Source organism: Haliotis rufescens, unplaced genomic scaffold, assembly GCF_023055435.1.
Source record: "Haliotis rufescens isolate VD_foot unplaced genomic scaffold, xgHalRufe1.0.p SCAF_16, whole genome shotgun sequence".
NCBI lineage: Eukaryota > Metazoa > Mollusca > Gastropoda > Lepetellida > Haliotidae > Haliotis > Haliotis rufescens.
The window spans coordinates 4,000,189-4,144,367 of record NW_025963846.1 but is presented as its reverse complement, the minus strand read 5'-3'; the positions used below and the strand labels follow the sequence as shown (position 1 = coordinate 4,144,367).

The following is a 144,179-nucleotide window of genomic DNA, read 5'->3' as shown; positions in this document are numbered from 1 at the left end:
TTACAAAATTTCTGGTATTTCTTGTATTTAGTCGGTTCATAAGTTGGATAAAACACTCCTCGTTTTTTGTTTGAAAATGTAAAACCTAGGGAAAAGCCCTCGGGATTTTTTATTTTTTTTACCTCGCTCGCGGTTTTACATTTTCAAGTCGTGTTTCATCTGTAACATACACAATTAAATACTGACAAAGTGGAATAAATCAATATATTGTAGAAGGGTTCCTGTTATAAAGGTTTACTGCAAATAAGATACACGATTAGGGAAATATTTATATACTCCGTCCCTTCGTGCACAGGTGGTCCAGTCTTTTGAAGCGTCGCGATTTGCTGTGCAGAGTTGCGCCCCTTAGGCACGCCAGAAACCTATGATTGTAGGTTCGAGTCCCGGTTCGCCCCGATTATGTTTCTAGGATTGTCAGCACCATACCCGTTTCGTGGATGTCACCGAAGTGGTAAACGAATGAGACCTACATCACTTCGGGCTTTCCTCCCACATCAAGCTGACACCCCTGATATAACTGGAATACTGTTGAAAGCGACGTTAAACACAACTCACTAACTCGTGTACATAACTTTCCTTATGCAAGCAACACCACCTGCAGACCGACACGCCCCCTTCTGTACATAATTCTCCTAATGATAGCAACATAACCTGCAGACCGACACGCCCCCTTCTGTACATAACTCTCCTAATGCTTGCAACATCACCTGCAGACTGACACGCCCCCTTCTGTACACAACTCTCCTAATGCTGGCAACATCACCTGCAAACCGACACGCCCCCTTCTGTAGATAACTCTCCTAATGCTAGCAACATCACCTGCAGACCGACACACCCCTTCTGTACATAACTCTCCAAATGCTAGCAACATCACCTGCAGACCGACACGCCCCCTTCTGTACCGAACTCTCCTAATGCTAGCAACATTACCTGCAGACCGACACGCCCCCTTCTGTACCTAACTTTTCTAATGCTAGCAACATCACCTGCAGACCGACACGCCCCCTTCTGTACATAACTCTCCTAATGCTGGCAACATCACCTGCAGACCGACACGCCCCCTTCTGTACATAATTCTCCTAATGATAGCAACTAAACTTGCAGACCGACACCCCCCCCCCCCCCCCCCCTTTCTACACATAACTCTCCTAATGCTTGCAACATCACCTGCAGACCGACACGCCCCCTTCTGTACATAACTCTCCAAATGCTAGCAACATCACCTGCAGACTGACACGCCCCCTTCTGTACATAACTCTCCAAATGCTAGCAACATCACCTGCAGACCGACACGCCCCCTTCTGTACATAACTCTCCAAATGCTAGCAACATCACCTGCAGACCGACACGCCCCCTTCTGTACATAACTCTCCAAATGCTAGCAACATCATCTGCAGACCGACACGCCCCCATCTATACATAACTCTCCAAATGCTAGCATCACAACCTGCTTAGCGACACGCCCCCTTCTGTACATAACTCTCCAAATGATAGCAACATCACCTGCAGATCGACACGCCCCCTTCTGTACACAACTCTCCTAATGATAGCAGCATCACCTGCAGACCGACACGCCCCCTTCTGTACATAACTCTCCAAATGATAGCAACATCACCTGCAGATCGACACGCCCCCTTCTGTACACAACTCTCCTAATGATAGCAGCATCACCTGCAGACCGACACGCCCCCTTCTGTACATACCTCTCCAAATGATGGCAACATCACCTGCAGATCGACACGCCCCCTTCTGTACACAACTCTCCTAATGATAGCAGCATCACCTGCAGACCGACACGCCCCCTTCTGTACATAATTCTCCAAATGATAGCAACATCACCTGCAGACCGACACGCCCGCTTCTGTACACAACTCTCCTAATGATAGCAGCATCACCTGCAGACCGACACGCCCCCTTCTGTACATACCTCTCCAAATGATGGCAACATCACCTGCAGATCGACACGCCCCCTTCTGTACACAACTCTCCTAATGATAGCAGCATCACCTGCAGACCGACACGCCCCCTTCTGTACATAATTCTCCAAATGATAGCAACATCACCTGCAGACCGACACGCCCGCTTCTGTACATAAATCTCCTAATGATAGCAGCAACACCTGCAGGACGACACGCCCCCTTCTGTACATAACTCTCCTAATGCTTGCAACATCACCTGCAGATCGACACGCCCCCTTCTGTACATAACTCTCCTAATGCTAGCAACATCACCTGCAGACCGACACGCCCCCTTGTGTACATAACTCTCCTAATGATAGCGGCATCACCTGATGACCGACACTCCCCCTTCTGTACATAACTCTCCTAATGATGGCAGCATCACCTGTGGACCATTTCGCCCAACTTCTTCACATAACTCTTCTTATTCTCGCAGCTATACCTACCCCACGGCCCTATTTGTACATAACTCTCCTTACGTTAGAGGTATCCCAGTTAATCACGATACAGTACGAACATCCCTTCTGTTTTATAACCTCCGGGTGGTTTAGACAACCCATTGAAGTATTGTCCATCGGGAAACTTCATCAGTTTAGTGTTAGATGCAAGTGCTAGAATCCCGGTAGCATACACATCATCAATCCATATTGACTTGATGTAAGTTGAAGCTGTGTGTAGATTCCTGATAACTGACAGTGTTGTCATGTAGGCAAATCCTGCACAATATGGAGGGTACCTGACGAATGGATACTCCACTTCAGAAACGGCCCATTTTCCGGCTGTACTCTTTCTGCTCCCAGGTACAACGAAGCACATAATATTCCCCTCAGAGACAGGGTTCGACAACAGGTACCTCAACACGTTATTAGTATGTAAAACGACATCATCGTCCATTTTGATGACGTACTTCACATTTTTGCAGTGAGTGAGAACCCAGTGATAGCCCATAATGTGTTTATGGGTCAGATTGTGGTAAGAATCTATGAAGTTCCCTTGCACCATGTCTTGATATTTCTGTGATTCTTTTTCAACTTCTGTCTGTAATGAAGCATTGTTAGTTTGCCCCACTAAGAAAACAACAGTCAATACTGATCCATGTTTAGTGTCACATACACTGGTGGTGTTCCTGATTTTCTGTCGCTTCTTGACGTTGTACAGGGCAGTATGTACTATCACCACTATGGAGGCCCAGCCCTTACAGTTGTTAGAGTTCATTGAGAATTTGTACTGATGTAAATTATCCCAAACATTAGCATCATCGTGTGCAATGCTGAGATATCGCAGTATTGGGGAAGTCATCGTTGTGACGCTTTTTGAAGCTCTCGTAAATTCTTTAGCAAACCCCTCATGATGACGAGCAGCCGTGGATGTGGTTGGCAGAATGGTTGTTTCACTCGAGGCGTTTCCATTCATCGTAGTGCCAACCGCTGGTTTTTCGGACGTAATCTTCAGCGCCTTACCTTCTTCGTTTGATACAGTCCGCGTGGTGTTTGGAGAACAACAGCAACCAACACAACCGTGTCCTTTGATCAGCAAACAGACCACAGCACCCGCTATACACAGGGTTAGCATCCTTCTATATGGTATCTTCTGCAACCTTCTCAGATAGTGCATGCTACCCATCCTGGAACAGATGAATAAAACACATCTATAACGCCATTCTAGTGTTTAAAAGATCCATTTTTTTCTGGAATGAACAGTTATTTCTCAATCATACAGTATCTTAAACCAACATTTCACTTTAAAAAGACGGAACTATTATCTTATATTTTGACAAGTCAATGAATTCAAATTTTGTTCCAAAACATGTGTCGCAATCGGGGTTCGAATCCGCATCGTTTGATTTGAGGACGTCTAATTGTCGACCTCACCTCACATGGCGGTACGGTGGGAAATATATCATCACTTATTTTAAAATATGTACAAAATACAGCTAAAAAATGATATGTATATTATGTTGTGTTACAGCAGGTTACCTTTAACAATATTGATATTTAAAGGGCGGTTGGGTAGCCTAGTGGTTAAAGCGTTCGCTCGTCACACCGGAGACCCGGGTTCAAATCCCGACATGGGTGCAATGTGTGAAGCGCATTTCTGGTGTCCCCGCCGTGCTGTTGCTTTGTGTCGCCGGGCCACTGGATGCCTCGAGTTGTGAGATAGTGAAAGACAATAGTCCCAGAAGAAAGAGATCGGTCTCTGCAGATGATCAGGACAGTGAACAAAAGAAAGCAAAGACTGACCATGAGGTGAGAAGTGACTCTGACAAAACACATTCATAAGATAAAAGTATGGCAGACATAGTGCACGCAATGAATTCTCTCACTGCCACTCTGACTAAGAAAATGGACACATTAGTGAAATATTGGGTGACGAAAATGCAAGAAACAGTAAACGTAAAGCTGCATGAGGTCTGAGTCGATCTGAAAAGTGAAATTAAACAGAGAAACGATTGGATCAGCAATATCGACAGGAAACAGAAAACAGTCATCGGAAATCGGCAATGTAAACGATCAGCTAAAATCATGAAATCAGCTGTCGGCAAAAAAAGAAGATCTCATAAAACGGAACCTTATGTACCGGATTTTTATGGAGGCTTAAGGTGAGAATGTATAAAATAATGTTAACCGTGTGCTCAACCGTGTGCTCAACCGTGTGTGAACATAGTGCATGCTGAGGGAATTGGGAGGGAGAGTCATGCTACCCGGTGTAATTATTTATAGCAACATGACGCTCAATGGGGGACAAGTCACTTATCCTGCAATCGAAATTCAAGCTACAACACTCCAGACCCGTGAAGATCCGGGGAAGAATAGGTCTTAAAATAAATGCTTGTCGTAAAAGGCGACTGTGCTTGTCGTAAGAGGCGACTAACGGGATCGGGTGGTCAGGCTCGCTGACTTGGTTGATGAGTGTCATCGTATCCCAAGACTGGATTGTCCAGTCCGAACTCGATTTATTACATATCGCCATCATATAAGTTATTTAATGTTTCTCTTCACTTCTCCAGAAGACAGAGCCAGGAATGCAGGAGATCCTATTCAGCTTTGAATCACCAGACAGATCCACATGAACCTGAGGGTCTGCATCAAGATACTTCCGAGACTTCGCGACAGTCATCATCGCACTGGTCTTTATCATCGACGCTCTCTGATATTCCATTTATGGTACATAATCATATCAACCGCTCCTAGTGGCTTGCATTTGTACCACTTGCCCCATGTAATATACTCACACGCAAAAGAAACGCAAGTCGAGTATGCGGTATACATGTTATTTATTTTCAACAGTAAGGACAAGAAATACTAATAGGGCAAGATTGACAAAAATTTGACTGAAGACAGTTTAATGGATAAAAGGGCAGATGACATAATTGGTTTTTTTCAAATGTTAAGGGCTTACACAGTTTCGGGTCAATACCCAAAATGTCAGTCAATACCTGGTGTGACCACCATTAACATTGATCACTGCCACACATCTCCTGGATCAGACGATTTGAGAAGGCCCTAGGGATCCTCCTGCACACATCCAGAGCAGCTGTGCGTAGTTCATCGGCAGTTGTAGGGACTGGGCGCACATTGTGCAGACGCCTTTGAACCTCATCCCACAAGTGTTCGATGGGGTTCAGATCAGGGCTGAGGGCTGGCCACGGTAGAACACAGATGTTGTGTTGTTGCAGAGAGGCCATGGTACCTCTGGCAACATGAGGACGAGCGTTGTCCTGCTGGAAAATGTGTTGTTGATGTTGTGCAAAAAATGGAACAACGTGGGGTCTGATCACTTGGTCGATATACCGCTGAGCAGTGATGCCGTGTCCCCGACCTTGGCCAACATTCAGAAAGCACATTGGTCCAAGTCTCGCATTAATGCCAATCCCTGCCCATATCATGACGCTAGGTCCACCCCATGGATCCCTTTCCACAACGTTTCTGTCAGCGAAACGATCACCTCGACGCCGCAAAATTCTGACTCTTCCGTCTGCATAGGAGACACAAAAGCGACTTTCATCAGAGAAGATGTCACGCCTCCACTCACGATGACGCAAATTGCGATGACCCTGTGCCCACTGAATTCGTGCTTGGCGATGCGGTGGTTGGAGAACAGGACGACGTGCTGGTTTAGCGACATCTGAGGTTGTTGGAACGAAGACGTCGGATCACAGTGTCCCGGCTAATGTGTCGATTATGTGTTTCTATGGTCTGTCGATCACTTTCACTTGCAGTTAGGAACGGATGTCGCCGGTGTTGACGGGTAATCTGCCGATCTTGTCGAGGTGTGGTGACCCTAGGACGACCGCTCCGAGGAAGGTCATCTGTGGTCTTTGTAGCATTGTATCGATGCAGGAGACGGTTAATTGTGGTTATGTTAACGTTGAAATGACGGGCAACGTCTTGGACAGGTTCTCCAGCTTCCAAACGTGCGATAGCCTGGTTAACTGAATTTGAGTTAGCCGTGGCATTGTTGACCAAAGAGTGGTAGGTCCAAGAATCGGCCACAGTTTTATACCCACTACAGTTCGTGACAAATCGTGCATTTCCTTTTTCGCGAGAAATGGGTGCATGATAGCCACATATACATTGAAATGGTGCGTTTTGGCGATTCTTTTTTTAGGTTGCGTTTTTATTCGGGGCTTCCAAAATGCAACCAAAAATATTGATTACACCATCAGGCTTCACTACAACTCTATCAATTAATGGTTCCGTGTTTGTTACCTATTTGCTTAAAACCACTTACGTTTCTTTTGCGTGTGAGTATATTTCTACGAGAGTATTATCACCCTTGCCTGGTATCGTTCAACCTACATCAATTAAACAGGAAGAGACGCGAGAGTTCGTCGACCTTTCATCAGTTCAATCGACAGGCTTTCGACAAATGACGATATTTTCTGCGGATCATATGGGGCTCAACTTGCTTCTGCACCGGTTTTATGCCACACTCTACAAGGAACTGACTGCCTAAACACCCTTATTCTTCGGAACTCAAAACACCAATCCTGTGTGTAGGGCTTTTGACCACGTGTGGCAAGACTGCAGTATTTCCTGTTTCTTCGCAAGAGTGAATCACATATCACGTTTCGAGATTTCTCTGTTATGTAAACAAGACCAATATGTTGGAATTGGAACAGACACCTCATGCGAGCTTTCAGTGCCTTGACAGTAGTATTTCGATGACTACGTCTGAAATCTTTCACACCTTCGCACCTCCTTTTGTCATCGCCTTGATACAAGAATAGGCAGCGCATTTTTTACAGAACAAATGAGATACCGCTGATCAGCCTGGTAGGATAAGTTTTTCTCACTTATTCAAGACGAGAGTTGGTGACTATAGACATTTTGATGGGTTTCCCAGTGCCCTCTACGTCCTTTCAAGGCACGGCTTCTGGTACTGACGCACTTCCACGTGCTACCCTGCTTCCTTTGATCATTTGACCGGCGAACTATATATTCAGCCCCAATCTACAAGATACTGCTTTGACTAATGCTTGTCAATATTTTACATATCGGTTGCAGAGCGCATTTATTAGATCTATGTGTGATTGGGCATCTATCTGCAGGCGAACTCATCTGCAGTCAACAACTCAAAGTTCAATGTTCAAAGCAGTGGTAATAGCGAATACACATTGGACGACCTCTTCGCAACCCGATTTCACCCGTCACCAATCACAGAAGGCAGCTGGGACTAGTGGAAGGCATTTGGTGGCTATTGTTCAGCTCAAGATATTTCATCTCCAACCGCTGTCACCTCTACAAATAGCTGATTACCTTCAACAGTTACACACTACTTCCACTATTTTTTCATATGAGTGGAATGCCTTGGAAGGATATTGTACAGCCAGAGATATTGCTGAAGCCACCTCAACATATCTGCAACTCTTGCAGTCCCCATGACGTATCTGGCAGCAATTGACAAGTTAATGCTACTATTACAGGTTCAAAGGTTTCCATGTTATCCGGCAAGACTTTGGTTCACCGTACTGGAACACATCGCGCAGATTGCAGATACCGTCGTCAACGTTCGTCTACCATTGCAAGGCATCTTCTCCTTCATCCTCTCTCAAACCTGTGAAGATCCGGGGTAGAATAGGTCTTCAGCAACCCACGCTTGTCCCCCGTGAAGATCCGGGGTAGAATAGGTCTTCAGCCATCTATGCTTGTCGTAAAAGGCGACTAACGGGGTCAGGCTCGCTGACTTGGTTGATGCATGTCATCGATCCCAATTGCGTGGATCGATGCTCATGATGTAAATCACTGGATTGTCTGGTCCAGACTCAATTATTTACAGACCGCCGTCATATAGCTGGAATATTGCTGAGTGCGGCGTTAAACAACAAACCAACCAACCAACATACTCGCAACAGCCTTAATATTGGTGTAAGTGACAATTCTAATATTGCAGTGTAAGCATATGCGGATGATTTAGCGTTACTAGATGAGAATGAAGCTGATCTCAGTTTGCTGTTAGATGTTCTACAAACATGGTGTTGCTAAAAAAAGAAGATAGAGATCAACAAGGAAAAGTATAAAATTGTCCATTTTAGAAACCCGTCTGTCATACAGACGAAGCATGTTTTTAATATAGGAAATATGGTTTTAGACATTGCTAGTAAGTATAATTATCTTGGTCTGCTGTTTACAAACCTCATAGAATTCACTGCAATGGCACGTGCAACAGCGAAGTCTGCTAATAGGGCTTTTGGCAGCTAATTTCCAAAGTTAAGACAATAGGTGGTACGCATATCCAAACCTATTCCAGATTGAACGATAGTATGGTGTACTCAGTTCCTGACTGCGGGGCGGCTATTTGGGGTCGTCATGACGTATCAGCAATAAATGCTGTACATCATAGAGCCAGTAGATTTTATTTGGGACTCAGCAAATATGCCCTTAATGTGGCTATGCATGGGGATATGGGATGGATACAGCCTGTTGTCAGACAGTGGAAAAGTGTAGCAAGACAATGGTGTCGCCTTAAGAATAGCTGTAAATGGTTGTAAAATTGGAATGGTAGGGTAAGAAAGAAGTTTAGTAATATGGATTTAGGACACCTGTTAAATGCAACAGGTGTTATCGATAGATTTTCTGTTTGTACACAGGTTGAACAATGGTGTATGAATGAGTATGTTACCCGTTGGAGTGATATGTTAAGAGAGGAAGAGGGGCGAAAAGGGCTTAATAAATTGGGAGTGTACCGATGTTACAAGCAAGTGTATGGGACAGATCATTAAATTTGCCAAACAACACTAAAACAGTTGGGAACACATAGCTAGAATGCAACTTACCTACTCCCCGTGAACATGTGCACGTGTTTCACGTGATTTGCGAGAAAAGTGAATTTATTCACTGAAAATGCAAAATGTGCACAAAGTTATCCGTAAGAAATTCTGGTATAAAACACAAGCAGGATTGTTCTCTCTCATCACATGAAACCGTTTAAATCAACGAACATGTCTCGACTAACTGCAGAGCAGAGGGAGAAAGCCATCGGTATCTTGCAAATGGGAGCGACGCAAGAGCACGTTGCCAGGATCATGGGCTGCTTCAAGTGCACCATCGCCAGACTCGTTACACGTCACAGGCAAACTAGCAGTACTGCAGACAGGCTGAGGAGTAGAAGACCCAACGTCACGACCCCACAGGAAGACCGGTATTTACGGGTGCTTCACCTAATGTCAAGATTCCTACCTATGACGTCATCATCCGCAAGCAGCCTTGAACATCCAGTCAGCAGAAGGACCGTTGCTAGACGACTCTGCCTGTATGGTTTCTATGGCTATCGACCTTTCAAGGACATGACGTTAACGTTTCTACACCGACGTCACAGACTGAGTTGGGCCAGGATTCTACAGCAGTGGCAGCAGAGAAATTGGCGAAGAGTGCTCTTCAGCGACGAGAGTAGGTGCCAGCTCTTCAAGTCTGATGGGCGGGTTTAAATCTACCGACGACGTGGTGAACGGACGGCACGTTGTTGCGTCCAAGAAGTGGAGCCATATGGAGGTGGCAGTGTCATTGTCTGGGATGGCATCTGCGGGGACCAGAAGACAGATCTGGTCATCATCGACGGAAATCACTGCACGCCTTTACTTTGATGAGGTTTTTCGGCCTGTGGTACTGCCTTTCCTGCAACGACACCCACGTACGCTGTTTCAGCAGGACAAGGCCATCCCTCACACAGCTCGACTCACTAGCGACTTTTTAAACGCCAACAACGTGACCGTATTGCAGTGGCCAGCCAGATCACCGGACCTGTCGCCCATAGAGCACCCATGGGACCCACTTGGACGCAGGATTCGGAAGCGTTAACAGCCGCCATTGACGAGGGATGCCTGGGCAATTGCCCTGTAGGAAGGATGGCGTAGGATCCCTAATCGGGATGTCAGGAGACTCGTGTACTCAGTTCGACTTCGTGTTAGGACCTGCATCGTTGCTGGAGGGGGTCACATCCGATACTGAGCCATGTGTGTAGCACGGGACTTTAAAAGAGAACGCCGTCGATGCTGCGGGTGTGATCGAATACTGGACAGTGCACCCAGCATGATAAACGTGTCTGCAAAACTGTAACTACATGGTTTTTTATCTTTTCATTTTCAAATACCGTTTTTGAATAATTGTTGTTGTTTTTATAATAAAACATCTATATATGTTCTTATATATGCTACATTGTTTAAGTTTAAGAACTTACTGTTCAGTTCTTCTTGGTGGATGGTCATTATTGGTCTATGGTCGACTTCCACTGTCTCCATTCGTCAACGGTGAGCTTACTATCTACAGGAAGATTATTATGGCCTAAAAGCACTTCCGGTGAGCAGATAACTGTCGTCTTGACTTAACCCTGAACTAATATGCCTATTGTACGCTAAATTCCATCATGAGAATTCTGAATAAATCGATTGAATTATATGTTTGTGTGTACCCAAATTCTCTGTTTCAGTCTAGTGTCCGTCTGTCATCTTTACTAACCACAGGAGGTAAACGAGCTATTCTTACTCCGGAGTGGACTTTAGTTTGATGCTACCTATTTGGGTCTCATTCACCGCTGTCCTTACTGGCCCTACAACAGCTCATCTACCACTGTCCTTACTGCCCCAACAACAGCTCATTCACCACTGTCCTAACTGGCCCTACAGCAGCTCATTCACCACTGTCCTTACTGGCCCTACAGCAGTTCCATCACCACTGTCCTTACTGGCCCTACAGCAGCTCATTCACCACTGTCCTTACTGGCCCTACAACAGCTCATTCACCACTGTCCTTACTGGCCCTACAGCAGCTCATACACCACTGTCCTTACTGGCCCTACAGCAGCTCATTCACCACTGTCCTTACTGGCCCTACAGCAGCTCATTCACCACTGTTCTAACTGTCTCTACAGCAGCTCATTCACCACTGTCCTTACTGGCTCTACATAAGCTCATACACCATTGTCCTAACTGGCCCTATAGCAGCTCATTCACCACTGTCCTTACTGGCCCTACAACAGCTCATTCACCACTGTCTTTCCTGCCCTTACAGCAGCTCATCCACCACTGTCCTTACTGGCCCTACAACAGCTCATTCACCACTGTCCTTACTGGCCCTACAACAGCTCATATACCACTGTCCTTACTGCCCCTACAACAGCTCATCTACCACTGTCCTTACTGGCCCTACAGCAACTCATTCACCACTGTCCTTACTGGCCATACAGCAGTGCCATCACCACTGTCCTTACTGGCCCTACAGCAGATCATTCACCACTGTCCTTACTGGCCCTACAACAGCTCATTCACCACTGTCCTTACTGGCCCTACAGCAGATCATTCACCACTGTCCTTACTGGCCCTACAGCAGCTCATACACCACTGTCCTTACTGGCCCTACAGCAGCTCATACACCACTGTCCTTACTGGCCCTACAGCAGCTCATTCACCACTGTCCCTACAGCAGCTCATACACCACTGTCCTTACTGGCCCTACAGCAGCTCATTCACCACTGTCCTTACTGGCCCTACAGCAGCTCATTCACCACTGTCCTTACTGGCCCTACAACAGCTCATTCACCACTGTCCTTACTGCCCTTACAGCAGCTCATTCACCACTGTCCTTACTGGCCCTACAGCAGCTCATTCACCACTGTCCTTACTGGCCCTACAACAGCTCATTCACCACTGTCCTTACTGGCCCTACAGCAGCTCATTCACCACTGTCCTTACTGGCCCTACAACAGCTCATTCACCACTGTCCTTACTGGCCCTACAACAGCTCATTCACCACTGTCCTTACTGGCCCTACAACAGCTCATTCACCACTGTCTTTACTGCCCCTACAGCAGCTCATACACCACTGTCCTTGCTGTGCACAATGTGGATGGAAACTCTATCTCCGCAGTATATGAGGTATTACACATTTACATTGAATCTAAATCATATAAGATCTCTGATTCGCCGTGTTATATGTGTCATGCAGCAAATCAAGTTTTGACATTAAAAATTTGACCTATAAAGGAATAAAACATACACCAGTGTGATAAAATCAGTGGCTTGTAAGAACAAAAGAAAGTGTGCATGCCATCGTTTTAGTATGACCTTTCTACATACATCTTCCCGAGGCAAGAGAGTTAACTGACTTTAAAAGTCCAGTTTCCACCCTTGCCGAGCTCAGCTGGAATTCTTTGGCTCGATCGTAGCGCCACCTGTGGCTGTAACGAGTTATGTCCCTTCTATGCATCTCCTATGGACCAATCAGATTCCACCTCTCGTATCACTTGCATTTTCTTCAAACAAAATGGCGGCGCCCGGTCAAGACGATCTGATCGATAATCAAAATCTATATTGTGATAAAACGGGTCTTGCATCGTGAAGTGCATCAAATCACGTAAGCACCTTGATTAAAAACGCGAAAAGATTTTGAAAGTATCTCTTGACAACGAGTTGTCGGCGCACATGTTTTGCAAATCCTGCAATCGACCGAAATCTGCATGACAGTTTACGAACCGGATTTCGATTTCGTTGCGCGATTGTGATTGGACTATGCATAGACTCGTTAGTCCAGCCAAAATGTAACTTAGATTTTCTTGTTGGCTTCTGATAGTAACAGATATTTCAAACTTTTGAGAAGAATATGAATGCAAAAGATGAATATTGCTAATTCTAAAAGATTTTGACAATATTATGTATTACATACCCATGGCCAGAAGAGAGATAATACCTTTAAAATCAACAATTACTAGAATATTTACATTTCTTCTTGGTTAATAATTGTAAACCACATTTCAAACTTGTTTGCAGAATATGAATGCAATGAGTGAATGGTGCTAATTTTAAGATATTCGTTTACTATATTATTACTCATATCCCCTTGACCAGAAGTGGCATAAATGTAATGCTTTCAAGAATGAATGCAATCATGAGATTTTCTGTTTGCTGATGATTGTCATGCACATTTCAAACCTATGAGACAAATGTACTTCATCATTAGCTTTGCATATGAAACTACATAGTTTAAAAAAAGCTTCGCCGCTTTCACAACTGTAGTAATCGATCATCATAGATCGATAGCCTGGTCAGAAACCACAGAAAAATAGTAAAAAGTAAAAATATACTAGTAATCCCTTACCTTTACAGGCTTATATTTAAAAAAAATATCTTACCTTAGAAACGTCAGCCACTTGGCCTTCGACTGTGAGGATCAGACGACCACCTTGATTAAGTTGTGAAGGGAGGAAAACTCTTACTGTTGCTTTGATTTGTCATTCAGACATGACCGGTGTCGAGACCACCATTATTTGCGTTGACAAAGGAGGGCCAACTCTTTGAAATGTTGCTGATACCATGTAAAAGATTCATAATAGCGGATACAAATGAAACCTTGACTACTGATACATGTGCTGCTATAATCCCAAACAATTCAACACTGTAGGCTGTGTTTGTGAGTGCGGGTACTTGTATGGGATCGAAATGTCAGCACGGCTTTATCCTTTACAGTTATATTTAATATAGTGGCTGTGCTTTATCGTGCCATTGTGTAAAACCATACTGAAGAGACAAGTTGACCCTCTATATACAGTAGTGGTATTAGTAGTTGTAACAATAGTAGTCGTAGTTCTGGTGTGTGTGTGTGTGTGTGTGTGTGTGTGTGTGTGTGTGTGTGTGTGTGTGTGTGTGTGTGTAAAAATGAGGTAAATGTTCACTCGGTGTACATGTAATATATAATAAAATAATAAAGTCATATATATATATATATATATATATATATATATATATATATATATATATATATATATAAACTTGATTTAATTCAGATGATAGGCCTTCGCCGGTATGTGTGTGTGTGTACTTGATTTACTCAGATGATAGGCCTTCGCCTTCGCATCCGTAGAGAGTCTTTGTCTTCAACTTGGGCTGTCAGTTGTAAACTTGTCGAATCTATGTCTGAGGCGGCAGTGTATAAATTGACAGAATCTGGTACCAAAATTTGTGTTGAAGAAATATTTGGAATTGTAAGTGCATGATAATACATTTCAAAAATTGGAATATGAGTCAATATTGATTTAATTTCTTCAAATAGATTATTCAATAATTTTGTAGTATTCGATATAAAGGATTTTGCATAATGTTCAGTCTTACATCTAATTGTTTTGAGGTCTGAGGAGGGATTTTTTTTATCATAAGCTGGTGCTTAAGTACTCTTTTCTTCTCTATCTATCAAATAACTTTCAAACCATTTCAATAATGTTCCTTTAATACTATATTAAGTCTTTAGTTTAATTACTAATAATTGATTAAGTTAAACTGTTAAAAATGTACATATTCATAACAATGCTCAGTCATGTTTTTATCTTTATCTGTAAACACATTCGCATCGTGAGTAGACTCCCTGCCTGTATGTTGTTATCGCGTGATCTGTTTAAGTTAATGTTTGTTTTTTGTTTGTTTGTTGTTTAAAGCCGCACTCAGCAATATTCCAGCTATATGACGGCGGTCTGTAAATAATCGAGTCTGAACCAGACAATCCAGTGATTGACAACAATTGGAATACGATGACATGCATCAACCAAGTCAGCGAGCCTGACCACCCGGTCCCGTTAGTCGCCTCTTACGACAAGCACAGTCGCCATTTACGGCAAGTATGGGTTGCTGAAGACCTATTCTAACCCGGATCTTCAAGTGGTTTAAGTTAATGGTTTGATTTTATGCATTTTATGTATTTGTACACTTTCTGAATAACTCGTTTATATCATAAAGTATATTTCTACTAATGTATGTCGGTATGCCTCGTTTATATCATATTTATTCACATCTATTCCATCGATTTGGCGCTGGCGGTACCAACAGCAGAATCGTTGTTCGGCTTTCCCGGGACTATCTGATATTCTAATTCGGCGTTGCCGGCCCGTCACCTCTGAAAGGCGTTGGATCGGAAAGGCGTGACAGCTCTCTTAGATCGTAAAGATTGCCTTCGAGCGTGAGTCACTGTAACGGTATAGCGAGACAGGGGTAGCGCTATAGCGCGGTTATTGAGCTGTTGGTGGAGAGTGCAGCTGCGCCAGGTAAACTGCTTTGTTGCCTAAATACATCGTTGCATGTGACACATATAATACTCTATTGTGTCTCTAGTTTGTCCGTCATGGGAGATATTTTCGGAGTGAATTTAATCATTTGCATTATCCCAGTGTTCGGGTATTTCGATGTGCGTTCTTACTGATAGGTGGGTTATTAGGCATACAATAACATTTAGCCTGCTCACACAGTACGAGTGAGTTGGGTTTAACGCAACTTTAACAGTTACCAAGTTTACCATGGCGTGAAGTGGGAGGAAAGCCCGAAGTGATGTAGTCGTTTACCACTTCAGTGAAACCCACGAGCACGGGTATGGTGCTGGCAAAGCTAGAAACATAATCGGGGCGAACTGGGATTCGAACCCGCAATCACAGGTTTCTGGCGTGCCCAAGGGACGCAACTCTGCACAGCGAATTGCGGCGCCTTACATGACAGGGTCACCCGTGCCCCCTCACAAAGGACGAACCGTTTCAAATGAAAAGGCATGTCCAGTATGAAACGAGCGGTCGGGTAGCCTAGTGGTTAAAAGGCGTTCGCTCGTCACGCCGAAGACCCGGGTTCGATTCCCGACATTGGTGCAGTATGTGAAGCCCATTTCTGGCGTCCCCCGCAGTGATATTGCTGGAATATTTCTAAAAGAGGCGTAAAACCATACTCACTCACTCACCATATGAAGGAGGCAAAAGTCAATGTGAATCAAATTTCAGTCATGGTACCTTACAACACAGAAGGTATTCTGGGGTGATTTGCTCTCGCTCGGGAAAAATCGGAGTTTCGACACTCGTGCCGTGAACATAAACATGACATGAACACTCATAAAATATCCTCTATTTATTTGAATGTGTATAAAAGCTTGTTTGTTAGTTAACGCCACACTCAGCAATATTTAAGCTATATGACGGCGATCTGTATAAATAATCGAGTCTGGAACAGACAATCCAGTGATTGACATCATGAGCATCGATCCACGCAATTGGGATACGAAGACATGCATCAATCACGTCAGCGAGCCTGACCACCCCATCCTGTTAGTCACCTCTTAGAACAAGCATAGTCGCCTTTTACGGCAAGCATGGGTTGCTGAAGACCTACTCTACCCCAGATCTTCATTGAAAATAACGAATACTGGCTGTCCTTCATCGGGTGGTGCATAATATTGCGTAACGCCATACCGACATGACAAATTTACACTCTATATACAGTGGTAGTATTTGTAGTTACAGCAGTTGTATCAGTAGTATATAGCTGGTAATGAAATGTTAAGTGAATTCAACCATTTATTTAGAGATTACGTAGATCGAGCAACTTACAAACTGACCGATTTATTTTTATATATTCTTTCCAAATGTACATCTAAGATTCCAGGTTCTAGAAAACAAATTAGAGCCGGGGTAGAATAGGTCTTCAGCATCCAATGCTTGCCATAAAAGGCGACTATGCTTGTCGTAAAAGGCGACTAACGGGATCGGGTGATCAGGCTCGCTGACTTGGTTTGATGCATTTCATCGATCCCAATTGCGTGGATCGATGCTCATGATGTCAATCACTGGGTTGTCTGGTCCAGACTCGATTAATTACAGACCGCCGTCATGTAGCTGAATATTGCTGAGTGTGGCGTTAAACAAACAAACAAACAAACAAAAGAAAACAAATTTCAAATCTCAACCAGTATGGTTTGATGGTGAATGTTCAGGCATTTTAAGTGTTTATTTATTTAGGACAATTTAGAAGTTTATAAATGCCAAATCTGCGTTCAAAAGATGCTGTACCCAAAAGAAAGAAATGTACGAAAGAAAGACTGCTGAAGAAATTATCAAATGACAGTGATTGTAAGTTTTGGGATGAGGTGAACACTGTTCTCAGTTCAAAAATGTCTAGAAATATACTTTTTGCTGATGTTTCGTTCACTTATTTTAGCGTTATAGTTAACTTTGCAATGAGGGCTGGCTATCCTGATTTTGAATATATTGTAGATTTTGTTGAAAAAACATTCATGTATTCAGATTTACCTTTTACCAAAGATCTTCTATCTTGTGTAATGACTGAATGTGAAATTACCAAAGCTATTAATTCATCAGTGTTAGAAATTGGCACTAGTCCTATAGTCCTTGCCAAACTGCCCAATAGTTAAGGTATCATAAGAACTGGTAGAAATTTGCCCTTTTTAAGGGTTTTGCTATGTTATCATTATAAGGACTAGTGGTCTAAAGCTGTTAGTTTCTAACGCTGTTCGTCATGCTTGATAACTCACCACCAAGGTATCTTTTGTGTAAATATTTTGTATACACCTTGACTATCTTCTGTTACTTCATTTTTTTATAGGGAGAGGTATTAAAATAAGCGCCGTCTTGTTTACCGATCCAAGTTTTCAGTTGAAATACAAGCATGTTGTAGACTATTAAGTCATTGAAAGTATAAAAGAAACCACGGGAAGATGGCTTCCTTCTGATTTCTTTTAAATATTTGATAACTTCTTGAATGTTGGCATGATTATCCCTCTCGTCAAGTCTGGTCGTAAAAATGAGCCTAACAATTACAGAGGCATCTCACTTTTAATTGTACTGGGTAAAATAGTACAACAATTCTGGAGAAAGGATTGAGAATATGTATGGATGTAACTGAACTAATATCTGAGTGTCAAGCTGGTTTTCGTCCTCACTAAACAACTGATAATATTTTCACAACCCAGGCTTTATGCAAAAAGTATCTATGTAAACCAAAAGGAAGATTCTACTGTTCTGTTATTGATTTTAGAAAAGCTTTTGGTTTTGTGGACAGAAAAAATATTGAACTGTTGTATTTGCTACATGCTTAGGGTTGCAAAAGTAAAATGTACAATATTTCCAGAAATATGTATTCTGTTGTGAAGTCGTGTATATAGGTCGGAAACTGTAAAACAGAGTTGTTCGTTTCATCATGTGATGTACGCCAAGGATGTATTCGAAGCCCGGTACTGTTTTCTTTCTTCATTAATGAATGTTATGTATGAAAATTGTACCCAATATGTAAACTATATAATGTTACTCTTATTTGCTGATGTCATAAGGTAATGTTCATATACAGAGTATCCTTCTTCCAAAAAACACTAAATATTTTTGGGGCATTCTGTAATAAATGGGGTCTAGAAGTTAATATGGATAAAACAAAGATAGTAATGTGCAGAAATGGTGGTATTGGTAATAAATGTGAAAAACTGACTTAGAAGAATAAGGTTATTGAAACTAGTACTTATTAAAACTGTTCTGGGATGTTTTCATCAAGGTTAAATGGGTCAACAACACTTCCCAGCCAAGCTTTTAACATGTTTAAAGCCACAGTTCTTGTGTGATCACTTTTTAGGCGAAACGAATATATACAGTATATATCATTTGAAACCGGTCTAGCTTTGTTTAATGGAAATATTGCTCCTATTCTACTTTATGGATGAGAAATTTGGGGTACCAAGTATTGTGCCATAGACAAGATTCAGACTTCACACCTGAAAAAAATCCTTAGAAATTGGTAAATATGCTTCAAATAAAGCAGTAAGATTGTTAAAAATGGATCCCCATCACTACCATATCAATGCTATGTGCCGCTTTAAAGTTTGGATAATTAAGGACAAAATAAATTAAATTGGATGTCAGATATTTACTATTTTTTTAAAAAGAATATATTTTGTATGGATTTCGCAAGAATATGGTAATGAAAGCTGTTTCCCTCGCTCGGAGTCGTGTTTCATCCTTAACATAGACAACAACATGCTTTCAAAGTGGATTAAATCAATATAATGTAGAAGGGTTCCGGATACAGAGGTTTGATGCAAATGAAATTCTGGATTAAATCACAAACGATACCACCGTTTGTGGAAATATATACATCCTCACTTCTCCCTTCGTGTACCTAACTTTCGTTATCCAAGCAATACCACCTGCAGACCGACACGCCCCCATGTTTACACACCGTATTCGACGTAATAAGCGCCCAGTGCGCTCTCAAAATTAGAAATAGTGGGCTCTTATTAGAATATTATTTTGGTGAAGAAAAGAACAGAGTTGAAAGATAAATTTCGTGTTTTATGCTGACAGCCTGAAATGTTTATATACGAGAGATATATGTTTCCAGAATTTAACTGCCAATAATTAAGGGTGCATATAACACACGAGTGCGTATTATACGCGAATAAATAAGTCTTGTGTACGTTGATCAATCGGAAGGAGTGCTAGGTGCTAATTGGGATTGTTCACTAGCCAATACATTAGCAAATATCGCCGAGGGTGCTTTTTAGTGCGGGGCGCTACTTACGTCGAATACGTTAACTCTCCTTATGCTAGCCATCATCCCGACGAAAGGGACTTAGTGACTTAACTGGTATCGTACCGTTACCAGTGGCTATTACCAGTTATGCCCTCCTCTTTCCCCCCGACTGGCCAATCAGATTCAACCTCTCATATCAATTTGGCGGCGCCAAGTCATGACGATCTCTTCGATTTGAGCACCTTGATCACAAACATAACTTCAAACATGGAAAATATGTGTCGACGCCAAGTTGACGGCAGACAGTCTTTGCACATCCTGCAATCGAACGAATTTGGGACGGCAGTAGCCATGTTGTTTATGAACCGGATTTCGATATCGTTACATGATTTTGATTGGACTATGCATAGACTCGTTAGTCCAACCAAAATATAATTCCATAATTCCAGCCTAGTTTGGCAAGGATGGCAACTGAACTTTCAAAGTTACTTTACTCCCTTGCCTCGGGAAGATGTATCCTGGCAGCTTCACATGTAGACTGACACGCCCCTTGTGTACATAACTCTCCATATGTATGCCAGCAACATAACCGGTAGACTGACACGCCCCCTCGTGTACAGAACGCTTCTTATGCCAGCAACACCTGTAGACCGACACACCCCCTTGTGTACATAACTCTTATGCTCACAGCATCACCTGCAGACACACACGCCCAAACCTGTACATAACTGTCCTTTATGCTAGCAATACCACCTGCAGACCGACACGCCCTTTTCTGTACATTACTCTCCTTGGATTAGAGGTATCCCAGTTAATCACGATACAAAACGAACATCCCTTCTGTTTTATAACGTTCGGGTGGTTTAGACAACCCATTAAAGTATTGTCCATCGGGAAACTTTATCAGTTTAGTGTTAGATGCAAGTGCTAGAATTCCGGTAGCATACGCATCATCAATCCATATTGACTTGATGTAAGTTGAAGCTGCGTGTAGATTCCTGATAACTGACAGTGTTGTCATGTAGGCAAATCCTGCACAATATGGAGGGTACCTGACGAATGGATACTCCACTTCAGAAACGGCCCATTTTCCGGCTGTACTCTTTCTGCTCCCAGGTACAACGAAGCACATGATATTCCCCTCAGAGACAGGGTTCGACAACAGGTACCTCAACACGTTATTAGTATGTAAAACGACATCATCGTCCATTTTGATGACGTACTTTACATTTTTGCAGTGAGTGAGAACCCAATGATAGCCCATAATGTGTTTATGGGTCAGATTGTGGTAAGAATCTATGAAGTTCCCTTGCACCATGTCTTGATATTTCTGTGATTCTTTTGCGACTTCTGTCTGTAATGAAGCATTGTTAGTTTGCCCCACTAAGAAAACAACAGTCAATACTGATCCATGTTTAGTGTCACATACACTGGTGGTGTTCCTGATTTTCTGTCGCTTCTTGACGTTGTACAGGGCAGTATGCACTATCACCACTATGGAGGCCCAGCCCTTACAGTTGTCGGAGTTCATTGAGAATTTGTACTGATGTAAATTATCCCAAACATCAACATTATTGTGTGCAATGCTGAGATATCGCAGTATTGGAGAACTCATCGCATGGAACCTTTTTGAAGCCCACTCTTTAGCAACAGCCTTCTGATGAAGAACAGCCGTGGATGTGGTTGGCAGAATGGTTATTTCACTCGAGGCGTTTGCATTCACCGTAGTGCCAACCTCTGGTCTTTCGGACGTGATCTTCAGCGCCTTAACTTCTTCCTGTGACACAGACCTGAAGGTGTTTGGAGATTGTTTGCCAACGGAATCGTGTCCTCTGATAAGCAAACAGACCACAGCACCCGCTATACACAGGGTTAGCATCCGTTGCCATGGTATTTTCCTGAACCTTCCCAGGCAGACTGTTCTGGAACAGATTAAAAAATATTCTATACCACCTTCATAATATTCGATACCATCTTCATAATAGTCGACAAGTGCTCAAAGCTTTTATTGTGAGCATTACTCATTATTAGAATTGGACACATTTCAGGCGTGAGATGCAGCTTTAATTTCCAGAACAAAGGACTTAGGATTGTTTATTTTTGCATGTAAGGTTGCATTTCTATGGATTGTCAATGTAAGTAGCACAACAGATCATAATGGAGCAGATGTGGAACGGGTAATAAGCCAAACTGGTGGTACAATAGTGGAGCCGTTTCGTGAAAAATTGAGCACTTTGTGATAAAAGCAAGAAACTTGGTACAGTTGTAGGTAATAGCATTCCAAATATTTTCAGATATGGGGCAACCTAAAAAAATAGAGGAATAAAATTCTCGTCTGAGCATGACCCACAACCTAAATATGTTATGGAAAATGAACATCTTGTAACGTATTTACCCAACACTACATCTTTAAAGAAGTAAATAACTATATTTTTGTAGACTATTTGTTTTTATTTAAGTAATGTAAAATGTAAAAAAATGACAAGTGAATGAAAGTCTTTCTTTTTCGGCATAACTTTAAGACACATCATTAAAGCCAATTAACTGTACCAGTATTGTATACATCTGATAAATAACAGAATATTTATAGAGCACAATTTGTATCTATTGAAATATGATTGTACATGGCTAATGTTTTGGTTGGCTGGAGACAATTAAATGTGATCACATTTGCAAAGTGGTGTACTAAGCAATGTGGCTGAATTGAACTGAACTTTTATTTACACAATTATTTCAACAACGATACATATACATATAAATATAGAATAGATACAAAAAACATCAAAAGGTCACTGTCACATTGCTCTGCACCCTCTCCCAAACTTACAACTACATCTCAGAAGTTCTTGGCATCACTCAGAAGCTTGTGGTGTTGTATCGTGGAGTCATGAATCAGTGTTGTATCGAGGAGTCATGAATCGGTGTTGTATTGTAAAGTCACGAATCGGTGTTGAATTGTAAAGTCATGAATCGTTGTTGTATCGAGGAGTCATGAATCGTTGTTGTATCGAGGAGTCATGAACAGGTGTTGTATCGTAAAGTCATGAATCGGTGTTGAATCGTAAAGTCATGAATCGTTGTTGTATCGAGGAGTCATGAATCGTTGTTGTATCGAGGAGTCATGAATCGGTGTTGTATCGAGAAGTCATGAATCGGTGTTGTATCGTAAAGTCATGAATCGGTGTTGTATCGAGAAGTCATGAATCGGTGTTGTATTGTAAAGTCATGAATAGGTGCTGTGCCTTGAATCCTTGTGTCAAGTGGTTCCGTGGCGGCGGTGTTGACAAGGTAGATGAACCTATGCCATATTAGACGTGCAAAAGCAACATTTACCAATACTTTCCACAGCATGGTCTCTTTGTTCAACTACAGATTGTAAGTATAAGTTAACTTGAATATTTGACAACAGGATATGGAATTATTGCCTGTAACATCAAATATCAAGCTGGCTCCGTAACGCACGTAGACCGCCTCCGTCGTCTAGTAGTAGAGCGTCCGCCCGGTTCGATCCCCGGCCGCGTCATACCAAAAGACGTTAAAATATGGTACTTGTTGTTACCCTGTCTGGCGCTCGGCATTAAGGGGCTAAAACAAGGACTGGTCGGCTCGGAGTCAGTATACTGTGTCTGAGTGGGGTATCAATGTTAAACTGCAGCATGGTATCTCAGTGGGCTAGCACTATAAATCGGCATCAGTCCGGACTAGTACAAGCAGCAACACAAACATACACACGTACATGCACGTCGCTATATATAAGTGCAATAATCTTGGACGCGACGTTAAACCCCATTTCACCTCACCTCACCGTAACGCATGTGTTGGTTCAATGCACGACTCCAGTGTAACGCCTAATGGGAAAATGTTGAGGTTTGATTGAGATATATGAGATTCGCAGTTGGGTGAATTTTCAATGCAATACACGTTTATAGAAACTTCTTTCACTCAAAACCAATGTTGAAGGGTATTGTTGGGTGGGTGTGTCACAATGAAGTCGGAAGTAAGAAAATTTGGGGTCTTTAGTCAGTAGCAATTTATTCCTCCAAATCAGTCAAAAGTTCACGCGTAGACAATCCAGTGATTGATGTCATGAGCATCGATCTCCGCACATGGGATACGATGACATGCATCAACAAAGTCAGCGAGCATGACCACCCGATCCCGTTAGTCACCACTTCCGACAAGCATAGTCGCCTTTTGCGGCAAGCAGTGGTTGCTGAAGACCTTTTCTACCCCGGATCTTCACAGGTCTGTTGTCAAAATGAGGAAACATCTCTGTGTGTCCATGCGGATCGTCCGTCTGTATGTAGAGAAACATGGTTACAGTTGTTTCTGCTTTCGTGTCATACAATTCGCGTATTGCAAATACTAAACACTGAGTTATATAGATCTAGTTTTATACGACTTTCACGTGTGTAGCACGATTACGATAAACAGTCAAGTATTTATTTACACTAAATAATTTTACGTTAATCTTTTACGAATGAAAATAGACTCGTGTTAGGGAGGTGATTTTAGTTGTTTTCGCTAACCCGTCTACCCATCCAGGGACCTCAAGTTGCACCCAAATAATATGTCGCTATTGACACAAATAAAATCACTACGGTGGATTATTAACTTCACTGCGACTTCATTGAAAGCGAAAGCTGTGTGGAGCCAGCACCACATTGTGCTTGTATGAATCAAAGGTCTAGTGATATGTCCGCCATAATAAAACTAACGCCGTGCTGAATTTCTGCCAGGATCATACCTTTGTGTGTTAACATACCTTTGTGTGTGTTGGGATTGAGTCCACAGTGTCGTCTGCTATGGTCCATTCATGAGATAGCTTTTATTATTTCGTTGCGCACATTTTCGTTTCTTCGTAAATTCTCTAGGGCTTTACCAAGCATACCCAGAACCAGTAATGATAGTTGTATGTGCATTTGTAACATGTTTCATACTGTTTATGTATCAATTTAGAACTTGACCTTTAAATTGGCATTGACCTTCAAATTGACCTCTACGGAGGCTTATACAGATCTTTCACATATAAATATTTAATAATACCTTAAATGGTATTTGCAAACGGTGACATGTATGCGTTATATAAAGCTATTCCTAATTAAAAATGTCCCCTTTTGACAAAATATATCTGTGTAGGACATATAAGTAAAATGGTGCCTTCTATTGAATAAACTATTTTCAAGTTCTTGTCTTCGATTTTAGAGCATTGAAAACTCACAGTCCAAGCTTCATCTTACTAGGAAGAACTCAAAGCTGGGATGAGGTCTTGCCACTTATAGAAAGCTTTGTTCAATGGCAAGTACCAATATAGGGGTTTATAAGCGACACACAAGCTGGGGCTATATGGTGTATAAGCAGAAACTATTTGATAGTAAGATGGTTTGGTTTGGTTTAAAAATTTGTTGTTTAACGCCTCACTCAATATTCCAGCTATATGATGGCGGTCTGTAAATAATCGCGTCTAGACCAGACAATCCAGTGATTAATAGCATGAGCATCGATCCACGCAATTGGGACCGATGACATGTATAAACCAAGTCAACGAGCCTGACCACCCGATCCCGTTAGTCGCCTTTTACGACAAGCATAGTCACCTTTTACGGCAAGCATGGGTTGCTGAAGACCTATTCTACCCCGGATCTTCACGGGTTTTTGATAGTAAGACACGAGGAAGGCATAGGCATGGCTTGCGACGCCACAAGGAAGAGTCGGCTTTTTCAATCATTACAGAACAAATGTGGCGAGTGAAAGTGGCTTGGATGGAAGCTCCAGAACAGTTTCCTGTACGCAAAAGATTCCTCACTAAACCATTTCATCCATCTGTCAACGTTTTTTGTGTGAAGAATATTATAAAGGCAACTGAAAATTTAAAAACAATACAAGACAAGTGCATTGTTTGCATTCGTTGACGCTTCGGCTCCCGTCGGACCGGCGAAGTTTGGATGTGTGCTGCGTGAATAATTTTATACCTGATAAACTGCATTCCTGCGCATAATACTGAACATGTCTGAATCGAAAATATAATGTGTGTATGTTAGTTCCCATTTATAATGCTTTTAGCCCAATGAATTAAGATGAAACCGAATATAAAACACATTGAAAATAAAAATGCTTTCATAAACTAGCGCTTGCTACCGCAGGCTATATTGTGTAAAATAAATATGGAAAACTCTCAACATCGCTGGGCTTTGTCAATGACAACAAGCGTATAGTTGACAAAGTCATCTATATCGCCCGCCCACTTCAACACGTTATGGTCCCAAACCAGGTAACTGACCCAACATTTCTCTTAGCCCATGTCAAAATAGCTGCAATGGAAATTCTAAAATAAACATTTCTAAAACTCCTTAATATCAAATGGCACTAGTTCAGTATGCGCTTTATATATAGACATGCAATGTTTGGCAAGGAAATAGTTAACAGTTAATTTGTTATACTACTTAAGTAAACCAATCCTATATTAAAACTTAAATCCAAACTTAAAAAAATCTAAAAGTGCTATATATCAAAAGGCACCAGTTCAGTATGTGCCTGGTAGACATGCAAAGTTTTGTAAGAAAGTATTTAACGGTTTTTGAGTTACACTCTGGAAACGAACACCACCCCTGTAGAACCTAAGTCCAACTTATTGCCATGGAAACGTGAAAAACAAAAATTTCTAAAAATCCTAAATAGCAAGAGACACTCTGGAAACGAACACCACCCCTGTAGAACCTAAGTCCAACTTATTGCCATGGAAACGTGAAAAACAAAAATTTCTAAAATTCCTTAATAGCAAGAGGCACCAGTCCAGTATGTGTCTGGTAAACATGCACATTATTTGTTGGAAAGTATTGAATGGGTTTTGAGTTATGCTCCGGAAACAAACTCTATCCTATAGAACCTAAGTCTAACTTGTTGCAATGGAAAACATAAAAAATAAAAAATTATAAAATTTATAAATAGCAAAAGGCACCAGTTCAGTATGTGCCCAGTAGACATGCAAAGTTTTGTAAGAAAGGATTTAACAGTTTTTGAGTTATGCTCCGGAAACGAACAGCACCCTTATAGAACCTAAGTCCAACTTGTTGCCATGGAAACGTAAAAAATAAAAATTAATAAAATTCCTAAATAGCAAAAGGCACCAGTTCAGCATGAGTCTGATAGACTGCAAAGTTTCGTAGAGAAATATTTAACGGTTTCTGAGTTATGCTCCGGAAACGATTTCGGGACGCACACACACACGCACACGCACACGCACACACACACACACGGACGGAACCCATTTTATATTCCCCGTCAACTTCGTTGGGGCGGGGGATAATGAGGGTACAGGTGATAGGTCACACTCGATGACCCCAGGGCATCCTTGCAGCTAGGCTGACGTCACATGGCATTGGTTCGCCGGTGGGTTTGCAACAAAATTCACAAATTACGTAACAGGTGACGGGCTTGTGAACTACATATACCGGTTTGTGGCTCTGGGCCTAGAATTTCAAAAATATCTTATCGTAAAGTTACCGTAAGGAAATCGTAGACTGCCTTAGCCTATTTTCGAAACTATCCTAGATAGCCCCATACCTGTCGTAAGATTTTTTATCTGTCTAAAAAAATCCATATATCAAAATTAAACTTTGCACTGTACCTATTCTATTAGTATGGAAACTGTTCGCTACATTTGAAAAGAATCCATGAATTTAGTTTTCAAGCTATAGGTCACACAAATGTTAAGTCAAAAACTGAAAATAGCAGTATTTGTTTTCTGAAAATCAAAATATTGAAATTAAACTTCGCACTGCACCTCTCTTATAGGCATAGCAAGTGTACACAAAGAACAAAAAGAAATTCTGCAGTAGTTCTCAAGTTTTTGGTCGCACAAAAAAAATGTCCTGGGAAGGAGTCAGTAGTCAGTATGGTATTACACCGCTTTTAGCAAAATTCCAGCAATATCACGGCGGGGAACACCGGAAAATGGGCTTCACACATTGTACCCATGTCGGGAATTGAACCTGGGTCTTCGGCGTGACGGACCCGTGAAGATCCGGGGTAGAATAGGTCTTCAGTAACTCATGCTTGTGGTAAGAGGCGACTAACAGGACCGGGTGGTCAGGCTCGCTGACTTGGTTGATGCATGTCATCGATCCCAAAAGCGTGGATCGATGCCTATGATATTAATCACTGGATTGTCTGGTCGAGACTTCATCATTTACAGACCGCCGTCATATAGCTTGAATGTTGCTGAGTGCGGCGTTAAACAACCAACCAACCAACGTCGGCGTGACGAGCCTAGAACTAGTGGAAAACTGATTATTTTCTACCGCTGAATATGTGAATCGCAATGCATGTATCGTGACCTTCCTGTATAGTTTCTCCCCTACTAGAACTAATTAATGCCTAGAACTACGACTTTTACTGCTACAACGACTATACCTACCAATACCACTACTGTAAATATGGAGAGTCAACGTGTCCCGTCAGTATGGTTGTACAGCAAGGCTGACCACCCGTTCCCGACAGTCGCCTTTTACATGAAGCATAGTCGCCTTTTATGGCAAGCATGGGTTGCTGAAAACCTATTCTACCCCGGATCTTCACGGGTCTTTGAATCTTTTGAATGGTATTGCCATGTGTAAAGTTGTAAACACGCTACATTTCAAAGAGTGAAAATTCACAAGAACTTTGCATTGTTTCACTTGTCTACAAAAGAGGATAAAATTAAACCTATTTGTTTTATATTTATGGCGACGTTGGATATTGACGATATTGTCATGTTGATAAAGATTAATATATATATCACCAAATTTGAGTTCATAGTATTAAGAATATGGAAACCGGTATTTGACGCTATAAGAAACAGACATAACCTGACTGTTTTAACACGTAAATAATGTCTTGAACAGAAATAAAATTAGATAGGTTCATCGTGTATCTCAAGTGGACAAGATGTTGTTAGGCATCAATATATTAATTACTCCAAAGAATATTTCAAAACAAATATATTTTTTGATATTGGACAGGCATTTGATCATTACTAGATCTCTAATATGTTGCTATTTATCTTCATTTCCTCACATAATAATACAATAAAAGATCAATACACCGTTTTGTATGGAATTATCAGTATAACCGTATACGGTTCGACCAACGGCTACATGTTTCGCTTTTTATCTAGATTTTACATTTTTTTTATAGAAATAAGTAAAGAGTTAAATATTCTGTGATTACAACATCTGATGACTTGGTTGCTAAATTAAGAGATACGCAAACTAACCTATAGATTCGATCATCGTATGTACATAAATATGTCGAAATCTGCGTATTGTTATTTGTGTTTTCCATGGTAACAGGAGAATTAGTCAGAAATGCAGATACCGTCGTCGTTGTGCGGTATTTTGCGTCGCCGTCGGTCATGGCGTCACGCAGAACGGAAACTTTCACAATGTCAGTTGAATTAATCAAGTCCCTTGTATTGCGTGTAGAGATGATAGATCACTGGGAGGAGCTTATACACACTCGATGACCCCTGACGTCATAGGGCATTGTTTCGTCGGTGTGACTGGCAACAAAATACCACAAATTACGTCATAGGGTATTGTCACGTGTTTGAAAAGGTTGGCCCTAGACGAATACATTTCTAAAAATATGAGAAAATGCTGCACAGTGAAAAAAATGCATTTTGCTTTGTTTATAGCCCCGTGTCAAGGGTTTTCGGACGCTATGACACATTCGTAGATTTCTCTCTTATCACATGAACAACTGTAAAACGTCCCATTCACAAGGCATCATCTGAGTATTTAAAATGTCTGTGTGATGCTACACCTACTGCTATAGCGCGACTGGTCGCGATAAACATGGCCGTCCGAAAACGTATGATGTCCGAAAACTTATGATCCGACGGTAGCTATTTCGAATAAGCTAGGCCTACTGTTTCCCCAATATTTTTATTAGCGACAAAGAAAATCTGTCATTTAATGCTAAAATGTATGAGGATGCAATTTTGGATGCATGTACCTCAATGATTGTGAAATAGGCTATAGGCTATGTGATGTAGCCTAATAGACGTATCATAGCCAGCAAACGCGAAACGTGATTTTATGGACACTATCCAATATATCCCTCTGGATGCCGAGTTTTTTTCTGAAGCACATTTTCCTAAGATCGGAAAAGTGAAGGTTGTACGAGAATTGCGCTCACGGGGCACTGGATCTACCTCTGGCTATAAAATTACGCAGAGGTTGAGAATATGAAATTAATAAATTTCCTTTTTGATGGTGTAAATTTAACTGCAAATATTAAACCGGTTTTAAAAAAAAAGACACTTTTAAGTGTTGTCCGAGAATTTATTCTGCGTCGAAAAACAGTAAATTTCTCCGCTTTTTATCGTTCACCGATAAAAGTACTGTGCGACGATTTTTTTATTTAGAAGCTTTACGGAAATTGTGAGCGAACAAAATACTGCCTAATATCTGAACGACAACTACATATCAAATGGAGTTATATGCTTATGTACAACAACATACATTCAATGCCAAAAATAGCATGCCGTGAATGACGAAAACTGATTTTCTCTCTGACGTCAAAAGGCGACAGAGAGGCTACACACGTACAAAGAAAAGGGGGCATAACTCCGCTATGCTTAGCACTAGTTTATTGTAACTCAGGTCATTTGATGAGAATTAGCTGTGGGTAAGGACAATATATTTTCGTGGTGTTTTGTTCAGGAGGAACCAAACTGTTCCAACACAAATATCGATATTGAAACTGTATACGTTTAGTTATAAAATATACCCATAAGAAATGATGAAATCGTACTTCATAAAAAGGAGGTAATAGAGAAATGGATGGCCTTATCTAACCTCTAACTTAGTCCTTAGATTCCAACATTCTCCTGATTGGGTAAGTGTAATTTGACTAATGTTGCATCATTATTAATGGAGCACTAGCCTTATCATCAAATGTAATGAAATACCCAAAAATTACACCATTCCTTTTGACGTCATGGCTGGTTTTATGTCTTTGATAACGTCGGAGAAAGACGACACCGGTATTCTGATTAATATATATCTCCCCTAGTTTTCGTTCATGGTGTGGAAAATTACATTGTGTAAAACGGAATTTGACGCTTTTTCGACACAACATAAAATAAGTGCTTTCACCGAGAAAATAATGTCTTGAATATGATGTACGATAGTTTATCGTGTATCTTAATTGGACAAGACACGCACCTGTTTGGCATCAATTTGCGTAATGAAATACTCAAAAGAATATTTCAAAACAACCAAAATTATATTCAATATTGGACATATATTTGTTCATTATTATGTTATTATTTCTTACACAATAAAAGATGCGAAGAAAGCTCTGTTGGTGTAGAATTATCAGGATAATCGTTTACGTTTGAACCAAAGGGGTACCCGGCATGGGTTTTATTTTTATACTTTTTACAATTCCTAGAGAAATAAAGTAAACAGTTTACTATCCTGTGATCACAATATTGAAAAAAAAGAATGAACCCATCAATTATATAATGCAAAACGAGAGGAATAATTCGCAAATTGTTTGTGACTAACGCGCACCAGGCGAATCGTTAGATATCAATGTCCTGTGTCAAAGGACATTAAAACAATTCCAAGACCAAGACGACTTTTTCAGAAATGTGTGCATATATTTTACCGAAAAATATTATCCATTTTGTTAAAGTAATATATTCAGTTTTAGTAATAAAATAAAATGAAACGGCTATTCATGGACATTGGTTATATGAACTTATAATATTGACTATATCACACATCCCAAGAAATACGTACATGCTGCAGTTACATTTACACTTCATCTTGTAACACTTGTCCAAAGGAAAGAAATATCGTATTCGACACTATAAACCTATGTAAACAATGTTCAAACAAACAGAGGATGATCAAAGGTTCGTTCATACATGGTGTGGCCTATATTTTCGTATGATATCATTTTGAACATTGACAAATATCCAAAGTGAAATTAATGGCGAAACCGCATTATCGGTGGTTTGAGAAGGGAGCTAACTCCGTTTGCCTAATCGAAAGTTCGAGGTGGGCCCACATTCGAAACTAAACGCACTTGTTGTTGAGAATATGTACAATGTAAACTAACCCGCATTACGAACTGTTATTTTGTCTATTTAAAATAAGTATTATTACTTATAATTGGATTAGAATGGAACCGCATTGTGTGAAAAAATGTATAAAACATATGCAAAATCTACATCATAACTGAAACTGTAAACAGCATGATACAATGATCTTGTGCACTCTCATTCAAGGACCTTCACCTCAAAGAAATTACCAAATTTGTACAACAATGTTTACGTATGACATCACTGCCTGTAACCGACTTTTACAAAATGGCGTGTTCGCTGTCAACAGTACGCGGGATTTTACGAGGGGACTTTCGTTGATTCAGGGATCGTATATACATAAATGTGACATGTAAGTAATCAGAAACATTCTGACAATCTCTCTACTGATATTTGTTGTTATAATTTTCATTGAAACAAACGGAAATAGTCAGAAATTCCGATAAATACCGTTGTCGTTGTGCGTGATTTTGCGTCAGTCATGGCGTCACACAGAACGGTATCTTTGACAATTTCTGTTGAAAATATCAAATCATTGCAATGTATCTATTTTAAATTCCCTAATTCTTCCTACGACTCTCTTCCCATGAATATACTGAAAGTGTTGAGGCAATAACTTGAACGAATAGACAAATGGATAGCTAAAAATAGGGAAAAAATGCTACACTGTAAAATTTATATTTTGCTTTGTTTACATTTCAAACAAGTGCATTTTTTCGAGCACAGCGTTCGTTTTCACATCTAACTTATTTTGCTTGATTTCATCTAGCCAGTTTGTATTGGTGACAAAGAACATTGGTCATTTGATTTTAAATATATGAGGAATTCAAGGATGTATGTATCGCAGCAAAGTTTGAAATATACGTGAGGTTACATGCGTCTCATAACCGGTGTACCTGAAACGTGATTTTGTAGACACTATCCAATATGGCGAAAAGTTCACTTCGGCGTTCGTGTTTGCGTATTTTTCAAAACTTTCGAAACGATCTAGGGTTATCGGTGACGTTTTGAAATGATCATTGGTGATTTCATAAAAGACAGATACCCGTGATCACTAATATGCTATTTTTGAAATTCATTTCTCCCAGTAAATATCCGAAATTTAGATTTCAAAACATGCTGTAAATAACGCCGTGAGTGGTGATTTAGAAATGTGTAAAAAATGGCGACATTTACGATGTACCTAATTTTCAGAGTTCATTTTCAGTACTTTTGCTTGGCCTAAAATGTCAGTGGATGATATCAGAACAGGGAATGTCCCACCTTATTTAAAACTGTGAAGTGTAGTTGTGTGAGCGATGTATTCTGAATTTTATTCAACTTCAAAGTGAGGGTTGGAGAGGAGGGACATGTATGTCCCTGTGGCATCCAGGGGGATATGGCGGAAAGTTTACTTTGGCGTTCCCTTTTTTTCGAAAACATACAATACAATTCTAGGGTTATCGGCGACGTTTCAGAATGATGATTGGTGATTTGATGAAAAACAGATACACGCTATTTTTTAATTTCAATTCTCCGAGTAAATATCCGATAGGTCTATTTAGATTTCAAAACATAGCCTGAATAACGCCGTGAATGGTCATAGAGTAAATGTCAAAAGTAGCGATATTTACGATGAACCTAATCTTCAGAGGTCATTTTCGGTAATTTAACTTTGCCTTAAATACGGATGATATCACAAAACAGAGCGTTTCCCACTGAATTCAAAGCTGTGAAGTGTATTTGCATGCGTAGTTTAGGCCAACATGTTGATGAACTTCAAAGTGAGGGTTGAAGAGGAGGGACATATTGGCCTATCCAGGGGGTTAAAAAAGAGCAATGAAGTTCGCAATATGCAGAAAATGACTTTACTTACGGTAGCATTTGATCCGTTGTGTAGGGTAAAGTCCCCCAAAATCCCTGTTACTTCAACGATGCGGATGAAAATGGCGGCGAAAAACTTAGAACGTTACTCACTCTCCTACCCAGAGTTCCGTGCGGGAGAAACTGCGCCGGCCTCGTGAGATAATTTTAGTTTGTCGTTTTATCAACGGACTTTACGTATATCTGTATTTTATCCTTCAAAGAATGTACAAACTATACATGACTTCTCTACCAGACGGAAAGATCCAGCCCATAATTGAGGCGTAGCCCTGTTTCTCAGGACAACATGTGAGTACTGCATGAGTAGTGATAGATGATAGGAACATGCTGTTGGTAGTCCATATGATGTCTCCAAATATTATTATCAAAACTCTGTACAGTTTCAGAGAACAATTGTAAACTTCAAGTGCAAATGGGGGAAAGGAATATACTCAATAGATTACCTGTAATTTAAAATGACTAGACTTTTGACATTTCATACTCTCTTATTTATTCACAGGTGTTGTCGGAATTCTTTGCAATGGTGTACCCAGAAAAGGAGGCGGAACAGGCAAGACAAGATGTCTGGCAGAAGGTTGAATGGCTCCTGTGGCAAGTGGCGAATACAATGAGCACTCTTATTATCATATAAATAAAGTCTTCTGAATAGCTTCACATATCAAAAGTACTATTCCCCCCCTCATGTTCAACATAAAACGGTTAATTCAGTCCCTTATTTACTCATTGGAATCGAAAACTCAACTGATTGAGTATCTCCAGCTGTTTTGAGTTACGTCACAAAGATAATGACGACGTACATCACATTGTTATGGTCTGTGACCAGGTGATGGTCATAAATCGGACAGTTGTTTACCAAGAGTTTCCAGTTTATTGTACCACGAACTTGTTTTGACCCCCCTAAAGTTTTGAGGGTCACAGCCATCAGCTATGAAACTCCTATATAAACAGCACCGTCAGTGAAGTCAGAGAGTGGGGCAGAGAAGGGCGCTGAACACTGAACAGGACCAGACCGACAGAGCAGTCCAGAAGAAACGGCATAAAAACACAAGCCAACGGCCAACGGCCAACAGCTAACAGTCAAGTCATCGCTCAGAAGGCCAGCACACTGGGACGAGCTCTAGTCACACTGGGTCACGCCTAAAACAGCCCATAGCCTCTCTCACAGTTTCTGCCACGCCCTTATTTAGTGTTCGTAGTACCAGCGTATAAAAGAGTCCTTACTATTAAAACGCTGCTGAAACCGAAGACCGTTTTTTGTCTGTTGTGCGACAATTTATGGCTAGGGGCCAGCCGTCGCATTCGTTTGGAGACGCATTACTTTCACGATTTACACTATTTTAATCTCATTTCTATTCTATGTTTTGATTACAGTTAAGTCTAATTGTTAAGTTAAGTGAAAGTTATTTGTTATCATGTCAAATAAATTTGTCTTCTCTATCTCTTTTTATCAAGTTTGACCATATGAGAGCCTCTAAAGTAATACCAGGGAATATGCCTTACAAAAATGATGTTAAATCAGGGAATATGTATAATACCTGAAAAATTTAGGGATTATGCATATTCCCTGAGTGAATCAGACATTAAATATATTCCCTGAAAAATTCAGGGATTACACATATTCCCTGATTATACATTATCGGTAAGGTATGTGCCCAAATCCTTCCTTAGCTCGCAGGAACAGGTAGCTGTAAACAAGACGTTTAGGATGTCGTGTAAGACGACAAACTGAAATTATCATACGAGGCCGGTGCAGTGGTGACTTGGGTTTCCCACAGGGAACTCGGGGTAGGAGAGTGAACGTAAGCTTTTTCGCCGCCATTTTTATAAGCATCGCTGATATGCTTTTAAGTTATATATTTTAACTTGTCTCTCGTGAAGATGCTGAATCCGTCACTACCACTGATGACATGGGACACAAGACAGCGTGGACATGCTACGCCAACCGTCCCCGCTGATCTACAAAAATGTATGTTTAAAGTTGGTTGGTTGGTTTGTTGTTTTACGCCGCACTCAGCAATATTCCAGCTATATGACGGCGGTCTGTAAATAATCGAGTCTGGACCAGACAATCCATGAGCATCGATCCACGCAATTGGGATCGATGACATGCATCAATCAAGTCAGCGAGCCTGACCACCCGATCCCGTTAGTCGCCTTTTACGACAAGCATAGTCGCCTTTTATGGCAAGCATGGGTAATTACAGGGGCATAACTCTTACATCGTGTCTATCTAACCTCTTAGGGAAAATCATTTTAAGTAGAATAGAAAAACACACACTCAGTAACCTCTAATCCTTCCCTGATGTATTACAATTTGGTTTCAGAAAAGAACATGGAGCAATCATGTCTGCATTCACTTTTTTTAATGAGTTAATTTTTACATAGAAAGAGAATCGCAAGTGTTTGCTGTATTTTTAGATAATGAAAAAGCTTTCGATCGTATTTGGCAAGACTGTCTATATGTCAAAATACATGACTTTAGTGTCAAGGACAAATTATGGAACCTACTTTTCCATAGGTATACGGACAGCTGGACTGTCATATCATATAACGGAGAAAGATCTAATAATAATCTTCTCGTTTTCAGAAATGATGTTATGTGTGAAATAAAGAAACCAAACGATGGCCTCTCTGTTCATGGAATCTGTATAACCTGTGTTTTATTGGCCGACGATACCAACACTCTTGTCTACAACCCCTCGGGGCTTTACTTGATTCAGTTAGTTTATCATCTTCCCGAGGCAAGAGAGTTAACTGACTACAAAAGTCCAGTTTCCACCCTTGCCGAACTAGGCTGGTATTATGGAGTTACAGTTTGGCTGGATTAACGAGTCTATGCATAGTCCAATCAAAATCGCGCACCGAAATCGAAATCCGGTTCGTAAACTGTCGTGCAGATTTCGGTCGATTGCAGGATTTGCAGAGCATGTGCACCACCAACTCGTTGTCAACAGATATTTTCCTAATCCTTTCATGTTTTAGGTGTTCACGTGATTTGATGCACTTCGCGATGTAAGACCAGTTTTATCACAATATAGATCTTTACTATCGATCAGATCGTCTTGACAGGGCGCCGCCATTTTGTTTGAAGCAAATGCAAGTGATACGAGAGGTGGAATCTGATTGGTCCATAGGAGAGGCATAGAAGGGATATAACTCGTAATAGGTGAGGTGAGGTGAAAGTTTAACATGGATATCCCACTCAGACACAGTGTACTGACTCCGAGCCGACCAGTCCTTGTTTTAGCCCCTTAATGCCGAGCGCCAGACAGGGTAACAACTACCATCTTTTAACGTCTTTTGGTATGACGCGGCCGGGGATCGAACCCCGGACCCTCCGCTCTCCGGGCGGACGCTCTACCACTAGACCACGGAGGCGATCAACTCGTAATAGTCACTGGTGGCGTTACGATCGAGCCCTTGAATTTTAGCCTAGTTCGGCAAGGGTGGAAGCTGGACTTTTAAAGTCAGTTAACTTTCTTGCCTCGGGAAGATGTTAGTTTATATGCCAACAAATGGAGACAAAAAGAAACGTCACCATGGATAGATATATGAGATACCTTATTTGTCCAAACACTGTAAAGATACTTTGTGACATATTAAAAAGGTGACACTTGGCAAAACTGATCAACAAGGTTGAAATTAAAGTGTCAAATGTTCTTAAAGTGAAACACAACACTAGTCTCTGTGAAAATGGCATTACAAGTCAGTATCTCGTGTGTTTGCCATGTGTATTGATGAATTCCGTGCAACGTCGACACATGGAATTGGTGAGGTGGTTAATGGAGGCCATAGGCACTTGAGCCCACACTCTGAGGAACGCCTGACGCAGTTCAGCTGCAGTTGTCGGCCTTTGTCGGACGTCATTCAGCCGTCTTTGAATCTCTGAGGGAAGGCCACTGCATGGCTCTGATGCCATTCTGCTGGAGGAAGTCTCCTGTTGCTGTTGCTGTCGCAGGGTGGGCACGGGCGTTATCATGCTAAGACTCGTGGTTGCAGCGACTTGCCAAATGAGGTATGGCGTGTGGTCTCAAGACTTGATCAATGTACCGAGCTGCTGTGGAACCATTGCCTCTCCTTGGACTGATGTTCTGGAAGACCACAGGGACGACCCTCTGTGCAAGGCCAATTCCACCACACACCATGATGCTCGGACCACCCCAAGAGTCTCTCTCAATAACACAAACATCCGGATAACGTTCCCCTCGGCGTCACCTGACTCTCTCTCTCTCTCTGCCATCTACTGTTGAGATACAGTAACGCATGTCTGAGAAGAGGACTCTTCTCCACTGCTGGTGGCGCCAATGCTTGTGCTGTGTCGCCACTGAAGATGGTCCCGTCGATGACGTGGTGTCAGAATGGGTCCTCGGTGTGGCCTGTGATAGTGGAGGTGGCACTTATGTGTCGCTGGTGTGTCCCAATGGTCTGTCAAGCAGTTTCCGCAGCAATAACAAAGCGATCTTGAGGTTGCTGTCGCACAATCTGACGATCCTGATGTCGGGTGGTGACCCTTGGTCCTCCATCTGCAGTGTTGGTGTTCTGGTACCGTTGCTGGAACCTGTATATGGTCCTTACGTGGATGCATTGGCTACTAGCCGGGCGGTTTGTCCAGCTTGCAATTGTCCAAGGGCTTGGTGTTGCTGATTTCTTGTCGATCTTGGCATGTGGTAGCAATTCAACAACGAATGAATGTTATCTGATCTGAGTGGATTTTTACCGGGCCAGAAATGGGGAACCGCATGTGCATTTCAATTTGCACGGAACTCATGTGCATCGGGTTACCATGGCCGTTGCCGTGATGCGTTTGGTTGATCAGTTTTATTGTTTATCTGCTTTGGGGTTTTTTAATCATCAAATTTCATTTTTCCGAACAAGTTAATGTTAAATTTTAGAAACTTTGACAACAATTACTCAGATATTTAAATGACAACTTTTCATGCAATGTTACTTGGTGACGTTTCTTTTGCAGTTCAGTATATAATGCCTTTAAAAGAAAGTCACTTGTAATTTGCAAAACACGCCAGCTTCATAATAAAACTACAAGATTGGCGATGCAACAATTGACACCTCTGACTCTGTCAAATATTCCGGAATATTCAAAAACAGTCATGTATCCTGTTAAAAAAAAGTCATGAAAAGTTGTCCAAAAGCATGAAAATGTGTTAATTCATTACAATCACATGGCCTTAACAATTCCTATCTCTATCCAACTGCGTGTGTCAATATGGAAAAGGATGATTCTATCTACAAGCTTTTGAGGATGTGATTGTTACCAGCCTCAAGATAAAGAACTTGAAATGGTCGAATGTCCACAAGGCTACTTTGCTCGCCATATTCAAGGATTTGGTGAAATACATCCATTTGTCGATTTCTTACTTGGAAATGTGGTCATTGAATGGCTACATTGATAAATGTAGATTGCAATTATTAGGAAGGCTTCGTACTAACGATTTTAACTCAAGAAAGAAAGATCTATTTTGTGCTCACATTTCTACTAACGCTATTGTCAATATTAGCCGTCCAATATTAGCATCCTTCTGTATACTGTTAAAAAATATCATTTAGAAAAATATATCAAAAGAATATACTGATAGTGGTTCTTTCTCAACTAAGTCTGCGTGGCGAGCTTTTGGAATCGTGACTGGTACTCATGGAAAACATCAGAACGAGAAAGTTTCCAAAATTTTATTGCATACAAACCTACACTATGTTTATGGTTTACTGGAACTGCGGTGACATAGGCGCTGGAGATATCTGGAAATATAAACACAGATACTTGTTTGCTAGCCGGGTGATGTACGTGCCAAGCCTGCATCTGCGAGGTGAATGTAGAACGTAATCAAAACATTCTCACAGTAAAACGATTATGAATCACAACACATGTGAACAGCACTGAACTAACTTTCATCAACCAAGTCAGCAAGCCTGACCACCCGATGCAGTTAGTCGCCTCTTACAACAAGTATAGTTGCCTTTTACGGCAAGAATGGGTTGCGGAAGACCTATACTCAAAAACAAAAGTTCCTGTGACACCAATATTTTAGTGTATTTTTCAAACAAGTAAAGTGTTTTCAATATTGTAGTTCATGTATGGAATCAAGTCACAAAAACGCAACTGCTACAGAAAAGCATGCATTCCATGCAAAAGTTGACTTTTATGCAAGCCCCATGCATTTCACCACCCAGGAATGGGTATAAAAACGTGTGCGTTAACAGGATTCCATATGCATTGTTTAGCATCGTGCTGAAAACAACCACTCAGAAAAACAACAAAATTTCGCAATTATTCAACATTACGAAATGCCATGCCTGTCCGAAAATAAGCGTTTGCGAGCCATTGGTATGCTTGAAGCAGGATCGAGTGAACGTGATGTTGCAAGACAATTTAACGTCCACAGAAACACCATTTGGTGTTTATGGCAACATTGGCAACAAAAGAATGCAGTCAGAGACCATCCTCGGAGTGGCAGTCCACGCGTAACCAATAATCGACAAGACAACTGGATTCGAACAACACACCTACGAAATCGAGTCACAGTGACTGCAAGAAGCATCCCTGGCCTTCGACAAATATCATCACAAACCGTACGTTGCCTCAGATGTGCAGGGATTGTTGCCAGAAGACCTCCAGACTTCCCATTTTGACAGGAAACCACCGTCAAGCACGTCTACAGTGGTGCAGACATGGACATATATCCCACAGGACTTTGAAACGAAGATGTGTTGCTTGTATCGCAACCAGAGGTGGACACACTCTATTGATTTGTAAATTGACATTTTGGCATGTTCATGTTTTTTTATGAAATCACGCATTTTCTGAAGTCAGTATGGCAAATTAAACTATTTGAACACTTACTGGTGTCTTTTTATCTGTTGCAAATCGTTATATAACCAACCCCCTGCGTTTCTGTGTTATGGGGACTAAATAAAATGCTCCCTGTGTTCTTGTGTTAATGGGGCTACACAGAACTCTCCCTGTGTTAAAGGGGCTAAACAGAACACTCCCTCTGTTCCTGTGTTAAAGGGGCTACACAGAACTCTCCCTGTGTTAAAGGGGCTACACAGAACGCTCCCTGTGTTACTGTGTTAATGGGAATACACAGAACGCTTCCTGTGTTCCTGTGTTAAAGGGGCTACACAGAACACTCCCTGTGTTAAAGGGGCTAAACAGAACACTCCCTGCGTTCCTGTGTTAAAGGGGCTACACAGAACCTTCCCTGTGTTCATGTGTTAAAGGGGCTACACAGAACGCTCCCTGTGTTAAAGGGGCTAAACAGAACGCTTCCTGTGTTTCTGTGTTAAAGGGGCGACATAGAATGCTCCTTGTGTTCAAGGGGCTACACAGAACGCTCCCCGTGTTTCTGTGTTAAAGGGGCGACACAGAATGCTCCCTGTGTTTCTGTGTTAAAGGGGTGACACAGAATGCTCCCTGTGTTTCTGTGTTAAAGGGGTGACACAGAATGCTCCCTGTGTTCAAGGGGCTACACAGAATGCTCTCTGTGTTCCCGTGTTAAAGGGGCTACACAGAACGCTCCTTGTGTTCATGTGTTAAAGGGGCGACACAGAACGCTTCCTTGTGTTCCTGTGTTAAAGGGCGACACAGAATGGTTTGTTCCCATGTTAAAAGGGCTTCACAGAGCTCCCTCTGTTTCTGTGTCAAAGGGGCTACACAGAACGCTTCCTTGTGTTCCTGTGTTAAAGGGCCTACACAGAATAGTTCTTGTGTCAAAGGTGCTTCTCACAGATGAGACATGAGGTCAGATACACTGGGCAGCCCATTCTTGCAGGCCTCAGTCGTCAGTATTGATTCTAGCACAGATCCTGAAAGAAGGAACAAATTGTGAGGGATTCTCACTTAACAAAAATAATTTTGCAGATAAATTTTGTATCAATGCGAACTCTCTCAAATACTGCAACAGCAAAATGAAAGTGAGTGAGTATGGTTTTACGCTGCTTTTAGCAATATTCCAGCAATATCACGGCAGGGGACACCAGAAATGGGCTTCACACATTGTACCCATGTCGAGAATCGAACCCAGGTCTTCAGCATAACAAGGGATAGCTTTAACCAGTAGGCTACCCGACCGCCCCGCAAAATGAAAGTATGCACCCAAATACTCAAAGTGGGAGAAAGATGCACTTTACAACAAAGGTAAGGATTTGCCAAAATCATCTACCCTTGAAAACATGCAAAATTTGTTTTCTTGTTATTTAATAGGTTATGAGTAGGTGAGGTGAAATTGGGTTTAACGTCGCGTCCAAGATTATTGCACTTATATAGCGACGTGCATGCACGTGTGTGTGTGTGTGTATGTGTTGCTGCTTGTACTAGTCCAGACTGATGCCAATTTATAGTGCTTGTTCACTGAGATACTATGCCTCAGTTTAACATGAATACACCACCCAGACACACTGTACTGACTCGGAGCTGACCAGTCCTTGTTTCAGTCCCTTAATGCCGAGCGCCAGACAGGGTAACAACAAGTACCATCTTTTAACGTCTTTTGGAATGCCGCGGCTGGGGATCGAACCCAGGACCTTCCGCCCTCCGGGCAGACGCTCTACCACCAGACCACGGAGAGGCGGTCAGGTTATGAGTACACGAGAACAGGTTTGTCTAGACTCATGTATCTGTGCCAGGCAGTCTGGAGGGAAGCTGTCACAAGACACGGTGTTGAGTTGTCTACCGAATGCCATCTCGTACAGTAGATGTCCGAAGCTGTACACATCTATCGCTTCTGTAGTCTGTAAGTACAACAAATATAGGTAAAGGCAATGGCACTACCTGAGTGCAAAACCAGCAATAACAGAAGTACTCATAAAATCTCAAAATATCTTTCCCTCCCTCCTTGCTGGAGTTGATATATGGAACAGTATTTTAGCCATGGCAGTGTCAGCTTAATGTGGGATGAATGACAAAAGTGATGCTGCTCTTAGATATTTACCACTTTGTTGAAACCCACGAGCAAGGTATGGTGCTAACAAACTAGGGATAATAAATAATCACAATCAGTCTGAATGTAGGATTAGAACTCTTAATCTTAAAATCCTGATACATGTAAGGGACACAACTCTGCACAGACAATTGCAGTGCTATAAACAACTGGGCCGCCTGTACCACCTAGGAATATTTCCACAAACGTAATAGCCATGATGCCGTCAAACAGCATTAAAATACCTGTTCATAATAGGCAAAGATTCCGTAGATAATTTTCTCCAATTGATTAGTTCTTTGTGCAAAGGTACAAAACTGTTTTGTGAAGTACCTGTTGTTTTTTTCTCCTTTTTTTGTGTACAGTCGGCATCCTAGCAAGAGCTAATTTTTGGAATTGTTTATGCAAGCAGTCTTCAAGGTAGGTTGGTTAGCAATATTGCCGCTATATGTTTGTTTGTTGTTGGTGGTCTGTAAATAATCGAATCTGGACCAGACAATCCAGTGATTGACATCATGAGCATCAACCCACGCAATTGAGATCGATGACATGCATCAACCAATCAGTGCTTACAACAAGCATAGTCAACCATTTACGGCAAGCATGGGTTGCTGAAGACCTATTCGACCTCGGATCTTCACGTGTCGTTAACCTGTTTGAGGTTGCATGACTGGAAAACACATTCAGGCTGTCACTTTCCCCATCTGGTAAGCAATGCACTGTTTGGTTGGATGACTGGTTGTGACGTGATCCATAAGGGGATGTTCTCAGGTCTTTACTTTGTGGAAGCGAGAACTAGAATGGGAGATTTAGTAAGGTCATAGTGTTGACAAGGATTCTGCCAGAACCATACGTTACTTTGTCTCCAGCAACACATCAAGAAAGAAGTTGAGGAGCTGAAGAGTGTTTTCATTAGGGCTGGGACAAGTCCAAATTTACTCCCCAGTTACCCATCCCCCTATAAACCCACCCTACCCGGGTACCCGCTGTAGGTCTTGAGTGATAGGTACAAAATGTCCGATTGGGAATAGTTTGACCGTAGCCCTGGCAAAATGTATTTAGATACATGCCATTTTCACTGAATAGACGAATCAGCATTCCTCCATTTTCATTGGCTGTTGCAAATATTGTCGGATGTATGTATTACAGTAAGAGTGTTGTAAAAGTTGAAAGGTTAAAATACAGTAATCTACGCTTATAACAAAATAACGGATAGTGCGAACTTACTACAATCTATCAATGTTTATGTTTTATAATGAACTGTTTTTCCCAGAGCTACACACCGCCTCCGTGGTCAAGTGGTAGAGTGTCTGCCTGGAGAGTGGAAGGTCCGGGGTTCGATCGCTGGCCGTGTCATACCAAAAGACGTTAAAAGATAGTACTTGTTGTTACCCTGTCTGGCGCTCAGCATTAAGAGGTTAAAACAAGGACTGGTCGACTCGGAGTCAGTATACTGTGTCTGAGTGGGGTATTCATGTTAAACTGCGGCATGGTATCTTAGTGGGCTAGCACTATAAATCAGCATCCGTCCGGACCAGTACAAGCAGCCACACACACACATACATGCATGCTTGTCACTATATAAGCGCAATAATCTTGGACGCGATGTTAAACCCCATTTCACCTCACCACCTGAGTTGCATACGTGTCACTAATCAGCCTATCCAAAACATCCACCTGTAGACTACTGCAGCTGCTCAAAGTGGCAATAAACAGTTGAAGGCAAGTTTTTAACTGGATTCAGTCCCGACACCTTAACAATAATAAAACAATGATAAGGCTATAGCCTCTGAAGTGGACATATTCTGAAAAGAGTTACCCTGGAAGACATCTTCGCCCCACGGAAGACCCATCTTCCTGAGGCAAGTGAGTTAACTGACTGTAAAAATCCAGTTTCTACCCTTGCCGAACTAGGCTGGAATTCCCGGGGTTGGTCGTAGAGCCACGAGTGGCTATTATGAGTTATGTCCCTTCAATGCCTCTCCTACGGACCAATCAGATTCCACCTCTCGTAACTTGCATTTGCTTCAAACAAAATGGTGGTGCCCAGTCAAGACGATCTGATCGATAATCAAGATCTATATTCTAGACTAATGTTGGTCTTATAGTGCTAGCTAACTGAGATACCATGCCGCAGTTTAACATGAATACCCTACTCAGACACAGTATACCAACTCCGAGGTGACCAGTCCTTGTTTCAGCCTCTTAATTAGGGTTGCGACGGGTACTCGAGTACCCGATAACGGGTCGGGTAGCTTAGGACTCTAGTCCAATTTTCAGGACTCGAGTACCCGTTCAGGGGAGATAACTCTAATCGCCTTTCGTAACTCATAAGTCACTTCAAAATGGACGACAAAACGGACAAACGTTCACATGTTTGGGCGTATTTTGACCTTGATGACACAAAGAAAAAGACCAAATGCCGTCTCTGTGGCATATGTATCAGCTACGCAGGTAGTTCTATGAGTTCCATGAAAAAGCAGGTAAGCCATGCAGGCATTTAATAAAAAACATAATACCTTAGAATAGATCAATAGATGTTTGATGACCTTTTATTCGCAAAAGCATTACAAACAAGTGGGACAACATTGAACTGCGGGTACTCGGGTCCGGTTCAGGTATTGTCTGCCGGGTACTCGAGTTCAGTTTTCGTACCCGGTCGCAACCCTACTCTTAATGTTGATCTTTAATCATACCATCAACCGCAAATGGACATGCTGATTGCCTTATTGTTAGTGTTGCCAAAGTCAGCTCCATGTCACAACACCCAGCACCATAACTACACTTTCATTGTACCTAATTGGCTTCTCTCCTGTTTATCTCATTGGTTTATATTGTTATCTTTGTACCTTAGCGAGTGATATGGTTTCATGCCGCTTTTAGCAATATTCCAGTAATATCACGACAGGGGACAGCAGAAATGGGCTTCACACATTGTACCCATGTCGAGAATCGAACCTGGGTCTTCACTGTGACTAGTGAACGCTTTAACCACTAGGCTACCTGACCACCCTCTTTCTACAATAATCCCACCTTGTGTAACCATATCATCAAGAACATATATACCGTATTCGACGTAATAAGCGCCCCGCTCTAATAAACGTCCACGGGTAATATATTGGCAAGTGAACAATCCCAATAGCACCCGTTCCGATTGATTAATATACACAAGACTTATTTATTCGCGTATAATACGCACTCGTTATATGCACACTTAATTATGGGCAATTAAATTTGGGGAAAAATATATCTGTCGTACATAAACATTTCAGGCATAAACCATGAAATTTATCTTTCAATTCAACTTTTTTTTCACCAAAATAATATTCTAATTTTGAGAGCGCCCTGGGCGCTTATTAAGTCGAATATGGCATTAACTGTATAGGCTTAGTATTCTTTCACCTGATGAATAAGGCAAGAAGTAGCTCTGAAACGTCATTACAAAGAAGAAAAGAAGTTGTTATCCACAAAAAAGTGTCATGTACTCATGCCTTAATGCGAAATAAGATAAATACACCATGTACACAACAAATACAACAATAATTATAATTATTTACCTGCATCCGGAAATGGTTCTACAACATCCCAGTTGGGTTCCGAGCGAAAGATCATCGAGATATGTTGAAGGGCAACCTCTGAAACACAAGATATTTAGAAACAAATGGCTAGATCGGTCTGTGGAATTGAATCTTAAGTACAGCTCAAATGTTTCAGTGACTGAGTAAATTTTAACCCCTCTTTTAGAAATATAGGTATGCGACATCAATCATGGGCCAAACACATTAAACGAATGTTGTGAACTCAAATCTTCAGCATTTCAAACAAACACTTTCATCACCAGACTATCCCACAACCCCTCAAGTGTCACAACCAGTTTGTAATTATTACTATTACTTTAAGTTATTTTCAAAAGGCTATGGTCATTATAATAGACAACATGATCAAAGAAACAAAAAATCAATAAATCATTTTCATCATTATTATTTTGATGATGTAATTATGTTTGTTGTGTAACACCACACTCTGCAATATTCCAGCTATATGACAGCAGTCTGTGTATAAGTGAGTCTGGACCAGACAATCCAGTGACTGACATCATGAGCATCAATCGAACATCAATCGACGCAATTGGGCTACGATGACATGCATCAAGCAAGTCAGTGACCCTGACCACTTGATCCCATTAGTCGCCTCATACGACAAGCGTAGTCGCCTTTTACGAAAAGGGGTTGCTGGGGACCTATTCTGCACGGGCATAACGATGCAGATGATAGTGTAGATGTTACCAAGGTGATTGGCCTGGTAGTTGTTGGGGTCGAGGAATCTCTTTACCGTGATGCTGCTCGACAGCAGGTGGCTACCCAACAATATCACCAGGAATCAGATAGAACAATTGTAAACATGGTAAAGGTGCAAGGGCTTGAATATTTCTGCTGAATAAGGCTAAACAATGTACATACCGTATTCGACGTAATAAGCGCCCTAGGCGCTCTCAAAATTAGAAATAGAAGGCTCTTATTAGAATATTATTTTGGTGAAAAAAAACAGAGCTGAAAGATAAATTTTGTCTGAAATGTTTATGTACGACAGATATATTTTTCTAGAATTTAATTTCCCATAATTAAGGGTGCATATAACACACGAGTGCGTATTGTACGTGAATAAATAAGTCTTGAGAACATTGATCAATCTGAAGGGGTGCTGATTGGGATTGTTCACTAGCCAATATATTAGCAAATACCGCTGTGGGCGCTTATTACGTCGAATACGGTATGTTTGTTTCTGATCTCCCTAACAACCCTATTCTTGAACACCTTACTTTGTTCAAAAGCTATCATATTGTTTTCTTACCTTAGATTTACAAACCTATTTAAAACATGACACTTCACACACAACATAAATGTTAGATATGTATGTAAACAAGTCAATAACCGTTCAGACCAGTTGTCAAAAACCATAGCCGTGGTCTTGTTGGAGAATTTGTACTAAACCTTACTTGTACTTTGGGTTTAGTGGAAAAAAGAGTTCTCTGTTCCTGATTCTGCTAATATCGACTGTATGTTGAGTGTACTCAAACACTACAGTTAGGTGTGAATCACAAACAACTGCTTTTAATAAGTGTAACTTAATCATCCCAGATATTATGTCACTCAACATGCTCAGACGGTTTCTGTCAGATTGAACCAGCCAGTACAGCTTGCGGTCTTTGACCAAGGCCCCATTCCATAAAACAATTGCAGCACTACGACTGTCCTAAGACTGTGTTATAATATGGGAGTTACGTTCATCTTAGAGCTATGGTTGCCTTGTGGAACAGGGCCCAGCCCATTAAGAATTTTACAAGCCAGAGATTAATGTTATGTTCTAACATTGTCTATGCAGAAACACATCCGCCGTACACACCTCGAGCCCTCTCTGCCGGACAGCGATGAACTCCCTATCAAAGTTGCCAAACACTTTCTACGGCGGCAGTGGAAGGTCTATGTTGGACTGACGTAGTTGAGACTCAACATGCTTTTCATCACCTGCCAGGAGTTCTCTTTCAGTTGCCCTCTCTGAACTCGGAGAATGTACTCCTCGAAAACAACATAATAAGTCCCAAGCTATTTCGATCAATTGAACATTTGTTGAAAATTGACATATGGCATGACATTTCTGTGGTATTAGCTAAACCCTAAGCATGCTAAGTTGGCCCCATCCTTAAATGGGCCTCAGCCAATGACAGAAGGGGAGATAACTCTCACGAGTATGCTGCTGGCTGCAAGCACATGGCTTCAGCCACACTCTTGCACACAGCTACACTTACAGTGATTAAACACAGTTAACAAACGAAGACATCTTTGTCATATCGCCACAATTTCCAATAAAACAGAATTTCACATCATAATCATAACATGCACATAAGGTAAAGCAGAAGAATTATTTACACTACAGGTCAAAAGGTTAAAATTTATCATGTTCCCTGCAGAAAGGTGAGCTAAATCAAAATTTGGCGTGGATATGAACTTCCCAAATAAATCCGTCATTTTGGTCTATGACGACATTTAAAACATTAAGTTAATCAGAATCCGGTGGCACTCAAAAGATCATTTCTTGTTTTCGTTTTGAAGGGGCGGTATCATTTTGCTAGAAATGAAACAAGACAGACTGAACTACGATATACTTCTGCGACATACGTTTATGTCATCGTCAGCTAGTTTTTAATGATAATTGGCAATGGATCCATACCAAACTTATAAAGAAACATAATTGAATGGTTTAAAACCATTGACTACTGTTTCAAACTAATACCTTTTCACGACAATGAATTGTCACGTGTCCAAACAATCCCGGATTTGCACACGTTTTGGGGTTTTGACAGTTCATGGTTTTCGCACATGATTTGACATAACAGCATACAATTGATTTGAAGAATAATTATTCGAATATTTAAATAATACAAATGACAACAATTTATTGAGCTTTATGCTTATATGATTTCTTTTATAACAGTTTCATCATGAACATGGACTCGAGACGTATTTAATAGTGTCCATGTAATGATTCAACATTGAGCAATAGTTATATAATGTTTTAGAAAACCCTGAACGGAGAAACTGAGTATTCATGATGTTTATTTTACAGAATTTCTAATATAGAGAACTCACAGTTGTCCAATTCCCTGAAATCCGTAACACATCTTGACGGAATGCGGATAAACAAAAGCCTTTCTCACCGGAAAGCATGGTACTCGCTCCATACCCCAAGGGAGCTAAAAACAATACTTACCACTAATGAGAAGAAACAATAAAGCGCTATTAAAATATCTTATTACCATATCTGACTGACTACCGTTACACTCCCCCCGAAATTAGAATTAACCTAATTTACATTAAACAATGAGAAATGCTGATGACCCTGAAATGAAAGAAATCTGTGGTACTTGCCTGTGAGACAGATGAGAACAGCCCTCCGTACTCAATACTTCAGCGCTTGGAATATTTCTCCGACTGGTTCCGTGCCAAGCGTGCTGTTGCTCACTGTCTGAGTCTGAAACGAAAGCTTCGGAAAAGTAAACAAAGAGATTGTGAATCAGTAGCTGGTTCAGTGCAAGTCAAAGATATTGAACAAGCAGAGATTGTAATCTTAAAGTTAGTTCAGGAAGAAGCATTCGTCGAAGAACTGAAAGTGCTTCAGTCCTTGAATCAAACAGGAACATTCAAGAACGAGAAGGCAACTGTACGCAACAAATTTCTGAAATCAGTCAGTGCCTTGTATAGTCTGGATCCATTCCTGGACAGCAATGGCATCTTACGTGCTGGAGGACGGTTAAAACGTGCTCAGATTAGTGAAAACACTAAGCACCCTGTTATCTTGCCAAAGAAGCACCACATAACAACACTTGTTATCCGCCATTGCCATGAACAAGTTCATCATCAGGGAAAAGGTCTAACACTCAATCAGATCAGATCAAGTGGATACTGGATCATAGGTTGTAGCTCAGGTGTGTCCTACTACATTTTGAAATGTGTTTCGTGTAGGAAACTCAGGAGCAAGGCTCAAGTCCAGAAGATGTCAAATCTTCCCATTGATAGGACAGAAGAAGCTCCTCTATTTTCATTCTGTGCAGTAGACTGTTTCGGACCCTTTTATGTAAAGGAAGGGAGAAAGGAGTTAAAGCGATTCGGTGTTCTGTTCACATGGCTGTGTTGCCGAGCAATACTGTTGAATAGAGACTGTTGTGTCAATGAGTACAGACTCATTTATCAACGCCCTAAGACGCTTTATGTCAGTACGTGGTCCGATCCATCAACTACGATGAGATCAAGGTACTAACTTTGTAGGGGCAAAGAACGAACTGTATGGTGTTCTAACAAATCTTGATCAAAGAAAAGTGAGACAATTCCTATTGCAGAGAGACTGTGATTTCTTTGAGTTCAAGTTTAACCCACCATGTGCAAGCCATATGGGTGGTGTCTGGGAGAGGCAGATTAGAATTGCAAGAAATGTCATATCTGCTTTACTTCATGACTTTGGATCACAGTTGGATGATGAATCCCTCCGTACTGTGATGTGTGAAACTGTTGCCATTGTAAACAGCAGACCCTTAACTGTTGACACTCTGTGCGATCCGTCCTCTCCAGAACCTCTGACACCAAATAACCTTCTTACCATGAAGTCTAAGGTAATCCTTCCGCCACCTGGAACATTCATTAAGGAGGACATGTATTCCAGGAAGCGATGGCGCAGAGTTCAATACATCACTAATGAATTCTGGAGTCATTGGAGGAAAGAGTATCTGCAAAGTCTTCAGTTGCGGCAGAAGTGGACTGCCCCATGTAGAAATCTTTCTGTAAACGACATCGTGATAATCAAGGACGACAATATTCCAAGGAATCATTGGAAACTTGGACGCATCTCAGAAGTGTACCTTAGTGAAGATGGTCTAGTCAGAACTGTGAAAGTAGACTGTGGTGAATCAAACTTTGTGAGACCAGTTCACAAACTTGTGCTTCTCTTACAAAAAGAGAACTAACTGTGTTCAAATGTGTGTAAATTCATTTGCAGTATGGTGTTCCAGACTGTGCTAAATTCATTTTCGGGTTCATTGAACTTTGTGAGTGATGATTCCGAATCCGATCTGAACTATAAACTTTGTGAGTGATGATTCCGAATCCGATCCGAACTATAAACTTTGTCACATTGATGTGTAATTTCATGTTTATTATTTTGTATGATTATGTATTTTGCCAAAAAGCATTAACCTTTGTTCATTGTCAGGGTATGACACTTGCCTATCTGCACTTGCAATACTGTATTGTTAGCCAAACCATTGTGTTTATATGTATACCACATCAGCATTTCTCATTGTATAATGTAAATTAGGTTAATTCTAATTTTTGGGGGAGCGTAACGGTAGTCAGTCAGATATGGTAATAAGATATTTTAATAGCGCTTTATTGTTTCTTCTCATTAGTAGTGAGTATTGTTTTTAGCTCCCTTGGGGTATGGAGCGAGTACCATGCTTTCCGGTGAGAAAGGCCTATGTTTATCCGCATTCTGTCAAGATGTTTTACGGATTTCAGGGAATTGGACAACTGTGAGTTCTCTATATTAGAAATTCTGTAAAACATCTTGACGGAATGCGGATAAACATAGGCCTTTCTCACCGGAAAGCATGGTACTCGCTCCATACCCCAAGGGAGCTAAAAACAATACTCACCACTAATGAGAAGAAACAATAAAGCGCTATTAAAATATCTTATTACCATATCTGACTGACTACCGTTACAAGTTATGTAGATCTAAGTATATAGATAAAGTATATATTTAGACCCATAGCAACAAGGGGGAGGTGGGGCTACACTGTGTAAGATTACACTGCTATAAAACTGAACTGGAATATTTGAATGACATGTTATAATTAGGAGAAAGGGGGTCCAAATGTAAGTTAAGTATTACATTTTAAAGCTGTAAAGTGACTATATACATTTCTAAGTGCAAATAAAAGAAATACTTTTTCTTGGTTCAGAACAGCCCCCCTCCCCCGTATATATTTTTATTGCATTTTGAATATAAAACCAATACAGCCAAGTCAATATTTGTCAAATCTAACTCATGGATGAAAAATGTGGCATTTAGTGTTGAGTGATTTATAGTGTGATGAAAATATTAGATTCAAAAGAAGACTTGTTCAGGATATTGGCACAGTATTACAAAGATAATATACCTTTATAGGTATTTTCAACATTGGGAACTTCCTATTCATACACATCTTCCCGAGGCAAGAGAGTTAACTGACTTTAAAAGTCCAGTTTCCACTTTTATAGTCAGTTAACTCACTTGCCTCGGGAAGATGATTCATACAATGTTCTTTACAAAACAAAGTTTGGAAGTCTGAGTGCTTGAACTCCATCTTTGTAGCTGTTGTGTCATATATTTGTTTTGAAGTTTCTCCATATCAGTTTCAGTTTCAGTTTATTATTCTCCATCCCACCGGCGGTGGTACAAAAGAACAAGCATGTAAACAAAGTATTAATATGTGGCAAGATGACAGTATGTCATATCAGATTGTAGTTTTGCTTAAAGGGCAAGTTCACACGGAAATGAACCTATTTTTCTTGTACTTTTTCCACATTAAAAGTGTTAACCTAGTAGTGTCGTAGACAAAAATATAAAAATATCACAATTAATTAACATATGTTTTGCATTAAAACGATTTATATTTTTCACATTTACCAAGTGTTCTATTTTCATAACAAAAACACCATGGCTTATGCCCCTTGCAATATGACGTCATTGGTGCCAATTGATAAACATTATGACGTCATCATGCTATGTTAGAGCCGCTTCACGTGGTGTAGGTACAGGTGTGTGATTCTAGCGTCTCAGATGCCAGCCAGCATAGTGTTATGCTGAGTCACCACTGGGCCGGAGTGTGTTGTAGGCCATGTTGTTTTACCGAAAACTGGTACCTGATATCTTTTGCGTTGAGAATAGACAGGGATCCAGTTGAATTGGCACCAATTACGTCATAATCTAAGGGAGATAACTCAGGCCTGTTTAGCTCGAAAAACGAAGGCCTCATAACGGCATATCATTTTCACACTATTGTGAGCTTCCTACTTTCACTGTGAAAAAAATGAGTTTACATTTTCAAACACAGATATTAACTAATTCTAAAATTGCGTTTTGCTTAGAAAAAGAAAGAAAGTGATTTTTGCGTGTACACTTCCCCTTTAAGATAATCTACCAAATCTAACCAACAAGTACCACTTAGAGATACATAGTTCATGGCTACCTAATCATGACTCAATCATGAGTGTTCATTCCACTTGTCCTACCCCGACATCGGTAACTTCTCCTATTGCTGACAGTGCACTTTGCCGACAGTGTTATCCAAACAACATCATGGTTCAGGGCGCACAATAGCAAATCCTTTCATCCATAACAACCAACAAGGAATAATTTTATACTTATAGTTTATTGTATATATGTATGTATATATTAACATTGATAATAAATATTTGACACATATCACAATGTAAAATCTTATGGTTGACAGTTGATCAGAATGACAAGATCAACATTTCTCACATTGTAATGTTATTACATATTTGAATACATACTTGATAATGAAAAACATTTGACAATTTTAAATCCTTACAATGAAAATATTAAATGCATTTTTAACACTGAAGAGTATTTTACATTGTCAAACCCTTGAAATACTTAATTATCACTGACACTGATAAACATTTAACACTGTTTGTAGACATTGATCACAATCTTAGTCTACCTCCACTCTGTGACTATTGACTCAACACACTGTGGGTTTAGCCATCATTAGACTACATAACCATTCATTTACATTTTCGGGGGCGGTCGGGTAGCCTAGTGGTTAAAGTGTTTTTCCTCGTCACGCTGAGGACCCGGATTCTATTCCCGACATGGGTACAATGTGTGAAGCCCATTTCTGACCCCAGCTGGAATATTGCTAAAAGCAGGGTAAAACCATGGGGACTCCCTCGTTTACATTTTCAACTTTTGTTTTTGATCTACAAAGGGGTTAATTACTGATGTAAACACATAGAGTTCCCCTTTCATCTACTGGGTGTTGAGGGGAAATATATAAACAACAACATGTTTCAAAGCAACTCACAGATTTGTCAATATCCAGAGAGTAAAGTTATAAAAAACATAGTTTATTAATAGTCTAGTCCACAATTGTTGAAAGGGATGCATTTTTCATAGTGTAGACAAAGTGCACTAAAAACCAGCTTTACTGTAGGTGATCAGCACAGTAGGTGAATAGAGACTGAACCCCGACGTTATTGCTTTCATGGATTCAAGTAAATTTTAATAACTGCATGGAAGAATGGAAAGGTTTATCACGGTCAGTGTTGATTCATTTCAGATATGAAATATATGGCAATGAAAATTAAAAGAATATGTCACACTTTCAAGAATAAGGAACATTTGAAAAATAATATTTGAAATAAAAAATAATAAAAATTAAAAAAGTCAGTAAAAAATCATATGCGTCAATGGCTCAGAGCTTTAAAGTAATTGGATATAAATCTGACAGTTAATTCATTTAGAATGACTTTTGAACTCTACATCGGTAAAGGGATAATGTCTTAAGTAGATTACCTCAGTGAGGTCATGTTATCTCTGCTGTGGCCTTGACATAAGGTCGTGAAGGTGTAACTTGTTTATCACGACCGGAGCATTGCGGGACGTACTGCCAGTCACTAACGGTACTTGTCATCTGATCAAAGGCACAATAGGCTTACATATAGCCACATGCTTCCAATGAATTTTGACAGAGTGTTAATTTGAACTGATATTCATGTCAAAACAGTATGTACCCAGTGCAGTAGTTAATCTGGGGCACAGGTGGCCCAGTCATTTAAGGGTGGCATAATTCACTGTTCAAACTTCAGAGTTGCTTCCCTTAGGATGCCAGAAACCTATGATCATAAGTTTGAATCCCATATTTAACCATGATTATGTTTGCAGGTTTGTCAGCACCTAACCCATACTCAAGGGTTTTACCAAAATGGTAAACGTCTAAGACTAGCATACCTTCAGGCATTCTTCTCACATCAAACTGACACACGTGATGTAACTGAGATAATGTTCCAAGTAGAAATAAAACCAAACTCACTCACTCCAGGGTTAGAAACTAACAGTTTTAGTCCACTAGTCCTTATAATGATAACATATAGCAAAACCCTTAAAATGGGCCAATTTCTACTAGTCCTTAGGATACCTTTACTATTGGGCAGTTTGGTAAGGACGACAGGACTAGTGCCAATTTCTAACGCTGTCACTCACTCACTCACTCACTCACTCACTCACTCACTCACTCACTCACTCACTCACTCAGTGTTATTTTTGTCTCATTCATTTGAAGAATTGCAGGGCTGTGTCAGCAATGTGTCTGTCTCGTTACATATTTATATGTCATATCTATCTGTAAATTATGCTGTGTTGATGACTGAAATGTTTTCCTGTTTGTTAATTTGTACATTTGATGTTGGAACAAAACACTCAGCAATATTTTATCTGTATTTGTCTGTAAATAACAAAGCCTCGACCAATGGTTGATAGTATGAGCAACAGTCCACACATGCAAACACCCATGACATGCAAACACCCATGTCACAACCAAGTCACAACAAGCAATTCTACCAAACGATTAATTCCAGTAAGGCAAGGACCATTTGATATTCTTGGTGGGGGCCTGGGATTTTAGCGAAAAAAATAAATTGTCTCTGAAAATTGTTGAAAAATGTAATTACCGTATTCGACGTAATAAGCACCCTGCTCTAAAAAGCGCCCACGGCGATATTTGCCAATATCTTGGCTAGTAAACAATCTCAATTAGCACCCCTTCCAAGTGGTTTACGTACACAAGACTTATTTATTTGTGTATAATACACACTCGTATGTTATATGCACCCTTAATTATGGGCAATTAAATCCTGGAAAAATATTTCTGTCGTATATAAACATTTCAGACTGTCAGCATAAACCACGAAATTTATGATCTTTCAACTCAAAATACTATTCTAATAAGAGCCCCCTATTTCTAATTTTGAGAGCGCCCTGGGCGCTTACTACGTCGAATACGGTATGCTCCAGGCTGTTTAAAAAAAAGAAATTGCCTGCTACAAAATATTACATTGTTGCAAGGTGTTTTTAAAAAAAATATTCATGCTCCTAGTTATAAAATATCTAGTTATGTAGCTGTAGCTGCAAGTATCTAATCTTTATATTTCTACAAGATCTCCTCCCCCAAAATATCAAATGATTGGTCCCTAACGTACCATTCTGACGACAGACCCGTGAAGATTCCGGGGTAGAATAGGTCTTCCGCAACCCATGCTTGCTGTAAAAGGCTACTATGCTTGTCGTAAGAGGTGACTAACGGGATTGGGTGGTCAGGCTCACTGACTTGGTTGATGCATGTCATCGATCCCAATTGTTTGGATTGATGCTCATGATGTCAATCACTGGATTGTCTGGTCCAGACACGCTTATTTGCAGACCGCCATCAAATAGCTGGAATATTGCTGAGTGTGGCTTAAAACAACAAACCACCAACAACAAAGCCTACAGTCCCAATTTGCCTACAGTAATGAAACATGATACAGTCTGATGCTGTAATAGGAATGCATGATTGAGCATGACTGAGTGTGTTTTATCCGTACAGGATGAACTTGCCCCAGCTGATCTGACATGCACAAGATAATTGAAAGAAAAATGCATCACATTACGATATATGTCCTTGTTTTATTTTTTAGCAGGGGGCACAGGTGGCCCAGTCGTCTAAGGCGCAGCGATTCGCTGTGCAGATTTGCGTCCCTTGGGCACGCCAAAAACCTATGATTGTGGGTTCGAATCCCGGTTCGCCCCAATTATGTTTCTAGGTTTGTCAGCACCATACACGTGCTCGTTGGTTTCACCGAAGTGGTAAACGTCTCAGACCTGCATCACTTCGGGCTTTCCTCCCACATTAAACTGACACGCCGTGATATAACTGGAATATTGTTAAAAGCGGCGTTTAACCCAACTCACTCACTCACTCACTCACTACTTTTTAGCAGCAATAAATTAAACATTATAATATTAATAGCATTTTTAATGTTACAGTACATTAATACTTATGTGAATTTTCAGACTATGTCAATTAAAGAAAAACTACCGTCATTTCTGGTTGATATTGAGAAGGACTTGGATCGTACAGTGAAATTCTGGCTGGAAAACTCTCACGATGAGGAATTTGGGTTTGTATCCGACTTATATCTGCATCATTGTTGTGATGAAGAATAACTGTTTAAAAATAATGTGGAAGTTACCTTTAAGCCTGAGTGAGTGAGTTGGGTTAAACGCCGCTTTTAACAGTATTCCAGTTATATCACGGTGTGCCAGCTTAATGTGGGAGGAAAGCCCGAAGTGATGCAGGTCTAAGAAGTTTACCACTTCGGTGAAACCAACGAGCACGGGTATGGTGCTGACAAACCTAGAAACATAAATGGGGCGAACCGAGATTCGAACCCACAATCGTAGGTTTCTGGCGTGCCCAAGGGACGCAACTCTGCACAGCGAATCGCGGCGCCTTAGACGACTGGACCACCCGTGCCCCCCCTTTAAGCCTGAAACACATAGGCATGTACATTATTACCTTGGACCAGTTTGGCTTAAAAAATACAAGAATTGGTTCTCAGGCAATGGCTTTTGAAAATATAGTGCAGGCGAGAGGTGATCAAACTAGTATGTAACAAAACAGCTGTGTAAGATTATAAATAATTGTGTGAAATCAACCTGGGAAAGGGTCTTCCTACATAAATGTATTCAGTATTTGACTACTGTTGAACTTGGAATATTTGAGGATTTTATATATTTTTTTAAAAATGGAAATAAAAATAAACGTGCGGCATACTTTATGATGATGCTGGTGGTGCCTGAGAACAAAGACTATTATTTTTTTAGCCTTATATGGCTGTTATACATATAGATGCTGTTGTATATGGTGTTGTAGCTGAAGAAGGTGATGTTGTAGCTGATGTTTAATAGATCTGTGCTGTTGTAGGGAGATGTTGTACTGATGTATGGTTTAATGCTGCTTTGAACAGTATTTCAACTATAATAGAGCATGTGTTCTTTATGTGGGATGAAAGCCTCAAGTGATGCAGGTGTCTGACATTTCCACCTTGGTATAATCCATGAGCATGCTGTGCTGACCAATCAAAGATCAAAATCAGAGGGATTCTGCAGTTCTAACCCATGATTATAGGATCCTGGCATGACAAGGGACACTACTCTGCACAGAAGCCTCAAATGATTCACGGCAACCCTTGCTCTGTTAACATGGAGAATAGTCACCTGTTTCAGTAGGCCTACTTTGTTTAAGGCCATGATAATTCAATTAAAAGTAACCAACCAGACTTCCCTCAAACGTTTGGGGATGGTGGGGTAGGCTAGTGTTTAAAGTGTTTGCTCGTCAAACCTTAGACCCAAGTTATGTTCGCCAAATGATACAACATGTCAAGCCTATTTCTGGTGTACCCTGGCGTGATAATTCTGAAGTACTGCAAACATAAATTATCCTTACTCAGTCACTACCGATTAAGGCTTCCCTTGATTGTGTGCACCATGTGACTGTGCAGCTCAAAGGTGGTTGTCCAGGTATATGAGATGGCCATTTCAAGAGGACCAGGATTTCAGAAATATTATGTCACCTACCTCAAATTTTAAGTAGCCTAAACTTGAAAAAAGTGCAACTAAGTTTTATTGTGTCCATGAATTGAAACTAAGTTCTTCTTTCAGAGGGTTCTTCATCTGCCTTGGTCCGGATGGCCGTGTGTTTGATGAAACCAAGTACACGTGGCTGGAGTGTCGACAGGTAATGCCAAGTGTGCCATTTGATATTAATACTTTACATGATATAGTGTGAATACAGTTATCATTTTGAATATTTTGTTACATGTTAGGTGTAAAGTTGTAGTTGTTATAGGTTTTATGTACGTTTAGGGGGATTGTATTACCTAGTAATGTTTTAAAAACTCACAATCGGTTATTGTCTACCAGGGCCTCATCTTTCACAGTCAGGTGCATGGATTCAGGGGCACAAGTGCATAAAATCGAGGCACAGCTGCATTGAATCAGGTCACAGCTGCATTGACATGGGCATAGATGCATTGAATTGGGCACATCTGCATTGAATTGGGCATATCTGCATTGAATAGGGGGCACAGTGCATTGAATTGGGGGCACAGCTGCACTAAATCAGGGGCACAGCTGCATTAAATAGGGGGCACTGCTACATTGAATAGGGGCACAGCTGCACTGGATAGGGGCACAGCTGCACTGAATAGGGGCACAGCTGCACTGAATCAGGGGCACAGCTGCATTGAATCAGGGACACAGCTGCATTGAATAGGGGGCACATCTGCATTGAATAGGGGGCACAGCTGCATTGAAAAGGGGCACAGCTGCACTGAATCAGGGGCACAGCTGCATTGAATCAGGGACACAGCTGCATTGAATCAGGCACAGCTGCATTGAATAGGGGTCACATCTGCATTGAATCAGGGGCACAGCTGCATTAAATAGGGGGCACAGCTGCATTGAAAAGGGGCACAGCTGCACTGAATCAGGGGCACAGCTGCATTGAATCAGGGACACAGCTGCATTGAATCAGGCACATCTGCATTGAATAGGGGGCACAGCTGCATTGAAAAGGGGCACAGCTGCACTGAATCAGGGGCACAGCTGCATTGAATCAGGGACACAGCTGCATTGAATCAGGCACAGCTGCATTGAATAGGGGTCACAGCTGCATTGAATAGGGGGCACAGCTGCATTAAATAGGGGGCACAGCTGCATTGAAAAGGGGCACAGCTGCACTGAATCAGGGGCACAGCTGCATTGAATCAGGGACACAGCTGCATTGAATCAGGCACAGCTGCATTGAATAGGGGTCACATCTGCATTGAATCAGGGGCACAGCTGCATTGAATCAGATACTGCTACATAGAATCAGTCACCGGTTAACGCATGTTTAGGTATGGATGTACGCTCGGCTCTACAATGAAGTAGAGAAGTACAAGAGACCTGAGATCCTACAAGCTGCAGTGAAAGGTAATTATTCAGTGACTCTCTGGTAAAGTTACTGTGGGTTCACAGACTGCATATGTATAAGTATGTGTGTATATGTATACTTATCCTCTGTTTAGAATATATAAAATGTCTGAATAACCAGTCTCGATTATCTGCCCAAACAGATTCCATTTGGTTGTAAAAGGGCAACGTACAGTCAAACCTTGTTGTGTCAAACTCGTAGGGACCTGGAAAATGTTCGAGATCTCCAGGGTTTGAGACAACCAACAAAGTGAATTTCCAAAAACCAAATGTTTCATGAGACATTATTTGGTCTGGAGGCAACAATAGATTACAAAACGTACCGGGTGCGCACTATACTTAAGAAAATACAGTACGTAGATTTCAGTAAGGGTGCTGGTTGTGATGGGGGTGGCAACTCGGGCGTATCATCGACATCACTGTCACCATCTGGATTGAAAGTCATATTTCCAATACCGTATTCGACGTAATTAGCGCCCAGGGTGGTGTCAAAATTAGAAATAGGGGACTCTGATTAGAATATTATTTTGGTGAAAAAAACAGAGATTGTAAATTTCCTGGTTTATGCTGACAGTCTGAAATGTTTATACACGACAGATATATTTTTCCAGAATTTAATTGCCCATAATTAATGGTGCATATTACACACGAGTGCGTATTATACACGAATAAATAAGTCTTGTGTACATTGATCAATCGGAAGGGGTGCTAATTGGGATTGTTCACTAGCCATTATATTAGCAAATAACAGTAACTTGCTGCCAATGTGTATATAGTAATCAGTTTGGAGGTGTGCTTGTTAATTAGGCTTCATTGGATATTGTCATGTTGTTAAAAGCCTTTGATGCAATAGATATGTTTAAAAGAAGACAAAACTATAAAAGTTAATTAGTATTATTATTGTTATTTAAAAAAAGTAAACATCATTTTTATTTTTATTAGTATTGGATATATAGATCTATATAGTTTTATTTTAAATTATTATTTTTTTATTGTTTCTATTTTTTCTATTTTTTTTATTTTATTTTTTTATTATTTATTTTATTTTTAAAAATCTTTTTATTCATTTATATATTTTTTTTAAATGATTATTTCGCAATGAATATACATGCATTTTAATGTGTCTCATAAGCCTGTGCAAGTGACACAAAAATAAACATTTCTCTCTCTCTCTCTCTCTCTCTCTCTCTCTCTCTCTCTAGTGTTTGTTTCCAGCCATAACTCTACAGCTAATGAATATTTCTACATGAAACAATTATCTATCCAGGCTGTTATTATTTGCTGTTATCTTTTTTTTTTGACTTGCAAACACGTTTTCAGTAACTACTTGAACTAATGTATCTAAGTTTGGGAGGGGGGGTGAGTGGCAGAGAGAGACATTTGTTTTTGAGTAAAAACACATTCTAGTAATGATTGTTTAGGTCTCTGTAAAGTGGTGATCTCGTTGAATGATAATCCAAGTTATGCATCATCTTTGAGATAATGTCCAAGTTCATCCTCAGTGTCTCCATCCAGGGGCAGACTTCTTGCAGCAACATGTGAAGAACCCCGACACCATGAAGTGCTGCCTCAGTCTGACCAGAGATGGTCAACCAATCAAAATACAGCGTACTATCTTCTCTGAGTGTTTCTATCTGATGGCAATGTCTGAACTGGCTCGAGCCACTGGGGAGGCCAAATATAGGGTGAGTAAGAATATTGTGGTGAGGTGGAATGGGGTTTAGTGTCACGTTAAAGATTATTGCACTGAGATATTGAGTTTTATTGGTGTTATGTAAGATCTCTGAGTGCATACTAGCAGTGAGTGTGTCTTAGCCCTATTGTGGTAGCTTGACAGTAGAAAGCTACCTTAGTGGCAGTGGGCAAGTTGACTTGATGGCAAGCGTATCAGGCTGGGCTGGGTGTCAGGATGCAGGGTTTCAATAGGCAGGGCAGCAAGGGGACAATGTGGCAAGGATGCAGGGTTTCAATGGGCAGGGCGGCAAGGGGGCAATGTGGCAAGGATGCAGGGTTTCAATAGGCAGGATGGCAAGGGGGCAATGTGGCAAGGATGCAGGGTTTCAATAGGCAGGGCGGCAAGGGGGCATTGTGGCAAGGATGCAGGGTTTCAATAGGCAGGAAGGCAAGGGTGCATTGTGGCATGATGAAGGGTTTCAATAGGCAGGAAGGCAAGGGGCATTGTGGCAAAGATGCAGGGTTTCAATAGACAGGATGGCAAGGGTGCATTGTGGCATGGATGTAGGGTTTCAATAGGCAGGAAGGCAAGGGGGCATTGTGGCAAGGATGCAGGGTTTCAATAGGCAGGGCGGCAAGGGGGCAATGTGGCAAGGATGCAGGGTTTCAATAGGCAGGAAGGCAAGGGGGCAATGTGGCAAGGATGCAGGGTTTCAATAGGCAGGAAGGCAAGGGGGCAATGTGGCAAGGATGCAGGGTTTCAATAGGCAGGAAGGCAAGGGGGCAATGTGGCAAGGATGCAGGGTTTCAATAGGCAGGAAGGCAAGGGGGCAATGTGGCAAGGATGCAGGGTTTTAATAGGCAGGGCGGCAGGGCGGCAAGGGGGCAATGTGGCAAGGATGCAGGGTTTCAATAGGCAGGACGGCAAGGGGGCAATGTGGCAAGGATGCAGGGTTTCAATAGCCAGGACATCAAGGGGGCAATGTGGCAAGGATGCAGGGTTTCAATAGGCAGGACATCAAGGGGGCAATGTGGCAAGGATGCAGGGTTTCAATAGGCAGGGCAGCAAGGGGGCAATGTGGCAAGGATGCAGGGTTTCAATAGGCAGGACATCAAGGGGGCAATGTGGCAAGGATGCAGGGTTTCAATAGGCAGGACTGCAAGGGGGCAATGTGGCATGGATGCAGGGTTTCAATAGGCAGGAAGGCAGAGGGGGGATTGTGGCAAGGATGCAGGGTTTCAAGGTGTCATGGTGGCAAGGCAAGGGGCAAGTGAACATGGCAACATATATAGAAAACCTACTGAAGAACAAACAAAAAATCTTACCAGTAAGTGGCTTATTATATATTTTGGTTTCCCACCTTCTGACAAAGATTTTTCAACATCTATGTTTTGTTTGTTGTTTAACGCCGCACTAAATAATCGAGTCTGGACAAGACAATTCAGTGATTGACATCAGGATCCACGCATTTGGGAAACGATGAAATGAAATAAACCAAGTCAGAGAGCCTGACCACCCGATCCCGTTAGTTGCCTTTTACGACAAGCATAGTTACAAGCATGGGTTGCTAAAGACCTATTCTTCCCCAGATTTTCACGAGTTCAACAACATCTGTAAAACATGAAATTAAAGTCTGACCTAGTCTTGTATTGCAGGAGGAAGCCATGGCCATGATGGACAAGATCTTGTTCTGGGTCCAGAAGGATGACTCACAGCTCGGGAGGATCCAGTTGCCTGGCAACAAACCATACAGTAGTCTTGCCAATCCCATGATGCTCTTATGCCTCATTGACCAGATGGAGACAATGGACCCGACCCTCGCTGACACATACAAGGATAGCGCCTCCTGGTGTCTCGGTGAGGTCAACAAACACATACAGGTGAACCAAACATCAGTTATGCAGGACTGACATACCAAACAAACTGAAGTTTGTTGTATTAGTTGACCATTCAACATTTTCTATTTTATTGACATTTTTGGTCACATATATGTTTTTCATTTTAAGTTCTGATGAAACTGTTTCTTTAGCTACTAGCATGTATCTGTCTGATATCTGTTTATTCTGTGGACCGGGATACATTAAACAATGAGTGAGTGAGTTGGGTTTAATGCTTTTCAGTTATGTCACAGCGTGTCTCCTTGATGTGGGAGGAAAGCCCGAAGTGATGCAGGTCTAAGATGTTTGGTGAAACCCATGAGCAGGAGTATGGACAAACCTAGAAACATAATCAGGGCGGCCCGGGATTCGAACCCATGATCATAGGTTTCTGGCACACATAAATGACACAACTCTTCACCATGAATTGTGGAACCTTAGACAACTGAGCCATTCATGCGCCCATTTAAATAGGAGGCTTTTTTAGAATCTAGATAAGCGAGGTCACTTGATAGTGAGGTCCATCTTTGTTCTGACTGCCTTGTTTTGAATAGAGCCATCTAGCAGTCTTTTCCCTGATCCGTGGCGACCCTGGTTGGAATAGGTCCCCAGCATTCTGTTGCTTGTTAGAAGACTAAATTGGATCGTGTGGTCAGTATCAGTGACTTAGTTGATTGTGTGTCATTGTTTGTTGTTTAATGCTGCACTCAGCAATATTCCAGCCATATGATGGCGGTCTGTAAATAATCGAGTCTGGAACAGACAATACAGTGATTGACATCATGAGCAATTGGGATACGATGATATGCATAAACCAAGTCAGCGAGTCGGACCACCCGATTCAATAAGTCGCCTCTTACGACAATCTTAGTCACCTCTTATGGCAAGCATGAGTTGCTGAAGACCTATTCTACCCTGGATCTTCACAGGTCTTGTGTATCATTGTAATACTAATTCAGTGTTCGAAATACCTGCCTGCCCGACCGTCCGAGACGGGTTGATTTCAACTCGGGCTGCCAGATTTTCAAATCCCCCTGCCCGACGGTCGGGTTATATTTCATATGTGAAAATATTCTAAATATTTCCCGATGATAAGCATTTATTCACATGTAAAGATGAATGATAAAATGTAACCAAAAAGAAACCCCGTTAGCTTATCCTAAGAAACATATGATTATAGTGGGCAGGCAGGTTTTGGTCAGGGCTGGCAAGTATTTCAGCTAGCCAGTCCTGTGGTATGGCTGAAATTTTTGGGAGTTTCATACCCTGACTAATTGTAATTTGTCGGCCTAATAGTGTGTGAGCCCAATCTGTGTTTCAGAGAGAGGGCAGCGTTATCCTGGAGAATGTGTCTGTCAGTGGAGAAGAGCTGGCAGGCAGCAATGGCCGACTCATGGTGCCCGGTATGGAGTGTATGGCCAGTGAGATCTCCAGCAGCCTAGCTATACTAGTCGACCAAATGGTCAGGCTCGGAGACTTGGTGTGCCAATGTATCCCATCTTCCCGAGGCAAGGGAGTAAAAGTTAAATTTCCACCCTTGCCGAACTAGGCTGGAATTCCGCAGTTACATTTTGGCTAGAATGAGTCTATGCATAGTCCAATCAGAGTTCATCCGGTTCATAAACAAAATGGATTTCAACATGCAGATTTCCGTTGACTGCAGGATTTGCAAAGCATGTGTACTGTCAACTTCTCATGTTTTTAATTAAGGTGCTCAAGTGATTTGATGCACTTCGCCAGGTGAGACCCGTTTCATTTCTACATAGTTCTGGATTATCAATCAGTTCGTCTTGACAGGGCACAGCCATTTTGTTTGAAGCAAATGCAAGTGATATGAGAGATGGAATCTGATTGGTCAGTAGGAGGGGCATAGAAGGGACATAACTCTTAATAGCCACTGGTGGCGCTATGATCGTGCCCAGAAATTTTAGCCTATTTCGGCAAGGGTGGAAACTGGACTTTTGTAGTCTGTTAACACCCTTACCTCGGGAAGATGGGGTGCCCTAATGGCATGGATCGTTGTTCTAAACATCAGTCACTGGTTTGTCTAGTCCAGACTATATTATGTACAGGCTGCTATCATATAGCTGGAATATTGCTGACTGTGGCATATAACAACATTCACTCACCCACTCTTTCTGATAGACCCATGAAGATGCGGGGTAGAATAGGTCTTCATGCCTTCCATGCCTGCCGTAAAAGGCGACTATGCTTGTAATAAGAGGCGACTAACGGGATCGGGTGGTCAGGCTCGCTGACTTGGTTGATGCATGTCATCGATCCCAATTGCGTCGATCGATGCTCATGATATGAATCACTGGATTGTCTGGTCCAGACTCGATTATTTACAGACCGCCGTCATATAGCTGGAATATTGCTAAGTGCGGCGTTAAACAACAACCAACCAACCAACTCTCTATGATCCAGGTCATGCAATAGAAGCTGGTTGGTTCCTCCTTCAACGGGCACTGAAATCAGGGGACTCAACTCTCCAGAAAACAGCCATTGACAAGTTTATCGTCAACCCGTTCCAGACAGGCTGGGATGAGTTGTACGGAGGGCTGTTCTACTTCCTCGATGTCGATGGCCTGTCTCCTACCCAGCTGGAGTGGGACATGAAGCTATGGTGGCCTCACAATGAGGCTATGATAGCCTTCCTGATGGCATACAAGGCTACAAGGGATGAGGAACATCTGCACAAGTTTGATAGAGTCTTCAAGTACAGTTACTCACACGTAAGTCCAGGACCCACTTGCACAAAGCGATCTTAGCGCTAAGATGATTGTAACTCCCATACTTTAACATAGGCTTACAATAGTCTTAGCGCTAAGATGATTGTAACTCCCATACTTTAACATAGGCTTACAACAGTCTTATTATGAGCTCCAGGTAAGCTGCTTATCTGCGTAAAATATGCATCTATTCTATTCATGTGATCTAACCTGAATAGTCGTCCAGTACAGCCTTTCAAACGTTATGTCCATATGTTCAAGTGATCTAATTTGGATAGTTGCAAGTACAACTATTCAAACGTAATGTCCTTCGCCCCATTCTGTTCAAGTGATCTAATTTGGATAGTCGTCCAGTACAGTTATTCAAACATTATGTCCATTCTGTTCAAGTGATCTAATTTGGATAGTCGTCCAGTACAGTTATTCAAACGTTATGTCCATTCTGTTCAAGTGATCTACTTTGGATAGTCGTCCAGTACAGTTATTCAAACATTATGTCCATTCTGTTCAAGTGATCTAATTTGGATAGTCGTCCAGTACAGTTATTCAAACCTTATGTCAATTCTGTTCAAGTGATCTAATTTGGATAGTCGTCCAAGTAAGTCAACTCACCAGTAAGTGCTTGGACCACTGTGCAAGATTGTCATCAAGGGACTGTTGAAAGCATAGTTGTTGAACGAGGTTGGATTCCCCACATGGGTACTTGTCCATTCCTGGTTTCCCCACTGGGATAAGACAGCAATGCTGCTAAAACCTGCATGAAACGTGTGTCACTCATTGTTTAATAGTCTCCCCTGTGCAATGCGGGTTAGAATTGGTCTCCATCAACCCATATTAGAGGCGTCTAACGGGATCAGGTGGTCAGGCTCACTGACTGTGTTGATGCATGTCATTGTGTCCCAAATACGTAGACCGATGCTCATGTCATTTACTGGATTGTCTGGTCCAGACTCAATTGTTTACAGACGTCATGTCATGTAGCTGGAATATGGCTGAGTACAGCGTTAAACAAGAAACAAACAATAAAGAGGCAGTTCTTTGTCCTGTTAACGCTTTTTGATTGAATCTGCCAGGAAAGGTCCTGTGAATCACTTTGCCTCAGAGTGAGTGAGTTGGAGTTTACAGAGTTTTTTTTTAGCAATATTCCAGCAATGTCACGGCTGGGGACACCAGAAATGGACTTCACACATTGTACCCATGTGGGGAATCGAAACAGATCTTCGGCGTGACGTGCGAACACTTAACCCACCTGGCTACCCCACCGCCCTACTTTGCTTTAATCGCTCTATGGCTGGAGTAATGCCGATGCGACGTTAAATTTTAACTCAGGTCACTCACTTTGCTTTAGATGATTAGTCTGAATCCTCTCAAAGTGTAAGCCAATACTTGCAACCCAGTTTTCTTGTGATTAGTTTTAAATACCATTTTTACTTTTCATATTGATTGTATATTGTTGGATGAGTATCTCAAAGTGACATCCTAAACTTTTACTTCCAGTTCCTCTTTCAGAGAAGCAACCCGTCATTGATATTCAGACACGACATTGTTGAATATCTGATTTCAGTTTGTTGATCATGGGTACGGAGACTGGTTCGGCTACCTGGACAGAAGAGGGGAGGTAAAGCAAAACTTCAAAGGAGGACCATGGAAGGGTAAGTTTGTGAATATAGGTTGTTAAAAGATGAGATATCTGTCTTCAGCTAGAATGTGTTTGTTTGGCAATGTGTGAAGCCCATTTCTGGTGTCCCCCGCCGTGATATTGCTGGAATATTGCTAAAAGTGGCGTAAAAACAATACTCACCCACTTGTTTGTTTGTAATGATAGTGTGCGGTGTTTAACTAAACCTTGCACCAAAAACATTGTTCTCCTCCAGTTTGTAAAGGATCAAATGAGTGAGTTGATGTAATCACTGTTTCAGTTTTATCATGGCGTGTCAGTTTAATTAGGGAGAAAAGTCTGAAGTGATGTAGGTGTTAGACGTTTACCACTTTGGTCAAACCTGCTGGCATGGGTATTGTGCTGACAACCTACAAAACATAATCAGTGCTGACCGGGATTCGACCCCATGATAATATGTTACATGCCCTGTTCCCACAGCGGATGAATGGAGGGTGGTCTGTTTTCAGGGTTCTTCCACGTCCCCCGATGTCAGCTAATGTGCATGCAGCTGTTGAAGGACATCATCGCCTCAGAGATGTAGCGCTGCACAGGCACGAGCAACAGTGCCTGAAACCTGGACACCAGCACTGCTTTCTGGATCTTTCTAACTAGACCATTATGTGTGCAGTATGTATTGTGATAGGTAGCAATATATGAAATATAACATTTTTGGTGTTTTCACTTGTAATTTAGTATTGTGAAAAAGGTATGTGGAGTGGATTTTACTAAGGTCCATTGAGATGATTAGAGCTTCATATTGAAGACAAGTTGGTTGGTTTGTTGTTTAACGCCGCACTCAGCAATATTCCAGCTATATGACGGCGGTCTGTAAATAATTGAGTCTGGACCAGACAGTCCAGTAACCAATATCGATCTGCGCAATTGGGATCGATGACATGCATCAACCAAGTCAGCAAGTCTGACCACCCGATCCCGTTAGTCGCCTTTTACGACAAGCATAGTCACCTTTTACAGCAAGCATAGGTTGCTGAAGACCTATTCTACCCCGGAATTTTCACGGGCGGCGGTGTGGCATGTTTCGCTTGATTACTAATAATTAAATCGATGGCATATCATTGCACATGCTCAGAAGTAGGTCTGGGACGAGTCCAAATTTACTACCCGGTACCAAACCCCCTATTACTGGACCCTACCCAGGTACCCGCTGTAGGTCTCAAGAGATAGGTACAAAATGTATTTAGATACACGTTTAAAACGATCTTGTCATGCATACACTGAAGTTGACTGAAGTTTCATTTAACATATAAAAAGTCAGCAGGAATGCGAGCATAGTCAGAGAAAAATGCGAACATTAGTGACTTGTAGTGCAACCATATAGTTATAGATAATTTTGTCATTAAAGAATATATCACATGACGAACCACAGGTCCGGGTAGTCCTGTTGGTACACGGGTCCTTCTCAGTACCCACCTGCCCCGAGTACCCGAGTTACCCGTCCCAGCCCTACTCAGAAGCCTAATGTCTATTATAGATAGGTGAGTTCCACCACTGAAATCCGGAACTTTTAATTTCTTTCCAGAATAGTGAGTGAGTATGGTTTTACACCGCTTTTAGCAATATTCCAGCAGGGGACATCAGAAATTGGCTTCACCCATTGTACCCATGTAATGATGTTGGGAATCGAACCCGGGTCTGCGGCGTCAAGAGCGCACGCTTTAACCACAAGGCTACCCGACCGCCCCTTCCTGAATAGAAGTCGTTTATTATAACATGCAACATGCACTCTACAATTTGGATAAATGTAATCATCCAAACAGTAACCTTATTTGCATACCACAGGACTTGCAAGGTAAATTATTTGTGTTAATTCCTAATCTGGATGTGTATGTGAAACCGATACTTTTGCATCCGGTACAGCCATGCATTCCACCTGTTATATTTCATGTTATCCAGGAAGAGGCGTTCATTAAACCAATTAACGTGATTAAGGATACAGAAGAAGCACCATGACATTTGCTAAATCCAACCATGGACCTTTTCACACAACATGGAACTTCCACAAAGCACCAACACATACTTTCTGTAAGCAAAGTGATTTTATTGCTAAATTCACCACTAGAAAGTGGCATATTCATAATAAAACTATCAACAAACACTGCCGTGCGAATAAATGGAAAGTAACTCAAAAACTTTACAAGCCCACAGGGCTAGTGAGAAAGAAGACTTTCAAATTTCAATCTTTAAAACCTCGAAAAGGTTGTGCCAAATGTCCAGCTGAGCGATTTGACATGGGGGCATCGTAACGATAGATAATTTATAACATGTCAAAAAAATTATAGGCCCTTCGTGATAGTAGAATGATAATTTCAAATAGCCTTGTGCCTACAGGTGAGCATTGATATTCATCCTCGGTGAGGGAACAGCCTGATAGCTTATAGCTGTTCAACATTAACATAACATGTAGACTGTGATTTCAGTTGAGGCTAACATTTCTGCCTAGGAGCATTAACATGTACCCTTTTCTGAAGACAAAACAATACTTTTCACAACACTGTCCTTTCTGAATAACATCCAAATGATCAATGTTTATAAATATTGGGAAGCAGAAGCTAAAAATACAAGTTAAAAATTGCAAAAAAAATTAGTATCTTTACAGATCACGTTCAGAGCATAAACCAGTTACCATGGTGATATATATATTCATCTAGATGACATTTTAAGCAAATAAATACACCACAACTAGCAAAAGGACACTTGGGATGCTAATCATTATTAACATACATGCATAGGACGACTACACGCAATCTCATCTCCATCGACAGGGATCAGTAATATCATAAAGAGTAACAAGCAAACAAAACACTAACACCATGGACATGTTGGATGTTTGGAAAGTAGTCAAGAAATATTGATGAAAATAGAATCAGCCTTTCAACATGTTAAAGACACAGTATTTTCCAGTACCTGCTGACTAGTGGTTAGAAAACAGGGGCATGGATCTAAGCTCACTGATGTTGAAATACAGTGACAACCAACCAACCAACCAACCCAGTACTTGATTCAGAGCTGATGTTTAATGATAGCCACCTACAGTCAACCATCATTTTGGCACCTTGTTTTACACCAGTACTTTCCATTAAACACAAAATCACGAGACAAAACTTGGTTATTATCGAATAGTGAGTGAGTGAGTATGGTTTTACACCACTTTTAGCAATATTCCAGCAATATCATGGCGGGGGACACCAGAAATGGGCTATTATCGAATAATAATCATTGATCTGACTAAAAACTCACTTTTCGTAATATTTCATACTTCAATCAAAATATTTTCTTCATTGTTATGTAATTTTGTGACTGTGGACATGACCTTGGGGGTAAGAAAAGACGATTTAACGTCTCACAACAATGACAGTGTGTGTGTCAACTTGCGTGCTTTAGTCTGGGAATATCTACTGACATTTGCTGCAAACATGGGGCTAAATAGCATGAAGTCAAATAACAAACCCTGACAAGCAAACTAAATCCATTTTGAATGGCCAAGCAATGAGAGGCTGTTTCTATCGACCAATTAGACTTTAACTCTCATGGGTAAATTCAGGCTTGTTGTATTACTGTTATACAATCAGAGTTAGAAGTATGTTCTGTTGTCATGGTAACATAATGCTAGCCCATGTAGCCACGTTACTGCAACAAATGTTTTATTAAATCGACAGAGAATCATAAAATGAATCAATAATTGGGTAGCCTCATCGTGTATATTATCACCATGTGTATACAGGGTATGAAACTGCCAAAAATTTCAGCCAGACCTCAGGACTGGCTAGCTGAAATACTTGCCAGCCCTGACCAAAACCTGCCTGCCCACTATAATCATATGTTTCTCAGGATAATTGAATTAAAAATATGAAAACTGATTGCTTGTAGCATAAGCGCATCGCTAAATGTTAGGTTGTCTTAAAGCTAACAGAGTTTCTTTTTGGTTACATTTTATCATTCATCTTTACATGTGAATTAATGCTTATCATCGGGAAATATTTAGAATATTTTCACCTATGAAATATAACCAGACCGTCGGGCAGGGGGATTTGAAAATCTGGCAGCCCGAGTTGAAATCAACCCGTCTCGGACGGTCGGGCAAGCAGGCAGGTATTTCGAACGCTGGTGTATATTCTCAAAGCATCGATACAACAGTGAATCTTGACACCACTCAATTGAACATTATGATTCATTCCTAACCCATCCAAAGCCCAGTGCATTCAATTACTGTTGAAGCAACATAACATAGCACTGTAGAGCTGTGTGCACAAAAAGCAGTGGTTCAGAGATTCATGTCAGAGTGAGTGAGTTGGGTTTTTAACGCCGCTTTTAACAGTATTCCAGTTATATCACAGCGTGTCGGCTTAATGTGGGAGGAAAGCCCAAAGTGATGCAGGTCTGAGACGTTTACCACTTCGGTGAAACCCACGAGCACTAGAAACATAATTGGGGCGAATTGGGATTCGAACCCACAATCATAGGTTTCTGGCATGCCCAAGGGACGCAACTCTGCACAGCGAATCACGGCGCCTTAGACGACAGGGCCACCCGTGCCCCCGATTCATGTCAGAAAATGTGCAACAAACACTATCAGTTTGAACTTGTGAATATGGCAACACATGTCATGATTTTTCGTCTGTACATATTAATTATCATAACCGAGAACTTAATTTACCTTACCAACAAATGACCAACCCAATATGAATCAAAGCTAACTGCCATGACATTTGTTTGTTATTTAATGTACACCATATTCATAACAGCCTTGGTAATAGGGCTAACATCCGATTTACATACACATTTATCATGAAACCCTTTTTCTTCGGACATAAATTCAATTTATGACATTGTAACATTTTTAACCAATGTGACACTTGTATATATACAGCTGTGGACCACAGGTGTGAGGTCAGAGGTCACAACATTGACCTGGCGTGAGAAGGAAGTTGTTAGCTGTTGTCATAACAGCAAATGTGCTTGCTGAGCCAAGACGGATGTCTCAAGCAGACTACACAGTTTCCGACTCTATCTCTCTTGGGATATTACTTTCTCCGGCCGATTCCATGTTTTGCAGAATTAGGTATCCAAGGCCAACAAGAATCAAGATGACCAATAGAATTATCCATACTGGGAACCCCTTGGACTTTGGTTTTCTGTAAATAAACATTTAGGTGATGTTCAACTCAGAATTCAATAACTAAAGTAATTTGTAATTTCATATGAAGCTTTACCTCCAAAACCCAGTACAGATGTATTAAAAGTGAGTAATTTTTTATTTTTTTTCAAATATAATGCTTTTGTCACGAAGTAAATAAACAAATATCAAATATTTGGTTCTCTGTGGAATCTATTCTAATGGAACTCACACTGACCAATCTATCATATGCAAATTACACGACTTGTGTAAGCATTAACTATGATATTTTTACATGGAAGTATAACAGTGATCTGTTTTGAAGGCATTGGATGTGGGAGACAGGTATAAACAGTTCTGTTGAGAACTCACGTCGTGGGTGGTGGTGCAGTGCGAGTTTGACGTGACGTGGTGGTGGTCACGCGCTCCTCCAACTGTACAGGTTTCCCCCGTGGCGGCGTGGCTGGCATCGGTGGCACTCTCCGTCGTGGTTCATTCCTTGTTGGTCTGCTGGCAAAAAATTACAAAGTTGGTCACCAGACTCGGTACTGTACACTATAAAATATCCATGTCTTTACTTGTGTTGTTATTGTAACCACAAAACATTATCTAGAGCAATACATAACAAACTCAACTGACGTGTGAACATCAACCCATTTCATTCCGGAAGTCAAGTAGTAAGCGGTAGCCTGGTGTCTGGTACAATAATGCATATATGATGTTTCTTTCCGTCAAAAAACAACCACGTGCTCTTTTTGAGCAATTCTTCCCGAAAAGCCTGCTGTAATTTTGGTTGTGTTTCATTTGTGGTAAGATTATTGCACTTGTGTGGCGATGTGCATGCATGCGTGCGTGCTGCTTGCTGTTCTAGTCCGTACTAATGCATATTTTATAGTGCTAGCCCTATGAGATACCATTTTGTTTTAGCCCCTTAATGATGACCGCCAGGCAGGGTAACAACAAGTACCATCTTTTAACGACTTTTGGTATGATGCCCCTTGGGTTCGAACCCTCGACCGTCTGCCCTCTGGAAACAAGGTCTACCATCTAGACAACGGAGGTGGTCGTGTTGCATTTGACCAGTCTCTGGTACCTGTATCAGATATCAACTGCCGCCTTGTTTGAAAAAAGGGTGAAAAATTACTTTGTTTTTTTCCCCCAGCCATAATATGATGACTTGTATAACCGACTGATGACAGTGACTGACAGCAAATACAGCCACCCCACTAGGGAAGTATTCAAACTTAATTCACATTGGCTGCAACCGAGAGCTTGCCACTAGAGCTGTACTAGTTTAGACAATAGGTTTTTCCAGCATTAGACAAAGCTCATATTGGTTGTATCTTATTGTCAAGGGAATGAAGGGATATGTCCCTTTAAAATTTAAGTTTCCGACAGTATAGCGCAATTAATTGATTTCGACAGTGAGACTGATCTGCATTATGACCGACGCAATGGAGAAATTATATTCCGTATTTTTTACTTAGATGCGCAGGTTTTCTCCATCAGGGCAAACCCAATTACAGGTCATAGCCAAAATTGACACAAAAAGAATTGAAACATAAAGGAAACAAGTGCAGATAACCTGGGAAGTACCCATGGTTTGATGACATCAAGCCCACAAAAGTATGACAAATTGAAAAGAAGTGAGTGAGTGAGTGAGCATGGTTTTACGCCTCTTTTAGCAATATTCCAGCACTATCACGGCGGGGGACACCAGAAATGGGCTTCACACATTGCACCCATGTCAGGAATCGAACCCGGGTCTTTGGCGTGACGAGCGAACACTTTAACCACTAGGCTACCCGACCGCCCACAAATTGAAAATAACTCAAAAACAGGGGTTAGTTATGTAGTGTGGTAAATAAAGCTTAGAGGTAGTGAGTGGTTGATGTTATGTGAATAATTTGTTTGTTTATTGTTTAACGCCACACTCAGCAATATTCCAGCTATATGACATCGGTCCCTAAATAATGGAGTCTGGACCAGCCAATCCAGTGATTGACAACATGCATCAACCAAGTCAGCGAGTCTGACCACCCAATCCTGTTAGTCGCCTGTTACGTCAAGTAAGAGTTAGTCAGACACATAGAGAATCTCACCTTCATGTCTTTTGATATCAAATATATCAACACGAGTTGTGGAAAGTGGAAAAACTACAACGAGTGTTGACAAATCAAAAGACACGAGGGTGAGATTTTATTTATCATTCAACATCATTCTTCCAACTTTTTCAGTTTGTAGACGGTAATAAGCAGTGTCTTAAGTGTGTAAAGTACTGCTAACAGCTTCAGTAGCAGAGCCATTAGTGATAGTCACAATGGTCTGCAAATCATTGTGATGCAATTTCATTGCAGCAGTATCTACAAGGACACTGAGGACAGCGGGGGCTGATATGGTGCATGAAAGCTAATGATCAAGCTGAACATAACGTGATGCCACTGAACTTGTTTTTAGAACTTATTTGGTAACATGAAAAAAGTGCCGGAGCACCATAGCTCACCTGTAGTCAAAATTTTAAAATATCAACAAAGGCAGTTAATGAACAGCTGCTGTTTACATCAATGTTGAGATGTTTCTGCACACATTCTGAAGACTAAACATGCTTAAAAACGATCACTGAATGTCATCCCTACATGTCAAAGTTCAGCTTCATCAGTCCGACAATTTCAGAGAAAATCTTTACAGAGCCAAATACGAGAATCTAAGAGTTATGTCAAACACAAAGGTCAAAAATGTACAACTGTGAGAAAATGGAACATTGAGACCATATTGCGATATGTATCCCGATATATTGCATAATTCTAAATTTTGAATTCAGAAACAATTTGAAACAGCAGTTTATGAACTGAAGTTCATAAATAGAAACAAAACAAGACAATGGTACAACCTAATGTTTACTCATTCAATAAATAGGCATGGATGCACGATCCGGATTCACCCTTTGGGTATTTGGCCAGTGTATAACATAGAACACATGATAAAAATTGCCATTTGAAATCAACCGAGCATTTAGGAATGCTATTGTGATACGCATAATGGATAGAGTGAACCTCAATATACTGGTAATACCACGCACCCGTATCGAGTCCCACAGGTGACTTCTCACTGAATACAGGGATTTATCTGGACTTCCATACTTAGTGCCTCTTTATCCTTGTTAGTCTTGTTAGCTATTAAAAACAAGTCACCTGTACTAGTCTAATATTGGATATATAGTCAGCATCACCTGGATAGGTAGTATCACCTGTACTAGTCTAATATCCGATATGCCGTCAGCATCACCTGGATAGGTAGTATCACCTGTACTAGTCTAATATTGGATATGTAGTCAGCATCACCTGGATAGGTAGTATCACCTGTACTAGTCTAATATCGGATATGCCGTCAGCATCACCTGGATAGGTAGTATCACCTGTACTAGTCTAATATTGGATATGCCGTCAGCATCACCTGGATAGGTAGTATCACCTGTACTAGTCTAATATTGGATATGCCGTCAGCATCACCTGGATAGGTAGTATCACCTGTACTAGTCTAATATTGGATATGTAGTCAGTATCACCTGGATAGGTAGTATCACCTGTACTAGTCTAATATTGGATATGCCGTCAGCATCACCTGGATAGGTAGTATCACCTGTAGTAGTCTAATATCGGATATGCCGTCAGTATCACCTGGATAGGTAGTATCACCTGTACTAGTCTAATATCGGATATGCCGTCAGTATCACCTGGATAGGTAGTATCACCTGTACTAGTCTAATATCGGATATGCCGTCAGTATCACCTGGATAGGTAGTATCACCTGTACTAGTCTAATATCGGATATGCCGTCAGCATCACCTGGATAGGTAGTATCACCTGTACTAGTCTAATATCGGATATGCCGTCAGCATCACCTGGACAGGTAGTATCACCTGTACTAGTCTAATATTGGATATGCCGTCAGCATCACCTGGACAGGTAGTATCACCTGTACTAGTCTAATATCGGATATGTAGTCAGTATCACCTGGATAGGTAGTATCACCTGTACTAGTCTAATATTGGATATGCCGTCAGCATCACCTGGATAGGTAGTATCACCTGTACTAGTCTAATATCGGATATGTAGTCAGTATCACCTGGATAGGTAGTATCACCTGTACTAGTCTAATATTGGATATGCCGTCAGCATCACCTGGATAGGTAGTATCACCTGTACTAGTCTAATATTGGATATGCCGTCAGCATCACCTGGATAGGTAGTATCACCTGTACTAGTCTAATATTGGATATGCCGTCAGCATCACCTGGATAGGTAGTATCACCTGTAGTAGTCTAATATTGGATATGTAGTCAGTATCACCTGGATATGTAGTATCACCTGTAGTAGTCTAATATTGGATATGGAGTCAGTATCACCTAGATATGTAGTCAGTATCACCTGGATAGGTAGTATCACCTAGATATGTAGTCAGTATCACCTGGATATGCAAGTCAGTATTACCTAGATATGAAGTCAGTATCACCTGGATATGTAATTCAGTTTTACCTAGATATGTAGTCAGTATCATCTGGATATGTAGTTAGTATCACCTGGATATGAAATTCAGTATCACCTGAATAGGTAGTATCACCTGGATATCTAATTCAGTATCACCTAGATATGTAGTCAGTACCACCTGGATATGTAATCATTATCACCTGGATATGTAGTCAGTATCACCTGGATATGTTTTTCAGTATCACCTGGATATGTTTTTCAGTATCACCTGGATATGAAATTCAGTATCACCTGGATAGGTAGTATCACCTGGATATCTAATACAGTATCACCTGGATATGTAATCAGTATCACCAGGATATGTAGTCAGTATCACCTGGATATGTAATCAGTATCACCAGGATATGAGGTCAGTATCACCTGGATATGTAATCAGTATCACCTAGATATGTAGTCAGTATCACCTGAACGGGTAATATCACCTGGATATATAATTCAGTATCACCGGGATATGTAGTCAGTATCACTTGGATATGTAATTCACTATCACCTAGATATGTAGTCAGTATCACCTGGATATGTAGTTAGTATCACCTGGATATGAAATTCAGTATCACCTGGATAGGTAGTATCACCTTGATATCTAATTCAGTATCACCTAGATATGTAGTCAGTATCACCTGGATATGTAGTCAGTATCACCTGGATATGTAATCAGTATCACCTAGATATGTAGTCAGTATCACCTGAACGGGTAGTATCACCTGGATATGTAATTCAGTATCAACTGGATATGTAATTCAGTATCATCTGGATAGGTAACTCAGTATCACCTGAATAGGTAGTATCACCTGGATATCTAATTCAGTATCACCTGGATATGTAGTCAGTACCACCTAGATATGTAGTCAGTATCACTTGGATAGGTAGTATCAACTAGATATGTAGTCAGTATCACCTGGATATGTAATTCAGTATCACCTAGATATGTAGTCAGTATTACCTGGATTGGTAGTATCAACTAAATATATAGTCAGTATGACCTGGATATGTAATTCAGTATCACCTAGATATGTAGTCAGTATTACCTGGATGGGTAGTATCAACTAGATATGTAGTCAGTATCACCTGGATATGTAATTCAGTATCACCTGGATATGTAGTTTCACCTAAATAGGTAGTCAGTATCACCTGGATATGCAGCGTTAGAAACTGGCACTGGTCCTGTAGTCCTTGCCAAACTGCCCAATAGTTTAGGTATCATAAGGACTGGTAGATATTTGCCATTTTAAAGGGTTTTGCTATATGTTATCATTTTCAGGACTATTGGACTAAAAATGTTAGTTTCTACCACTGGTATGCTGTCAGTATCACCTGGATATGTAGACAGTTTGATCAAATAGAGCCAACTCATTATACTTGCTGTCAGAACTGATATTCAAATGCCTTCTGTCTGAATACTAACACTAAAAGTCTGATGATGTCATTACCAGAAAAAGACCCATCAACGCCCTTGTCCAGCTGCCTGTGTCTGACACTGGCTGGGATACAGTTTGTAACAAAGAGACCACCAATGTTTCAGCAAAAAGTCAACTCACCTCACTGGGGCTGGTTTTTCTGAAATAAAACATTTATCACAATGTCAGTTTTCAACAAGTCAATTTTAAGTAAAATATTCATGATAAGCTGATGATAGTGATCTACAAGTCCTTTGCTAAGTTTGCAGGGTTGTATCGGATGCAAACATTGTGTCTGATACAATATGTCGAGAGTGGGCACAAGTATTGATTTACCCCCTAAAGATCATACCCAAACTAAACAATTTTCCCCAACTTAAATTTTCCTAGATTTTTACTATGTTGTAAGGGGATGTTTTCTGTTCATGAAACAGGAGAAATAATTTCTGTTGCAATTTGTGGTGGGTTTGGTAGGATTTGATACTATATTGACTGGACTAAAGTAACACGCACTTCGAGTCACAAAAGAGTTGTGTTGTGTGAAGCATAAAAACTATTCAATATTGTCAAATCTTTTCTAATTGAGGATCAAAATTTTATTTTTTTACTGTTTAAAACTAGTAAACAAAAAAACTGCTAATATATGAAATCAAGCTTGAATAAGTTTCTGTCAACTTTCTGTGATGCCAACTTCTCATTCTCACCTTGATACTTCTCTTCTTCTTCTTCTTCTTCTTCATCATCTTCGTCATCTTCGTCATCATCAGGAACCTCCTCGTATTTTGGCTTACTCACTTGGCCCAGCACAAACTTACGAAGCTTCTTTTCATACAGGCCTCGTGTAGATTCTATGTGGGGCAGAATAATAATTACAGTCAACTACGGTTATACTAACTCAAAGGGGCCACTCATTTTAGCTTGTTACAACCGTAGTACATTAGAAATATACATACAGCAAATGGCCGGGACCAAAAAATCAATTGTTATAACTGTCAGTTCGTTAAACATGTTAAAGCATGTTTGTTATAAACATAGTTTACTGTGTACATGTATTTCACATACCATGGCTCATACAGATATGGAACATGAAAAGGCCTTTTGCTTTCAACTGTCACTGTCGTTTCAGGGCTGTTTTGGTTGGGTTATTATCCCTAGCCTGTCAATCTCTGGGAATGTGTGTGTTGTTGTTTTTTCAAAGAGCATAATTTGGTTTTAGAGAGTAACAAGTTTGCAATACCTAATTGTTTTTAGAATTATCTGAGTGTTCTTTGTGAAACATAACTTACTGACGATAGGGCCAACATTCACACCATACTGCCGAAGCTTCTCACTCAGCTCTCGATCAGAGAGAGTGGCGATGTTGTCAGTTGGTGCCATTCTGGAAAGGATGGGAGGTCTGAAATAAGTAAAAAAACAAAGGATAAGACACAAATCAAAAAATTGTTTTTTAAGCAATATGGTTTCAAATATTTGTCGAGGTAGATTTTATTTCTTGGTTATCATGGTTATGAATAATAACATTGTCAGCTTGATTTTTCTGTTTGTTTTATATGCTACAACCAGTAAATACCTTCCATTTAAGATCTGACTATTGTTTTGTTTACATGGACGTACAAACGTGAACACCAGTGTGCACACCAATAGTGGACTTACTAAAGTGTGCACAGATATTTACGTTAATACCTAAAAAAAACACCAAAAACAAACATTGATGTAAAATCTTATAAACAAAAATGGCAGTAAAAACTTCACATGCCTATTTCAATTAAAAAAATAATCATGTAGACCACGACACAAAGTCTGCGCTTAATGTTGTTCAGCGCAATGATGCAACACAAGCAATGAAAGTAGCTGTCAGCTGCGCAATAGTGCACCTTTCTCACTAAATAACTTAGCCTGGACCACACAAACCAGTGACTAAATATTGGATGAAACACAATGAACCTAGTAACTGAGCCTGACTTGCAAAGATCTAGAGAGAATTTTGGTTGAATATTTACAAAGAATTGAATGCTGCATGTCCTCACAGATTTTCACTAATAATAATATTGGCTGTGTCCAATTCTGTCATGTGCTGATTTGATCAGTGAATAAAAAGGCTAGTCCACATCAAGGCTTGACAAACATGCTGGTCAATGTGGCAAATGCTTGTGACACTTGATGCTGAAACCATTGGCCCAGATACCAAGTGCAATATACAGAGATGTTGCATTTACATGGAAACTGTCTTTACAAATTGACTTATAAAATATAAAGCTGAAAAACCTTTGAGTTGTTGATTATAAGTCGTGAGCAACAACTCTTGACTACAGTTTAATAATAATGTTGATGACTTCCTTCTTTTGTGTTGTTCTGCTGATATTATCTAAACATGATCAACACACATGGATGGAAAGAACACTATTTATAAAGTGGCTCTCAATGACTGGATTGTCTGGTCCAGACTCGATTATTTACAGACCACCATCATATAGCTGGAATATTTCCGAGTGCGGCTTTTAACATGTTAAACAACAAACATTGTGGACACATCATACTGATTACATATCCAGGTGATACTGATTACATATCCAGGTGATACTGACTACACATCCAGGTGATACTGAATACATATCCAGGTGATACTGACTACATATCCAGGTGATACTGACTACACATCCAGGTGATACTGACTACATATCCAGGTGATACTGATTACATATCCAGGTGATACTGACTACACATCCAGGTGAAATGATTACATTTCCAGGTGATATTGACTACATGTCCAGGTGATACTGATTACATATCCAGGTGATACTGACAACATATCCAGGTTTTTCAGACTGCATATCCAGGTGATTCTGACTACATATCCAGGCGATACTACCTATCCAGGTGATACCGACTACATATCCAGGTGATACTGACTGCATATCCAGGTTTTACTGACTACATATCCAGACTGACTACATATCCAGGTGATACTGATTACATATCCAGGTGATACTGACTACATATCCAGGTGATACTGACAACATATTCAGGTTTTACTGACTACATACCCAGGTTATAAGACTACATATCCTGGTGATACTGAATTACATATCCAGGTGATACTGCCTACATATCCAGGTGATACTGACTACATATCCAGGTTACACAACATATCCAGGTGATACTGACTACATATCCAGATGACACTGGCTACACATCCAGGTGTTACTGAATTACATATCCAGGTGATACTGACTACATATCCAAGTGATAGTGACCACATATCCAGGTGATAGTTAATTACATATCCAGGTGGAAATGACTACTGTCTACATATCCAGGAGATACTGACGACATATCCAGGTGATACTGACTACATATCCAGGTGATACTGACTACATGAAAGCCATGAGCCATGAAATTATTGTGACTGCCCCAAAACAGCCTTAAGAGTGTCTAGAAAGTCTTGCAACACCCTGTTGACAAGATTACCAAGGATCAAAGCTACTTTTGCACTTGTTATTTTTTGTAAGAGAGGAAGCAGTGTGATGAAATGGCAACTCAGGGCAGATTTTATACTATAGACGCATGTGTAGTAGTTGACAAGGAATGTTGGAGGAGCAAGTTTATACAACTGTACAGACTGACTGGCGTATGTCTGGACTACAAAACAACTTGACTAGATCATCTTGTCAGTAACCTAGCAGACATATCAAGGTGTGTCAGCTAGGTTACTGAATTCTCCTGATTCGACTATTGACTTCGAGTGACAATGTGTAATTGAGCAAACAGGATGGGTAGGATTATTTATGAAATCATGCATCTGGCTGGTTGACAATGTGTTGAAGTGAAAAAAGGTAAATACCTCCTTACATTTTTTGTTTGTTGTTAGTCTGCAAAAACAACTGTGTCATGAAACTATTGCGAGTGTGTGTCACTCACAGTTTTCACTGGACTTTCCCGTTCGCAAAACTTTCCCGATTTACAGTATCCAGGTGATACCGACTACCTATCCAGGTGATACTGACTACATATCCAGGTGATACTGACTACACATCCAGGCGATACTGACTACATATGTAGGTGATACAACTTCATATCCAGGTGATACTGACTTGCATACTGTAAGTCTGGCAAGTTTTGCGAACAGAAAAGTACTGCGAAAAGCGTGAGTGATACACACTTCCAATAGTTTCATGATGCAGTTATTCTTAATACTCAAAAAGGGACATTTTCCCAGTATATACTATAAGCAGAGAGGACCAAGTCTTACCATAGATTTAGCCTTAGGCCTTATAATTGATTGTGTATATATTTTTTCTCCAAATAAAGCAGATAATTGGCAATAATTAGTAATTAATGATAAAGGTAAAGGTAACATCATGAACAATGCTTCTTAGAGAAATATTTGACAATGTGACAAGCTGAGTGTACTTTCAGTTTCACTTTGTCGCACAAACTTTAGAATTGAACAAGCCCTAAGTTCAGCTGAACAGATTCCAATTTTCACCTCTTTATGAATATCAATAAATCGATTATGGTCGAAAAGCTTGTCGTCAGCAATTAAATATGGGATACAAACCGTTAATTGAATCAAAACGACTAGTTTGCGTAGATTCGTGAAGGGGAAATTACGTCGCGCCTGTACCGATGTACTTCCAGGTCATATTCAGAAATGGCGCGACAGTATATATGACCTTTACATTGTACAACGGCAACTACGGCAACTCCGATTGGTTCAAAGGAAGCGTCAACCTTTGCCCTAACCAATCAACGGAAGTGTGTTTCCTGCAAAGGAAGTGATTATGTAGTACCGGAAGAAAACAAACCACATGTCAGTCTTCTGATCTTTTTGTGTGAAATCGTGCAATAATCGAAAATAAATCAAATATCATGAAGATATTGACATGGAACATAAATGGCATAAGAACTCGCCCTTCAATCAAGGAGGATATCGAATCACTGGACGCTGACATTATTTGCTTCCAAGAAACAAAAGTAACACGTGAGTTAAATTTGCATTTGATCGTCAGTTACAGTTCATACCAAGATTTAAATATGAGGTAGATGTGGACAAGACAAGACTGCATTGGCAGCTGTACCACGTGACCTCTATTTGGCCACGCTCCCTGCGAAGCTGGTTACAGACATCGTGTCATGCCATGGTGTGACTGATGTTACTGTGGATACAGACATGGTTTGACTGTGATGTTACTGTGAGTACAGACATGGTCTGACTGATCTTACTTTGAGTTCAGACATGGTGTGACAATGGTGTTGCTGTCAGTACAGACATGGTGTGACTGCGATGTAACTGAGTTCAGACATGGTGTGACTGATGTATTGTGCGTACATACATGGTGTGATTGTCAAGTTGCTGTGAGTATAGACATGGTGTTACTGATGTTGCTGTGAGTACAGACATGGTGTTACTGATGTTGCTGTGAGTACAGATATGGTGTGACTGATGTTGCTGTGGGTACAGACATGATGTGACTGATGTATTGTGAGTTCAGACATGGTGTAACTGTGATGTGGGTACAGACATGGTGTGACTGATGTATTGTGGGAACAGACATGGTGTGACGGATGTATTGTGGGATCGGACATGGTGTGACTGATGTATTGTGGGAACAGACATGGTGTGACTGTGATGTGGGTACAGACATGGTTTGACAGATGTATTGTGGGAACAGACATGGTGTGACGGATGTATTGTGGGAACAGACATGGTGTGACGGATGTATTGTGGGAACAGACATGGTGTGACTGTGATGTGGGTACAGACATGGTGTGACTGATGTATTGTGGGATCAGACATGGTGTGACTGATGTATTGTGGGTACAGACAGTTTGCGATGTTACAGGGGACATGCTGGAGGAGCCCGTGGCGGTCATCGATGGCTACAACTCCTACTTCAGCTTCAGCCGCAAGAAAACCGGATATTCCGGTATGTCTCTTTGTTGACCTGTCTGCCAGTGCCAAATGTACGTCTGTGTCCTTCTGGTCTGGTATTGAAAAATATTTCTCACCCAGTTCTATTGAAACTGTCATTTGTTTTCGTTCAAATATATTTAATGAGCATTCATACAATTTGTCTTTCCTTATGTTCTGGTACTTCTTAGTTATAAAAAGCAACAGGTGACCAGGGCTGGTGGGGCAGCCTAGCGGTTAAACCGTTCACTTGTCACGCCAAAGCCCTGGGTTTGATTCCCCCCATAGGTAGAATGTGTAAAGCCCCTTTTTGGGTGTCCCTCGCCATGATATTGCTGGAGTATTGCAAAAAGCAGTGTTAAACCATACTCACTCACTCACAAGTGACCAAGTCTTCTGAAGGCTCTCAAATTTGCTGTGCAGAGTTGCATCCCTTGGATTTGCCCATATCCTGTGATGGCGGGTTGGAATCCCATTCTTGGCCCATGCCTTTGCCTGTGGGATTTCTCAAAGTCCCACTCCTCATCAAGCATCACAAACTAAGCATACTAATGACTGAAATACAGTTCAAAGTAGTTTTAACCCAAACTCTCTCACTCACTAACAAACACTTAGTTCTGTTTAGTGCTGTGCCCTGTATGCCATGCTGTCTGAGACAGGGACATAGCCATGCTTGTTGATCTTTGTGAATTGGGAAATGTTTAATTCCAATTTGGAAATTTTCATTGACATTTGCTGCGGACTTTGAGCCGCATGTCAGCCTCTGATCAGGTCTAGGTAAGTTCCTGTTTGCCCTGTGTTTCCAGGTGTGGCTACCTATTGTCGTGAATCTTGCACTCCTGTCAGGGCTGAGGAAGGCCTAGGTGGGGTCCTGGCCAGTGGGAATGGAGATGTTGGTTGCTATGGTAACCTTGGCTATTATGGTAAAGAAGAACTGGAGTCTTTGGATGCTGAAGGGCGAGCCATTATTACTCAGCACACTGTCAGGTGAGATAAACACCACACAACACCTATCTATTAGTTGTCCTTAGCTAGTTTGTCATATGTCCTGAGATGAGTAAGTGTCTGAATGTTTTTTTTTGAGTCAGCAGTATTCCAGCTACGTCATGGCAGCCTGCATCTTCCCAAGGCAAGAGAGTTAACTGACTTTAAAAGTCTAGTTTCCACCCTTGCCGAACTTGGCTGGAATTACTGGGCTCGATCGTAGCGTCACCAGTGGCTGTTACCAGTTATGTCCCTTCTAAGTCTTTCCTATGGACCAATCAGATTCCACCTCTCGTATCACTTGCGTTTGCTTCACACAAAATGGTGGCGCCCGGTCAGGACGATCTGATCGATAATCAAGATTTATGTTGTGATAAAACGGGTCTTACATCGCAAAATGCATCAAATCAGGCGAGCACCTTGATTAAAAACATGAAAAGATTTGGAAAATATCTGCTGACAACGAGTTGGCGATGCACATGCTTTGCAAATCCTGCAATCGACCGAAATCTGCATGACAGTTTACGAACCGGATTTTGATTTTGCTGCATGATTTTGATTGGATTATGCATGGACTCGTTAGTCCAGCCAAAATGTAACTCCATAACACCAGCCTAGTTCGGCAAGGGTGGAAACTGGACTTTTATAGACAGTTAACTCCCTTGCCTCAGGAAGATGGGCAGCCTGTAGGTCAGTCCCTGCTGTATGCCGTGGCAAAAAAGATGCAAATTCCGCAGTCAATCTATTGCAAATTCTGCGTGCAACTTTTGATCATTCTGCACACAATGGTGCAAACTTTTAAACTTATTCTCTTGAATTTCATAGTTTTGCACCCATTTGAATTGTGGCAGGCATTTTTGTGATGATCTTATCCACAGCTAGAATATTGAAGTGAATCTGGAGATCACTTATGTAAACATGTAGCTTTTGAATAATATAAAAGTCATCTTATCTTCAAAAGGAAATGAATATCTACTTACACTTTGAAACCGGCTTTCGACTCTCATGTCACAATTCTGTAGGGTATTTGGCGAATTCTGCAGCAGACAAATGCAAAATCCTGCACAAGTTCTGCACAAAACATGATTTTCTGCAAGATAGGAACAATTCTGCACCGAGTGGGCCTTTCTGCAAAATATTCCGCGGCATCAAATCGCATAATACAACAGTGACTGGAAAGTAATTGATGCTGGACCAGACAAATCAGTAGTTGATAGCATGAGCAACAGTCCATGTCTGCCCATTTGCAAACATAGCTTCATTTTGTAGCCCGATTGGAATGGAACCACGCTAAACATAGCTGTCCAAACAAATTGCTCTCATGAGCAAGAGAAATTCTGTGCTCAGAGAAAGTGACCAGATGTGAAGTGATCCTGAAAACGATGCTATGAAGATGAATGGGTCCAAGTAATTTCTCATAGAGAACGGAGAGCGGAAGGTCCGGGGTTTGATCCCCGACCGCGTCATATTAAAAGACGTTAAAAGATGGTACTTGTTGTTACCCTGTCTGGCACTCGGCATTAAGGGGCTAAAACAAGGACTGGTCGGCTCGGAGTCAGTATACTATGTCTGAGTGGGGTATTCATGTTAAAACTGCGACATGGTATCTCAGTGGGCTAGCACTATAAATCGGCATCAGGCCGGACGAGTGCAAGCAGCAACACAAACACACACACGTACATGCACGTCGCTATATAAGTGCAAAAATCTTGGACGCGACGTTAAACCCAATTTCACCTCACCTCATAGAGAACGGTAAGCAGTGTGCCAGTGGTACGTGTTAAAGAGATGAGATGTGAGATGTGTTTATGTTGGCTTTGATGATCAATGAGTGACAGTTTATTTCCTCTTATAACTCCCTGGTAGTTATTAACTTCATCCAAATAGTAAAGAGACATGTATTTGTACAGGAATTCAGAAGGTGAAGTAAAGGATTTGGCAATCATCAACGTGTATGTGCCACGAGTAGACAGTGAGAGAGATGACCGGAAGGAGTACAAACTGCGGTTCCTGACACTGCTTCAGACCAGGGCGGAGGCTCTCCTCACAGAAGGAAGGTACGTGACACTGCTTCAGACCAGGGCGGAGGCTCTCCTCACAGAAGGAAGGTACGTGACACTGCTTCAGACCAGGGCGGAGGCTCTCCTCACAGAAGGAAGGTACGTGACACTGCTTCAGACCAGGGCGGAGGCTCTCCTCACAGAGGGAAGGTATGTGACACTGCTTCAGACCAGGGCGGAGGCTCTCCCCACAGAAGGAAGGTATGTGACACTGCTTCAGACCAGGGCGGAGGCTCTCCTCACAGAGGGAAGGTATGTGACACTGCTTCAGACCAGGGCGGAGGCTCTCCTCACAGAGGGAAGGTATGTGACACTGCTTCAGACCAGGCAAGAGGCTCTCCTCACACAAGGAAGGTATGTGACACAGACGAGGGCGGAGGTTCTCCTCAGACAAGGAAGGTATTTGACACAGACCAGGGCGGAGGCTCTCCTCACAGAAGGAAGGTATGTGACACTGCTTCAGACCAGGGCGGAGGCTCTCCTCACAGAAGGAAGGTATGTGACACAGACCAGGGCGGAGGCTCTCCTCAGAGAAGGAAGGTACGTGACACTGCTTCAGACCAGGGCGGAGGCTCTCCTCAGAGAAGGAAGGTATGTGACACTGCTTCAGACCAGGGCGGAGGCTCTCCTCACAGAAGGAAGGTACGTGACACTGCTTTAGGCCAGGTTAGAGGTTCTCCTCACACAAGGAAGGTATGTGACACTGCTTTAGGCCAGGGTAGAGGCTCTCCTCACACAAGGAAGGTACGTGACACTGCTTTAGGCCAGGGTAGAGGCTCTCCTCACACAAGGAAAGTACGTGACACAGACCAGGGCGGAGGCTCTCCTCACACAAGGAAGGTACGTGACACTGCTTTAGGCCAGGTTAGAGGCTCTCCTCACACAAGGAAGGTATGTGACACAGACCAGGGCGGAGGCTCTCCTCACACAAGGAAGGTACGTGACACTGCTTTAGGCCAGGTTAGAGGCTCTCCTCACACAAGGAAGGTATGTGACACTGCTTCAGACCAGGGCGGAGGCTCTCCTCACAGAGGGAAGGTTTGTGACACTGCTTCAGACCAGGGCGGAGGCTCTCCTCACACAAGGAAGGTACGTGACACTGCTTTAGGCCAGGTTAGAGGCTCTCCTCACACAAGGAAGGTATGTGACACTGCTTCAGACCAGGGTAGAGGCTCTCCTCACACAAGGAAGGTACGTGACACTGCTTTAGGCCAGGGTAGAGGCTCTCCTCACACAAGGAAAGTACGTGACACAGACCAGGGCGGAGGCTCTCCTCACACAAGGAAGGTACGTGACACTGCTTTAGGCCAGGTTAGAGGCTCTCCTCACACAAGGAAGGTATGTGACACAGACCAGGGCGGAGGCTCTCCTCACACAAGGAAGGTACGTGACACTGCTTTAGGCCAGGGTAGAGGCTCTCCTCACACAAGGAAGGTATGTGACACTGCTTTCGGCCAGGTTAGAGGCTCTCCTCACACAAGGAAGGTATGTGACACTGCTTCAGACCAGGGCGGAGGCTCTCCTCACAGAGGGAAGGTTTGTGACACTGCTTCAGACCAGGGCGGAGGCTCTCCTCACACAAGGAAGGTACGTGACACTGCTTTAGACCAGGTTAGAGGCTCTCCTCACACAAGGAAGGTACGTGACACTGCTTTAGGCCAGGTTAGAGCCTCTCCTCATACAAGGAAGGTACGTGACACTGCTTTAGGCCAGGGTAGAGGCTCTCCTCACACAAGGAAAGTACGTGACACTGCTTTAGGCCCGGGCAGAGGCTCTCCTCACACAAGGAAGGTATGTGACACTGCTTTAGGCCCAGGTAGAGGCTCTCCTCACACAAGGAAAGTACGTGACACTGCTTTAGGCCCGGGCAGAGGCTCGCCTCACACAAGGAAGGTATGTGACACAGACCAGGGCGGAGGCTCTCCTCACACAAGGAAGGTACGTGACACTGCTTTAGGCCAGGTTAGAGGCTCTCCTCACACAAGGAAGGTATGTGACACTGCTTCAGACCAGGGCGGAGGCTCTCCTCACAGAGGGAAGGTTTGTGACACTGCTTCAGACCAGGGCGGAGGCTCTCCTCACACAAGGAAGGTACGTGACACTGCTTTAGACCAGGTTAGAGGTTCTCCTCACACAAGGAAGGTACGTGACACTGCTTTAGGCCAGGTTAGAGGCTCTCCTCACACAAGGAAGGTACGTGACACTGCGTTAGGCCAGGGTAGAGGCTCTCCTCACACAAGGAAAGTACGTGACACTGCTTTAGGCCCGGGCAGAGGCTCTCCTCACACAAGGAAGGTATGTGACACTGCTTTAGACCAGGGCGGAGGTTCTTCTCAGACACAGATGGTATGTGGTCTGTAAATAATCGAGTCTGGACCAGACAATCCAGTGATTCCTATCATGAGCATTGATCCACGTAATTGGGATCGATGACATGCATCAACGAAGTCAGCGAGCTGACCACCCGATCCCGTTAGTCGCCTTTTACTACAAGCATAGTCGCCTTTTACGGCAAGCATGGGTTGCTGAAGACCTATTCTACCCCGGATCTTCACGGGTATCAGGTTTTAGGAGTGGTGATAGAATTTCTCGTGATTTCTGCCAATCCATTGCAAGCAGATGTGTTCTTTGTGTCTCATTAGAAACATGAACTGTTTCTCTATTAATCATTTCATGCCAAATATTGTCTATGCTCATGCGTCTGTTTCTAGATGCCTATAAACCAAGTCGCCTTCTGTCACTATCCGTCAATTTGTATGGCCTACCGGCCCCCTCTTTGTGCTCAATTCCATCTCCACTCACAATATTTTCAAAACACGGTGCACAGTTATTAGTGGAATGTCTGTCCTGTCTGTAATGAGCTCTGCTGATCTCATTCTTTGATTGTACAATTCAGAAATAATGTTTCTTTCTTCCAAAGCTGCCATTTTCACAGTGGTCTTGTTTGACGTCTGCTAGCTTGTTTACCAAGGGAGACAAACTGGTCATACTTTACAAATATGACATGCAGGGTTGTCTCCCTTGAAACAAAGTCAGAATAAGTTCTACATAACGTTTGATATGGTAAATATTGTTGGCCAAAATGGTATGAAGCATTTTCAATAATTTCTGATCAAACTTTAATAAAGAATTTGGTACTTTGTAACAGAAGGGAAAAGAATATCGTCAGTGATACAATCCAAAATGATCAATCTATTAATAAATAGCAGTCAAGTTTGCAGATGTGATAAAGATTGTTTTGTGTTTTAGTTACGTGATTGTTCTTGGCGACATCAACACATCACATCGGATGATTGACCATTGTAACCCTGACAGCGAGGTGAGTTGGTGTCGGAGGTCATATATTAGTTGTTACATTTCTTATCACCAGATTATCACCATCTTGTATAATTATATTTTTATGTACATCAGAGGTAATTGCTCTCTCAGAGACAGCACTGAAAATAGCAATCATCTAAACCGTCATGAAAGTCAGATCATCCTCTATTTATGAGTGAGATACGAGGGGTGTATTCATGAGTGAGATACGAGGGGTGTATTTATGAGTGAGATACGAGGGTGCATGTATGAGTGAGATACGAGGGAGTGTATTTATGAGTGAGATACGAGGGGGTGTATTTATGAGCGGGATACGAGGGGGTGTATTTATGAGTGGGAAACGAGGGGGTGTATTTATGAGTGGGATACGAGGGGGTGTATTTATGAGTGGGAAACGAGGGGGTGTATTTATGAGTGGGAAACGAGGGTGTGTGTTTATGAGTGAGATATTAGGGGTGTATTTATGAGTGAGATACTAAGGGTGTATTTATGAGTGAGATACGAGGCTGGATGTATGAGTGAGATATGAGGGATGCTTTCATGAGTGAGATACAAGGTGTATTTATGAGTGGGATACGAGGGGGTGTATTTATGAACGGGATATGAGAAGGTGTATATATGAGGGAGATACGAGGGGGTGTATTTAAGAGTGGGATACGAAAGGGTGTATTTATGAGTGGGATACGAGAAGGTGTATTTATGAGTGAGATACGAGAAGGTGTATTTATGAGTGAGATCCAAGGGGTGTATTTATGAGTGAGATCCAAGGGGTGTATTTATGAGTGAGATATGAGGGGTGTTTTTGTGAGTGAGATATGAGGGGTGTATTTAGGAGGGAAATACAAAGAATTGTATTTATGAGTGAGATACGAGGGGGTGTATTTGAGTGAAATATGAGGGTGTTTTTATGAGTGAGATACGAGGGGTGTTTTTATGAGTGAGATACGAGGGGTGTAATTATGAGTGAGATACGAGGGGTGTATTTATGAGTGAGATACGAGGAGTATATTTATGAGTGAGATACGAGGGGTGTTTTTGTGAGTGATATAAGAGGGGTGTATATCGTGTTGATATAAAGTACTGGTATGAGACACAAAGCAAAATCCTGTATGCAGTCTTCACTTTACCCTCATGTTTATGACCCGTGAAGATCCGGGGTAGAATAGGTCTTCAGCAACCCATGCTTGCTGTGAAAGGCGACTATGCCTGTCTTAAGAGGCGACTTGAGGGATTGGGTGGTCAGGCTCGCTGACTTGGTTGATGCATGTCGTCGTATCCCTATAGCGTAGATCGATGCTCTTGATGTCAATGACTGGATTGTCTGGTCCAGACTCTTTTATTTACAGACTGCCGTCATATAGCTGGAATATTGCAGATTAAGGTGTTAAACAACAAACAAATCCTCACACTTACTGCATTTGTGTTATCTGTTTGGTGTTTGTATTTCTCAGGAATTTAACCTTCGACCTGACCGTCAATGGCTGAACCGGTTCTTGTGGAGTGAAGGTCAAGATTCATCCCTTGAGGTCAAGGATGAACAAGAGCTGCTTCAAATATCTACACCTGATACAAAAAGTGGACAGTTTATAGATTCCTTTCGGTACTTTTACCCTGACCAGGAAGACGCTTTCACCTGCTGGTGCACCCTGACGTCGTCACGAGTCACCAACTACGGCACCAGGCTTGACTACATCCTTGGAGATGCAGGTCTGGTCAAAAGCAGCCTGAAGGCTTGTGTCCAGATGGTAGAAGTGCAGGGATCAGACCACTGCCCGGTGAAGGCAGAGTTCAGCCTAGACGGTGTGCCAGCCAGGAAAGCACCACCGTTGTGTGCCAAGTACATGCCAGAGTTTGCCGGGAAGCAGCAGAAACTATCTTCCTTCTTTGTCAAAGCCGCCAAGAAGGAATCGGTAAATGCTTCTGAAGAAGTCATAGAACTGAGCAGCTCTCAGAGCTCTCAAGAGTCAAACAAAAGTGTCGATTCCAACACCGAGAGGAAGAGACCAATGGAGGATTCTGGGAAGCCTACAGGAAAGAAACCCAAACTTGAGTCAAAGAAATCTTCTGAAGAAGGAAAGCAGGCAAACTTGATGAGCTTTTTCAGAAAAAAGCAAAGTTCCCAAACCAAACCTGAACCTGCGAAAGAAAAGTCAAATAACGAACGTAAATCCTCTGATATAACAAATGGGGATAAGATCGGAGACAATGACAGGATAGTCGATAAGAAGCCTGTTGATGCTTCTGAGAAACCGGTAAAACCCACAGACACAAAACCTGAAACAGGGAAGTCCTCCAGTGCAGCATGGAAGGGCCTCCTCGGGGGGCTGGGGAAGCCACCATTGTGCAAGGGCCATAAGGAAGCCTGTGTGATTCGGATGGTGAAGAAGGATGGTCCGAACAGATTCAGACAGTTTTATGTGTGTGCACGAGCTGAGGGTCACAGCGGAAACCCAGAGGCACGATGCGAACATTTCGAATGGTTGGACAAAAATAAAAAAAAGAAGTAATGATTCGTATTTGAGTGAGTGAGTTAGTACGGTTTTACGCCGCTTTTAGCAATATTCCAGCAATATCACGGCGGGGGACACCAGAAATGGGCTTCACACATTGTACCCATGTCGGGAATCGAACCCGGGCCTTCGGCATGACAAGCTAACGCTTTAACCACTAGGCTACCCGACCGCCCTACTATTTGAGATGAAAGGAACCTAAATTCTGATTAAAATAACAATATTTTATATGTTCTTTACACCTTTTCTACAGAAGGAACATGTGGAGAGGGGTGTTTGATAGTCAAAAAGTAAATAAAATGTCATTATTTATGAGGGGCGGTCGGGTAGGCTAGTGGTTAAAACGTTCGCTTGTCATGCCAATGAGCCAGGTTCAATTCCCAACATGGGTACAATGTGTGAAGTCAATTTCTGGTGTCCCCCCGCTGTGATATTGCTGGAATATTGCTAAAAGCGACTTAAAAGCCACACTCACTCACTCATTATTTATGAATCAGAGTTTCAGATTCCAGTGCTAAGACAACCAGGTGACAGAGTGAATGGAAATTGTTTTAATGATATACATTTATCATTATGTTGATTGACAATTTTTTTTATACCATCATCACAGAAATGCTGTTGCCCAAATACATTACCACAGATATGTTAGACTGAAGTGAATAAATTTTTATACAGAAACATTAAAGTTGGTGTGTTTCATTGTGTGTTAGTAGTGTGCCAATTATGAGAGCTGTTCATTCTCAGGAAATTATTTGTGTGTACAGGCACTCATGGTTGGACTTTGCACACACGTTTTAGCTCATCTGTTTTCTTGCTACTTGAGACCGCCTCCGTGGGCCAGTGGTAGAGCGTCCGCCCGGAGAGCAGAAGGTCCGGGGTTCGATACCAAAAGACATTAAAAGATGATACCTGTTCTTACCCTGTCTGGCGCTCGGCATTAAGGGGCTAAAACAAGGACTGGTCGGCTCGGAGTCGGTATACTGTGTCTGAGTGGGGTATTCATGTTTAACTGCGGCATGGTATATCAGTGAGCTAGCACTATAAATCGGCATCAGTCCGGACTAGTACAAGCAGCCACACACGTGCGTGCACGTCGCTATATAAGTGCAATAATCTTGGACGCGACGTTAAACCCAATTTCACCTCACCTACTATTTCTCACCTCTTGTTACTTGACATCTCTGGCAATTATGGCATTGATCAGGTCTTTGAAAGGCATTTAGAAGAGATACACATAAGTATGAGAATATATGCAGGGTATGAAACTCCCAAAATTTTCAGCCAGACCACAGGACTGGCTAGCTGAAATACTTGCCAGCCTTGACCAAAACCTGCCTGCCCACTATAATCATATGTTTCTCAGGATAATTTAATTAAAACTTTAAATCGAATTCATTGAACATGAAGTGATGCAAGAAAAGAAATAGCAAACACTTTTTAGGTCAGATTTGTATTTAATATCCTAGAATGCATCATGTAAATAATGTTTATCATCGGGAAATATTTAGAATATTTTTACATATGAAATATAACCCGACCGTCGGGCAGGTGGATTTGAAAATCTGGCAGCCCGAGTTGAAATCAACCAGTCTCGGACGGTCGGGCAGGCAGGCAGGAAGACAACGTTTTGGAGTATATGATCACCTGATGAAGGAGTAAGCATATACTCCAAACCGTTGTCATCCTCATCATAAAGAAGTTGACATCCATATATTCTCTTCCTTACATGGCATTGATGCTTCTTTGATGATCACTGAACGGATGTCAATGAAAGTTGCAAACAGAAATCAGAAATCACATCTTATTCTTAACAGCCACATTAACAATTATAAACATGTTATTTGATTTTGGTAGACGATGAAGTGTGTAAGTGTGAACATTTATGTCACAGTGTTGCCTTCATTATCATTAACCATTACTTTTAATGTTTACTGATAATGTAAGCTGTGATAGTTACTGATAATGTAAGCTGTGATAGTTATTGAAAATGTAAGCTGTGATAGTTATTGAAAATGTAAGCTGTGATAGTTATTGATAATGTAAGCTGTGATAGTTATTGATAATGTAAGCTGTGATAGTTATTGATAATGTAAGCTGTGATAGCTATTGATAATGTAAGCTACCATGATATTCATTACTTAAGATACTTGGATAGTTATTGACAATGTAAGCTGTGATAGTTATTGATAATGTAAGCTGTGATAGCTATTGATAATTTAAGCTGTGATAGTTATTGATAATGTAAGCTGTGATAGTTATTGATAATGTAAGCTGTGATAGTTATTGATAATTTAAGCTGTGGTAGTTATTGATAATGTAAGCTGTGATAGCTATTGATAATGTAAACTGTGATAGTTATTGATAATGTAAGCTGTGATAGCTATTGATAATTTAAGCTACCATGATATTCATTACTTAAGATACTTGGATAGTTATTGACAATGTAAGCTAGTGGAGTAGTTAATCATACTCGCAGAGTATTTCAGCAATCCTCTCATGAAAAAAATGTGAATGTCAGAATGAATATGAATCTTTATTGTAAAATAATTCACATTTGATCTAAAATGTTGCAAGTAAGAGATACCGGGTAAGTAAACGGTTGAAAATACCTACTTCAATACCCACCTACAGATATAAAAAATGGGCAATTGTGTCTCTTATCAATGATGTCTGTGAATTTGATTCCAAATATGTTGTGTATGTGAAGTGAGTGAGTGAGTGAGTGAGTAAGTGAGTGAATGTTGCTCAATGCCACAGGCAGCAATATTCTTGTAAGTAATCAAGTCTGGAGCAGACAAGCCAGTGCCTGGAAGCATGATCAAGGATACTTGATGGCATGTCCTTGATGGTAACAGGATTCCTTTTAGTCAAGTCTTGCAACAAGCCTGACGTGTTGCTGGGGCCTCTCGCATTCAAATGAGTCACTTGCAGGATATCTTGTGGCCAGTCTTGTTTCAGGTGCACTAGTATTTAAAAGAAATCCTACTCTGCAGGTCAGGTAGCTAGTGATTAAATCTGTGAACATTTCCCATTTGTAATTAGTACCACAATTTATCAAGTTTCCTTACGAAATGCACTTGAAAATTGAGGAAAAAATATTTTGAAAATTGGAATTTCTTAAAGTCCTTATTCATTTATTTCTTAAATATTTTAATATTGTATTTAGACATTATATTCAATGCAATGATGTTAAACTAAGCATAAAAGCCTCTTCATTATTGGTCCTGTCGGGCACGGGTGACACAGACGTCTAAGGTGCTGCGATTCGCTGAACAGAGTTGCGTCCTTTGGGCATGCCAGAAACCTATGATTATGGGTTCAAATCCCAGTTTGCCCTGATTATGTTTCTAGGTTTGTCAGCACCATACCCCTGCTCGTGGGTTTCAACGAAATGAGTGAGTATGGTTTTACGCCGCTTTTAGCAATATTCCATCAATATCACGGCCGGGGACACCAGAAATGGGCTTCACACATTGTACCCATGTGGGAAATCGAACCTGGGTCTTCGGCGTGACGAGCAAACGCTTTAACCACTAGGCTACCCCACCGCCCCTTCACCGAAAGTGGTAAACGTCCGAGCCCTGCAACATTTCGGGCTTTCCTCCCACATTAAGGTGACACGCTGTGATATAACTGGAATAATGTTAAAAGCGGCGTTAAACCCAACTCACTCACTCACTATTTGTCCTGTCATCAGTAAAACACGAGTCACCTTTGCAAAACCATGATCACATTAGTCATAACTACGAGGTTTGATTGATCCATTCTCAACTTTACATAGAAAGATTTGACCTGAAGACATTAAGATGATACATAGGTATTCTTCAACATAATCCCCTTCCACACTGATACACTTTGCCACTGACATTGGAGGGAGTTGATGCCAGTTTCGGAGAAGTCCTTCTCTTGTCTGCCCCAAAAGTTCCCCACAGATGCTATCATCATTCGAGTCTAAATAAGTTTCGCCCAGAGCTGTCTTCATGTTTGGGAACAGATGGAAGTGACTGAGCCAGATCAAGAGAAGTAGGGTGCTAAAGGAGTTCACAGTCTCTCTTATGGTTATAACCATGGCAATGACTGATTTGTGCATTGGCAAATTGTCTGGATGGAAGAACACTAGTTTACCAGTTTCCTATGCTCTAAGTGAGTGAGTACTGTTTTACGCCGCTTTTAGCAATATTCCAGTGATATCACGGCGGGGGACACCAGAAATGGGCTTCACACATTGTACTCATGTCGGGAATCGAACCTGGGTTTTCGGCGTGACGAGCTAACGCTTTAACCACTAGGCTACCCGACCGCCCCTCCTATGCTCTGAACTGCATGCAGATGACTTCTAATCCTCTGGTCAGAAATTTTACCTCCAGTGGCCTGGCGCAAGTGAGCAGCAATTGTCTGTTTGAGCTTGACTTCGTAAAGCCTGGTTTCACCAACTTGTTTTGGAGTATATGTCAAGATAGGTCTCAATCACTGCTGATGGTCCCCATGATATCTTCAATATTTGATATATTTTTTGTCTTAGCCTAATTGAGTGTCATAAAAATCACCCCAGCGTGCAATGCTCGTATCTCTGTGGAGATGCCAGGGCAGAATAGCTTCCCATCACTACATGATCAGGTAGTGCTCGCTCGCTCACTCACTCACTCAAGCTGGGTCATGTGATGCAGGTTTTAACATCTTGGAACTTCCAACAATTTGTCTTTAGTATAAAAAACAACTATTGCGATGAGTTGATCTGTATATGAAATTTTTATTTACAAATTGTACAAAAAAATACGGGTAAATCAACAATGATGATCCAACTTCAATATTTGGTCATGTGAAGACTTGACTCCACCATAACCCGTCAAGACCATTAAATCATTTCGGAGATTGAACAAATACATGCAAGAAAAATATGGTCTTAACATTATGTGGAAAAGGTGACCATTACAAGTTAGTCTGTATGATTAGTCTGTCTTACAGACCCTGATACAAATATATATCAAATACAGCCCATGCAAGTCTATAATGTCACTGCAGTATGAAATGAAGAGAGTCACTGGGCTCCTTTTTATTATATTTTTATTAAGATAACTGAACAACTGTTTTTTTTATGTAAGATGTGTTCATTTCAGAGACTAGATGTTAGTCTACTGTATGATGTGTGTTAGTGAATAAAATGAATCCTAACTATGATGAATGATTTTGTACAGTGGACATAAGAATGAAATATGGTCTCTAATATGGTCATCTTGTTTCTGATATCTTACAAAAGAAGGATTTCCAATCAATCATGCGACATCATGGTCAAGATGGTAATCTGTGACAAAGCATCGGTCATAGAGGTCATGGGTTTGTCTTCTAGGTCACACTTATGGCCTCAACAGACATTTTGGCGGGAAAACCTAACATGTAGGAATCAATTTTATTTTCACATCAAACTTAAACATTTTTTCTGAACACCTGGAGTCCTCCGTGATTCTTATTGATCCATTTGTATCATTTTCACTATTCTGCTTTTTACGCCCAATGGACTGTTTCGGTGGATAATTAAGACTTGTTATACAATGCATTGACGTATATTTATTTTTAACTCTTGTTCTAGTTCACATCTTCAATAACTTTACTTCCTGTAGTATAAAATCTGCATATCATTTTTGCTAAAATTCCTTGTAAAGGAAATAAATCATAATTAATGACAATCAGCACCAATAAACACCTTAATCATGTAATTTTTCTGCTTCTGGCACAAACAAGCTTCAATATTAATTCACGAATTCCCTCACAGAGAAAGATTTCTGTAAACCTACACTAACCCTTGCATCATTCCTGTGATTCTTGCGATCTCAGTTTTAAACCTGCCCTTGATTTTCATTGCTTTCATTACTGACCAATCATGTAGTGACCTTACATTCTGTGTATGAAATAGCCTCAAAATGTTGCTACCCAGGTGGGCCAGAAAAGTTATTAGCCAATAACAGATTTTACTCACTTAAATATGCAACAGTTTATTTTTCCAGAAGTGTTATTAATACAGTATAAATAAAGTATACCCAAATTGCAAATAATGAGACAAATATTCTACTTTACTCCAACGACAAGATACTAGTTGTATCACAGGGCTGATATGAAATTCTGAATCTGAATCGTATAGTGTGAAAGAGTATAGCCAATTAGAGTAAACTATTCAAAACTGGCTTCTGTTCTAGTTCATCTCAACATGCTGAAAGCATCAATTGATACTCATTACACATACACAAATCACCATTAAATTTTCAGGAGCCTGTGTGACATCATAGAATCTTGAGCCTTCTGAATTTTTGAAAGCAACAGGCTAGCAGGCAGGCTTGCAGCTATTTTGAACACTGCTTACAGTGCATATTTCAACACTCATCTTGGAAACAAAGGTTGGGTCTCACAAATGTGGGCGCTGAAAGCTCAGGTGATGTGACTGACTACTCTCCAAGTTCATAATTAACATGCATTACTTATACTATTAACACTGACATGATTGATCAGGACTTGCAGTTGTTATTGAGACATGTGAGTAATACAAATGTACATGCATTGCTTTCAGTGTCATGGCAAGATATTCACAAGTAATTCACCTTTAAATAATCTCCATTTGTTGGCATGACAGAAACGAGTCATGATCAGTTAGTATCATTTGATAAATTTGGTATTGAAAATACACCCATTACTTATGACATGCAATTCAGATTTGAGATCAAACAAATCTACTGGAATTATTTCTTAATGGAATATGTCAGTAAACGGTAAACAGATCCATTAATATAACTATACACTATCTAATTCATCAGCGTAACTCTGCTTAGCAGACTCGCAACCCTTCTGCAGGACACTCAAGGCCTCATTCCCCTGTATAGTTTGGAAGGTAATTTAAGGTACCGACGTTTACTACAATATCTGAAAAACTATCGGACCTGCTCCAGTCAAAGTTGGTATGAGATTATTAAACAGTCATACATAACTAGATATTACTTTAAAAGACAATCGGTGCATGAATAAAAAATCTGTCTATTTAGCTGTCACTATATTTCAGTAACAACCAGACCTGTTTGTCACGGGTGGAACGAGCATTCATTGTAACAGCCATCTGCATAATGCTACCCCTGCATCACAGGGCCATATGACACAGTTGAACCAATCAACTCAACTCGAAAGAGTGCACGGGAATCACGCACGCACGAATACGGTGTAAGCGTTGGGCGTCTCAACGTGCATGAGCACCTTAGTCTCCATAGAGGACATTACAGGTTCTGATATAACAGCACCATGTGCTGCCAAGTGATGAATGGTTGTTTTACAAAGCAATCACCAAAATTGGGATTTGTCTGGTTAAAAAGTGGGGTAGTAACATAACTTGATGAATTTATCAACATTATCGGGATATTAACAGTTATCTTTCCTTGTCTAAACTATGTCGCACTGCATGCTTATGAGTTTTCTGCTTACTTTGGAAAAAAGGGGGAAAACATGGTGATCTGGTCATTTTGGAAATATGGTGATGAGAAAGGTGTTTTACATTGCGTTTTTCCTGCATTGGTAAGCATGAAAAGGGGATTTATATTCCTTTCTGTTAGGTCTGGGAGTCCAAATTTATCACCTGGGTACCCGACACCCTACTACCCGTACCTCCCCGGGTACCCGCTGTAGGTCTCAAGAGCTGGGTACAAAATGTTCAAATGGGAATTCTTTTACCACAGACCAGGCCAAAACTATTAAGATACACGTACAAAGCGACCTGATAATGCATACTCTGAAGTTGACTGGACCTTTATCTTTACTCAAACCTAAAAAGGTCAGACGGAATGCGTGCATAGTCAGAAAGAAGTGTGAACAATGGCAACTTGTAGTCAAACCATGGAGGTTTATTGTTATCGTCATCAAACAGTATATCATGTGACCAACCATGGGTTCGGGTAGTTCGGTGGTTACCTGGGTCCTACTCAGGACCCACCCGCCCCGACTACCCCGAGTTACCCGTCCCAGCCCTACATCCTGTAAGTATCAGATTAAATTTATTGTATGTGAGCAAAGAGTAACAATGTACAGTATGAAAAAGGGCTGGGACGAGTCAAAATGTAATACCCGGGTACTCATCCCACTATTACCCGACCCTACCCGGGTACCCGCTGTAGGTCTTAACAGATAGGTCCAAAAGTCTGATTGGGAATTGTTTGACCGTAGCCTTGGCAAAATGTATTTAGTATAAAACGATCAGGTCATGCATTCACTGATGTTGACTGAAGTTTTATCTCTATTCAAACATATAAAGTCAGAAGGAATGCGTGCAGAGTCAGAAAGATATGTGAACCTTAGTCACTTATAGTGTAACCGTGGAAGTTCTAGATCATTTTTGCCATTTAGCAATGTATCACGTGACTAACCACGGGTCCGGGTAGTCCTGTGGGTATCCGGGTCCTACACTGGAACTCCCCGACCCAAGTATCCGAGTTACCCGTCCCAGCCCTAGTATGAAGCTATACAATGCAATCCTCAGAAACCATTCACTCTTCCCACAACAGTGATGTGCACATGGGCAGATCCACATGTGAGATCTCAGGTATACCTGTTTGCAATACATAGTTATAAGGAATACAATATCCTATATTACAAGTACAAATAACAGAGGATGTAATGGTCATTGGACATACTGGTAGACTGCTCATGTACATTACTAACAGATCCCTTGACTCAAACATCCAAAAATGTCCTAATCTAGTCACAATACTGATACTTCAGTACTTACGTGTACATCCTGATATTGTATTTGCTAATCAACTTATCATCGCCTCATAAACTCAACGCCAGCAGCCAAATTATGGGAGGACATATCCGAGTCGTCAGGCTGAATAAGACGGGTGTCAGAGTGTCCGCTGGCATTGGTGGAGACACTGACAGGGGAGTCCCGCCCATCAACTGGGTGGTAGCCTCTTTGGACCAAGTAGGAGTAGATCGGGGGATCACTGGGCTTCACTTCAAAAGGTTTCTGTGGTTGCTGTTGTCCACCATCACCTGGATACCTTGGAGGGGGCATATTCGGGTGCCCCTGAATCGGCTGGAACTGGCCCGGTCCTGGAGCCATGGGCATGAACTGAGGTCCAGGCTGACCTGGGTACATCACAAAGCGTGGACCGTAGGGTCCAGCCATCTGCTGAGGGTTCACTGGCATGTGGCGAGGATCTGCTGGGTAGGAGTGGGGCTGGTCATGAGGGTGTCTGGGTATGGGCTGAGGGATCCCTGACATGGAAGGATGCCCGAGACGTGGAGGTGGATGTTCAGGCAGGTTGAGAGGCTGCGGCTGTGATGGTTCACCAGCATCTTCCTGGTCGTCATCATCCTCCTCCTCTTCCTCCTCCTCGTCTTCTTCCTCTTCTTCCGTCTCTTCTTCCTCCACCTCCTCCTCTTCTTCCTCATCAGGTCCAACTCCCACTGATTCCACCTCATCTTCTTCCTCCTCCGGCTCATATTTCTGTGGCTTGGATTTGGCGCGAGGTGTTATTTCTCGCTGTATGAATCTACTTGGTGGATGCTCATCATCGTAGGAGGGGTTCCTGTATCTGTCTTGTTTCACATCGTGTCTATCAGGTCGGTAGTTCCTACCCTGGGACTGGTAAGTGTCGAATGACTTATCAGCATCATACCTCTTCTTACTTGGCATTGAATCGACTGAAGGGAAAGGGATGAAATGTCAGCAGTAAGATGATTTGTTCATACCAAAGCTAATAACCTTTATAATTGCTTTTTGACAATGAATGTTAATTACAGAGTGCTCTTTATTAATAATGCTAGAGCATTTTCTATATTGCTTTAATTGACAAATGTTTTAAGTGAGTGAGTGAGTCAAGTTTTATCCCGCTTTTAGCAACATTCCAGCAATATCACAGCCGGGGACTCCAGAAATGGGCTTCACACATTCTACCAATGTCGGGAATCGAACCCGGCTCTTCGGCATGACGAGCAAATGCTTTAACACCACTAGGCTACCTGACCGCCCCAACTAATGTTTTAAAAACATTTGATATTTTACTAATAATTAATAATGCTGAAAGATTTTATAAAATTGCGGTTTCAGATTGGAAGAAACTTCTGAGTGTTACAATAATTGTACTTCAAAGATTCGGTTTGACAGCCCATTTAGGCCCAACCATTTCAATCATGCAGTAACTAACTGAGTAACTAATTTTGCAACAACTCCCCGACCCCCGAAAGAAGTGATTGAGTAAGTTGTTTTTAACGCCACTTTGAACTCCATTCCAGTTATATTATGGCTTGCCTGCTTGATATGGGAGAAAAGCCTGAAGTGATGCAGGTCTTAGACATTTGCCACGATGGTTTCTGGCGTGCCCAAGTACAATGAATTGCAGTGCCTTAGACGACCACCACTGACGGAAGCTGTTTATACTTGGTCTCATCCAAAACGTGTGTTCACTACTTCTGACTATCCCTTCTGACTAGTGTAATATCTTAGCTCTCCATACCTGTAATCATAAATTAAAACTCGCTTCAGCGGAAACTATGATCACTCCCTTGCGCAATGCATGTTGCGATTGACATGAATGGCTGCACAGGTGGTCCTGTGAATTAGGCGAATAAAACCGCCTATATTTCCAACCTGAAAAGATCAATACATAACACCTGATGGACCTGGAAAACCTATCAACCCTATGGGTAAAGCATTGGCTCATCATGCCCAAGGCCCGGGTTTGATTCCCCACATAGGTAGCCTACAATGTGTGAAGCCCAGTTCTGGCGTGCCCTGCTGTGATATCACTAGAATAGTACTGAAAACGGTGTAAAAAACCATACTCCATCACTCACTAACTGAAAAATTGTACAGAAGAGAAGACATGAATTTTTTTATGAACAACAACTTCTTTCTTGCTTGTAATGATGTGCCAGGGATACTTCTTGCCCCATTCAACTTCTAAATGCCTATCAAAGACTTCACTACAGACCAGTTTATGAAACAATTGTTGATGTCAACCAACCTGATCCATCAAACACGCTGTCATCATCACTGTGATGCCTGTGTTTCTGGTTGCGATCCCGCTGCAGGGAGGTCCTCGACGTGCTCACCCAGTTTCTTGTGTTGGTGCTGGCTGGCCCGCGGCTGGTGCCAGTGTTGATGTAGGAGATGTTGTAGCGCTCCGCCGGCTTGTTCAGGCCTTTGTGCCTTCTGTGACAGACAATACCCACGATGATGATGACGACGATGATGATGAAGAACAAGACGCCGACGATGATGTAGATGACCATGTTGGGGACAAGCCTGTTGTAGTAGCCGTAATCATCACCAAATCCATTCTCGTATCCTGGATCCTGGCCAGCTGAAACAAGTATGTTTGCATGATGATTGATTGATTGATTGATTGATTGATTGATTGATTGATGTTTAACGCCGCACTCAGCAATATTCCAGCTATATGACGGCTGTCTGTAAATAAGAGAGTCTGGACCAGACAATCCAGTGATTAATATCATGAGCATCGATCCACACAATTGGGATATGATGACATGCATCAACCAAGTCAGCAAGCCTGACCACCTGATCCCGTTAGTTGCCTCTTACGACAAGCATAGTCACCTCTTACGGCAAGCATGGCTTGCTGAAGACCTATTCCACCTGGATCTTCACTGGCCAAATATGTTTGCAAAGGAGTGAATGTTGTGTTACCATGGTCAAATTGTAATTGTGCATATTAACCTTAAAGCCAAGGCCAGGCAAACCAGTGGTTGATAGCATGAACAACACCGAACAGAGTCTATCACATAAAACGCCAAGGGGTATTGGCCTGATTTTCATATCGCAATATATTGCAATAAATATTAATGTATTGCGATACATACCACAATAAATTGCATGCGTTCTTACATCTGTAATTTGTTATGAGCCTGAACAAAAATACCCTAAATGACTTGATGTTTTTTTTAATTCTGTACTGAAAAATCCCTGACAGTACCAACAGACTTTACACAGGAGTGAACACTTTCAGCAGCCAACAGAAGGCCAAGAATAAAATGCACAAGATAAAAAAGCGTTCATTTCAGATTTTTCTTAAAAAAGATTAACATGTCCACATGTTAATATTTTAGATTTGCTCTCTGTTGGGCATATCATCAAAATATTGAGAAGTAACCCTGCGTATTCGATTAGCAAATCAGCAACTTATTTTGAAATTATAAACGGGCATTCTGTCAACCTCCACGATGACAGTTACATCATGATCATTTGCCATCACACTTTCTTGTGGAAATATCGTGGTATTTTTTAGTCCTACAAAGCTCTCAAACCCACACGACACCAGTTTGCAGGGACTAGATGAAGAGTGTTTTTAAATATTTAACTAAAATACCCACATGTGTAAAAACTAGTGGGTAACAGAAATGTTAATACCCAGATAGAATTACTGATTTTAAAATGCATGGGTAAAATACCCACAACACCAAAAGCTTATCTGGAGCTCTGATTTGTCCAACGTATTGTGATACATATTCATTGGTATTTCAAATTGCTGTATACAGTTAATTCTGTGAACCTCTAGTATGTCATGTCACACACAAATCCCTTTGTATCCATCCCATTATTTCTTTACAAAAGTCGTTACACACATGCAACATGGCACTTACCTACGAGTGGTTTAGCTATCACCTCAATGTCATATCTCGTGTTTCGTTCATCACGTCTGGTCAACACAAAGGACACTCGATTTCCAGTCGTGAACATTTCTGTGCGAGTTTTACCTTTGTTGCAGTCATAGGAATCCTGGATATAACAACAAAAATAAGGTTAAAGGCAACAGTGTCATAATGAATAAACCAGTAACCATGGCAACATGGAGTGAGTTAATGTTGTTTTACGCTGCAGTCATCAATGTTCCAGCATTTTCGTGATTGATTTTAAATAAATCAAGTCTGGGCCAAACAAAAACAATTGTGCCTGAATTCATGATCAACAATCAGTGATTAATGTTGACAGGAAACCAGCCTGGCCGACCAACTTGACAAATGAATCTCATTTTCATTTGCTTTTATGACAAGCATGGGGTGAAAATATAGGTCCCCAGCAACCTGTGCTTGTCATAAAAAGTGACTAATGGTTTTTTGGTTTGGTTTGTTGTTTTACGCCGCACTCAGCAATATTCCAGCTATATGACGGTGGTCTGTAAAATAATTGAGTCTGGGACAAACAATCCAGTGATTGAGCATGAGCATCGATGCTTTAACACCGCTTTGAACAGGTATCCAGTTGTATCATGGTGTGTCAGCTTCATGGGGGAGGAAAGCCCGAAGTGATGCAGGTCTCAGACATTTACTACTTTGGCAAAACCCACGAGCACAGGTATGGAGCTGATAAACCTAGAAACATAATAGACGCAAGCCAGGATTCGAACCCACGATAATAGGTTTCTGGCATGCCTAAGGGATGCAACTCTGCACAGCGAATCGCAGCGCCTTAGACGACTGGGCCACCCGTGTCCCCCCAGGATTCGAACCTACGATCATAGGTTTCTGGCATGCCTAAGGGATGCAAGTCTGCACAGTGAATTGTGGTGACTTAGACGACTGGGCCACCCATCTAACCTGAGGCAGTGGTGCATAATTACAGGTCATACACGGATCCTTTTGAAGCATACACAATATTCATACATTTCAATTTTTTATTCATTATTGGCATCCGAAAACTAGGGGCGGCCGGGTCGCCAAGTGGTTAAAGGGTTCGCTCGTCACGCCGAAGACCCTGGTTTGATTCCCGACATGGGCACAATATGTGAAGCCAATATAAAAAGCAGCGTAAAACCATACTCACTCACAAATACAATACTATTACCAACTCAAATGGTGATAAGTTTCAACCAAAACAAGATGACTACCTAAAGTATAATGCTCAGGGTTCCAGAGAATTTACTTTGCATAACAAATAAGAATCTGTAAAGAAATATAGGCATGGAAGCTGAAAAGGCTACTTTGGGTACTTACGTCCAGTTTTGTTATATAATTGGGTTGGTTTCAATATTCCACCTATACGACAGTGGTCTGTAAATAATCGAGTCTGGACTAGACAATCCAGTGAATGACATCATGAGCATCAATCCACGTAATGGGGATACGATGACATGCATCAAGCACCCGATCGCTTCTTAGGACAAGTATAGTTGCCATTAATGGCAAGCATGGTTTGCTGAAGGCCTATTCTAAACCGCATCTTTAAGGGTCTTACGATCTAGAGAGTGATTTACATTATCCGTACACAAATACACAGTTTATCTGAACTCTGATGCTCTACAGCTTATTGCCCTCATTTTACACTTGCATGTTAAAAACAGACCTTTCTAAAAAAAAAAGCTGAATCGGCACTTACTGAAGGTTACCATGGTAACTTACTATCAATGGCTGCCCAGGCTCTCCATCGTATATTGCAAAAGTGACATCACAATCATCAATATTCATGGCATTGACGGTCACCCGGAATGTCGTCTTCTCAAAGTTGTTCTCTGTGTTCAACTTTATTGTACATGTCAGAGGACTTTGTTGTATAGATGCGGAACTCTGGCCTCTCAGTACAGCCTGCTTGTCAAACACATTGTACACTGGTCCATTGCAGTCTCGAGTAGTGTCCATGTAAACTGCAAGCATACAGCAAAATAACACAAACACATTGTACACTGGTCCATTGCAGTCTCGAGAAGTGTCCATGTAAACAGCAAGCATACAGCAAAATAACACAAACACATTGTACACTGGTCCATTGCAGTCTCGAGTAGTGTCCATGTAAACTACAAGCATACAACAAAATAACACAAACACATTGTACACTGGTCCATTGCAGTCTCGAGTAGTGTCCATGTAAACTGCAAGCATACAGCAAAATAACACAACCAGTAGATTCAAGGTTGTACGGGTGATGGAGTCGGGTTACATGCATTGGTTGGTTGGTTGTTTAACATCGCACTCACCAATATTCCAGCTATATGACGGTGGTCTGTAAATAAGTGAGTCTGGACAAGACACTCCAGTGATTGATATCATGAGCATCGATCCACGCAATTGGGATACGATGACATGCATCACCGGATCCTGTAGCTGCCTCTTACAACAAGCATAGTCGCCTTTTACGGCAAGCATGGGTTGCTGAAGACCTTTCCTACCCCGGATCTTCACGTGGGAAGACAAGCATGGGTTGCTGAAGACCTATTCTACCCCGGATCTTCATGGGGGAAGACAAGCATGGGTTGCTGAAGCCCTATTCTACCCCGGATCTTCACGGGGGAAGACAAGCATGGGTTGCTGAAGACCTATTCTACTCCAGATCTTCACGGGGGAAGACAAGCATGGGTTGCTGAAGACCTATTCTACCCCGGATCTTCACGGGTCAGTTACCTACATTGCAGAACATTAATTCATAGCATGTGGGTCGGTGAAAAGACAGCTGAGTTATGGAAATACCATGGTGCAGAGAACGGATCATATTATTTTCTCTCACTGGATTCTCCTTACGAAAAATATTTATTGAGAATATCTCACTTTAAATCAGAGACCATATATCGGTATATGGTCTCTGCTTTAAATGAAACTCTGTAAATGAGAACAGTTTTGTGTCATAAATACCTGTTGATAGACGAATAAGAGTGAATGAGTGAGTTGGATTTAACGCCGCTTTTAACAGTATTACAGTTATATGGCGGCGTATCAGCTTAATGTGGGAGGAAAGCCCGAAGTGATGCAGGACTCAGATGTTTACCACTTTGGTGAAACCCACGAGCACGGGTATGGTGCTGAAAAACCTAGAAACATAATCGGGGCGAACTGGGATTCAAACCCACAATCATAGGTTTTTGGCATGCCCAAGGGACGCAACTCTGCACAGCGAATCGCGGCGCCTTAGATGAGTGGGCGTTAAACGAATAAGTATAAAATAATAGTCTTAAATTGAAGCTTTTTTCCCTTTTATTTTATGCAGGCAGAAGACTTGAAGGCATCACGGACAGAGAGCTCAGCCAAGGAAAGATATCTCCTCCACTAGGATTAATGTTGATAACTATTATTTAGGCTTGAAAAAATAAAAGAATTGGTTCTCAGGCAATGACTTTTGAAAATATAGTGCGATCGGGCTGAGGAGTCTTTTTTTTGCTTGTTCAAATGAGTATATAACCAAATAAACAGTTGTGTACCATCAACCTGGAAAAGGGCCTCCCTTCATAAACATGCACACAAACTCTTATTGCCGCCATGACCATAACACGAGGTGCGCAGTAAAGCAGCGCTCATGTAAAGGGAAGAAATTAAATGCTATATTGGATCGCATTGTTTTTAAGTATTGGTGCTTTTATATTTTTTTTGAAAATGGAATTAAAAACGGAACGTGGGGCAGACTTTATGATGATGCACCATGCCTGAGAACCAAGACTATTATTTTTTTAGCCTAAGAGTAGAATTTTTACTGCACAAAACTTAAAGGTGTTGATTGCCATGAAAACACCTGAATGATGATGAGATACTTTATAAACTTTCACACATCTTTTAACACTGTATACTCACACTGGAAGTTCTGGGTAGCTTCTGGACCAGTGCCTTGAGGGTTGACCACGCCCACCTGGGTCACCAAGAAGATGACCAGCACAGTCCAGTGGGGATCCATGTTTCGGGACTTTCCTTATGACATACCTGTAAAACAGAAATAGGTATTCTAACTGTGCACCTAAAGAAATGATACAATGTACTAAAATATTGTTGGCACATATTATGAAATATTGAGCTCTGTTTGGCTCCCAGAGCAGATTTAAAAACATAATTTTGTAATATTATGTAGATACGCCATGTGCTGCAAGACCCTGATATATCAAACCTATGGTAATTGTAATGATATCAGAAAGTCGAGGTCATAATGACAAACTCCCAATAATCTGATCTTAGTGAGTGAGTGAGTGAGTGAGTGAGTGTGTGTGTGTGTGGGGGGGGGGGGGGTGTGGGGGTGGGTGGGTGGGTTTTGAGTGAGTGAGTGAGTGCGTTTGGTTTTACGCCACTTTTAGCAATATTCCAGAAATATCACAGCGGGGGACACCAGAAATGGGCTTCACACATTGTACCCATGTCGGGAATCGAACCCGTGTCTTTGGCGTGACGAGCGTACGCTTTAACCATTAAGCTACCCGACCGCCCCATGCTGATGGAAGCACTTAAGGAAAGATTTCCGCAAGTAACCCCAGCTTCAAATCTTGCCTCACCCTACATTATTGAATTGTAATACTTCTAGCCTGGGGTTGTGATTTTTAAATATGTCAAGGCATGGTTACTGACAGAAGTTTTACCACACTTAATTTTACATGTGCCTGCATGGTGTGGTGAAGGGGCAAGTATTTCAATTATACTTCATATTGGAAATAGTGGGAGTGAGTGAGTGAGTTGGGTTTAAAACTGGTTTGAACAGTTTTCAGTTATATCAGAGCAGTGTGAGCCTTATGTGGAAAGGAGTCCTAGATGTTTAAATTGCCACTTTTGAAACCCACGAACATGCGAGTAGTGCTGGAAATGGTTGGGACAGAAAACCTAATCAATGGTAAAGAAGAAGAAACTTGACATGAAACATCTGATATGTTGATGAATACTTGTCAAAGAATAATGTACACTTAAGAATAAAACCCTATTAGTGAAGAAGGTTTTGTGTGTTTGTCTTCACCGTATGCCATACTATAGGATACCTACTTTATCTCCTATCTCCCCCCCCCCCCCCCCCCCCCCCCCAACACACACACACACACACACACACCACACACCCTACAAAAATATAATAAAATTAAATGAAATAATTTGTCTGTTTTTCTGTACTGAATGTATTTGGTGCTAGTTAGATCAATATTTGCCTTGAATTCTTGAATTGCAATGACGTTTCTGAATAATACCAACACACAAGCTGGGCTGGCCTTCCTATGTCTCATCATAGTAATACTCAGGTGTTCCAGCGACTTGATAACAATATCAATCTGTTGGATGTCGTTTAACATAGCTTACCTTTCCAAATACGTCTTGGGGACATTCAAAGTGTCAACCACTTCCTACCCAGACGCCATTTGTATTTTCTGTAAATAGCTCCCCAGGTGAGACACAACAGGAGACTCTAGTCGATAAAACTCAGGTGTGTATGCAAGAGACGCTCGCTGCAGCCACGGCGTCCGGATGAAACTGCCTGCGGTTATGTTATCAGTGGCTGTTCTACAGAATGTTTGTTGGATCACTCGTTTCTGGACATATATATCCTGTCTCTTCATAATTAGGATAAATAAATATATGCTTTAATTAATCTAGTTCAATCTTTAGAAATATAATAGACCATTTGACCAAAGGCCACGTAGCTAATATCAAGCAGAAATTCATTAACCGAGAAAGTTCCAGTCAAATTAACGAACACACCACGAGATGGCGGTCAGGCAGCCATTTCGGACACTCGTAACTTATCTGCACAAAATGTTTACCTGAAATACTAGGTATGATAACTTAATAATTCCACCCCGGGAAAGACCCGTGAGAACCGGGTAGAATAGGTCTTCAGCAACCCATTCTTGTTGAGGCGACTAACGGGATCGGGTGGTCAGGCCCCACTGACTTGCTTGATGCATGTCATCGATCCCAATTGCGTGTATCGATGCTCATGATATCAATCACTGGATTGTCTGGTCCAGACTCGATTATTTACAGGCCGCAGTCATATAGCTGGAATATTGCTGAGTGCGGCGTGAAACAACAAACAAACCAGCCCCGGACAAATTACATGCGGGTTTTCGTTAATTCTCATCAGAAATATATAATTATACACGGCCTTTAGCCTAGTATTAGCTGAACTTTGTAAACGCTACGAAGACGTGAAATTATTTGGGGTTTCTGTCCCCTGTCATATAGTTAAAGGGCAAGTTCACACGGAAATGAACCTAATTTTCTTGTACTTTTTCCACAATAAAAGTGTTAACCTAGAAGTGTCATAGACAAAAATATAAAAATATCACAATAAATTAACATATGTTTTGCATTAAAACGATTTATATTTTTCACATTTACCAAGTGTTCTATTTCCATAACAAAAACACCATGGCTTATGCCCCTTGCAATATGACATCATTGGTGCCAATTGATAAACATTATGACGTCATCATGCTTTGTTAGAGCCGCTTCACGTGGTGTAGGTACAGGTGTGTGATTCTAGCGTCTCAGATGCCAGCCAGCATAGTGTTATGCTGAGTCACCACTGCGCCGGAGTGTATCGTAGGCCATGTTGTTTTACCGAAAACTTGTACTTGATATCTTTTGCGTTCAGAATAGACAGGGACCCAGTTGAATTGGCACCAATTACGTCATGATCTAAGGGGGATAACTCAGGCCTGTTTAGCTCGAAAAACAAAGGCCTCATAACGGCATATCCTTTTCACACTATTGTGAGCTTCCTACTTTCACTGTGAAAAAAATGAGTGTACATTTTCAAACACAGATACTAACTAATTCTAAAATTGCGTTTTGTTTAGAAAAAGAAAGAAAGTGATTTTTGCGTGTACACTTCCCCTTTAAGTACACCATTGACGTATATAGATCCACATACACGTCTTTGATTACACAAGAGTGCCCTTCAACCTTCAGTCTGACTCGCACACTGTTACATCCACACGGCGCCTTCCGGGTTTTATGTTATTTCCGTGAAGAATAGATCTCAGTAAAACAATTTTCGACGCAATAGGCGACTCCAATGACGATCGAGTGGTCACAATGTGTGGCAAGGATGATTACAGCGACGGCAGAGATCGTTACTCGTGCTATCAACCATTGGTATGCGTGAGTGAGTATGGTTTCACGCCGCTTTTAGCAATATTCCAGCAATATCACGGCCTCGGATACCATAAATGGACTTCACACAATTTACCCATGTGGAAAATCGAACTCAGGTCTTCGGCGTACTGAGCTAACGCTTTAACCACTAGGGTACCCATCACCGCACCCATTGGTCTGCTGGGTCTGCTGGTTCAGATGCGATTGTTTACGGCTGGAATATAGCCTCATTGCGGCGAAAAACAACAATCACTTACTTATACCGATAGTGGCAGGTTATATGTGCTGTAGGACATCACATGAACAAAGTTACTGGTTCGTCTGTGGGTTCATTTTAAGGTATCGCATATACTGCAGGAAATCGTGCATGTTTTGCATCATACGGACACCTAGAGGGTGCAGGTGGTGGGATAGGTTGGGTGCACTGAGCATACATACCATCTGAGACCGATGGGTGTATGGTCTCTGATATCATGCTGACGTATAAAACCATAACATATATCTAAACCATTTAGTGGCATTTTGAACATCCACACCCACACCCACACCCACACCCACACCCACACCCACACCCACGCCAAATCCAGAAAGCCGTGCCTCGATCCTCTTTCCAAAAGTATGTATTCGCGCTTGTACATTGTGCCGAAGTGTACTTTCAAGGTCAATGTTAAATGTGTTTGTTTTGTTTGTTTGTTGTTTAACGTCGCACTCAGCAATATTCCAGCTATAAGACGGCGGTCTGTAAATAATCGAGTCTGGGCCAGACTATACAGTGATTGATATCATGGGCATCGATCCACGCAAATGGGATCGATGACATGCATCAAGCAAGTCAGCGAGCCTGACCACCCGATCCCGTTAGTCGCCTCTTATGACAAGCATAGTCGCCTTTTACGGCAAGCATGGGTTGCTGAAGACCTATTCTAACACGGATATCTTCACGGGTCCAATTAATATTCTTACCTTGCGCATTAACAAGTCAAGCTGTACTTCCGTGCCACCAATTGTATGCGTAATATCACGTTTGATGGGCTGGTGACTCACACGTTGACTTGAGTCCCGGGTCAGAACATGCAAGGTTGTAAACCAGTAAACTGCAGTCATAAACAACGCCTGTTTCTCGTGAGCCCTCGATACCATCAGGAAACACACAGTGTCACGGAGTTTATGGGTACTTGTGTATAACGCTCTGTACAATGTGGAGCCACAGTTTCGCCATACGTGGCCATCTGTAAGACGGCGGGGCGGTGGGGTAGCCTTGTGGTTACAGCGTTGGCTCGTCACGCCGAAGACCCGGGTTCGACTCCCCACATGGGTATAATGTGTTAGCCCTTTTTCAGTGTCACCCGCCATGATATTGCGGGAATATTGCTAAATGCGGCGTAAAACCATACTCACTCACTGCAAGATACCAGAGTGGATGTTTTTTCTTAATATTGAAGTAATAATTTCATTTTCAAATGATTTTCCGATGTATTGTTAGTTAGAGCATACAAAACCTTGGCGAGTGAGTGAGTTGGGTTTAACGTCGCTTTGAACAGCATTCCAGTTATATCACGACGTGTCAGCTTAATGTGAGAGGAAAACCCGAAATTTTCCACTTTGGTAAAACCACTGAGCAGCGGCTTGGTGCTCACAAACCTAAAAACATGATCGGGGCGAACCGGGATTCGAACCCACATAGGTGTACCCAAGGGAAGCAACTCTGCACAGCGAATTGCGGCGCCTTAGAAGACTGGGCTGCCCCCAATTATTTAAGTAATAACGTATAAAAGTGAAAGATAATTCTTAGTTGGAGTGTATAACACCGTATCGTAAAAATACAACACTGTGAGGTTTCTACTGCTGTTTAAAATATTTATTGATTGTAAAATGAAAATGAAAAAGAACAGTGACAGACAGGTGTGCCACAACACGACGGCTTATCGCTGTTATCGACTAGTATTGCCTAGCAAGGTAAGGTCGTGACAATTGAAATATTTAGGTCATCGTCCAATATGGCGTCTGCCGTGACACTGTGGGAAAATATTTCGAGGAAGTGAATATTAACGGGGATCGTTACTTACCATATACAATACAGGTAACGTATATCATTATCTAACATACTAGGTGTATCAAAACAGAGTCCTAATAACTCGATCTTGTCCCATACTTTATACAAACTATATATTGGATGGTGTTTGTTTTGAAATCTTCCTGAAATATACTATTCACCTATTCACATGTTAGTGCCGTGAACTCTTGAACCAGGAACAATAGTGTTAGTGACATTTGAATGTGTTCACATGTACCACCTAGGATTTATTCATGATAAAGTTTTCAAAAGGTTAACGAATAAACATGTGTAGGTCATCATGGTCATAGAGTGTGGCTGTTCGTCATATTGACTTCCACTATTAGCAACTGTTACATTGTTATGATCATAAGACGACGGTCACAATTAAACCCACTGTCCTTATAATATGAAAGATCAAAAAGTTATATATAAGTGCATTCTTATCTAATAGGTTGCAAGGGAGATAACGTGTGAGTTCCAGTTGGGGTGACATTTAGTGTCCCTATGAGAAAAGTTAGGTTGGTTCTGCTCTACGACCAGTTGTCATTTCAGTTAAGTATAAACATTGTAATTAATTCCTCGTATGGAATTGAGATACTATTAACTATGACAACCTACAATGACCGACTATCTCCTCCATGCATACCCTCAATGATCAACTATTTCCTCCGTGTACAATTATTAAAATAGGACAATCCTCAATGACAAACTATCTCCCCATGTATATCTATTAACTGTGACAAACCCCAATGACCAACTGTTTGCTCCATGTACAACTATTAAAATAGGACACACCTCAATGACCAATTATCTCCTCAGTGTACATATATTAAATAGGACAACCCAGAAGGACCCACAATCTCCTACTTTTAATCTATTAACTATGACAGACCCGTGAAAATCCGGGGTAGAATAGGTCTTCAGCAACTCATGCTTTCCGTAAAAGGCGACTATGCTTGTCGTAAAAGGCGACTAACGGGATCGGGTGGTCAGACTTGGTTAATGCATGTCATCGTATCCTAATTGCGTGCTTCGATGCACATGATGTCAATCACTAGATTGTCTGATCCAGATTCGATTTCTTTTCAAACCGTCGTCTTATAGCTGGAATATTGCTGAGTGTGGCGTAAAACAACAAACCAAAACTATTAACTATGACAACCCTCAATGACCAACTATCTCCCCATGTACAACTATTAAATAGGACAACCCTCAATGACCAACTATCTCCCCATGTACAACTATTAATAAGGACAACCCTCAATGACCAACTATCTCCCCATGTACAACTATTTAATAGGACAACACTCAATGACCAACTATCTCTCCATGTACAACTATTAAATAGGACAACCCTCAATGACCAACTATCTCCCCATGTACAACTATTAAATAGGACAACACTCAATGACCAACTATCTCCCCATGTACAACTATTAAATAGGACATCTCTCAATGACCAACTGTTACCTTTATGTTTTTTCCTTCCCAGAAACTATGACCAAGTGGTCAAAGTAATTGCCCTTTGACCTGAATGTCCCGTGGCACCATGGATACAATCTCAATTTGGTCAGTAGTCCTGGCGATGTCCAGTCTGGCTACCTTGCTTTCAGCCCAGGACAGAATCTGTGAGTTCACATTTTCCTTTGTTTAATAGGAAGGACATGTACATATAACAATGTGATAACGGAGTCGAATATGGTGTGATTTCATCATTGATTATCCAGTGTATTAATATATTCCCGTTGTATTACGATAAATACCCTGGTTGAGATTTAATGCTGAGCGAGGATGGTGGACTGGCTGCGGTAAGTCTATACCCTATCCCCCAGAAGGCGTAGAACGGATATGTCTGTCTGTCTGTCTGTCTGTGTATATATACATGTACGGAAAATGTAAATCACTCTTTAGATCGTAAGACCTGTGAAGATCCGGGTTAGTATAAGTCTTCAGCAACGGGTGGTCGGGTGGTCAGGCTCGCTGACTTGGTTGATGCATGTCAGCGTATCCTAATTGCGTGCTTCGATGCTCATGATGTCAATCACTGGATTGTCTGGTCCAGACTCGATTATTTTCAGACCGCAGTCTTATAGCTGGAATATTGCTGAGTGCAGCGTTAAACAACAAACAAACAAAAGAAACAAATCTATATATTAGTAAAATATGTTGCATTCGCGTACATTGTATATGTGAAATGAAAAACAGATGTCTCCTTGACAGTGTTCTCCTCTAGCACCTTATTCCAAATCATATATTTTACTTATACTTTTCTCATATAACTCTTAAATATACTAGACGACATGGACCGTTTGGCTACATGCGGTCAGGACGTCACCGTCTTCGACAAGGACGTGGTCCTGAACGGCAGATCTAACGCCGCCCCCTCCAACCCCCCTCTTGAGTGTACCGTCTACCTGACGTCTGGCTACACAGAGTCAGACGGCAGGTATCGTCTGCAGATCATCATCGAAGCTATAGACATCCAGGACTGCCAGGTGCATGTGGATGTCTTCAACGGCAGAGGAGCTTTCGGGAGCTACCTGGTAAGCTGTCTTTGATAGCAGAGTTTGATCCTTTTGGCGAGTGTATTTGTTGCTTACTAAGTTCCATAAACGCACACAATTCACCATCGGAAGTACTTCCTGCCACATTCGAAATGACACAGTACTCTAGATCGAATGTTCCATGAAATTATAAGGGGAATTATTCTAGGGAAGCTTAAGGAAATTATTTGATTTTCAGGTGTTGGGCGGGACTTCGGTTTGAGATGAGCTTTTATATTATTTACGAGCTCAAATATTTTTTCCAACATAAACAGGTGCTCATTATTTTTTTATAAATAAATAAAAATAACGAACTGTATTACGGTTGCATTATTTATTTCCTTATTTTGAGATCAATATGTTTTTGTTTTCCCGGCCGCGTCATACCAAAAGATGTTAAAAGATGGTACTTGTTGTTACCCTATCTGGCGCTCGGCATTAAGGGGCTCAAACAAGGACTGGTCGGCTCGGAGTCAGTATGCTGTGGAAGAGTGAGCCAATCACGTAGAGCTGCGGCATGGTGTCTCCGTGGGCTAGCAATATAAAAGTCCCAGTACAAGCACACGCACATGCACATGCACGTCACTATATAAGTGCAATAATCTTGGACCCGACGTTAAACCCCATTTCACCTCTTGATAAAACAGGGGGTGTTTCCATGGTTTAGATGACATTTAGAATATCACCAGTGAATTAACCTTGGTGGTCAGTCATTCAGAAATTCTGCACAAGTGAATTATTTTCATAGTACACTCATTTCATTTTGAGGAGTTCGTTCCTTTGTTGGCAGGACATGTTATTCCATTCCTAGATTAGCCTTAATTATGATCCTGTATGTAAGCAGCATACCCTGTTCGTTGGGTTCGCCAAAACTGATAAACATGTACGACTACCAAATTAAACTATCCGCATTTACAGCATTGGAATTAAATGAACGATAAAGTCAACTCACTCACTTCATTGTCGTTCGATTGTACTGGGAACACCCATATGTAACCCCAGGGGCGGGTCCGGGATTTTAGAAACGGGAGTGGGGGTCCACTTGGGCCATTTATCAGTAATTTTACTTTTTAACAGCCGGGGCGGTCGGGTAGCCTAGTGGTTAAAGCATTCGCTCGTGACGTCGAAGACCCGGGTTCGATTCCCGACATGGGTACAATGTGTGCAGCCCATGTCTGGTGTCCCCTGCCGTGATATTGTTGGAATATTGCTAAAAGCGGCGTAAAACCATACTCACTCACTTAAAAGGCAAATCAACATGTTATCATGGTAGGAAATGTCATCAGATTAAAGTGAGGTGGTTTGGGGGTGAAGTGGAGTAGGGTGGGGGAATACCCCCTCTTGGTCCGCCACTGTACCCATTGTTTGTTTCCAGGGGGGGGGGGGGGGGGGGGGGGGGGGGGCACGGGTGGCCCAGTCGTCTCAGGCGCCGCGATTCGCTGTGCAGAGTTGCGTCCCTTGGGCACACCAGAAACCTATGATTGTGGTTTCGAATCTCGGTTCGCCCCAATTATGTTTCTAGGTTTGTCAGCACCATACCCGTGCTCTGAGACCTGCATAACTTCGGGCTTTCCTCCCACATTAAGCTGACACGCCGCGATATGACTGGAACACTGTTAAAAGCGGCGTTAAACCCAACTCGATCACTCACTTGTTTCCAGAGGAGTCTTGGTTGCAACAGTATGAGCACGGACACGCTGTACACCGAGGGAAGGGAGGCAACTGTGAGGTTTACTAGACCCTCTATACTCTACCAGACAGCATACGCCTTTACCTTCAAGATCAGAACTTACCGTAAGTCTCCGTGTGCTACGCTTGCTTGGTGATGTTTTGTACATTTCAATCCACATTAAAAAAAATTAATCCTTATATGAACACGTTTTTGTGGATGTTTCTATACGTTGGAAACATACGTAAAATATTTTGATTTGTTTATGGAGAGTTCAAAGAGAGAGAAAGAAATTGAAACACACTGTGGTTTGATGAAAAGTATGAGTCATCTCGCCATCTTGTGTTCCAGGTGACATAGATGAAGGTGGATACGTACAAGGCACCAACAAGCTGTCCCCTGGAGCAATCATTGGTATCGTGATCGGCATCGTGGCGTTGTTTGTCGTGGCCATCCTCATCCTCTGGTGCTACAAATCGGGCAGGTTCGGCAACTACTACGGTGGAGGTTATGCCGAAGACGACAATATGTCCGTTACCAAGACAACATCTATGGGAGAGCTGAATGGAGGCCACTTGGAAAAGTCCGAGTCTCTAGGTTCTGCTATTGACTATCGAGACCCCGGGGTGTGGACTAGTGTAACCAATGGACAGTACACGCCAAGTCAACCGAGAAAACTGGGCAGGAATTTCTATCAGAAAAATGAAAATAGATACGGTAACGAAGGAGGTAGACAACTTAACAACTTAAACATGGAAGGCCAAGGTCAAGGATACAGATCCGGCAATGGCCAGAGGTTGGACTCTGCTTATGATGATTCCTACGAACCTTATGATAGAGACGCTAATGTCAAGTTGAATATGGATAAAGACGGCAACGCAGCTGAATGGAAGAAAGACGAAGGGACATTTGAGAGAAATGGAAGCAAACGTGCCAGCACCGGAAGTAAAGGTCAGGGAGGTCAGAGGTCATCTTATGTAGGTGAAGGTGATGGTCAGGGTGAAGGTGAAGAAGGCCAAGGTACATTCAAAAGAGACAATGGTGCGAGAGGAAGTAGGGGGAGTAAGAAGGGTGGCGAGGCGGAACCAGGTCAACCGGGATATGACTCCTTTGCCAGAGATGCCCCTGGTGGCACTAAGCTGAGATCGAGCGACAGAGACAGCACAAGAGGGAGCAAGAGAGGGAAGAAACATGCCGACCACCCTGGTGCTCCTGAAGGGGAAGGCATGGACGTTGCAGAGGCGACTGAGTCCTTACTGAACGCTGCACCTCCTTCTGGACCAAAGGGGGATATAAGTAATGATAAACATTTCTTCCCGGATAGTGACAATGAAGGCGTGAATCCTGATTCCATGGACTTACAAAGTGAACCCGAATTAAACATGCCAAATCCCAGTAAAGCGTCCCCCTCTGCAAAAAAGAGAAAGAAGAAGCGGGGTAAAGATGGAAACATCCCAGGCTCCGACCTCCCTCCTGAAGCTCAAGAACCAGTATTCACAACCTCAGCCCCCGAGGCCCCCTATGACCCCTCAGCCAGTCTCCCCTACACGGCCTATGGCGCCCCCAGCTATGACGCCATGTACCCCAACCAGTACGGGATGCCCTACGGCATGATGCCAATGGCCGGCGGCTTTGCTCCGATGCCAGGCCAAAACTATGCCTACTATCAAATGGGTCCAATGCCAGGGGCGCCTGCGACGGGGATGCCAACAGACCAGCAACCAATGGTGGCAGGCCAGGCTGCATGGTATGTTCAGGACACGCCACAGGGTCCTGTCAAGAAGGGTTTCATGATGACCACTTCACAAGAACCATCACAAGCTTCCAAAAAGAAACGGCGTGACCGAAACGCCCCTGACGACTACTCGGCGATGGATCATCCTGGAGGACCAGGGTACACTTCCACCCCGGGTGATGCTCTGACCCCTAAACGGGGTCGTAAAAATAGGCCAAATATCCCTATTGACCCCATGGACATTTCAGTGATCGCCGCTGGTGGACCTCCTCCCGAACCTGGCGCGGGGCAGAGGTCGGCTGTGATGAGGGCAGGGACGGACCCCCACACCGGAATGCAGACTAACCAGGTGATGTGGAGAGACACGATTGTTGACCCATCTGACCCTCCTCCTGACGCTAACCCACAGATCACACGGAAAACCCTCACTCGGATCACCACCCGTAGTGGAAAAGGCGATTTACCTACTGACCAAAACCCAAGTAAGTGAAATACGGAAACGGAGATAAACGAGCATATTAAAGATAGATAGAGCAGTAGATGCAAGTATGAAATAGTAACGTGTGTTTGTTTGTTGTTTAACGCCGCACTCAGCAATATTCCAGCTATATGACGGCGGCCTGTAAATAATCGAGTCTGGCCCAGACAATCCAGTGATTGATATCATGAGCATCGATCCACGTAATTGGGATCGATCCCGTAAGTCGCCTCTTACGACAAGCATAGTCGCCAGTTACGGCAAGCATGGGTTGCTGAAGACCTATTCTACCCTGGATCTTCGAGGGGTCGAAATAGTAAGCGTTGGGCGATATATGAAACGGATAGAATGTTGTAGATAGTAGCGAGTTTCGAATTCTAGATTTCCCCGATTTGATCGATGACCCGTCGGCAGTATAACAGCCGTGCTTATGTGTTCATCTTGTGGTTGTGGTGATCGTATAGGTCAGAGTCACTCGGTTCCTTTTCCGAACATTTAGCTAACGCGCAGTGATAAAACGGAAACACTGCTCAAAGCTGCCTTATACCAGTGATTAAAAATACCGTATTCGACGTAATAAGCGCACAGGGCTCTCTCAAAATTAGAAATAGGGGGCTCTTATTAGAATATTATTTTGGTGAAAAAAAAAACAGTTGAAAAATCGTAAATTTCAAGGTTTATGCTGACAGCCTGAAATCTTTACATACAACAGATATATTATTCCAGAATGTAATTGCCCATAATTGAGGGTGCATATGACACACGCATTATACACAAATAAATAAGTCTTGTGTACATTGATCAATGGGAAGGGGTGCTAATTTGGAATGTTCACTAGCCAATATATTAACAAATATCGCCGTGGGCGCTTATTAGAGCGGGTCGCTTATTACGTCGAATACGGTACCCGCCTGCCCATAGTCCGAGACGGTCATTATTGTTGACGGACGGTCAGTTTTGAAAAGTTGCACTCCCGACGGTCGGGTTATTACTGTATTCTAGCATTCTAGTTTTAATTCGATAATAGACGTACATTAACTGTAAAAGTTAAACATTATTGATGAATATAATTTTCAATGAGTTATAGTTACTAAGTTGATAATTCATCAGTTATTTTCTGAGAACTAACATTAAACAATACTATTCTTATGTTTACCCTTTTCTTACTTTTGATTGTTAGTCTCGAAAATTCAGAACTGGCAACATTTTAACTGGTTTGGTAACTTTGCAAAGTTGCGAGTCCGTTGTCTGACTGAACGTTTGGGAAATTTTATACACTGAAGTTATAGCTAACCTGCTCACTCAAAGAGTGATATGGTACAAAATACTTGGATCCAGAGGTAGGGCGGTGCCATCTCCCCCTTTTTTGAAGCATACTAATCTCATATACATTAAAAAATGTAATCGGTAATGGGTATGCTAAGAGCAAGCGTTCAAAACACTATCACTAACTTATATGGTGATATACGATCAGTATAACCTATATCACTGAGTGTGAATGTGCATGCAGAAGAAGAAGAAGAAGAAGAAGAAGAAGAAGAAAATTGTTTTATTAGAGTGTCACATGCTGCAGTACAAAATATATAGACATATAAATATTTCATTAAAAAACCCAGCACCCGGCCAGTTGGCACTAATTACATAATGGTACATTTACAATATAAAAGAGAGAGAAAAAGAGAAAAAGAAAAGAAAAATTAGTTATAACTGTGTATATTACCACACCCACACCCACACCCACACCCACACCCACACCCACGACCACACCCACACCCACACACCCACACCCACACCTACATCCGCATTAAAATCCCGCTTCAAAATATATTCAAAGCATACAAACAGGTAAGCATACAGGACGCTCACATCAATCTCATACAAAATACTCACAGCAATCTCATGCAGAACATTCACAGCAGTCTCATACAAAACACTCACAGCAATCTCATACAAAACACTCACAACAGTCTCATACAGAACACTCACAGCAATCTCATACAAAACACTCACAACAGTCTCACACAGAACACTCACATCATCTCATACAAAACACTCACAACAGTCTCATACAGAACACTCACAGCAATCTCATACAAAACACTCACAACAGTCTCATACAGAACACTCACAGCAATCTCATACAAAACACTCACAACAGTCTCATACAGAACACTCGCATCAATCTCATACAAAACACTCACGGCAATCTCATACATCTATACACATATGCGTCCACATACACACTTAACTTAATTCATCAATCGTGTATACTAACCTACATGTATAACCAGCATACATACTAACATACCAACCTACATACATACCTATATCCATCAAATATAAATCAATCCGTATTATACATACACAGGTCCATCCATACCTATATCCATTCAAACACACCTCAATCCAAACATACTAACACACATACAACCATACATCCATACCTATATCCATCCATACACATATCGATCCATATATACATACACACATACAACCATACCTATATCCATCCATTCACACATCAGTCCATATATACATACACACATACAACCATACACAAAAAGTATCCCTCCTTTTCACAGAAAGCTGATTTGACGAGATGGATGATTCGTGACGTAATTCATGACGAATAATTCCGATTATTCAAAAATAAAAATTAGCAAAATGCCTTGTAAAGTATGCGTGTGTTGAATACTTTCGAAAATATTCTACTCAAAAGATGCTGAAGAACACCAGATTTTTTCGTATTACTGTACGTGTAGTTAATCTGTCATGCCATGACAACTATAATGATATGAAAAGATCGGGTGTTCTTTACCTTCTTTGGAGTAGTATACATTAAAAATGAAACATAATGGTCGTCCAATAATACCCGAGGACTTTGCTTGACTTGTCCTTGCACATGCCCTTGGACATTAAACTTAAAAACTTTGTCTCTCTGAATTTTGCAGTGGGGTATAACGACTACTCCGACCGCCTGGGTATCGAAGAGGAGAACCCTGCCTACCTGTCCCCCTCACGGCCTGCCTTACCCCCTGCGGCCGTCACACCCGACACATCCAACGTGGACTTCTACCTAGGTCAAGGTCGTCATACAGGTGCCCCGGAACCAGTTGTGCACAAGGCCAGCAGTAGGAACAAAGCATTTCGGGACAGAATAGCTGTGGACGATTCATATGCATAGCAGCAACCTAGTGACTGTTTTGCATGTACTTGAAATATGGTTTGTTATAAGCTCAGTCGTGTGTAAGACATGACAGAGATTCTTAAACTGTTGCAATCAGCGTTGTGTCAACATTGAACATTGTTATAACCATGGTAATCACCCAGCTTGTGAGGCAGCATTATACAAGACTGCTTTACCATGTTTACTTGTTTGGAAAGGTAACGATGCAAGGGAGGTAACGATGCAAGGGAGCTAACTCGTGATGAGAGAAGCCATGATGAAATGTTTTCCGTCACATGCTTCCTGCATGGCGGTGTGACGAAATGGCTGGATTAGCGAGTTGTTGTTAGGCGTGACAGTCATGATTTGTTTGTTACTAAATATCTCATTGTATTTTTTTTATTATGGAAACATGTATGACACAATGACCAGGCTTTCTAGCCACGTATTACATAAACAATGGATGTCATTGGATGATTATCTGATTGTGTTTAGATAACGTCTTTGAGAGGCATTTAGAAGTTGGAGTACTAAGTAAGAATAAGATATATGGATGAACAACTTCTTTATTACAATTAGAATAACGGTGTTAATAAAGAAGTTGTTCATCCATATATCTTATCCTTACTTAGTACTCCAACTTATAAATGCCTCTCAAAGAAATTATTTGTCGTCTTTATGGAGACGGGCAATCTCAACCATCAACCGACTCATCCCATGCTTGATAACGGTATTAGAACCTAGACAGAAACGTCGCTCCTAATTGTAAAAAAGAAGTTGTTCGTCCATATATCTTTTCCTTACTTACTGTGTTTAGACAGTTCTAATATTCGTCTGAGATAGTTCAACCAACAAATTTGAATTTGTACTTGATGAAACCTTAAACAGCATCTACACCAGTAACGATTTACGTTTGAAGTGGCCAATACCTGATTCTAGAATTACTAGAAATTCATAGAAAGTTAGCGTAATCACTGTGGAAACTGATAGATTTCTGTTTATACCGATTGCCTCCACATCACCCATTTGAACTTCAAATGCATTAGGTCTTCATCAAATTACATGGAATCTTTACAATTTGCTGACGGGTATAGCTCCACAAGTGATCCTTAATGACTACCATTGTCAATCATATTTGTTATTCAATTTGCCCGTCCCATGACCTCCTTCCGTTTTTAGACAACGCCCATCATCATGCTTTTATTATGTATCACCAAGTATTTAATCACAAGTTAATCACAACTTTTTACCGCGTTCAGTAATGTACACAGATTGCTGCAATAAGTGTTGTAAACAGGCATCGCAACGCACTCCGGGCACCAGTTTACAAATACTTGCATGGATCCGCCTCATTCCATAAACTAGGTGATAAACGTGACGCAACAGCCAGTGAGTGCCAGTTTATGTACGTGCATCTTCCGCTGATACCAAGCGAGCGAATGTGTCATTATCACAGCACCGAACGAGAAGCTTTGAGTCAGCTTGGTATCAACTTAATGTGTAACAGCCCGTCTGTTGAAAAGTAATAGTGCTTGGTATTACATGTAGCGTAGTTACGGCGATTTGAAATTGCTCTGTATAATCTTATACGTTTTTATTTATGTCTTCAACTTGTTTTCAACTTGTATTCAACTTGTCTTCAACTTGTTTTCAACTTGTCTTCAACTTGTTTTCAACTTGTTTTCATGTGTGTTAGATCATGAGTGGTTGTGCCTCAGGAGTTGAGTAGCGACTCTTCTAGTTTGCTTTTAGTGATGTATGTCATCGTTGCTGTACAGCAGTAGTTTTAACTGATTATTTTGTTCATCGGTGCTTAATGGAATTTCCTGTTTTTTAGTGTTTGCGCGTGTGTAATCCATACCATCTTCTGAAGGCACTTTTGCAAAACTTGATGGAGATTCAGCTTGTTAACATGCTCCATCTGCACCATGCTTGTTGTAAGAACTGACCACAGTGGGGATCGGATGGTTAGAATGCGTGACCTGGCTGATTGTGCGTCACTGAACGCCAGGGCGCTGATCGGTGTTCATGCTATCAACCACAGGTACGCCTGTCTCAGCCCAGATTATTCACAGGCCAAGGCGATATAGCTGAAACACAAGTATCGCTTCATTTCAACATTCATCCACCCATTCGGTACTTTTATACTTTTATTTTCATTCAATTGTAACATGTGCATACACTGCTGATCATAGCGGGATCAATAAATAAAGATTCTTATCCTAGTCTTGCCAGGTGAGTTATATCAGCTAATGCAAAATGTGATAGGTAGATCAGGTGATGCATACCGGTCACTATATTTCCTCTTTTAATGTCGATCTGCAATATACACAATGTTTGTGAAGCAATTAATTATATATTAATCCCACATAGCCTAAACACTCCAGGCGTTAATAACGCTAAATAAGTCAAATACCAGGCCCCCGTAGAAATTCAAAAATGCACGTCCCTCGTCCTTGAGCTGTGATGTGGTAGCCAAGTGTCGGTTACAACCGTAAAAGCGTCGAGACATGGGTTCGATTCCCAATATTGTCGGCCGGGATGTATTCATGTTTCATATCGCGGCCTTAGTATGAAAGTGCGATCAGGGGAAGTACAGTGAAAGGCAACCACGTTATGAGCTCATTTTCAATAAATATATCTTGTCCTTTTGTTTGTATATAGTTCATAATGTGCTTGCGTTTGTCTTAATGTTTCATAAGCTTAGATCATTTTTCTATAAAATCAAATTTTGTTCATCTTCAGCTAAAACTAACACCGTTTCTTCAGAAGTCGTATACATGTATATATGTGTAAAATGGTTTTATATTTTAATAGAATCAAGTATATATGTATATAAAGATTTTTAATCTAAACCCTATATAACCAATCGCAGCAAAGCAATTAAAAAGAAATATGCAAATTTGAACTGTTGTCTTTTTGTTTGTTTGTGTGATACGAAACCGGCGACGCTTGGTGATTAACCTTAAGTCTTGCAGTGAATGCACCCATTATTCTCATTTGCATGGTTATTTGAGGAGATATTCTTCCTAGCTCGGCATATGGCATGTACAAAGAAGTTGGAAATCACAAAGTTTCGCATAAATGTAAAATGCGCGTTTTCCATCACATTGTCGGTTAGGATGTCGCCGATGGAACTATCTCACTTTGGAGTAAATGTGTAAGTGGATACTGTCACTGGCTATAACAGTCCAGTAGCAAGGGTGGAAACTGGACTTTTAAACTCAGTGAACTCTCTTGCCTCGGGAAGATGGGTTATCCATGCAGCTCTTACAATTGCCGTATTCGTAGAGAATCATTCGGCACCACTCGCCCCGTTCCGTAAGCTGCAAAAAGACCATTCGGCTTGTTCCGGAATGACGGGAGTTGTTCACAAATGGACGTGAATGTGCGAGAAGGGTTTAATATTTAAATGGTCTTCAAACAATGCACACGTGTTGACCACGATCGTCGGCGTTACGAGCGAAATATTTAACTACAAGGCTACCCTAAAGCCTCTTGATGACCGCAATGGGGGTTCACACAGGAACGTTTGTCGTCAGCTTGGACGGTGTGACGGGGCGTCTTTTGAGGGTGCCAACCCCTCTGAATCCCGAAGACGATCTAATTTTTGACCCCGAGTCTCATAGCCACCCTGAATCCCGAATACTACTTAAGACAAACCTCAAAAGCAGAATTCACTATACATAGGCAGAATATCCATACTCGACAACGACGGCTTTCTGAGATGGGAGAGGAGGATGCTCGTTTGGCAGCGTGAAAACAAAGCTTCTCTGCCCATGTGTTCTTTGTGAGTCTTTAAAGTTCAGGCGAAAAGTTACCTCTAAGAAAACACGATAAAAGGCCCTAAAATCAACCATGGGTTGTTGATTGAGAAGTTCTGAGACTCACAAAGGAGGATTTGTGTAACAGTGAAATCTTTTGGTGTGAACATGACATGTCATAGATATCCACAAAAACCGAGTCATTTGAGCTAATTGTTTTGCTGTTACAACTCTAGGCAGCAAACGTAAGACAATGATATGTAAAATATAAAACGGATTTACTTGTTATTATATACTAGTATTTGCGGGATTATCTTATTCTGTGAGTTACCCATACACATACACACACGCCTTTTGTCTTTTGCCAGACCCGTGTCAAATACCTTTATTAAATCAACAAGAAATGACTGAACAAAACGAATACAAGCTGTTTGAAAATAATCGATTCCTCAATAAACATTCACACGTACTATGTTGGTATACCTCAAATCATACACGCAAAGATACAGGAGATTAAAACGAATTATTTCGACATTTGTAAAAGAAAAGTCTCGCTCTAAAATACAGTACAGTAAAAGGAATCTATCGTACATCAGCGTTAAATACTTACAGAAATAGTAAATGGGAAATTAATGTTATAAATATAAGGGGTTTTAACAACATAAATGTGTGACCTATATATATATTCTAGCCTATTAAACCTGTAAGGGACTAAATTATTCATTCACTATTGTTTCCGAGAAATATTATCTATAACAAAGCTGTTGTATTTTATATCGATTATTTTGTATTCAGCTACATGTCTTTACTTGAATAAATAATTGATACTGCAAGCCACGACCCACAACGTCAGGGTGCGCTGGTACGCAATCATCCAGTTCACCAAACCTGACCATCCCACCAATTGCAAGCAAAGGCTGTTTGTATGTATTGAGAAATTCTTCTGTACATCTCTAGATATGGCGGAAAGGAATTTCATAAAGTTATTATAATAAACACATATTAAATGTATATACTGTTTGTTAACGTTGTTGAGCAAATTCAGCCATGAAATAAATGAGCTTCACATTGCCGTTTCAAGCAAGGAAAAGACAAAATCAAAATTGCAACTCTTAACATAATATGTCTTAGAGATTTATTGCTGAAAATATTTGAAACCAAGTTTTCCTTATCTAATTTCAAAATCGTATTTAAAAAATAATAATTTGGTAATAAAAGATGAACAACTGGGACTAGATTAATGTAATATGTTACCAAATATTATTTTTTCAAAACAGTAGAATGATATTTATATCAAAGCGGTTCAATATTTTGACAACAGGAATACGCGAGAGCTGCCGTTACGCCTGCATTGTACTATAGCAAAAAGTAGGTTTGGTTCATCATGGCATTCAAAACCCTTGGGCACACCAGAAACCTATGATTGTGGGTTCGAATCCCGGTTCGCCCCGATTATGTTTCTAGGTTTGTCAGCACCATGCCCGTGCTCGTGGGTTTCACCGAAGTGGTAAACGTCTGAGACGTGCATCACTTCGGACTTTCCTCCCACATTAAGCTGACACGCCGCGATATAACTTGAATGCTGTTAAAAGCGGCGTTAAACCAAACTCACTCACTGACTATGGCATTCAAAACACATATGTGATTAATTAGGAGATAAACATTCAGTGTTTTCAATGTAGAGCTACGTAATTTGTAGATTTAATCGCGCTAAATTGAATTTGGAACCGAACGCGCCATGGCGTGGCGTATGCCGGAAACAGACGAAAACCTATAGAAGATAATGGAACACGTTTCAAGGTCAGACAAGTTCAATTACAGAAAAAATATCGAAGATATGAAATATATGAAGGAGATTTTTACGTATACCATTATTTTTTCAGAATGTTCAATCTACGTGCCAAATACGATTTTATTTGCGTCCAGACGTACCACACTGCTGAGTCCCGAATACCCTCTTAATTATTATCATCTTTATTCCTCCATAGGAGAGTTACATGCAGTTCATTACGGTTATACAGATATTAACAAGAGAAATAACAAGATTAGGTTAAGGGTCAGGATATAGTGTCAAACACAGTTGGTGTATGTTCTGGATCACAGTTCTTGCAAACAGCTCATTGTCTTCTTCACTCGCTTGTACAGGAGGTGTGCAGGACAGCAGACTGCACACTAGGTCAACGTCACACATGGAGTGTAAGGTAACACTCAATTCTACTGGACACCAGTTGACAATTTCACACCACATACGATCCCTGATGAATTCTGATGCTCTGCAGTGGCATATCATATGGACCAGAAGATCATTATAACCTTTGTCCCAACGTTCGCAGTGACCGTGTACTTTGCCTGGCCGCCAGAGTGCGCACATGTCCACAACAAATTTGCAGGAGTCTTTTAATAAGGGCCAATGCTAAGCAACTTTCCATGCTTTGTGAGGTTTGATTTTGTTGTGTACTTTTGAAAAATGGTGTAGGTCCGGGTCTGTTTGTAGACGCTGTTGCCACTCCGAATCATGATGTTCTTCGATTTGCTTCTTGACCTTTTTCTTCCAGACTGATGGTTTGCAAAACTGCCCTGTGTCCATGAATGCTGTTAGATGCTCAAACATGTTGTACTTCTGTAGAATCTGAACAATGTTTGGTACAAAGCCACGAGACCTTTTGGAACACCCTTTTCTGAGCAGGAATAAGCGTGTGGTGAACAATGTTCTGCTGAGGTAGTGTGTTGGGTTATTACACAGTTGTCCCAGAAACAGCAACTTTTAAGCATCGATGTAAGATTCAATTAGATAAGCCAATTGTCAATCACTGGTTTGTCTTGGCCAGACTCGTTAAACAACAAACAAGCAAACAAACAGTCCAAAAGGGTGTGTCAGCCTCTCTTTTGACAGGGTGACTTTCAATAGAATGAACATGCATTTACATTATTACGATGGTTAGAGTACATCTACTATCTCTGAACGGTCAACAAAGCTTTTGGTTGAAGGAACAAAATCATACGACGAAACACTAATGAAAACATGATGATTTAGAAAGAATAAAACAATGAAAATTAACTTTTGTTTACGATCTAATACCCAGATACAAGATACAAGTTTGGGTCGTGTCCCCGATGGGCTGTCCCGTGTAACCCCCACAGTTAATATTGTAAAGTAAAACTAAGTGTACATCCTTAAAATGTGCGACACAGCTTCCTGATGATAAAACATGATGATCACTGCAGCGACCACAGCTGACACAGAATGTGAACATATGACTTTGTCCTGGACCCGTAATTACTCGCTCTGAGGAGTGAGTGAGTGGGTATGGTTTTACGCCGTTTTTAGCAATATTCCAGCAATATCACGGCGGGGGACACCAGAAATGGGCTTCACACATTGTACCCATGACGGGAATCGAACCCGGGTCTTCGGCGTGACGAGCGAACGCTTTAACCACTAGGCTACCCGACCGCCCCCTCGCTCCGAGGAACACGTTCACGAATATCCTCGCTACGTCCCATCATGTAACAAAACGAAGACATGCAAATACATATCCAAACTGTCGTGGTATCGACTCAACCCGTGTCTGGACTAACAGTGACAGTCTACGGCAATCTATGAATTTACCTTAGTATCTATTTAACACATCTTAATCATCACCTTTCAATGATCGGCCACTGACGTTATGTACTTGATGTGCATTTTGTGTTTTCCACCTTTATTGACAATAGAAAGAAAAACACGATTTACACAATCCCTTACATACACACGTTGAGGGATACTGGGATGGTAAGCGTTTCTTTCTACATGTTCTATGGTGAATAAGACAATAATGTGGTGTGTAGGACAGGGCTGTACACCACCAAGAAGGATGCGCATGAAGAGTGAGTGAGTGAGTGAGTGAGTTGGGTTAAACGCCGCTTTTAACAGTATTCCAGTTATATCACGGCGTGTCAGCTTGATGTGGGAGGAAAGCCCGAAGTGATGCAGGTCTCAGACATTTACCACTTCGGTGCAACCCACGAGCACGGGTATGGTGCTGACAAACCTAGAAACATAATCGGGGCGAACCGGGATTCGAACCCACAATGATAGGTTTCTGGCGTGCCCAAGGGACGCAACTCTGCACAGCGAATCGCGGCGCCTTAGACGACTGGGCCACCCGTGCCCCTGCGTATGAAGAGACGGGATAAGCAATATGTAATCTAAGTTAAGACATGACCATTTTCCGTTTATCGTAACACTATCTGAGGTATATGTATATATTTCTGTGTTGTAATAATTCTTTATCAGATATAATACTTGGCTGAGGTCAGTAGGGCTATTTCCATAACGGTACTATAGTGCGCCATTTGGTCTAGTATTCGTTAAAATATTTTTAAATATTTTTTTATCAAATATCAAAATTTAATTTTATGAATACCAAATGGCGCACCATAACAATAGCGAGATATATGTTTTCAAAATAATACAAAGGTGCTTTTTGAGAATACTCGTGTTGGGGTCTCGAAGTAGGAATGATACTTTATCGAGATGCAAGGTCTTAGTAGTTCTTTCTTCATACCAGTAAATGATGTTTTTAATTAGGTTTCTAGTCTCATTACAGAGGAAGAAAAGATGTTCTATGGTTTCCGATTCTTTATTGCAAAACGAGGATAAATTTATTTTCACATTTTCCAATATTTGGCAAAAACGATTTAGTTATTATAATTCTATGGATAGGTTTGTACTGAAAGTGTCTTGCTTATTATGCACGGCGGATGTATGAATCATATCAAGTCATTTTGACAGATAGTCTTCAGGTAATGTCAAAGTCAGCTTCGACTCCCACTCCAACTTGACTTGACATGTACTTTAATAATTTATATATGAATTTACAATAGTTAGATAAACGCATATCTAAGAATATTTGACAATGTTTATCTTCATTATTTCTTTCTACCAACTCACCCTTTGCACATGTTATCCAACGCTGTGGGCTATGGTATATTAGTATAAAACATAGAAGATATGCTCCTTTCAATTTAAAGTTTATTTTTATATTTGCAAATGTTTTCAAGTACCCAGTATATGTAAAAATATCTTTCATATATCTAACACCACTTCTAAACCACATAAGCAAGTGTCTCTGAGAGATATAAAATTTGATATAACAAGGGACAAGAATTCCCCAAAATACTTTGTATTTCTGGTAATTGAAGACTCTTGTAATTTGAAACCACATCTTTCAAAAAATCGTTTCTTATTTCCTTTTCTATATTTTTCAGGTATTCTTTTTGAAAATTGGCGATGTTGATATGGCTAAGTTTGCAGATTGTGTAATGCCCTTAATACTCCCATAAACCATTTTAGTATATAATTTTTTATCCATTATATTTTTACATATTTACAGAAGGGTTTATTACCAATCATTTGTAATCCACCCCTCCTATGATAATTACTCCGTTTAAACTTGTCACGTTTTTCCATCCCAAATATATCGGGGCTGAAAAAATATGGGTAAAATGGGGCATAATTTGAGATTTTACGATTGTTATTTTAACTCGTTAGTTGTTGTCTCTTTTGCAAAGAAAAGAAATATTTTCCTCGCTTTGCTCACCTATTTTTCGAAATTTATAGAAATGATATCATGTAGATTCGTGGAGAACATTAAATTTTATTGAAGTTTAAATGGTTCTCTTGACCAGTGCAATGGAATACTGGGACATGACTGTTCATTTGATTTCTTCCTGGAAGCAATTCAAGTAGCCATACATTTATTACAATTGATTTTAAACCCGACGCAATAACATCTTTTCTTTGTATAGTCATCAATTCTAAGAGGCCTTCTTCTGATCCCTTTAGAGCAAAGCATATGCATATTGGAGCGTTAAGTTCTTCTCCTACTTGAAGTTCATGTTTTACGACGCGCTGTCATTCTGACTGACGTACTGGCGTCGTTCTTAACGGACCTTTCTCATCCAATGACGATATTATTTGAAAATATTTGTGATAAACAAACTACAACAGATGTAGAGCGAAATGCGGCGCCTTAGACGACGGGGTCACCCGTGGTCGAACGGGAGATGACTGATTTTTCGGTCAATTGAGCCATCATCTCCAGACAAGGAGGATACTATGTTGAAAGTGAAAATCACCCATGTCCCAAATATCAACTAAACAGCGATAAATCGTGGTTCTCTGCAAAACGATGGTGCTTCATTTGTCAAATCCGTGACATATCAGGACACATTGCGATGATTGCTAGTTCTATCGATGCATCGGGTTTCCGCTATGAACATCTGGAACCGATGCTGGTGCAACGGCATCCGTGGCGGACGTTTTAGAGATCTGTTGATCATGGATGTGATATACCCTGGAGGGCAGAGAGGCTACAACATAAGACATGGGCAACAGTTAGCTGTGTGAAGGGGTACGTCATGGAGGGCAGAAAGGCTACAACATAAGACACGAGGAATAGTTAGCTGTGTGTATGGGGTACGTCATGGAGGGCAGAAAGGCTACAACATAAGACACGGGCAACAGTTAGCTGTGTGTAGGGGTACGTCATGGAGTGCAGAGAGGCTACAACATAAGACACGGGGAATAGTTAGCTGTGTGTAGGGGTACGTCATGGAGGGTAGAAAGGCTACACAATAAGACACGGGCAACAGTTAGCTGTGTGTAGGAGTACGTCATGGAGGGTAGAAAGGCTACACAATAAGACACGGGCAACAGTTAACTGTGTCTAGGGGTACGTCATGGAGGGTAGAAAGGCTACAACATAAGATACGGGCAATAGTTAGCTGTGTGTAGGAGTACGTCATGCAGGGCAGAGAGGCTACAACATAAGATACGGACAACAGTTAGCTGTGTGTAGGAGTACGTCATGGAGGGTAGAAAGGCTACAACATAAGACACGGGGAGCAGTTAGCTGTGTGTCTGGGGTACGTCATGGAAGTCAGAGAGGCTAAAGCATTATACACGGGGAGCAGTTAGCTGTGTGTATGGGGTGCGTCATGGGGGAGGTGTGTTTGTGTGTTGGTGGTGGTGGAGAGAGGGGGGGGGGGGGGGGGGGGGTACAGATAAACTATATCACAAGCACGGGGAAGTGTTACCTGTGTGTTCGGAGTACATAACGATGGACATCATGGAGTGTTTGGGTGTCGATTTAAAGGTGCTATTGAAACACAAGACAAACAGTAGCTGGGAACCTTAGGTCCGTTTAATGAATCGACCTTTGCACTACGAGCGCCGTATCTATAATATATATATACATATATATATACACTACAACCTGATCTAAAAAAGCCAGACTACCTAGACTGAGCTGTGACGGACGGCGGACAGAACACTCCAGGATGATGCGGTCAATCTGCTGCAGCTCACTGCCCACGGACGACACCCGGCTGAAGGGGTGGGGCTCGCTGATGGACGATGACCGCTGGACGTGACTACCCCAGTCGCAACAACGTCGTCCTCGACTCAAAAAGTAACAGATGGCGCCGATAGTGATGACCACCATGGTGCCGCCGCCAACTGCACACCCCAGAATCACAGCGTTACTGTTAACAAGAATCACCATCACTACTGTTTTCAATCATCATCAACATCATAACTATTGACAATAGTTAACAATAATCATCCAAGGCAGGGCGGAACAACACGGCTCAGGTAAGACGGGACTCACCTGACAATACAGCTCAGGTATGTCGTGACTCATCTGACAATACAGCTCAGGAAAGACGGGACTTACCTGACAACACAGCTCAGGTAAGACGTGGCTCATCTGACAACACGGCTCAGGTACGACGGGACTCCTCACCTGACAATACAGCTCAGGTACGACGGGACTCCTCATCTGACAACACAGCTCAGTCAAGACGGGACTCATCTGAGAACACAGCTCAGGTGGGACTGGACTCACCTGACAACACAGCTCAGGTACGACGGGACTCACCTGACAACACAGCTCAGGTGGGACTGGACTCCTCACCTGACAACACATCTCAGACAAGACGGGACTCATCTGACAACACAGCTCAGGTACGACGGGATTCACCTGACAACACAGCTCAGGTAAGACGGGACTCACCTGACAACACGGCTCAGGTAAGACGGTACTCATCTGACATCACTGCTCAGGTACGACGGGACTCACCTGACAATACAGCTCAGGTGAGACGTGACTCATCTGACAACACATCTCACTTACGACGGGACTCCTCACCTGACAACACAGCTCAGGAAAGACGGGACTCACCTGACAACACGGCTCAGGTAAGACGGGACTCATCTGACAACACTACTCAGGTACGACGGGACTCACCTGACAACACAGCAGTACTGGTCATCATCGGGACCACAGCAGCTGTTAGCACACTGAATGTGGTCACGGTGGGCGAGCCCGACCCCTCTGGTCTTTGTGCGACATAGTATACACGCCGACTCTGAAACACAAACACAAAGACTTGTATACCTGCACAAACATGTACATGATTCTATGTCTTCCCTGGACACAACAAATCATGTTTCAGCCTGGGGAACTTTAGCTAATTGCCTCTTCACATCTTGAGATCTACCGTCGTATAGATGCTTTTAGGTAGCCAGAGGCAAGGTTTTGTTTTCTTCAGTGGACCGAACGCCCCAAGTCCTTTTCTTTTTTCGAAATAGCCCAGATTGGAATCCGATGGCTACACCAGTTACTGAGAATACAACCTTGATTGTCATAATGGCGGAGAGGTTTACTTCTCTAAATTTGCAATATTCCAGCCACATCACGGCGGTGATAAATAAATCTTCAACTAAGTAGGCAATCGAACCCGGGACTTTAGAATGACGAGCGAAAGCTTATCACTTGGATGCCAACACATCTTACCAACATTTTCTATAGATAAAATAATTACGGATGCGTCGTTCAAGCCTAGAGCTGAAAAGGGAACGACTACTGCGTAGTGGTTGATCATAGAAAGGATGTGATTGGTTTATTAATTGTACCCCACCCGCCAAGTTTACATCCATATTTTCTAAATATATCACGGTTGCCATTCACATCCACTTGTTCTTCAGGATGGTGAAACTCTTGTGATATTTTGAAACAATTTGGCATATCCACAGACCCGTAAAAGTACATTATATAAAGAACTTTTTATAACCACGGTGCATTCTGATTAGTTTGTCGTGATGTCGCACAAACGGAATAGGTTTTTAATGGTATAAATAATTCATCATTGCTCTCGTGTCTTGTAGTCTGGAGAACAGATCAAGAGTACCGCTGACGTCCCAGTCGTGGATATCGGCGTTTGTTGGTTTAAGGCCTGCGACACTTAAGACATTAAGCATTGTTCCGGACACCATTTGGATGATATATTTTTAATTTTTAAATACTTATCTTTTTAACAAGATAACTATATTTCTGGGGCTAATACTCACTCGTTCTCCCATCCACAACAGCCAACACCAATTATACAAAAGCCCTTGTCGTGACCTTCAAGGAGGGTTCCCACTTTTCAGATATAGAAATCACTCTATAATCCGTGATAATCCCAAGGCCGTAGTTAACTTTTTTTGCCAGGGCGGGGGACAAATATTTGTATAAGTATCACTTGTCCCCCATTTGCATTACGTTATAGTCTGTTTCGGTATGTAGCCTATAGTCAGTTAAAAAAAAAAGTTAAAGTAAATATTATTGTTTTTGTGAATAAAATATGAATACCGAATGATATGAATGTCATTTTATATTTTTAAAAATAAAATAATTGCACGAATTTATCATGAAATATAAATCTATAAATAACCAGACTTATGCGATGTGACTAAAAAGAATCTCTATTTCATTACAAATTCGTGCAAATATTTTATGTTTTGGTATTGTCATTCGGTATTCATATATTATTCACAAACACAGTAGCCAGCTAATCAATATGTATATAACAAATTCATTTTGACATATTTTACACTGGTACACCAACAAATGGGAAACAGCATCTCTATATTCAATGGCAGGAGGGTTCCTTCAGAAGGTTCTTCAGGCCGTTCAGGCGGTCATCCATGGCACGATACATTTACTTTCTAGAACGGATGGAACTGCCCGCCCGTAACTGGCGCAGTGTAATTTCAACATTGGATTGTTATTTTTCTATCAAGTCAATGAATTTATACATGTTGGGATGGCTTGCTGACAATTTCACAATTTTGGAATGCCACCCCTTCGCGTGGTTGGTCTTACGTGGCCCTTGGGTGTTGAAGTGGTTTCGCGTACACTGAACATTCGCAACGTTCGACCCACTGTTCTGTCAGATAGTCAGCAAAGTTTCTCAGGTCCGGATTGTCCATATCTGCAAACCAGGAGTCTTCGATGTCACAAATTCTCAATAGAGGTAGCGCAAAGGCTCGATGGATGAAGGTCGTTCTTAAAGGCAGGCTGGAGGTGGCAATATTTCGCGTTGTTCCATATGGCTTGCCAAAAATGGAAAAGGCAACTCTTTGGATGACATTAAGCATTTCCAGAACTACTAATAACGTCATTGACTGTTCACTGTTGCAGGGCAACTTGCCAGACGACACTTCCATTGAATTCTGGTACATTTCGTAGTCTTAACTCTATTCTGGAAGCCAGAATATATCAAATGCCAACCACAAAAAGAATTTTTGAATGAATCTCATGTTAACCTATGCGTTTGTCATTTTGCAATGATTGTACTTACTTTCTTACTTTGGAGATTTAACGTGCGCTTTCCGACTGATGCGTATTTCGCACACGGGCCCGGCCAGGCCATTTAATGTGTTTCCGAAAGGGGCGAAAGTGGTCTGTGCAACCCAAGAGGGAGGTTCAGGGGTTGCTTAGATTGTTGTCAGTGATACCATTATATATCATTTGGTTAGACATCGTTCACTCTTTTCAAATCAAACTGATTTAACACGGCTAGTTCAGTTAAGACCATAGTACAACCCACTGGCTGTGTGGCCAGAGTTCGCCAGTGAGAAGGTTTTAGTTGAAACAGACTTTAGTCAGCTCTCCACTTGTCCTTGACAAAAACAACATACAACCGACTGGGAACAAACAACAGGTCACAGGCAACAATAACTTGGCGGCCAACCCCCCCCCCCCCCCCCCCCCCCCCCTGGAGCAAAACAATACTCATTGTTGAGACTTCCGCCTTTGACAACTCACACACTCGGGTGGTAAGATGACCCTATACGTTAGACACAACTCAAGCGGAGATGAAACTGAAATTTCTTGTGGCAAAGAAAAGATCGCCGTAGCGTTGATGACCTCAAAGTTCAGGAAAGTGTCCATGATGACGCCTTCCACAATTGCAGGGACTAAACGTCATTGTAAATTGGATACAGATGCTCTGTAATGATGTGGTATATTTGTTACTATATGGTAGTATTCTGGATGTGAAGTTACGTTTAAATTCACATTTAAATTTGGCAATGATGAGTATTGACAAGATACGTGGTAGACTCGGACCCCCGTTTACCACAATTTCCAACAAACAGCTCCACCGCACACATCTAGTCCCATGGACATGTTCGTACTCTCGGTGACCGCCTCCGTGGTCTTGTGGTAGAGCGTCCGCCCGGAGAGCGGAAGGTCCAGGGTTCGATCCCGGGCCGCGTCATACAAAAAGACGTTAAAAGATTGTACTTGTTGTTACCCTGTCTGGCGCTCGGCATTAAGGGGCTAAAACAAGGACTGGTCGGCTCGGAGTCAGTATACTGTGTCTGAGTGGGGTATTCATGTTAAACTGCGGCATGGTATCTCAGTGAGCTAGCACTATAAATCGGCATCAGTCCGGACTAGTACAAGCAGCCACACACACACATACACGTGGACGCGACGTTAAACCCAATTTCACCTCACCTCACCTCGTACTCTCGGTCTATGGATAATACTGGAAATGTTGTCCATGAATTAAGGAGTATTTGTCAACAAAGAGAATAGGGTAGATTATAACATGCTACTGATATATTCAAAGCTGAAAGAGGCGGTCGGGTAGCCTCGTTCGCTCGTCACATCGAAGGGGTCGATTCCCATACATGTACAATGTGAAGCCCATTTCTTGTGTCCCCCGTCGTGATATTGCTTGAATATTGCTGAAAGTCGACGTGAAACCATACTCAGTCACTCAAAGCTGAAGGTATAACCTTACCTTGAGTTAACGCCAAGAGAATTAGACCGAGCAGGAGACGAATCGTACTGTTTGGTGTAGCCATGTGGAGAATATTTCACATATGAATATCCAAATGTCGTAGAACAGATCATAAGCACAACAGCATCACTGGGTGATTTGCTTACACTGTTCAAAGGAGTAGTTGAACTCGCGGGTGCGTGGTGCCTCTCCTGTGGGATGACCATTCAAACACCGGGTGACTGAGTAGCTAGCAGTCACTGTGGCCCAAACTGCCCTTCGGGACAATCTAGAGAGCGGGGAGTCCGGCCCTTGTGACTATCAGCCCTATCTGCGTGTTTTCATCCCACAGGCAATCATCGAAACTGACAAACAAGTAAGGCAAACCTGCCGCACAGGGATTCTGTTTCAAGTATGTACACTTGTGTCCCATTGTTCTCCAACATATACTCACCCAACCATAGCATCGCACAGGTGCTCGTGCAACCAAGGCCCCCCACATACACTCATGCAACTGTAGCCTTAGACAGGTGTTCGTGCAACCAAGGCCCCCCACATACACTCATGCAACTGTAGCCTTAGACAGGTACTCGTGCAACCAAGGCCCCCCAAATACACTCATGCAACTGTAGCCTTAGACAGGTATTCGTGCAACCAAGGCCCCCCACATACACTCATGCAACTGTAGCCTTAGACAGGTGCTCGTACAACCAAGGCCCCCCACATACACTCATGCAACTGTAGCCTTAGACAGGTACTCGTGCAACCAAGGCCCCCCACATACACTCATGCAACTGTAGCCTTAGACAGGTACTCGTGCAACCAAGGCCCCCCACATACACTCATGCAACTGTAGCCTTAGACAGGTACTCGTGCAACCAAGGCCCCCCACATACACTCATGCAACTGTAGCCTTAGACAGGTGCTCGTGCAACCAAGGCCCCCCACATACACTCATGCAACTGTAGCCTTAGACAGGTACTCGTGCAACCAAGGCCCCCCACATACACTCATGCAACTGTAGCCTTAGACAGGTACTCGTGCAACCAAGGCCCCACACATACACTCATGCAACTGTAGCCTTAGACAGGTACTCGTGCAACCAAGGCCCCCCAAATACACTCATGCAACTGTAGCCTTAGACAGGTACTCGTGCAACCAAGGCCCCCCACATACACTCATGCAACTGTAGCCTTAGACAGGTACTCGTGCAACCAAGGCCCCACACATACACTCATGCAACTGTAGCCTTAGACAGGTGCTCGTGCAACCAAGGCCCCCCACATACACTCATGCAACTGTAGCCTTAGACAGGTACTCGTGCAACCAAGGCCCCCCACATACACTCATGCAACTGTAGCCTTAGACAGGTACTCGTGCAACCAAGGCCCCCCACATACACTCATGCAACCGTAGCCTTAGACAGGTACTCGTGCAACCAAGGCCCCCCAAATACACTCATGCAACTGTAGCCTTAGACAGGTACTCGTGCAACCAAGGCCCCCCAAATACACTCATGCAACTGTAGCCTTAGACAGGTACTCGTGCAACCAAGGCCCCCCACATACACTCATGCAACTGTAGCCTTAGACAGGTACTCGTGCAACCAAGGCCCCCCAAATACACTCATGCAACTGTAGCCTTAGACAGGTACTCGTGCAACCAAGGCCCCCCACATACACTCATGCAACTGTAGCCTTAGACAGGTACTCGTGCAACCAAGGCCCCCCAAATACACTCATGCAACTGTAGCCTTAGACAGGTACTCGTGCAACCAAGGCCCCCCACATACACTCATGCAACTGTAGCCTTAGACAGGTACTCGTGCAACCAAGGCCCCCCACATACACTCATGCAACTGTAGCCTTAGACAGGTACTCGTGCAACCAAGGCCCCCCACATACACTCATGCAACTGTAGCCTTAGACAGGTGCTCGTGCAACCAAGGCCCCCCACATACACTCATGCAACTGTAGCCTTAGACAGGTGCTCGTGCAACCAAGGCCCCCCAAATACACTCATGCAACTGTAGCCTTAGACAGGTGCTCGTGCAACCAAGGCCCCCCAAATACACTCATGCAACTGTAGCCTTAGACAGGTACTCGTGCAACCAAGGCCCCCCACATACACTCATGCAACCGTAGCCTTAGACAGGTACTCGTGCAACCAAGGCCCCCCACATACACTCATGCAACTGTAGCCTTAGACAGGTACTCGTGCAACCAAGGCCCCCCAAATACACTCATGCAACTGTAGCCTTAGACAGGTACTCGTGCAACCAAGGCCCCCCACATACACTCATGCAACTGTAGCCTTAGACAGGTGCTCGTGCAACCAAGGCCCCCCACATACACTCATGCAACTGTAGCCTTAGACAGGTACTCGTGCAACCAATGCCTTAGATAGAAACTCATCCCTACCTGGCCTTATACATATATTTGTGCAACCAAGGCCTCACACATGCAGCCATGGCCTCACATAGATATTCGTGCAACCATGGCCTCACATAAATGCTCGTGCAACCATGACCTCACACAGATACTCATGCAACCATCGCCCCAGACTGAGACTCGTGCAACCATCGCCTCACATAGATATTCGTGCAACCATGCCCTCACACAGATATTCGTGCAACCATGACCTGACACAGACATTCGTGCAACCATCGCCTCAGACTGAGACTCGTGCAACCATGGCCTCACATAGATATTCGTGCAACCATGCCCTCACACAGATATTCGTGCAACCATGCCCTCACACAGATATTCGTGCAACCATGCCCTCACATAGATATTCGTGCAAC

The 144,179-nt window shown here is 41.7% G+C and overlaps 7 protein-coding genes and 1 pseudogene across 12 annotated transcripts; 3 read left to right on the top strand and 5 right to left on the bottom strand.

Annotated features, from left to right (window-relative positions):
- Positions 1-19,618: 19,618 nt before the first annotated feature.
- Positions 19,619-33,834, bottom strand: LOC124144263 (beta-1,3-galactosyltransferase 1-like). 2 transcript variants are annotated; one of them, XM_046513592.2, is made up of 2 exons: positions 33,675-33,834; positions 19,619-21,642 (listed from the first exon to the last, which is right to left on the bottom strand). In XM_046513592.2, the coding sequence occupies exon 2, from the start codon at positions 21,602-21,604 to the stop codon at positions 20,537-20,539; it is 1,068 nt and encodes a 355-aa protein (XP_046369548.1). In that variant the 5' UTR covers positions 21,605-21,642; positions 33,675-33,834; the 3' UTR covers positions 19,619-20,536. The 2 variants fall into 2 exon arrangements, with proteins under 2 accessions (XP_046369548.1, XP_046369547.1); XM_046513591.2 differs by having other exon boundaries at positions 19,619-21,647; positions 33,675-33,833.
- A 6,395-nt stretch (positions 33,835-40,229) lies between these two features.
- On the bottom strand, positions 40,230-55,192 carry LOC124144300 (annotated as a pseudogene).
- Positions 54,234-68,856, top strand: LOC124144264 (N-acylglucosamine 2-epimerase-like). 2 transcript variants are annotated; one of them, XM_046513593.2, is made up of 10 exons: positions 54,234-54,854; positions 57,283-57,389; positions 58,933-59,008; positions 60,171-60,246; positions 61,762-61,931; positions 63,577-63,801; positions 65,120-65,201; positions 66,226-66,533; positions 68,095-68,182; positions 68,658-68,856. In XM_046513593.2, exons 2-10 carry the CDS (start codon positions 57,286-57,288, stop codon positions 68,729-68,731), a joined length of 1,203 nt encoding a protein of 400 aa, XP_046369549.2. In that variant the 5' UTR covers positions 54,234-54,854; positions 57,283-57,285; the 3' UTR covers positions 68,732-68,856. The 2 variants fall into 2 exon arrangements, with proteins under 2 accessions (XP_046369549.2, XP_048252760.1); XM_048396803.1 differs by lacking the exon at positions 57,283-57,389 and having other exon boundaries at positions 54,237-54,854.
- Positions 68,857-70,228: 1,372 nt separating this feature from the next.
- On the bottom strand, positions 70,229-83,951 carry LOC124144265 (emerin homolog 1-like). 3 transcript variants are annotated; one of them, XM_046513594.2, is made up of 6 exons: positions 83,827-83,951; positions 80,555-80,664; positions 79,973-80,116; positions 79,410-79,428; positions 73,697-73,834; positions 70,229-73,343 (listed from the first exon to the last, which is right to left on the bottom strand). In XM_046513594.2, exons 2-6 carry the CDS (start codon positions 80,643-80,645, stop codon positions 73,199-73,201), a joined length of 537 nt encoding a protein of 178 aa, XP_046369550.2. In that variant the 5' UTR covers positions 80,646-80,664; positions 83,827-83,951; the 3' UTR covers positions 70,229-73,198. The 3 variants fall into 3 exon arrangements, with proteins under 3 accessions (XP_046369550.2, XP_048252758.1, XP_048252759.1); XM_048396801.1 differs by lacking the exon at positions 83,827-83,951 and adding an exon at positions 83,118-83,173; XM_048396802.1 differs by lacking the exon at positions 83,827-83,951 and adding an exon at positions 83,118-83,173 and having other exon boundaries at positions 73,697-73,831.
- Positions 83,952-84,049: 98 nt separating this feature from the next.
- Positions 84,050-94,736, top strand: LOC124144266 (DNA-(apurinic or apyrimidinic site) endonuclease 2-like). The gene is made up of 6 exons (XM_048396800.1): positions 84,050-84,249; positions 85,112-85,195; positions 85,986-86,166; positions 88,074-88,220; positions 91,473-91,542; positions 92,993-94,736. The coding sequence occupies exons 1-6, from the start codon at positions 84,138-84,140 to the stop codon at positions 94,046-94,048; spliced, it is 1,650 nt and encodes a 549-aa protein (XP_048252757.1). The 5' UTR covers positions 84,050-84,137; the 3' UTR covers positions 94,049-94,736.
- A 6,655-nt stretch (positions 94,737-101,391) lies between these two features.
- LOC124144267 lies at positions 101,392-114,897 on the bottom strand. 2 transcript variants are annotated; one of them, XM_048396799.1, is made up of 6 exons: positions 114,830-114,897; positions 110,597-110,722; positions 108,443-108,684; positions 106,688-106,823; positions 105,049-105,387; positions 101,392-103,726 (listed from the first exon to the last, which is right to left on the bottom strand). In XM_048396799.1, the coding sequence occupies exons 2-6, from the start codon at positions 110,694-110,696 to the stop codon at positions 102,843-102,845; spliced, it is 1,701 nt and encodes a 566-aa protein (XP_048252756.1). In that variant the 5' UTR covers positions 110,697-110,722; positions 114,830-114,897; the 3' UTR covers positions 101,392-102,842. The 2 variants fall into 2 exon arrangements, with proteins under 2 accessions (XP_048252756.1, XP_046369554.2); XM_046513598.2 differs by lacking the exon at positions 114,830-114,897 and adding an exon at positions 112,067-112,148.
- A 924-nt stretch (positions 114,898-115,821) lies between these two features.
- LOC124144268 lies at positions 115,822-128,421 on the top strand. Its single transcript, XM_046513599.2, has 6 exons — positions 115,822-115,946; positions 117,415-117,550; positions 118,218-118,465; positions 120,127-120,259; positions 120,486-122,351; positions 125,299-128,421. Exons 2-6 carry the CDS (start codon positions 117,457-117,459, stop codon positions 125,529-125,531), a joined length of 2,574 nt encoding a protein of 857 aa, XP_046369555.2. The 5' UTR covers positions 115,822-115,946; positions 117,415-117,456; the 3' UTR covers positions 125,532-128,421.
- A 4,908-nt stretch (positions 128,422-133,329) lies between these two features.
- LOC124144269 lies at positions 133,330-141,761 on the bottom strand. The gene is made up of 4 exons (XM_046513600.2): positions 141,398-141,761; positions 137,569-137,689; positions 136,560-136,804; positions 133,330-135,631 (listed from the first exon to the last, which is right to left on the bottom strand). The coding sequence occupies exons 1-4, from the start codon at positions 141,459-141,461 to the stop codon at positions 135,510-135,512; spliced, it is 552 nt and encodes a 183-aa protein (XP_046369556.2). The 5' UTR covers positions 141,462-141,761; the 3' UTR covers positions 133,330-135,509.
- Between the last annotated feature and the right edge of the window lie 2,418 nt (positions 141,762-144,179).

Bases quoted from the DNA above. Each gene is read 5' to 3' on its own strand.
- LOC124144264 (XM_046513593.2), top strand. From the start codon at position 57,286: ATGTCAATTAAAGAAAAACTACCGTCATTTCTGGTTGATATTGAGAAG. The intron at 63,802-65,119 runs GTGAACCAAACA...TCTGTGTTTCAG, and splicing joins AGGTCAACAAACACATACAG to AGAGAGGGCAGCGTTATCCT. The intron at 65,202-66,225 runs GTATGGAGTGTA...TCTATGATCCAG, and splicing joins TGGCCGACTCATGGTGCCCG to GTCATGCAATAGAAGCTGGT.
- LOC124144269 (XM_046513600.2), bottom strand. From the start codon at position 141,461: ATGGCTACACCAAACAGTACGATTCGTCTCCTGCTCGGTCTAATTCTC. The intron at 137,690-141,397 runs GTAAGGTTATAC...TTTGTGTTTCAG, and splicing joins TCTCTTGGCGTTAACTCAAG to AGTCGGCGTGTATACTATGT. The intron at 136,805-137,568 runs GTGAGTCCCGTC...TCTTGTTAACAG, and splicing joins CAGTACTGCTGTGTTGTCAG to TAACGCTGTGATTCTGGGGT.
- LOC124144267 (XM_048396799.1), bottom strand. From the start codon at position 110,696: ATGGATCCCCACTGGACTGTGCTGGTCATCTTCTTGGTGACCCAGGTG. The intron at 105,388-106,687 runs GTAAGTGCCATG...TACTTGTTTCAG, and splicing joins GATAGCTAAACCACTCGTAG to CTGGCCAGGATCCAGGATAC. The intron at 103,727-105,048 runs GTTGGTTGACAT...CTTTCCCTTCAG, and splicing joins CAGCGTGTTTGATGGATCAG to TCGATTCAATGCCAAGTAAG.
- LOC124144266 (XM_048396800.1), top strand. From the start codon at position 84,138: ATGAAGATATTGACATGGAACATAAATGGCATAAGAACTCGCCCTTCA. The intron at 85,196-85,985 runs GTATGTCTCTTT...CTGTGTTTCCAG, and splicing joins CAAGAAAACCGGATATTCCG to GTGTGGCTACCTATTGTCGT. The intron at 88,221-91,472 runs GTACGTGACACT...TTTGTGTTTTAG, and splicing joins GCTCTCCTCACAGAAGGAAG to TTACGTGATTGTTCTTGGCG.
- LOC124144265 (XM_048396801.1), bottom strand. From the start codon at position 83,158: ATGACACAGTTGTTTTTGCAGACTAACAACAAACAAAAAAT. The intron at 80,665-83,117 runs GTAAGGAGGTAT...TACTTATTTCAG, and splicing joins ACTAACAACAAACAAAAAAT to ACCTCCCATCCTTTCCAGAA. The intron at 80,117-80,554 runs GTAAGTTATGTT...TGCCCCACATAG, and splicing joins GAATGTTGGCCCTATCGTCA to AATCTACACGAGGCCTGTAT.
- LOC124144268 (XM_046513599.2), top strand. From the start codon at position 117,457: ATGTCCCGTGGCACCATGGATACAATCTCAATTTGGTCAGTAGTCCTG. The intron at 120,260-120,485 runs GTAAGTCTCCGT...CTTGTGTTCCAG, and splicing joins CTTCAAGATCAGAACTTACC to GTGACATAGATGAAGGTGGA. The intron at 122,352-125,298 runs GTAAGTGAAATA...TGAATTTTGCAG, and splicing joins ACCTACTGACCAAAACCCAA to TGGGGTATAACGACTACTCC.